Source organism: Balaenoptera borealis (genome assembly GCF_965194805.1).
Source record: "Balaenoptera borealis genome assembly, contig: HAP1_SCAFFOLD_1455, whole genome shotgun sequence".
NCBI classification, from domain to species: domain Eukaryota; kingdom Metazoa; phylum Chordata; class Mammalia; order Artiodactyla; family Balaenopteridae; genus Balaenoptera; species Balaenoptera borealis.
This window is the reverse complement of record NW_028122769.1, coordinates 3394-133000: the sequence shown is the minus strand read 5'-3', so window position 1 is coordinate 133000 and position 129607 is coordinate 3394. Positions and strand designations below refer to the sequence as shown.

Sequence of the window (129607 nt, the reverse complement as noted above, 5' to 3'; positions counted from 1 at the left end):
CTCCTCTGTTACTGAGGTGGTGGCAACAATGGATATTTGTAGTGCGTTCCATCTTTTGTATGCCCTTCATTGAAGGCTGCTGAGTTGGTAGCTTCACGAAGGAGGATGCACTCTTCGGCATTTGTATGTGTGTGTTTGGGGAAGAGGGTTTTGTCATCGTTTTCATTCAAAAATAAATGCCGACAGCTTCACTCCAAATGAATAGTGTATACTTTTCCATGTCATCAATATTGACATTTGGAAATCGTATTCATTAGTCCGTGATCTGGAAGGAAACTATTTTAATGGCTCTTGGCCCTTGCATCTGTGATTCTCTTGTCACTGAAATCTGTAAAAAATTGATATTAACTCTGAAATTTTATACTTTTAAACATTATTGACTTCCTGGGAAGAAGTCATATGTTAGAACCTTACAGCATACACTTCAGCTATAGAAAAACTATTAAGTGCTGTTTATTTAATTTAATAACACAGATCTAGGCCATTTAATTTTTTAGCCAGATTTATTAAGATATAATTCACATATGAGTATAACTCATCCATTTAGAGTGTAAAATTCAGTCGTTTTTAGTATATTCACAGATATGTGCAATGATCACGACGGTTAATTTTAAAACATTTTTGTCACCTCAAGAAGAAATCCCATACCTGTCACCCTACTATCCCCACAAGCCTCCTAGCCCTAAGCAATCACTTACTGCATTTTTGTTAAATCTCTAAAACCTTCATGAATCAGCACTTTGCTACAAATCTACAACTCTCTCTGCCACTATTTCTTTAATTAGAAACTTCTTTTGGAGCAGTGTTAGGTTTACAGAAATATTAAGCAGATATAGAGATTCCATTTATTCTATTCTCCTGCCAACGCCCCATTCCCTTTTCCCCAATTATTAGCATCTTGCATTAGTGGTACATTTTTACAATTGATGAACCAATACTGATATATTGTTGTTAATTAAGTTTTACATTAGAGTTCACTATTTGTGTTGTACGTTCTATAGGTTTGGATAAATGTATAATGACATGTATTGACCATTACAATCTCATACATAATAGTTTCACTGCCCTAAAAATTCTTGTAATCTACCTGTTCATCATTCCTCTCTTGTCCCTAATTCCTGGCAACCCCTAATCTTTTTAGTGTCTCCATAGTTTTGCCTCTTCCAGAGTGTTGTAGAGTTGGAAGATTTTCTTCCATGTTATCTTCCAGAAGTTTTATAGCTTTGTGTTTTATATTTAGGTCTGTGCTCTATTTTCACTTAATGTTCGTGAAAGGTGTAAGGTTTGTTTCTAAATTCACTTTTTTTTTTCTTTTTTTTTTGCATGTGGATGTCTAGTTATTCCAACATTGTTTGTTGAAAAGACTATCTTTGTTCATCATATTGCCTCTGTTCCTTTGTCAAAATCAGTTGACTGTATATGTCTTGGTCTATTTCTGGGCTTTCTATTCAGTTCCATTGATCTATTTGTCTATTCTTTTGCCCATACCACACTGTCTTGATTACTGTTAACTTTATAGTAAGTCTTGATTTTGGGTAATGTTAATCCTCCAACTTTGTTCTCTCCCTTCAACACTGTGTCAGCCATTCTGGGTTTTGACAAACTTTAGAATCAGTTTGTCAGTATCCACAAGATCACTTGGGATTTTGATTGGGATTAATTAAATCTGCAGATCAAGTTGGGAAGAACTGACATCTTAACAATTTTGATCATCCTATACATGAACATGTAGTATCTCTCCATTTATTTAAATTATTTGATTTCTTTCATCACAGGTTTGTAGTTTTTCCTCATATAGCTATTACTCATATTGTCTTCGACTTACACCTAAGTATTTCATTTTTGGGTGTTAATGTAAATGATATTGTGTTTTTAATTTCAAAACCCAGTTGTACACTGCTGGTGTACAGGGAAGCAATTAATTTGTATATGTGAAAAATGTATCCTGCAACCTTGCTATAATTGCTTATTAGTTCTCAAAGTTTTTTGTTGATTCTGTGAGATTTCCTACATAGATGATCATGTCATCTACAAAAACAGTTTTATTTCTTCCTTTCCAATTTATATACTTTTAATTTCCTTTTTTTGTCTAATTATATTAGCTGTGAGTTCTAGGACAATGTTGAAAAAATGTGTTAAGAGGCGATATCCTTGCCTTGTTCTTTTTTATTTATTTATTTATTTATTTTTGGCTGCGTTGGGTCTTCGTTTCTGTGCGAGGGCTTTCTCCAGTTGCGGCCAGCGGGGGCCACTCTTCATCGCGGTGCGTGGGCCCCTCGCTATCGTTGCCTCTCTTGTTGCGGAGCACAGGCTCCAGGTGCGCAGGCTCAGTAGTTGTGGCTCACGGGCCTGGCTGCTCCGCGGCATGTGGGATCTTCCCAGACCAGGGCTCGAGCCCGTGTCCCCTGCATCGGCAGGCAGAGTCTCAACCACTGCGCCACCAGGGAAGCCCCCTTGCCTTGTCCTTTTTTTTTAATTTTATTTATTGATTTATTGATTTATTTATGGCTGTGCTGGGTCCTCGCTTCTGTGCGAGGGCCCCCCCCCCCAGCCGCGGCAAGCGGGGGCCACCCTTCATCGCGGCGCGCGGGCCTCCCACCACCGCGGCCTCTCCCGCCGCGGAGCACAGGCTCCAGTCGCGCAGGCCCAGCAATTGTGGCTCACGGGCCCAGCCGCTCCGCGGCACGCGGGATCCTCCCAGACCAGGGCTCGAACCCGTATCCCCTGCATTAGCAGGCAGATTCTCAACCACTGGCGCCACCAGGGAAGCCCCCTTGCCTTGTTCTTAATCTTACTGAGAAAGCATCTAGTTTCTCACTAATAAATATTATATTAGCTGTAGGTGTTTTGTAAATTCTCATTATTAAGTTGCAATAGTTCCCTTCTGTTTCTAGTTTACTGAACGTTTTTGTCATGAATGAATGCTGGATTTGTCAAATGCTTTTTCTGTATCTATTAATAGGACCATATAGTTTTTCTTCTTTAACCTGTTTATATGATGAATTACACTAGTTGGTTTTCTTATGTTGAACCAGCCTTGTATACCTGGAATAAATCCCACTTGCCCATGGTGTATAATTCTGTTCATACATAGTTGGATTTGATTGACTAATATTTTGTTCAGGAGTTTTGCAACTATATTCATTTGTCTGAATTTTTCCTTTTTTTGGTAATGCTTTGTATGCTTTTGGTGTTAGGATAATGCTGGTTTCATAGAATGAGTTAGAAAGTATTCATTCTAGTTCTATTTTTAGAGAATAAGCATACATTTTCCCTAAAATATTTGTTAAAATTCACCAGTGAACCAATCTGGCCCTAGTGCTTTCTTTTTGGCAGGTTATTAATTATAGTTTCAAATCCTTTAATAGATACAGGCCTATTGAGATTGTCTGTTTCTCCGTGTGTAATTTTGGTGCTGGAACAACTGGACAGCTACATGCAAAAAAAAAAAAAAAAAGAATCTAGACAAAGACCTTACACTTTTCATATACATTAAATGGATCATAGAACTCAATATAAAATGCAACAGGACTTCATAAAATAAAATAATCATAAAATAAAATGTAATGCCCCCGGTAAGCCTTTTGAGATTCTTAAATCATGTGTTTCTCCCTAATTATGCCTTAATTTCACCTGGTTTATACCTCTGCAATATTTATAAAAGAAATCTTGCATGTTATATGTACATGCCTATCAACTCCATTGGACTGTGACCTCGTTGAGGGCTGGTAGGATGTGTCATTCATCTTCGGTGCCAGTTCAACATTTGTTCTGGTACAAAATAGTAAGTAGAACATATCCTTTGAATTGAACAATGCAGAGTTTTTGTTAATTGAAAATTCAGTTGCACAGGCCTACAATTACTAAACGGTATAGGGACACAAAACTCTTTATAACTAAAACATTCACGAGTCCATTTATGAAATCAGTGTCCTCTCAGCTCTCCTTTGCTCATCGTAGTGGAATTGATCCCCACCCACCAGGTCAGGTGTTTGATTAGTTCTTTTTGATAGGGGAATGGTGCCAATAACCACTAATCAAAACAATTGCAATGAAGTTGATTGCAAGGGAAATAGTCCCATCAAAGGAGTATGATTAGACTTGGTAAAAGAGGGGCAAAGGGAAGGGAGAAGGAAAAGCAGAAGTGTACAAGCAATCTCCCCAAGTAAGGGGGAAGACCAAAAAGAAGGAAGAGTGGGGCAGTGGTGGAGGTTCTCCCCAGGGCTCTCTCCAGGCAGACAGCGGGAACAAGCAGGGCAGGGAGGTGGTGGTGAGTAAGGACACCTCAGTGTTGTAGGTGTAAGGACACCTACAGTATGGAGCTGCAGGCTTAAACTTTCCAGAATAAATCTCAGCTTTGGATAGGAGCCTGTTATCAGACCCACCCTCAAATCACTAGGCACTAACTATCCTATGGAAAAGGGCAGAGTCCCAAATTTTGATTAAAAACAATATATGAGCTTAAAACAAATATAAGCCTACATATTTTTAACAGAGAAACTTAACATATCTACTAGATATTGGGAAATCTGAGCTCTTATGAACCCAAATAAAAGCAGGGAAAAGATAGCAGAGATACTGTTTGAAAGTGACCAGTTTTTTTGGTGTGTATGTCCATGCAGGTAGCCCTTACTTTGTGTGCCCATGGTTTGTTGACTGGTGCACATTGTGCTACTCACAATTGCTCCTTGTCAAAGTATCATTTTCATAAATTAAACTCATGACTCTCATGCAAATGTAAAATGAGTATATGGCACAGATTTAATGAACCCATTAATAAGAGAACTGGCATGATGGTAGTGCTGATTCAAAAGAACTAAATGGGGTAGAAGCTTTTCGAGTAGCTGGAAGAATTCTTAAATAGGATTACTGATTTTAGAGAAAAAATAGCTAATGTTCTGTAGGAAAAATCAGCTAACATTCTGAATTTTGGAAATTGTATTTTCCATCAGAAAGGAATCATTTGCATCCCTGCTGAACGGACATTATTTGTATTGTGATCTGACAGAAATCAAGGTAGCAGTTAACATCAACCCCTTCAGAATTACAGCATACCTTTATCAATAGTAAATAACAAGTTAAACAAAGATGCAAAGGTACATGCCTAGAGATTCAGATAATCCGCAGGCAGGCCTGATAATCAAACCCTAGCATAACTAAGAAAGAACAGGCAAAAGTCCCTTTAGTTTTTTTCAGGCTTTTGGATAATTTTCCTTAACACCATTTTACAAAGGTTTTTCTCTTCCATATCTTACTGATGTCAAGGAGACTAGAATTACTGGGAAGGGTATTCTCAGATATAGTATCAAGTTATCCCATTGTAAAAAATACCAAAAACCAAAAAACTAATCTTGAAGCTATCCACATGATTAAAGAACATCTATACCATGTGGGGGACAATTTTGAGTGAGAGCAGAAACTGCTCTTAGAAAGCATAGTATTAGTGAGTTCTTACAGGCTCCCAGGTAGCTACATCATCAGAGAGAAGGAAGCACCAGAAGAGGTATTTTACCCATGTTTGGTCAATACGAGGGAGTGCAGAATTGCTTTTGACACAGTCTAGAGGCTGACATTGATACCATGCCAGAGACCCGTAAGCATGTTGTGCTTTCTCAAAGGTCTTCTCTGTGAGCTGAGCTGCCTTCGAACTTAGAACATGAATTGTATGGTTTTACCTTGAACAAGATTCTGGAAATAGTTTATAAAATAATATCTGCATATAGGCCTCACCTTGGAGAGAGCTCATGACATTCCTGGGCACTGCAGTGCTACCAGATACCATGAGAAATAGAGGCAGGACAAGAATACCAAGGGAGGGTTGCTCAGCATAGATGACTGATGTGACCATTGTGATGATCTGACCAACTCCAAAGTTCATTCCCATGTCACCACTAAAACATTTTTTCCCCTTCATTGCTGATGTCTGAGAGGAAATTTCTTTCCTCTACCCTCTTAGGTTTATTCTTAGGGGCCTGCAAAGTAAACTGAGAAACGACAGAATAATGGAAGAAAAAACATAAATTATTTTAATTAATATTTTCTGTGCGAAAGAGTCCAACAGGAAGGAAGTGAAACTCAAAGAAGTAGTTAGACTTGGGGGCTTATATTCCATTTTTAAGAAAGGAAAGGGGGTTTGGAGGAAAGTGAGTAGGAAATATATGGGGAACCTGATGGGAGATAAGCGCTATTTTCATAAGGTTTGTTTATGTAGACTCACCTCAGTGCCCATTCTCCACCTTTGGGGACAAGAGTCACTCTCTTCTTCCTGGTTCGTGAGAGGGGGCCCCGGTCTCAGGGAAAATTCATGCCCTGCTTTTAGGGAGAAAAGGGGAGGGAAGATTTCTTCCTGCATCTGCTGATTTTCAGTTGCTTTCAGCTCAAAACCATATTTATGCCAAAGTGGCATATTTTGAGGTGGCATTTTTTTTTTTTTAATTTATTTATTTGTGGCTGTGTTGGGTCTTCGTTTCTGTGCGAGGGCTTTCTCTAGCTGCGGTGAGCGGGGGCCACTCTTCATCGCGGTGCGCGGGCCTCTTATTATCGTGGCCTCTCTTGTTGCGGAGCACAGGCTCCAGACGCGCCGGCTCAGTAGGTGTGGCTCACGGGTCCAGTTGCTCCGCGGCATGTGGGATCTTCCCAGACCAGGGCTCGAACCCGTGTCCCCTGCATTAGCAGGCAGAGTGTCAACCACTGCGCCACCAGGGAAGCCCTCTGATACAATTTTAAGTGAAAATGGTGAGAAAGTGAAGCTGCCAGATGGCAAATATTTAATTTCTGCTCAGTTTTCTTCCATCAGAAATACCCTGTGCTGGGCAGAGACTGAGGTCTAAGTGGTCCTCATTCTTCACGCTCCTGGATTCACCCTCTTTGCCACATGGCTTTTCAGCTCCTTTTACTGAAGAGGCAGAATCTGTTCTCCCGACCCTTGATCCCGAGTTAGGTTATGAGATTTACTTCGGTCAATGGAATGCCAGCTGATGTGACACATGAAGATCAGAACAGACTTGTATTTTTCTGCTTCTTCTCTTAGTTCTGTGCCACCGCGGTGAGAGGTGCCTGGGTTTGTTTGCTGCGCAATGATACACAGTCCAGTCATCTCAGATGGGGCCATTCTCTATCAGCGGACAACAGCCTCCCCAAGGCAGGTGTGCAGGAGACCAGAACACCTGCTGAGCCAAGAGTGTGGTCTTGAGACCCCTGAGCTCAGTAAAGTGGTGTCTGCCACTGAGGTTTCTGGTTGATTCACAGCATGATTATGGCAGTAAATAACGGATATTGCTGCTTATGTTTTTTAACTCCCATTTTTCAGTTACATTTCTCTTTGGAATAGTGTGGTAAAGTAGATGTCAATGGATTCAATGTTTTTCTAGAGTTTCTGTATTCCTTTTTAAAAACAGCTTTGAGATATAATTCACCTACTGTACAATTCACCTACTTAAAGTGTCCAATTCAATTGTTTTTTTTGTATATTCTCAGAGTTGTGCATTCATCTCCACAATCTATTTTATCAATTTTATTGATAAAAAAAATTTTGGAAATTTTATCAATTTCCCAAATAAGAGATCTTTCTTTTTCTAGCCTACAAGTCTCCCATCTCCCACAGCCCCAAGCAAACACTCATCTACTTTCTGTCTCTATAGGTTTGTCCTTTCTGACATTTCATATCAATGGGCTCATATAATATATGGTTCCTTATGACTGACTAATTTCACTCAGAGTATTTTCAAGATTCCTCTACATTGGAGTACTTCATTCATCAGTACTTCAGCCTAAAAAAATATCACTGGAATTATGGAATAAACTTAATCCTTAAGGGTGTATTTTTTTAATTATCCAGCACTATTACAAGTTCTCAGTCTTGTTTTCAATTTAAAAAGACTTTTAATGATAATCATGAAAATGCTTATGGTTGAATTTAGATTCAATTCTGTGCAATAAAATCAAATTGGTTATAACACAATAAAGGCCGTATATGAGAAGCCCATAGCTGATGTCATACTCTGCGCTTTTCCTCTAAGATCAAGAATAAGAGAAAGATGCCCACTCTCGCCACTTTTATTCAACATAGTATTAGAAGTCCTAGTCAGAGTAATTAGGCCAAAAAAAAAAAAAAAAAAAGCAATCAGCAGCACCCAGCTGGAAAGGAAGAAGTAAAATTGTCAATATTTGCAGATGACATGATATTATATATAGAAAACTCTAAAGACTCCACCAAAAAAACAGTTAGAACTAATAAACAACTTTAGTAATGTTGCAGAATACAAAATCAATATACAAAAATTGGTTGCATTTCTATATGCTAGTAATAAAACAATACCACTTACAATTGCATCAAAAGAATAAAATACCTATGAATAAATTTAACCGTGGAGGTGAAAGACCTGTACATTGAAAACTATAAGACACTGATGAAAGTAACTGAAGAAGACACAAATAAATGGAAAGATATTCTGTGGCTCATAGATTAGAAGAATTAATATTGTTAAACTGTCCATACTACCAGAAGCAATCTACAGATTCAATTCAATCCCTATCAAAATTCCAATGGCATTTTACACAGAAACAGAGCAAAAAAATCCTAAAATGTGTAAGGAGCCACAAAACACCCTGAATAACCAAAGCAATCTTAAGAGAGAACAAAGCTGGAAGCATCATGCTTCCTGATTTTAAGTTATATTACAAAACTATGGTATGGTATTGGTATAAAATCAGGCACATGGATGAATGGAGCAGAATAGAGAGCTCAGAAATAAACGCACACATATATGGTCACTTAATTTATCACAAAGGAGCCAAGAATATACAATGGGGAAAGGACAGTCTGTTCAACAAATGGTGTTGGCAAAACTGGACAGCCACATGCAAAAGAATAAAACTAGACTACTACCTTACACCATACAAAAATTAACTCAAAATGGAATAAAGACTTGAATTTAAGACCTGAAATCATAAAACTCCTAGAAGAAAACATATACGGTAAGCTCCTGGACATTGGTCATGGCCATGATTTTTTGGATATGACACCAAAAGCAAAGGCAATAAAAGTAAAAATAAACAAGTGAGACTACATCAAACTAAAAAGCTTTTGTACAGTAAAGGAAACCATCAACAAAATGAAAAGGCAACCAATTGAATGGGAGAAATATTTGCAAATCATGTATCTGATAATGGGCTAATATCTAATATATATAAAGATCTCGCATAACTCAATAGCAAATAAACAATCTAATTAAAAATGGGCAAAGGATCTGAATAGACATTTTTCCAAAGAACACATACAGTTGACCAACAGGTATAGTAAAAGATGTTCAACGTCACTAATCATCAGGGAAATGCAAATCGAAACCACAATGAGATATCACTTCACACCTGTTTGTATGATTATCATCAAAAGATAAGAAATAACAAGTGTTGGCAAGGATGTGGAGAGAAGGAGACACTTGTGCACTCTTGGTGGGAATGTAAATTGGTACAGACAGTATCGAAAATAGCATGGAGTTTCCTCAAAAGATCAAAACTGGGACTACCATATGATCCAGCAATTTCACTTCTGTGTATTTGTACAAAGAAAATGAAAACACTAACTCCAAAAGATATATGCACACCCATGTTTATTACAGAATTATTTACAATAGTTAAGACATGGGAACAACTTCAGTGTTCATTGATGGGTGAATGGCTAAAAAAATGTGATACACACACTGGAATACTAGTGAGCCATTAAGAAAAAGGAAATTTTTCCATTTGTGACAACATGGAGGGACTTCGAGAGCATTATGCTAAGTGAAATAAGTTAGAGAAAGATAACCTATGGTCTCACTTATATGAGTAATCTTAAAAAGAAAAAAAAGGAGCTCATAAATACAGAGAAGAGATAGTTGGTTGCCAGACTGGGGGGATGGGGATGGGGGTGGGAAGTAGGTGACATGAGTGAAGGGGGTTCAAAAGGTACAAATTTCCAGTTATAAAATAAATAAGCCACAGGGATGTAATGTATAGCATGGTGAATATAGTTATTAATACTGTATTGCATATTTACAAGTTGCTGCAAGTAAATCTTAAAAGTTCTCATCACAAGAAGAAAGAAAACAATCTGTGACTGTGTATGATGATTGATGGTAACCAGACTTACTGTGATGTTCATTTTGCAATACACACAAATGTCCAATCATTGAATTGTACACCTGAAACTAATATAGTGTTCTATGTCAATTATACCTCAATAGAAAAATTCTTAGGTCAAGATCAGATGTTGATTTTAATTTTAAATTAGAAAAGGACTTTTAAGGATCCACTCAACTCTGCCTCCCTCTTCCTACCCCAAAGAAGTAAAGAAAAATTGTGACCTTTTATGCCTTTCATAAAATTAGAAATTTTGTTTAAAGGGTATAATATATCTCAATTTAAAAAGTTTAAAAAAAAAAAAGAATTTTTTTTCCTGGACACTCATGTAGTTGATTCTGTGAATTTATCCTTCTTTGTGATATGATAGAAGGAAGTTCTAGAATCTCCCTTTTCTCTATATGTATGCACCTCAGCTGCTGCCATCAGTGGACATGTGTGCAAGATGATATTGGAGACTGTGGTGCTTGAATTGGGTAGAATGCTGGACAGCTGACTCTGCACTTCATTTTAACGTTAAGCCTCTCTGATTCTACTTGTGCCAGAATGTCAGGAAAAGTGTGTTGTTTATGCGCAATCCTGTGAAATGTTTATTAAGCACTTTTGGAAATACCATGCAGTATTGCTTTTATACTTCAAGTTCTTAGTTGTGGTTTGTTCTATCTTAGATACCAGTGTTTGTTAGTCCCCAAAAGTCCTCCTGGGTTGAAATGGGCTGAATTGGAAAGAAATATTATAAGCAGATAAGGTAGGGGGTCTATGGAGAAAGAAAACCAGGCATGGCTTTCTGGACATAAGAGAACACCTATTCATTTAGTACAAGCCATTTTGTGATCTAAGCCTGGCCAGAGTGCTTGCCCTTGAACAGGTCTCAGTAATTAAGGATCTTAAGGGAAAACAAGAATGCTGACTGTTATCGGGCAAGAGAAGTAGCACTAGTAATAATGTATCAGTTGTAAAGACTTCCAGTTCTGTTTCCATGGTAAAGATGAGCCTGAAGCACTCAACCACCAGGTCAGATGGAACCTAAGGGATGATGGCGTTGACCTTTTCTGATCCTCCGGATTTCAATCAACTAAAGCCTGGGCTCTGCCTACCTCCCAAGCCCTTTCATGAATATACATGTACCCTTAGCTTAAAACTTCCCCAGTTTTGCTGTTTGGGGAGACACTGCTTTGGGAAAGATCCCTGGTGCTCTACTTACTTGCTGCAAGTAACAAATCCTTCCTTCTCTCACTCTTTGTCTTGGTTGTGTCTTTTGGCTCGACACCCACCAAGAGGCGAACCTAGTTTTTCGGGTAACAATATGAGGCTGACTATTCTCTAGCTGAGATTTATGTAATTAGATGCATAATCCTTTGGTTGTTAAAACCGGGGCTTCCAAGGGCTAGTTATAGGGAACATAGCTCATCAGAGATAACCTGCAAAGACACCGTGCAGTGTGTTTTTTATCACACATGTGACAATCCTTCTCCCTGCAGTCTGTCTCTCCATAATTGTTCTTCAGGATTTGTTGCCTGGGGGCTTATGGGAAACATGACTCCTAATAGAAATACTATTATATTTTATTCACAGTGTTCTTTCAGAGGATTTAATGATAAATCTGTTCCCATTACAGGAGTAAAGTTAAATGTATTCCCAGATTTAGATAAAACACGCAGAAATAATTTACAGGGAGAAAACTGCTGAATAAAGAAGAAAAATGAATGGAGTCATGTTTTGATCTATGGAGAGCATTGAGAAAGGATTTCATTCGGGTGGGGTGAGTTGATCCTTCCTCTTTTCGGGAGGGAATCCTGAGTGCACAGACTGCTCCCAGGTGAGAAGGAAAACAGATGACTTTGGTCAGGAAATGCCAAGGGTGTAGTTTCACTTAGAATATACTTTCCTAGGCAGCCTGTCTGCACTTACACATATGAGGGTCCACACACTTTTGAACATGGGAAGTTAATTTCTTGTCTTGTGCTGATTTCAAGTTCTCTTTTGTGTTTGGTGTGAACTCTGCAGCCACATACATATATGCGCGTGCGTGATTTGTGGGGTTTGAATCATCACTTATAGAAATGTGCAAGATTAGATCTACACATTTTCTTCACCTTTCCTTTGTTTTGATTTTTTAAAATTTAATTTAATTTTATATTGGAGTATAGCTGATTTACAATATTGTGTTAGTTTCAGTTGTACAGCAAAGTGATTCAGTTATACATATACATGTGTCCATTCTTTTACAGATTCTTTTCCCATATAGATTATGACAGAATGTTGAGTAGAGTTCCCTGTGCTATACAGTAGGTCCTTGTTGATTATCTGTCATCTTTCTTACATAAAAGAGCAAAGGGCTGTGGAAACAGGTCACAGAATGCAGCGGACTGCCCCTGGCCTGCAGGGATTTAGCTTGGAGGCCTTGGCGGTCCCGTTAGGCATCCTTTCTCCTCTGAGCCTGGAGCTCTAGCATCAGCCTACCTGATCCAGCGCCCTGTGGATGAGCATGGTGTTAAGTACTTGACATTCATTTTCTCCTGTAACCCTTGGATCGGTTCTCTGCTGGTAAGACTTCTATTATCTTATGAAACAGACAACGAAGCTGAGGATCACAAATGCTGAGCAGCTGCCGGGGGTCTCACGGGTGGGTACCAACTCCCAGGGCAGCTCTGGGGCTGGTACGTGGAATGCTCAGCAGTTTCCATCCCTTTGTGGGGGTTTCAGACCTGTAATTTCATCATGGCTCTATGACTGGCTATCATCACCATTCTACAAACAAGAAAAGTGAAGCACAAAGCCACGAAGTCTCCAGCGAAAGAAGGCAGCTGGAAAGGGGTAAAACCAGGAGTCGCCTCAGCTGTCTGCTAGCAAGTCCCTGCTTTGGGCCCTGCTTTGCCTGGTCTCTTCAAGCCTCCTCACCTGGGGCTGCCCTTGTCTTGGAAGATCATGTAACAGCCCCAGTGCTGTCCAGTGGTCAATGCTGTGCACTGCACAAGGACATCTGCCTGCAAATCTCAATCCCTTGTGTGCTGTTTCATCTCTGACTTGGAAAATCCATCCTGAATGTCTGCTCAAGTAATTTACTAGCATTGCTGTTTTTGGTTTTAATTGACATCAATTATTGAGGCGCCTTCTAACCCATTTTAAATGGATTTCCCATGAACAACTGAATAGAGTTTTCACAGGTGACAACTTTTCTGTTTCAGAGACCTGAGGGCCAGTGAGAAGGGGTTTCAGAGCTCAGCTGACCTGGTCCAAGTCTGGCTTGCTTTGTGACACATCCATTAAACTCTCTGAGGTTAGTCTGTCTATCCATTAAATGGGCATAGTAACATTTACTTCAAAGGAATGCTGTGACCATTTATTTAGATTACACACACACACACACAGACACACACACACAGACTGTCTGTTGTATAGGCTTTAAAAAATATTAGACACTTAATGTAAATCATTAATTTATATTTGCTTTAAAAATTAGAAATACCATATTCAGGTTCTGGGACATGTATTAGGCACTAGGAAAATGTCTGACTAATAAATGAAGGTCACTCTACCGCTTGTGGCTTTTTTCAAGGTTCTAAATGCACCCTCCGAGCAAGCTTTGCTCAGTGTTTCCCGGGACTGCTGATTGATGGGGTGGGTGGGAAGAGTTCCTGATTCCCAGGGGCCCTGAGTAGGAGTGGAGAAAGCTGGAAAGTTGGGATCAGGATCTACATATTTGGGTCAAATTCTACTTGTAAATTCTGTGGCCTTGCCAAGCTATTTACATTTTCTATTCCTGTTTTTGTTTTTTACCCAGGTTGCAGAATAGAAATAATAAAAACAGCTTTTCTGCTTTGTTCTCAGGCATATAATGCCCTACTCAAGGTTAAAGTTACTTTCATATTCTGATCACTTTGGATGGTGCAAGAATGCCTGGACACTGTTCCTAAGTCTCAGCACATTTGTCATGAGTCTGGTCACAGTTTTAGGAGAGTATTGATCCTAGTGATGCCATGCTCATACCTCCTTCATTTACATCTGCTGGCAGCCTCTTTAGGAAGTAGAGGAGGCCATGTGACTTACCTCAAGGTCATGGATCTTGAAATCCTTCTTCCTCCATGGGCCATCAGGCCTCTATCTGTATACTCTGAAACAATTTATCTATTTATCTGCCTATCTATCTATCCATTTATTTATTTATTTAAGATGCCTTTTAGATTCCATCATTTTTCAATATGAACTTTTGGGTAATTGTATTAAAGAATTTGAATGGAAAGGAATACACATACAGTATATAGAAGTTGATTCAAAACTCTTCATTCTTCAATTAAGTCTATTCAATTTACCTACTTAACATAAGGTCACTTCCCTGATGATATTTGGAGTAAGATTCCTTCTCCCAGGATGCCAGTTTTTAGTTTTATATATCTGCTGACCACAATTCTCAAATCTCCAAGTAGGAATATACATAATAAAATGCTGACATTATAGTAGAAGTCGGGTCGGTGTTTTAATTAATTATTTTTTAATTTTAATTTTTTCCAGCTTTACTGAGATGTATTTTGACACATAACACTGTATATATAACCGTATATATTTCGAAATGATTACCATAATAAGGTTCTTTAGGTTTTTATTTTTAAATATGAATCATTAAATGAGTTGGGAAAACAAAAGCAGTCTTTTTTACAACAGTTCTCAGTACATGTAAATATTTTCTTCAAACCGGGTTAGTTACTTGTCCTAACTTCTTTTCAACCAAAAAAAAAGAAACTCACATTTTTCCTAGCATCAGTGTTAATGCTCAAGCATCATCAGCCTGGTGAAGCTCGGTCTCAGACTGAAGTCCACTGAACTGCTCAGCTGTTCAGAGTGGGAAACCTGCCGGTGAAGGACCTAGGACCGCGGATTCGGATTCAGATTCGGATTCGGAGCGAGCGCAGGTTGAAGACCTTCACCGACTTGACTCGCACTTCCTCCCGCCACCGCCAGGCTCGCCCGGGACGCGTGGAGCTCGCAGCGCGGTGGGAGCGGGTGGGGGTGGGGTGGGGGTGTGGCTGCAGGTTGGGGCTCCCGCCCCGCCGGCTGCGCGGGTTCGCCGAGCCCGGAGGAGGGAGCGCTAGCTACCCCGAGCGGGAGGGAGCTTGCAGACTCCGGCTCAGAGCAGCTGTCTGGACACCTTGGGTTTTGGGGTGGGGAGCCCCGGCGACTGTGAACATGGACTCCGCCGCGGGAGCCTGTCTCAGGATGCTCTTTCTTTTGTCTGCCCAGCCCTGGAGTACATTAGCAGCAGGGAATACTTGTGAGTACAGCAAATCTTTTAAAACTTATACTGTCAACTGAGAATTAGTGTTTTTTTAAAAAAATAATTGAATTTTACAAATGGAATCACTGGTCTGCTTCTGAAAATGAGGCATTTAAAAAACATCGCAAAGTCCCAACGCTTGGATAGGATGGTTTACAATGGTTTTTCCACTTGTCAAGTCTGTAATACACAAAGCCTGTTTTGACTTGTCTGTGAGCTGAATTTTGTCTGTGTGCTGTTGTTTTGAATATTCATTGAGAAAGCTCAAGTTCTAGTAAAAGCTAAAATTAGCATGAGACTATTGAGGCGGAGAGAGACCTGAGAGAGAGAATAGCAGGAGATGAGGAGAGAAGAGCATGCCAATATGTCATTTATTTCTTTTTATTATGAATACATTTTGGAGGATTTATGTCAGAAAGGAAATCGTTGGCCGACCTGGCCGGGTCCTGCATTAGCGTAGATGTTTGCAGTCGGCGCCCTGCGGAATCGGGTAGCAAGAAGTCGGGCGCTGCAGCGGCGGGCAGGCTCCGCAGCAGAGCCCAGGCGGCAAACCTGGTGAGTCCGCAGAATTACGAGAAGGATCGACCCCTCAGAATTAGAAGGCTTTTGCTTACAGGAAAAACATACCCTGCCATTCAGGTTCATTTGCAAGTGCACATGCTTGTATATCGTGATGTGCTGTGTTTCTCGTTTTGTTGGTTCAGTGAAGATGTGTTAACCTCTCAGTTCTGGACTGGCAATGTGAGTCTGATCTAAAGATGCTAGCCAAATTGATTCAGCCGACCTCAAGGCATTTTAATCTGGAAATCGGAAAAAGTTTTCGAAGTGTTATTCAGATTGAAATCTCCATCATAGGGCTTTTCTTTCCTTGAGGGATTGGAAGAAAGCCCCCTTAGTCCTACATCCACACCCCATCCCCCTCAAGAATTTTTTTTAAATCAGGTTGTAGGGAGTAAGGCAAGCTATTATGCATTTCAAGAAAGTGCTAGTAGGCATGTTAGAAACCGACCTTGCTGCTGGGGGTGGGGTGGGCTGGGGAACTCTGCCCTTACCAGGAAGTTTGTGCTAAAGTGAAAAGCATTTTATACAAATAGTTACCCTTCCAGCATTCATCCATATATGCCCCGAGGCTGTGATAAGTTTGTGTTGTCATCATTTAGTATCAGCTCATTTAATGCCATATTATATGAGTCACTCCTGAAAATGAGCCTTAGTCTCCTTTAAGAAAATACTGCCCCGTGTTTCAGACAGAATTTTAATTTAGCTTTGGGCACAATTGCCATGAATTAATTACAATGGGGGCATTTACATGAAATCCTTAGGTCCTGCAGTAAAGCATTTATCACTTTGCTAAGAAATTAAAAATGTAGTACTAAATGATTTGCTAGTATAAAAGAATTGTAGAATAATTTAACATAGTACACTGAGGTGCAATTAAAAAGTCACCAGAGGTCACTCTTACTTAAAGGAAACATGGCTTCAAAAATCCTTCCCTTATAAGAGAAGCAGAGTGCTGTGCTGCCTTTCTTGTCTCCTTAGTTGTGATTACAGGATATTGCAAGATCGGTTATTTTGATATTTCTTTATTTTCTGTTTGTATTTTATTCCCTGAAATCCACAGAGGTATCATGTGCTTCATACTGAGCATCTTTTTTAAGAGTCACATGCTCTGAGGTGCTCCATGTCTGAATATCCAGGCAGATAGCCTTTTCTGAATTGAATATATCTCTAGGCTCAGTTCGTCTGGGTCTCTGGCTGAGTCTTCAAATGTCAATGCTAGTTTTCACTTTTCAGCCTCTGTTTTATTTAGATGTGTTTAGTACTCTGATGAAAAGTTCAGTAAGTTAAAAGTACCTATGTAAATTTGCATGGCTAAGAACATTTTAGATACTATAGAGTCCTTGATCACTGCAAAGATGGCTACTATAGTTGTTCAAGTGTCAAGTATATATTTAAATGTCTTTGCAGACTTAAAGATTCATAGAGGGTACACAAACCGTTTGATAATTGCTTGCTAATCTCATTTGACAGTATCCTTTGTAGCAGTAGAAGTAATGGTGAATGAATCTTATTATACTCTAGATTAGCTAATTTGACCAATTGGATTTTTCCTTAACTCTCGAATATTTGGGAGGTGTTTGTTTGTATGTGTAGATGTATATACAAGCAAGGTATTTCAAACCCATATTTGAAATTTGTTACTACATAAATCAAGGTAGAGGGTTCTTTTAGTCCTGTCCCATCATTTGAGAAATTCTAAAGAGGAGTTTGCCAGCAGGATGGGATTTAGGCTACCAACACCAGCATTTGCTCAAGTCTTTTGATCGCTAACCTTTTATTCCTAAGAAGTGTTTTAAGAACTCAAGTAATCTTTGCAGACAAGACTTTAAAACTAACAAAAATGAAATATTCTTAAGCCCTGATAAAATAATGAGAACTGTATGTAAATTTTTAAAAAGGTAAAGATCTTCTCCCCAAAAGGATACAGTGACATTTTTCCTCTATTTACAACTGGTTCTCAGTAGTAAATTAGTCAGACGGGGGGCGGGGGGGGGGTCAACCTGGGTGAGGTTCTGGCATAAGACATACTCTCATACAGGACTTGGTTGAAACATTTGACATCTCAGAAATTATCCATGTTTTGACATGAATCTTTATAATTAATGGGAAATTTTAAGTCAGGAGGAGTCTACACAGGGCGAGAGTAATGTTTCTAAATAGCCAAAAACATGGGCTTTTTTTTTTTTACTCTTATTCTCTGTCTTTTTGAAGATAAAACAAGTTGAATGGACAGCATCCTCTAGGACCTGATATTTAAAAATTGTGCATCTCTGCTTGGTCTGCCTTCTAGAACTCTTTGTATTTAGTCAAGATGAAAGTGTTAATCTAATGGAGTTATCCTCTTAAATGGAATGCAAGAGGAAGTTAGAATATAGATTCCAAGTTAGAGCCCTGTTTTCCAGAAGTTGTTGTGCAGACAGTGGTTGGTTTGCTCACTTCCTACCATGAGCCACAAGTGGAAGAGGGCAGTAGCTCTCTGTTTTAGGATTATCCCTGTGAATCTACTATTTGTTTATGAACTTTCAGATCTTTTTGGGGGGGGGGGAGGAAGAAGAGATATAATCTGAATAAGAAAATGTCAGTATTTTGATTGCATATTTAGTATTGTAAATCTGTCTCCTGGATCGCATGTCACTTTGAGGAGTAATGTTCACTCTTTCCCGATTAAGGAACAACACAATTGGAAGTTAATTTACAGCTGAATTATTTCCCCCATATAAGTAAAGTACCAGCTATAGCTAGTAGCTGCTGTCCTCCCTAACTCTACTCCCCAGTGAAAAGAAAAAGGACTGAAGTCTCTGAAAAGGACTGAAGCCAGTGTTAGACATTTCAGCCGCTGTTGATGGTGATTATTTGACGTAAAGGATGATATTTATAGACCCAGGGGTTCAATTTAGTGAGTGTTACACACTCATCCGCACCTTGTTAAATCTCAGTACTTGTAATTTTCTCTAGAAGTCTTCTTTTGTTTCCTTCCCCTGTCAAAAGTGCCCTTCTTGTTGTGAGAATAAAAGATGTATTTCTGGCCCACTCCAGGTGGGGCACACAACTTGAATCACTGTTCTAGGAGTGGTAATCAGGATTTGTTTTTATCCAACAATGTCTCCTCCCTGTTATGTCCTGCATATGTATGAGAGATCTCTGCCCTTGGTTGGGGGAGCAGATCAAGCCCATTTTGTTGGCCAGCATGGGAGACAAACATGTGCTCTTCATGTAATACCTAGTGCTTGATCTAGGCAAATATATTAGCACCTCAATTTGAAGATTTGTATCAGATTTGAATCCTTTCTTCACTGGAGCAATGGCTCCTTATGTGCTAAAGTGTTACTGTATCATCTTTAATGAAAGTTTATTAATATGATCCTCTAATAGATATTATCACACAATATTATTCTTTGAAAAGAAAAATAACATACACAGTATAATAGTGAGACACTTGTTGTATAAATTATCCTAACCCAATAACATGATTAACCTTAAGAATTTGGTATAAAAATACATGAATTGCAGAATGGAGGAACTGAACATAATGCTACAACTGCTAAGAAGTATAAAATCGTGAGAATTGATTTAAGTGAATGTCTAATAGTGTGTTTATCCAATGTCTCTTCTCAAGGGTATTGTTTGTCAGAACTCCTGTCATTTCAATGGGCACAGATTCTTTGTAATTATTTGCTAAGTGTCATCAACATATTCTATTGCTATGTGAGCACAGTCAATCTCAAGTAATGCCATGTGTGCTAAGACAATACAGTCCATAAAGAAGTTTTCACCTTGGGTAATATGGACTAAAATCCTGCTACTGTTTTAATTGGTGCAGGCTTCTTTTTGTCTCAATAGTGTGCTTAGTGGTTTTCTAGAGTGAGTCGAATCCTCCAAGTTAATCAGGATTATCCTTGTGAATCTACTGTTTCTTTACGAATTTTCAGATCTTTGGGGAGGAAGAAGAGATATAATCTGAATAAGAAAATGTCAGTATTTTGGTTGATATTTAGATTGAATTACTTATGTCTACCTATTTCTGAAAGGCATTAGACCATATGTAATATGTTCCTTGGTTTAGGGAGGGAGCCTATCAGAAGATGTGCCCCTAGAGCAGGTGAATGGGGAATCCATTCGTGATTCAGTGAAACCTGTTGGGGAAAATGAGCATAGAATATGGAGAGAGGTATTTAGTAAGCACTGGAGCTTGGACTTGTTGGAAAGAGTCTTCAACAAACGGGTAAACGGACCGTTTTTTTTTTAAAATCATATTTGAATAAACTTCCCAGAAATACTGAGGTCAGAATATGTTTGAAAACTTCGGGAAAACAACAACATTTTTTTCTCCAAAAAAACTTACAAAGTCCATGTGACTATCAACACAGAGTGACAGGCAAGGCTAGAGCTGTGAGGGTCCTGAAGCTTATGCAACTGGGGGAGACTCTTTAAGCAAACAAACAAAATGACCCTAAAGCCACATTATCAGTGGCCCTCCCACGCCTGAAAGCCTGTTCTGGGGAGAAGACTGGAGCTCAAGAATGTCTGCTCCTTTGAGTTGATTTGGAAAAAAAACCCCAAATCATTCAAGAGTACTAAATAAAGGACATATTCACTGACAAAAATCTCAATTAACTGAGCAAATTTGAATTTGAATTTTTCCCTTTAAATCAAAATCAGAATTTGAATACAAAAGTATACTTATAAAAGTATAAAAGAGTTCAAACAATTTGGAATGAATAGATCCAGGGTTTACCTGCAATTCTAATTCTAATCCTGAAAAACAAATATGAAATTAACCTCTGGATCTTCTTCCCACTTAACTTTTCAGAGCCTTTAAAGGCTTGGCTTCAACATACAGAGTTCTTCAGAGTAACTTCCAAAGTGTCCCCACTCAGTCTGCCTACCTGGGGCCCGTTGCGGTGCTGATTGCTATAGGCTCTGTTGCATCATATTGAATAACTTTTAAAAACTGAATTATTTATGTCTACCTATTTCTGAGAGGCAGGAAACCATATGTAATACGTTCCTTCAAAATATCATACTTGTTTTTTCCAGTTTGAGTTCTATGGCATAAGGTTAAAATCTGTGTGCTAATTAAAGTTATACACAACTTGTAAATACTGTAAAAACTAACACAACATTGTAAATCAACTAGACTCCAATGTAAAATAAAAAGTTAAAAAAAGAGAGGGTATGATAGAGTGACCTTTTGACATTATGCAGGAACATTGTTTAATAGGCCCACATGATTGTTTAATTACCTAGAAGAATGCACCCATGTCTGACTTGGTCATTTACCATTTGATAGGAGTTTAGACGCTGAAATTGATGATTTCTTTTTTTTTTTTTTCAGGTACATATGGTAACTACAAAGGTTTTATTGCCCTGTAGGACATTGATCAGTGTTTTTGTAACCTAGCAATCTCATTCTAATGTTCTTCTATAAATGCCTGTAAATTCCTAGTTTCTCAAAATGCTCTTTTACTGGATTAGTCATTAATGAGTTTATGATTCTTTGGCATGCATTTGTTCTATATTTGTACGTGTTGTGTTTTTAACTTTTTGAAAATAATGCTTTGACATAGAGATTGCACATGTCTGGTAGGTGTACACATAACCTTGTGTGATAATACATGTGCTTAGTTTGAGCGTTGCTTTACAATAAATTTCCTTTCTGGTTCATTAGAAACTTGACTTTTCAATAATAATATAGGGAGTCTGGCTCGCCATAAAAAATAAAAATATTCTCCTTAGTTTCTAGGTAATGGGTATTTTCAGTGTACTGATTTGAAATAGAATTGAAACATAAAGTACTTGAAATTTTGAGTAGTTTAAAGTTAGAAACTATATAATTTTTATTTCAATATATGCCCGTTTAATGGACCAGTTTAAAAAAGAAACCTCCCTCCAAGGCTGTTAATCACAAATGAAAAAATGATATATTTTATCTAGGCTATGGCTTTTATTAAGTTTTTACTCGGTAGTACATCAGGAAAAGATACTCATGGAGGATGTGCTAGTTATAGCTAACTCATGGAGAGAAACTTGAAAAAAGTTTGTTTTTTAAACTGGCAAATATGATCCTTTCGGATGAGTCATTTTAGGGATATGGTAAATGGTGTATCAGATATTTAAATTTATGTGTTCCTAAGTTGTATCACCTGTGGTTCCATCTCTGGCCTTAGTGGCTGTCACCTGTGGAGAAGGAATTTTTATGCCACGTGTTCACTGGACCACTGTGGGAGGAAGGGGCTGGTGAACCTTGTTTGGCATCAGTGGCAGTTTCGATAACCTCAGAAGCCACTTAACGCTGTGGCGTAGACCTAGGGTCCCCACATGCTCGTTTCAGTAGCGTCTCATTACTTGGGGTGTTCGAGACCCAACAGAGGGTTTCTCTGGAGCTTAGGAGCAAGCAGTGACATTGCTGCTTGGATGATGCAGGAGCGACCTGCTGCCTTGAGACATAAGACCAGGTGCCACCTGCAGTTCTCAAGGTGGTAATTAGTTTTTATTTTAACATTTCTAAATCCTCAGGCAGCCAAAGAGCTTGCTAAAGTTTAGCTAAATACACTCTTCCTCGGAGTGGTGAATTGGTGGGAGAAGTGGCAGAATGAACCATGTGTGTGTACGTATGTTTGTGTGTCTTAAGGGAGGCTGGTTGGGTAGAGAGACCTGCTGAAGGAATTAAAAACCACTGTCAATAGTTGTAAGAGAGGCACAGATTGGATTAGGTGACGATCCAGTTACGTGGGATTGAGCTATTTCTTACTTGTTACCATGCAGAACGGATATTCTCCACTTTGGATTTCTGAGCATGTGAGCAATCAGGAAATACAAAGCCATCTGCCCTGACCCAGTTGAAGCCCAGTTGAAACTATTGGCTTCACGTGTCGGAGGGGTTTTGTGTTCTAGGATATTGCTGTGCCGCCACCGTTAGAACCAGCAGCACTTAACCTGCCTCTGAGGCCTTGCCAGGTCCTGGTTCCTGTTACTACAGTTCTAAGGAATGGCTGGTAGGCTTTTGATTTAAAGGCGGGTAGATATAATAAAGGGAATCTGATTAGCATGCGAAAATAATTAAGTAATTTGATTCAGGTCAAAGAAAGTAATTTTCATATAAACTTCTATTATGGAAGAAAATATTTTAAGAACTGTTAACTATTTTAATGTCTCAGATTTGGCTGATGTAAGAAAAATAATATGTTTCTATAGACATCTGTTCAAATGTTTGGAGATTATCAAAATTAAGGATTTGTCATATAGCTTTACGTTTGCTGTGTCTTTGATGATTAGAAACTTGAGAATAAGGACATTGCTATACACTAAAAGTATAATAATACAACATAAAAAGAAAAATATAGCTGTGTAAAGTCATCAAGCTGGCTAGCTGCTGTGTGTCTGTGATTCTTAGGCTTCTCTGCAACGTTGTGTTAATTCATGGAAGTTTTCTTTTTTTAATTAATTAATTCATTCATTCATTAATTTTTGGCTGTGTTGGGTCTTCATGGCGGCACTGAGGCTACGGGCTTTCTCTAGTTGCGACCAGCGTGGGTTACTCTTTGTTGTGGTGCGCGGACTTCTCATTGAGGTGCCTTCTCTTGTTTCGGAGCATGGGCTCTAGGCGCAAGGGCTTCAGTAGTTGTGGTGCGTGGGCTTAGTTGCTCGGCGGCATGTGGGATCTTCCTGGACTAGGGATCGAACCCGTGTTCCCTGTATTGGCAGGCGGACTCTTAACCACTACTCCACCAGGGAAGTCTCGATTCACAGAAGTTCTGATAAGAAAACCTGTGAGCCTTGACATTTCAGAGCACATCCTTTTCTATGGTGTGAACCATGCCGTCATTGCGAGGGGTTAAAAAAATTGGGGGACTGAAAGAGGATATGTTGACTAGAGTTTATTTAAGGTATGTATAAGAGAGTTTAAGGGAGCAAACGCCAAATTACTCTTTGCTTTCTTAAAGTGACAAGGAACATTTCTGAAAAATATTTTTTCGGGCATAGAACACAGTAGAATTGACAGATCTCAGAGTCAATTACCTATTAGAGGTAAGTCAAATGATCTATTTTGAACTATGGTACAAGGTTAACAAACATAATATTGATTTTCCAGATTATAAGAATAAATTTTGGATCATAATTATTTACTATTCTTTTGTCATGATGAACTACTGATCTATTTTAAGAAACCTGAAAACCTGATCGTTGGGAGATTTGCATCGCTATGGACTGATTTCACTTGTTCTTCTTCTAAGTGATAGGATTCATTTGTTGGAAGATAGGCTGCATGTTTGCCTAGGGAAATTTCCTTTTCCTCATGAATATTGCTGCAAGGTGAAGCAGGAGTGGGGAGATACATCCTGCAGGCTATTGCACATTTGAGCATGAAAAGGACATATGTTGTATCTTAATCACCATCCCAGTTCCCTAGGGATGAGACTGGCTTACCCACCCTCCCAAGGCCTCCTTGCCAACCCCCAGCATCAACATGCCCAGAGCCTTCATGAGCATCTTCTTCCATTTTCTTAGATGGAGGTGATGCCGAATGACTTCCTGGGTTGACTTGCGTGGATTTGGCCAGCCAAAGAGGTGTCCTTCCTCCTTCACTACTTCCTGTGGGATCCATCCCCCTGAGGTCTTCCACTGTTATTCCATTTCCCAGGTGTAAGAGGGACTGAAGTGGGAGGATGGCAGTGAGAATGAAAAAGTGACACTGCACACAAAGAACACTTTCAGGACTTAATGGTTGTTTGATTCTATGTGGAGTAATAAGAAATGGGAGTGTGAAGGACTGGGGTATTGGCAAGTGACTTCAACAAAACGGGGAATTGTTGGTTCACATCATTGCATTTCAGGCAAGGTTAGGTCCAGATGAAGCTGTGCCATCAGGATCAGCCTCTCTTCATGTTTCTGCTCTGTCTTCCCAGTGTGAGCTTGATGCTCAGGCAGGAATCTGCTTGGTAGCTCCATGTCCAAGGTCGACCTTCCTAATCACAGTGATAGAGAGAATGCTTTCCTCTATTTGGACTTTGGTCCTTATTACCCTGAAGCACTAAGCATGTATTTATTTGTTTATTCCCTCAACTCAAGCTCCAAGAAAGCAGAGACTTCCTCTTTCTTTTTTGTTGTTATTCCTACTTCCTAATCCCCAGAGCACAGGGATGGTCCTGGAAGACAGTGGGTTCTCAATACATATTTGTTGGATAAGTAAAAAGGTGAATGATTCTCTTTCCCCAAACATCCAGCAAGATCCCCAGATCTGACTTCCACTGTTTTGTCTGTGTTGTGACTGCTCTTATCCAGCTACTGTGACAGGAAAGGTTGGCCCTCATGACCAGTGGTGGAGCCAGGAAGTGATCGCAACTTGATCCTTGACCAGGTGCTTTGACTGCATCACTTTGACAAGAAAGCAAAATGCACAATCCATTTAGGTAATGAGTTTAACATCTATTATGAAAAGCACTAGCTTTCAGGCTCTTACTGGCTTCATAGAACAGATGCTTGGTTACATGTCTCCCTCCTTAATCAGATTTTAAACTTCCTGAAAACACAATCGCGCTTCTTTGTTCCTGCAGTGCTTTGCTGATGGTACTCAGTAAGTACCAAATAAATGGAGAAAGTAATATATTTTAAATATGCTACCTTGAAAGTATATAGAATATCTGCAGAATCCCCCTGTGTATTTTATAATCATTTTTTAGGTGGCCTAATAAAAATGAATTTTTATGTGACTATCCCTGAGCTCTCTACTAGCCAACTGATTTGTTCATGGAAAGATCCATTGGCTGATTTTGAGTGTTTTGTTTTCTTCCAGTAGGAAAATGCCTGACTTAACTACTGGCCCAAGGCTTTGATAAAAAGCATGGTGCCTGTTCTAAAAGTTGCTGGGAAGCCCTGAGGGAGAGCTTGAAAAGGCCAGGTGTCAGGGGAACTACCAAAGACCAACAAGCAGCAAAGAGGAGGCCTTCTGGCAGGTATTATTAGGCAAGATGACTGTTATCTAGGGAGCTCTTGATCAAGTCTGATCACAGCAAGGCTCCATATTCAGGAGGAGCCTGAAACAGAGGTGCCTGGGGGCAGTGTGTAATTGGCATTCTCCACAAGCCTGGTTCACAGTGTCTACCTGATACTGGAAGCAGCATCTAATCCAGGTGGGAAAGGCTCACTGCACATCAGGGCAGAGGGCCTGCAGGTGCACAGGTGGCCATTGCACTTCAGTGTAGGTGTCCAGTTGTCTCCTTGACACCCATGAGGCTAAATTCATTTGGGTCACAGCTGCCTCTGGGAGTGAGAACCATGGACTCTGTGTCCAGTAACCTGCAACATCAAGTGGAAGCTCCCATTGTGCTTGCAGACTTGACCCCCTGGTCTAGGGTGAGGCATTTCTGAGTCTGTTTATGGCTGGCCATTATTGTCAACAAAACCTGTTACTATCTTTGAGAAGTTTTATGACTAGCTAGCTCAAAGGCATGACAAAATGCACATGCTATCACTTAAAGACTACCTCTATTTTCAAACAAAGATCGTTCGTATTTTCAGAATTACATAGAAGGGCCCAGTGGAGGTGTATAAATGAAGATGATTCCAGCAGCACTCCTTCAAACAGCATAAAACTATAAAATTCAACAAGATGTACTAACATAATGAGTCACACTTTCAGATAGGCAGTGGAGTGGAGTGGTTATGAAAGGAATGTTTGGATTAGGTTTCTGCTTCCACTGATTAATGCCAGCTGTGTGACCCTGGGTAATTTGCTTATCCTTTCTGTGTCTCAGTTTCCTTGTCTCCAAAAATATAAGTAATAATTATAACCCATCTCATAGACTTGTTATGAAGATTAAATTAATTAATATATATAAATAATGCCTGGAACATAGTAAGTCCTCAGTGAATTTTAGCCATTACTATTGCTCCTGTTGATCTCAAGTGTAAAATCAGAAATGTGACTTTGGTCCATGACTTTGGGTAGAATAATCAGATAAGCAATTTTAGAGAAAGGCATTTATACTGGGTATTTCCATTATTCAAAGTATTATCACTAATACTGCAAGATTAAGACAATATTACAAAAGAAGAATATTTAAAAATAAGTTTATGTCATGGAATTAGAAACTCTAACAGTACATTGATATGTTTCAGCTTTCTGTAATATTATATCTCTCTAAGCAATAAAGCTTTTCAGATTAAGCTATTTGGATTAAATTGTCACTAGCAACTTTGACTTCTTTCGGTTTTATATATTTTTCCATTAGCTGAAAAGGACTCCCCAGATCAAGACAATATGCTCCTGAAACATATACTGCTTGTTATCTGGCTGTTTTTTATGAAGTCTTCTAAGACATATAGTATCTGACCATCAATATGGGTTGTTTGACATTTATGATAGTGAAATGAGTTTTAGTGTCCAAGTCAAACATATCTTGTATGCTTTGCAATGTCATCTCACTTAGAATGGGTATGAAAACTTTGGTGTGGATCCTTGGAAAGAGAGCATTACTGTTTGATTGTGAAAGGTTAGGTTTAGCCCCATCTCTTGAATTTTCTCATGTCCCCTTTTCTTCAGTCATCCCATCACTGACTTATTCAAACCTTCTAAATCTCTGGCATTTACTATTGTTGTCTTCATGATTTTCCTGTCTCTACCTCACCTCCTTCTGATCCATTTGCTATTCTGCTGCCAGAATAATCTTTCTAAAGACCACTTACCTGATGATCTTGCTTTTCTGGGTAAAGATTTTCGAATCTTCCCTCACATCACACACACACACACACACACACACACACACACACACATTTATTCCTTGAAAGGTCCCGTCCCTTCACTACTGTTCCTAGTCCCTCCTTTAACTGACCCTAAACTACAACCACCACCTAGCTACACTGGCATTCTTCCATCAGGACTTTCAGTTACCCCTCCCTCTACTTCTGGCACTTTCTCTCCATGTCTTGTCTTCCTGTTGAATATAGTCATCTAGGCTCTTACAGATCCATTTCCAGGAAACATATGCTCACAATAAAAATAAAAACATAAAATGGAAGAGGAAGAATCATCAGAAATAATAAACTACAGAATTAGACCAAAATAAATGTATATATTGAAATAGATTTAGGATATAAAATTTGTTTTATATGTATAAAGAAATAAAAGAGTAGAAGAATGGAAAGAATAAGAGACTATCAAAATGATCAAGTAGAATTGAAAAAGAGTAGTATTGAGAAATGAAAAATGTAATCACTGAAATAAAGAATTTAGTGAATGCTGAAACAGCAGATTAGACACAGGTGAAGAGAGACTCAACAAATTAGAAGACACATTTGAAATAAATAACCAGCATGCAGCACAGAGAGATGAAGAGATGGAAAATATGAAAGCCAGGTTAGGGGACAGGGTAAAGCGATTGATTTTTGTATCTGATCTGAGTTCTAGAAGGAAGAGCATGTGGGAAAAAGAAATACTTAAGAGATAATCTATGGGAATTGCCCAGAATTGAAGAGAGTCACCAATGTTTAGATTCAGGAAACCTCTCAAATCCCTAGTGATACAAAGGAAAATAAATTCCCACCCAAAACAACACTTTATATTGGAACTGTAGAACACCAGAATCAAGAGATGTTAAAAGCAGATAAAAGATAAGTATAACAAATAAACAAACAAAATCAGAGACAAGAACTGTTAAAGTTCTGAGAGGGAATAATTACCAACCAAGAATTGTAGACTCATTGACCTTCTCTTTCTTTCTCTTTGAAGAATGAAGGTAAGATAAAGCCATTCACAGAAATATAAAATCAAAGAGCATTTAAGGCCAATTAACCTTCACTAAAGAAGTGTTAATGGATATACTTAGCAAGAAAGAAAATTATTACAGAGGTCAGTTATGAGTACTTATAATCTAGTAGCTAGAAACAAATGGCAGGTCCTCAGGTAGAATCACATATTTGAACAGTAATAAAGCTGTTTGTACAACAACATCTTTATGAAGTTGATGGAATTCAAAGGAAGAAGACAAGATAAATCTAAGTGAACAATTGAAAATATAGTTGGAAAAGGCTTACCAGACTTAAAGCATTCTAAGGTCCCTGCATTATTTTGTTTAATTTTAGGCTTTGTTAAATTGTTCAGCAGAATGCAGTGTAAAATTTTAAGGATGACCACTTAAAGAAGAGTAATAAGACATATACATTTCAAACCAGTAGGAAAAATGGAATGGGATGGGGGTAGATTTCAGTCTGTTCAACAGAAAGCAAGAAGAGAGGGGAGGAGAAAATAACTGAGAAAAATAGACAAGCATAAAATAGAATAAAGTGAAGTGATAAGGATATAGAGATTTGAATAAATTATTTCCAACTTTGATTTTAAGGATATATATATAACAGAAAATATTATGCAGGCTTTTCAATTACATGTGGAATATTGACATTTTTACTTAACCATAAAACCAGTTTCAATAAATTTAAAAGAATTAGTAACATAAAAATAAAATTTCTTAAAACTGAAAAGCAATAATGTATCTCACTTATAAAAGCTCATATTGTGCTGAGTTAGATGAATGGAAAACAATAATTTAAAAAAAATACCTAGAAACATGGTCACATTTTAAACCACCAAAAATAATGATATAAACTTATTTGCTATAATGGAATGAGAGCTAGTTTAACTTCAGCAGAGCTGTAATACAAGAAGCAAAAAGAAATATAGAAACAAGTATAAGTTGTGAAGGAAAATAACTTTTTTAAGAGAAACTATTATTTAAACCATCGTAAAACATGAGTGGAGAGGATGAAGAGGGAGACTAAAATCTTGCTAATGTTCTTTGAGACATAAGTAGAATTTAACCATGGACATTGTTTAAAAATTGAGATAAAGTATTGCGTTATAAATAGAAGGATGATCAGTAGAAAATAAATTAAATGTGATATTTTGTGTGCTTTTCAAAATCATGAAACTGATTTTCCTCCTCAGAAAAAGTCCTGTTTTCTGTTTCATGTTTTAATATGATTGCATGTTTTTTCATTCATTGTTCTTTCATCTGATAGTGAGAATATTCTTGGTTAAACAGTGAAAGTTTGTTTGTACTTTAGAATAGGTGTATGAGGCTGTTTAAGCATGTGGATTTTTTTACCCAATCTATTTTTTTTATAGACTACTGTTGGCTTGCGGAAGCAGACCTGTGAAAACTGTTAAGGATGATGAGTAGCACCACTGGGTGGATTTGGGTGACACAATATAATTCATGTTCTTAACATCTTACTATTATTATACATAGAAACTTTCACCAATTATTGTTGCTGATAAATAACTGAAACATTTTCCTGTAAGTGATTAAAATATTTGTCGATTTCTCAGATTTTTAAATAGAATGAAATTGGATCTTATCATGAATTTTCTATAAAAATCTGGAGTTCCTTTTAGGTTAACAGATTTGTATCTTTTATAAACTAATTTTAAGTTCTATAATCTTATATAATGCTTATATGTAGTCTTATGTATAATATACATATAGTCAGGTTTACGAAAGAGAAGGCCATTTCCATACCTGGTATAATTCAACAAATTCTGTGAATTTTTAATTTCCACTTGCTGTGGAATTAAAATGTTTCACCTTCTATTTGACATGAGTGCTGTACACCAGCACAGTTTGGAAGTTTTGTACAGAAAGAGAAAAAAACACCCTCTTCAGAAAAATTTTTAAAGAAATGTTTAGCTGTACCTTGTGAAAATAATACCAAATAGCTATTTTATCTTTTTTTTTTTTTTTGAAATATGGACATTTTTTTTATCATCTTTTTTGGAGTATAATTGCTTTACAATGGTGTGTTAGCTTCTGCTTTATAACAAAGTGAATCAGCTATACGTATACATATATCCCCACATCCCCCATATCTCTTCCCTCTTGCGTCTCCCTCCCTCCCACCCTCCCTATCCTACTCCTCTAGGTGGTCACAAAGCACTGAGCTGATCTCCCTGTGCTATGCGGCTGCTTCCCACCAGCTATCGGTTTTACATTTGGTAGTGTATATATGTCCACGCCACTCTCACATTGTCCCAGCTTACCCTTCCCCCTCCCCGTATCCTCAAGTCCATTCTCTAGTAGGTCTGCGTCTTTTTTCCTGTCTTGACCCTAGGTTCTTCATGACCATTCTTTTTTTTTTTTTTTTTTTTTTTAGATTCCATATAAATGTGTTAGCATACGGTATTTGTTTTTCTTTTTCTGACTTACTTCACTCTGTATGACAGACTCTAGGTCCATCCACCTCACTACAAATACCACAATTTCGTTTCTTTTTTAGGCTGAATAATATTCCATTGTATATATGTGCCACATCTTCTTTATCCATTCATCTGTCGATGGACACTTAGGTTGCTTCCATGTCCTGGCTATTGTAAATAGAGCTGCAGTGAACATTGTGATACATGACTCTTTTTGAATTATGGTTTTCTCAGGGTATACGTCCAGTAGTGGGATTGCTGGGTCATATGGTAGATCTGTTTTTCGTTTTTTAAGGAACCTCCATACTGTTCTCCATAGTGGCTGTATCAATTTACATTGCAAGAGTGTTCCCTTTTCTCCACACCCTCTCCAGCATTTATTGTTTGTAGATTTTTTTTATGATGGCCATTCTGACTGGTGTGAGATGATATCTCATTGTAGTTTTGATTTGCATTTCTCTAATGATTAATGATGTTGAGCATTCTTTCATGTGTTTGTTGGCCATCTGTATATCTTCTTTGGAGAAATGTCTGTTTAGGTCTTCTGCTGATTTTTGGATTGGGTTGTTTGTTTTTTTGATATTGAGCTGCATGAGCTGCTTGTAAAATGTGGAGATTAATCCTTTGTCAGTTGCTTCATTTGCAAATACTTTCTCCCATTCTGAGGGTTGTCTTTTCGTCTTGCTTATGGTTTCCTTTGCTGTGCAAAAGCTTTTATGTTTCATTAGGTCCCACTTGTTTATTTTTGTTTTACTTCCATTTCTCTAGGAGGTGGGTCAAAAAGGATCTTGCTGTGATGTATGCCATAGAGTGTTCTGCCTATGTTTTCCTCTAAGAGTTTGATAGTGTCTGGCCTTACATTTAGGTCTTTAATCCATTTTGAGTTTATTTTTGTGTATGGTGTTAGGGAGTGTTCTAATTTCATTCTTTTCTATTTAAACATCTGAGAAATCGACAAATATTTTAATCACTTACAGGAAAATGTTTCAGTTATTTATCAGTACCACTTATTGAAGAGGCTGTCTTTTCTCCATTGTATATTCTTGCCACCTTTATCAAAAATAAGGTGACCGTATGTGCTTGGGTTTATCTCTAGGCTTTCTATCCTGTTCCATTGATCTATATTTCTGTTTTTGTGCCAGTACCATACTGTCTTGATTACTGTAGCTTTGTAGTATAGTCTGAAGTCAGGGAGCCTGATTCCTCCACCTCCGTTTTTCTTTCTCGAGATTGCTTTGGCTATTTGGGGTCTTTTGTGTTTCCATACAAATTGTGAAATTTTTTGTTCTACATCTGTGAAAAATGCCAGTGGTAGTTTGATAGGGATTGCATTGAATCTGTAGACTGCTTTGGGTAGTATAGTCATTTTCACAATGTTGATGCTTCCAATCCAAGAACATAGTATATCTCTCCATCTATTTGTATCATCTTTAATTTCTTTCAACAGTGTCTTATAGTTTTCTGCATATAGGTCTTTTGTCTCCCTAGGTAGGTTTATTGCTAGGTATTTTATTCTTTTTGTTGCAATGGTAAATGGGAATGTTTCCTTAATTTCTCTTTCAGATTTTTCCTCATTAGTGTATAGGAATGCAAGAGATTTCTGTGCATTAATTTTGTATTGTGCTACTTTACCAAATTCACTGAATAGCTCTAGTAGTTTTCTGGGAGCATCTGTAGGATTCTCTATGTATAGTATCATGTTACCTGCAAAGAGGGACAGCTTTACTTATTCTTTTCCAATTCGGATTCGTTTTATTTCTTTTTCTTCTCTGATTGCTGTGGCTGTAACTTCCAAAGCTATGTTGAATAATAGTGGTGAGAGTGGGCACCCTTGTCTTGTTCCTGATCTTAGAGGGAATGGTTTCAGTTTTTCATCATTGAGAAAGATGTTGGCTGTGGGTTTGTCATATATGACCTTTATTATGTTGAGGTAGGTTCCCTCTATGCCTACTTTCTGGAGGGTTTTTATCATAAATGGGTGTTGAATTTTGTTGAAAGCTTTTGCTGCATCTATTGAGATGATTATATGGTTTTTATCCTTCAATTTGTTAGTATGGTGTATCACATTGTTTGATTTGCGTATATTGAAGAATCCTTTCATTCCTGGGATTAATCCCACTTGATCGTGGTTTATGATCCTTTTAATGTGCTGTTGGATTCTGTTTGCTGGTATTTTGTTGAGGATTTTTGTACCTATGTTCATCAGTGATATTGGCCTGTAGTTTTCTTTCTTTGTGACATCTTTGTCTGGTTTTGGTATCAGGATGATGGTGGCCTCGTAGAATGAGTCTGGGAGTGTTCCTCCCTCTGCTATATTTTGGAAGAGTTTTAGAAGGATAGGTGTTAGCTCTTCTCTAAATGTTTGATGGAATTCCCCTGTGAAGCCATCTGGTCCTGGGCTTTTGTTTGTTGGAAGATTTTTAATCACAGTGTCAATTTCAATGCTTGTGTTTGGTTTGTTTATATTTTCTATTTCTTCCTGGTTCATCCTTGGAAGGTTGTGCTTTAATAAGAGTTTGTCCATTTCTTCCAGGTTGTCCATTTTATTGGCATAGAGTTGCTTGCAGTAATCTCTCATGATCCTTTGTATTTCTGCATTGTCAGTTGTTACTTCTCCTTTTTCATTTCTAATTCTGTTGGTTTGAGTCTTCTCCCTTTTTTTCTTGATGAGTCTGGCTAATGGTTTATCAATTTTGTTTATCTTCTCAAAGAGCCAGCTTTTAGTTTTATTGATCTTTGCTATTGTTTCCTTCCTTTCTTTTTCATTTATTTCTGATCTGATCTTTATGATTTCTTTCCTTCTGCTAACTTTGGGGTTTTTTTGTTTTTCTTTCTGTAATTGCTTTAGGTGTAAGGTTAGGTTTTTTATTTGAGGTGTTTCTTGTTTCTTGAGGTAGCATTGTATTGCTATAAACTTCCCTCTAGGACTGCTTTTGCTGCATCCCATAGGTTTTTGGTGATCGTGTTTTCATTGTCATTTGTTTCTAGGTATTTTTTTATTTCTTCCTTGATTTCTTCAGTGATCTCTTGGTTATTAAGTAGTGTATTGTTTAGCTTCCACGTGTTTGTATTTCTTACCGATTTTTTCCTGTAATTGATATCTAGTCTCATAGCGTTGTGGTCAGGAAAGATACTTGATATGATTTCAATTTTCTCTAAATTTACCGAGGCTTGATTTGTGACCCAAGATATGATCTATCCTGGAGAATGTTCCATGAGCACTTGAGAAGAAAGTGTATTCTGTTGTGTTTGGATGGAATGTCCTATAAATATCAATTAAGTCCATCTTGTTTAGTGTATCATTTAAAGCTTGTGTTTCCGTATTTATTTTCATTTTGGATGGTCTGTCCGTTGGTGAAAGAGGGGTGTTAAAGTCCCCTACTATGATTGTGTTACTGTTGATTTCCCCTTTTATGGCTGTTAGCATTTGCCTTATGTATTGAGGTGCTCCTATGTTGGGTGCATAAATATTTACAATTTTTATATCTTCTTCTTGGATTGATTCCTTGATCATTATGTAGTGTCCTTCTTTGTCTCTTGTAATAGTCTTTGTTTTCACCTCCAAATAGTTATTTTATCTTTATATATGTATCTAATGAGATACCTGAGAATGCACTGCTTTATTCAATAGTAATCTAATTTTTTATTTACTTGTTAAATATGTGCATGCACGCATGCGTGTGCATGTGCACACACACACACTTCCTAAAATGATTGGGTTTTCTACTCTTGTAACAGCAGTGGCCTGTATTTTTGAATAAACATGAACAATTAAACATAATGATTGTTTTATGGAAACTTTTTGGTCAGAGACCCAAGTTTTCAGTGAACTGTTGCTATTAATAATTAAATAATTTTTAGGTAAACATTACATTAAACAGCAATGCTATATTGTAATAGTGTACCTCAGTAAATTAAACCTGAAAATATTTACCAGGAATTAATTGTTTTAAAACTTTAGGTGTCATTTGGATCCAAATTCTAAAATATAAAATTTTCCTTTTTCCTCTATATATTTTGTGTATATTCTTGGAACTCTACAAAGAAGTTACTGTCTTGTTTTTTTTCCCCTCTGGCAAAATGAGAAAAGGGGTATTTTATGGAGGGATCATTAACAGGTACTTGTGCTTTGAATGGATTGATTGTACTTGCTGCCTTTAGCTATGAACATCTTTTTGACAACTGTCCCCTGTTGAATATCTTGGAGAAAAGAAGGAAGAGAGGAAAGGAGGAAGACAAGGAAGAAGGAGAGGGTGGGAGGAGGAGGGATGGATGGACAAAAGGAAAGTATTTCCAAATTGCAAGACAGCGTATGAATGGAGTTTTATCCTAGTTAGACAAGCTTTTTGAAACTCCCAGTTGATTATTTAAAGCACCAAATACACATTTGTTTGCAATGATGTGTATTCTCTTTTCTCATTCTACCACAAAGCAGTGAATCTTTAGCTTTGGAGTATGTTGGTTATTTTATTTTAAATTTTTTCCAATGAAAATGCCCAAATTACCAAACATAGTGTAAAAATTTCTTGTGTAACTTAAATCTTGTCCTAAAATTTTAACAATTGTTATAGTATTTATGGATCAAATATTATAGTATAGGTGTTATTTTTTTGTTAAATTTTGTAAGTTTTTAAAGTTACATGGACTTTTAGAAGAAGCACACCTGTAAATATAAAGGAACATCTAACCCTTTCATGTTCATCACAGGTTTTTAAAAAATTTGTGCAGCAGTTTTTAACTCTTCTACAATCATATAATACAGAAAGAAATACATAATTTTGTCTCCAATTTTTAGTGGAGAAAATTGAAGGATAAAAAAAATCTCTAAAGTTTCAAAATAAATTATTCACTCAAAAAATATTTATTAGGGGGCTTCCCTGGTGGCGCAGTGGTTGAGAATCTGCCTGCCAATGCAGGGGACACGGGTTCGAGCCCTGCTCTGGGAGGATCCCACATGCCGCGGAGCAACAAAGCCTGTGAGCCACAACTACTGAGCCTGCGCGTCTGGAGCCTGTGCTCCACAACAAGAGAGGCTGCGATAGTGAGAGGCCTGTGCACCGCGATGAAGAGTGGCCCCTGCTTGCCGCAACTAGAGAAAGCCCTCGCACGGAAACGAAGACCCAACACAGCCAAAAATAAATTAAAAAAAAAAAAATTTATTAGGTCCTTGCTCCATGAAGCAACTTATATAGCAGCAACATTTGTAGAAGAAAATTATGTGATTTTGGCAATTACAGTAATTTGGTAATTCATGTGAACAATGTATGAACAGAAAAATATAAAATTGCACACTTTTTTATTGAGTAAATTTGGCTTGTAACATTGCATATGTTTAAGGTATACAGTATGTTACTTTGATACATTTATATATTGTTAATGTGATTGCTGAAGTAATACCACATTATATAATTATAATACACATGATCACGTTATATAATTATAGTATAGTATTACTGTCTATTTATTATACTGTTCATTAGATCTTCATGGCTCATTTACCAGTTCGTACAAGTTTGTACCCTTAAAGACCATCCCTCTTGTCCCTGTCCCTGGTAACCACCGTTTTATTCTGTTTTTCACAGGTTTAACTTTTAGATTTCACATGTAAGTGACATCATACAGTACTTGTCTTTCTCTATCTGACTTACTCTCTTAGCATAATGTTGTAGCAAATGGGAGGATCTCTTCCTTTCTCATGGCTGAATAACATTTCACGGTGTATGTATACCACATATTTTTTTACCCATTCATCCACTGATGGTCTTTTGGGTTGTTTCCGTATCTTGGCTATTGTGAGTAATGCTGTGATAAACATGGGAGTGCGTATATTTTGTCAAAATCCTATTTTCATTTTCTTTGGTTGTATACCCAGAAGTGGAATACCTGGAGTATATGATAGATCTACTTTTAATTTTTTGAGGAGCTTCCATCTTGCTTTCTATAGTTGTTAGACTAATTTACATTCCCACATCCTCACCAGCATCTGTTGGTCCTTGTCTTCTTGATGATAGCCATTCTCACAGGTGTGAGGTAATGTTTCACTGTGATTTTGATTTGCAGTCCACTTAGGATTAGTGATGTTGAGCATCTTTTCATGTGTCTCTTGGCCATTTTGATGTCCTTTTCGGAGAAATGACTATTTACTTCTTCTTCCCATCTTTTAACCAGATTGTTTGTTTTCTGTTATTGAGTTGACTGAGTTCCTTATATATTTTGGATATTAATCACTTATTCGATAAATGGTTTGCAAAATTTTTCTCCCATTCTGTAGGGTGTCTTTTCATTTTGTTAATTAATTAATTCTTTTGATGTGCAGAAGCTCTTGAGTTTGATGTAGTCCCATGCTTTGATTATTTTCTTTTATTGTTTGTTCTTTTGGCATCATGCCCACCAAATGATTGCCAAGACCAATATCAATAAACTTCTCCCCTAACATTTTCTTTTAGGATTCTTATGGCATCAGGTCTTATGTTTAAGTCTTTGACCCATTTTGAGTTAATTATTGTGAGTGGTGTGAGATAGGGGTCTACTTTCAGTGTTCTGCATATGTTTCTCCAATTTTTCCAGCACCATTTGTTGAAGAGGCTATCCTTTCTCCACCGGGTATTCTTGGCTTCCTTGTTGAATACTAGTTGACCGTATATGCCAGAGTTTAATTCTGGGCTCTCTATTCTGTTCCGTTGGTCAATTTGTCTTTTTTCCCCCCAAGTACAATACTGCTTTTCTACTATGGTTTTGTGGTATAGCTTGAAATCCAGAAGTGTGGTATCTCTGGCTTTGCTCTTTTCTCTCAAGATTGCTTTGGCTGTTTGAGGTCTTTTGTGGTTCCACACACATTTTAGGATTGTTTCTTCTATTTCTGTGAAGAATGCCTTTGGTATTTTGGTGAGGACTATGTTCAATTTGTTGATGGCTTTTAGAACTATTGATATTTTAACAATATTAACTCTTTGGATCCATGAACATTTGTTTGTGTCTTCAATTTCTTTGATTTTGTTTGTGTCTTTCCATTTGTTGGTGTCCTTGATTTCTTTCAGCAGTTTTGCAGTTCTAATTGTACAGATCTTCCACTTCCTTGGTTAAATTTATTCCTAAGTATTTTATTGTTTTTGATGCTATTGTGAAAGGGATGGTTTTCTTTATTTCTTTCTCAGATGCTTTATCATTAGTGTAGAGGAATGAAATTGAGTTCTGTACGTTGACTTTTGTATCCTGCCAATTTACTGAAATTGTTGATTAATTTCAATAGTTTTTTGGCTGATTCTTTGGGATTTTCTATATATTCCATCATATCATCAGCAAATACTGACAGTTTTACTCTTTCATTTCTGATTTGGATCTATTTTCTTTCTTTGTCTTGCATAATTGCTCTAGCTAGGACTTCCAGTACTATATTGAAGAAGAATAGTGAGACTGGGCATCCTTGCCTTGTTCCTGGTCTCAGAGGAAACACTTTCCATTTCTCTCCATCAGGTATAATGTTACCCTTGTGTTTGTTATACATGGCCTTTATGTTGAAGTATGTTCCTTCTATACCCAGTCTGTTAAGGGTTTTTATTATGAAAGGCTGTTGTTTTATGTCAAATGCTTTTTCTTTCTCTATTGAAAAGATCATGTGATTTTTATTTTTTCTTTTATTGATGTGATGTGTTGGATTTATTGATTTGCATATGTTGACCCATCCTTTCATCCTAGGAGTAAATTCCGCTTGGTCATCGTATATACTTCTATTAATGTGTTCTTGAATTTGGTTTGCTAATATTTTGTTGAGAATTTTTGCACCTATGTTCATCAGGGATATTGGTCTATAGTTTGCTTTTCTTGTGGTATCCTTATCTGGCTTTGGTATCAAGGTAATGCTGGCCTCATAGAACAAGTTTGGAAGTGTTTTCTCCCCCTCAATATTTTGAAAGAGTTTGAGGAGGATTGGTAGTACTTCTTTCAATGTTTGGTAGAATTATCCAGGGGAGTTTTCTGGTCCTGGAGTTTTCTGTGTTGGGAATTTTTAAATGACTGATACAGTGTCTTTACTCATTATTGGTCTGTTCCTACTTTCTATTTCTTCCTGATTCAGTCATGGTAGGTTGTGTGTTTCTAGAAATGTATCCATTTCTTTTAGGTTGTATAATCCATTGGCATATAATTGTTCATAGTAGTCTCTTATGATTCTATGTATTTCTGTAGTATCAGTTGTAATGTCTTCTCTTTTCATTTCTAATTTTATTTATTTGACTCTTCTTTTTTTTCCTGAGTCTAACTAAAGGTTTGTCAATGTTGTTTATCTTTTTGAAGAAACATTTTGTAGTTTCCTTGATCCTTTCTATTGTTTTTCTGGTTTCTATTTCATTTATTTGCATCCTGATACTTACTATTTCCTTAGTTCTGCTAACTTTGGGCTTAATTTTTTCTTCTTTTTCTAGTTCCTTGAGGTCTAAAGTTAGGTTGTTTACTTGAGATTTTTCTAACATCTTAATGTATTTATTGCTATAAACTTTCCACCCAGATCTGCTTTTGCTGCATGCCATGATATTTGATATGTTGTGTTTTCATTTTCATTTGTTTTGAGATATTTTTTATTTCCTTTTTGATTTCTTCTTTGACACAATGGTTGTTTAGACGTGTGTTTACTTTCCACATGTTTGTAGATCTTCTCATCTTCCTCTTGTTGTGGACTTCTAGTTTCATACCAATTGTGGTCACAGAAGATAGCTGATATGATTTCAGTCTTCTTAAGTTTGCTAAGATTTGTTTTGTGACCTATATCATATGATCCAGCCTGAATGTTCTATGTGCACTTGAGAAGAATGTGTGTTCTGCTACTGTTGGATGGAATATTCTATATGTGTCTATTAAATCCATTTGTTCTAAGGTGTGGTTCAAGTCCAACGTTTCTTTGTTGATTTTCTGTCAAGACAATCTATCCATTGCTGATAGTGGGGTATTGAAATTCCTGCAATTACTGCATTGTTGTCTGTTTGTTCCTTAATATCTATTATTACATACTTGTATATTTCAGTGATCAGGTTTTGGGAACGTAGATATTATTTATTGTTATATCTTCTTGATGTAGTGACCCCTTTACTGACCTTCTTTGTCTCTTCTTACCTTTTTTGGCTTGAAGTGTGTTTTGTCTGATACAAGGATGGCTATACCCACCTTCTTTTCGTTTCTATTTGCTTGGAATATCATCTTCCATCCTTTCACTTTGAGCCTATGTGCCTTTAGAGCTGAAATGAGTCTTCTGTAGAGAGCATAGAGTTGGACCTTGTTTTTTCAGCCATCCACCCACTATGTGCCTTTTGATCAGTGAGTTCAATCTGCTTACATTTAGGGGTGATTATTGATATGTAAGAATTTACTATTGCCATTTTATCTTTTGCCTTCTGCTTATTTTGTCTCTCTGTTGTTCCTTTTTTCTTCTCTTTCTGTTTGCCCTTATAAGTTGGTGGTTTTCCATGGTGATTTGCTCACTCTCCCCTTTTTTATGTTTATGTTTCTGCTCTAGATTTTTGCTTGTGGTTACCATGAAGTTTACATAAAACATCCTACAGGTAAAATAGCCCCTTTCCTGCTGATGCCAGTTTATCTTCATTCACCTATAAAGGTTTCATCTGCTTACTCTTCCCCTTTTATATTTTTAATGTTAGAAATGATCTCTATGCTGTGATTTCATTACCAAGTTGTAGTATCTATAGCTATTTTTAATGTTCTTTTCCTTTAACCATTATATTATAGTTAAGAATTTAATATAGTGTTCTAGAAAAGATTTACAGTATTCTAATTATGAGTATTTATCATCTTAATCAGAGTTTTGTGTACTTTTGTCTTTTTGTTTCAGCTTGAAGAGCTCCTTTCAACATTTCTCCTAAGGCAGGTCTAGTGGTGGTAAACTCCCTCAGCTTTAGTTTGTCTGGGAAAGGCTTTAATTCTCCTTTATATCTGAAGGATAACTGCCACATATTCTTAGATGGAAATTTTTCTCTTTCAATATTTTGAATATGTCATTCCACTATCTATCTCCTGACCTTCAAAGTTTCTGCTGAGAAATCTACTGTAGCCTAATGGGGGTACCTCTGTAGGTTGCTGTCTTTTTTTTTTTTTTTCCCCCCTGGCTGCCTTTAAAATTGCTTCTTTATAATTGAATTTTGACAGCTTCATTAAAATGTGTTTTGGAGGTCTTTCTGTGATGAGATAACAAGATATTCTGTTAGCTTCGTGGATCTGTATATTCATCCCTTCCCCAGATTTGGGAATTTCTCAGCTATTATTTCTTTAAATAAACTCTGTCCCCTTCCCACTCTCTTCTCCTTCTGGGATGCCCATTATTCTTACGTTTCCCTTTCCAATAGAATCAGATATTTCTCATAGGCTTCACTTTTTAAAAATCTTAGCTCTCTCTTTTCTTCCACCTGAATTATTTCTATATTTCTATCCTTGAGCTTGCTAATTCCTCTTCTACCTGATTTGCTCTATTTCCAGTGCATTGTAATGCATTCTTTATCTCATTTATTGAGTTCTTCAGCTCCCGAAATCTGTCTGATTCTTTTTTAGAATTTTAATCTCTTTGGTAAAGTATTCCTTCTGCTTGTTATTTTCATTCCTAATATCATTGCATTGCCTTTATGAGTTTTCTATTCAATTTCTTCATAACAGCTATTTAAAACTCTTTATCAGTTAGATCACAATATTCCATACCTTTGGGTTTGGCTACTGGAAAATTGTCTTGCTTTTTTTTGCGATACCGTATTACCATGATTCCCTAAATAAAAAATGGAACACCATTTTTATTTAGGTAAGACTTTGTTTACTTTGATCCTAAGAATGCAACAGGGTGGCAGTTAGGAGCCTTCCTTTCCAGAAGGTGGCGCTATGGCACAAGTTTTTGGTTTCTCTTACCAGCGTTAACTAGCGGCTTCTAAGATTGGGAACCCACACAGTTAAAACAAAACAAAACAAAAACAACAACAACAAAAACAACGCGTGGTGGCAGAATGTGGGCGCAGGGGGGAGGTGTGTGTACTTAGCACTTGGGGCTTTGTGGGTGTCCATGGCCTGGTAGAGGTATCCTCAAGTTGGGATGGGGGTGGTGTCCCAGGGGTCCTTGGGTGGCTGGTCCCCTTGCCTCCAGGGGCAGACAGCAGGAGACATTTTACTTCAGTTCTCTTTGTCTGTCTACTTACCTTTCCTTTCCCTCTGCCCATTCACTGCAGTCTCTCCTCAGAGAGAGCAACTGGTCCCGCCAGCTGTAACACACGTGGCTGGGCAGACTTCCAGTCACTGCCTTCATCCTCCAGCTCCTCTGCCAGAAAGGTGGTGCTGGCTCGCTGCCAGAACAGCAGCCGCCTTCTGTGCTGTCACAGCCTCCTGCCACCAGCTCTGCAGCCACTTATCTCAATCCCTGCTACCTACTCCATGGTCCAATCCACCCACTTTGGATGCACAGGTGGATGGACCTCTTGGATGTCGTTGTATGCTGTGGATAGGTGCTTTTTTTTTTTTTTTTTTCTGGTTATGGACGTCCTAATAGTTGTAAATCAAAGGAGAGAGAGAAAAAAGGAACGATTCACACTATCATGATACTGACGTCACCCCAAAACTGCATATTTCATTGCTCTGTGACTATTTCAACAATTTGAGTAAGTTGTGTGGAATATTAGACTTTGCCCCTTAAATGGATATTTCAGATTTATATCCAAGCAAGGAAGTTTTCCAGTTAATGAGCTATGGATAGTGAAAGTCTTTTTAAACTAAATATTTAAAGTAATATCAATACTAATATGAGTCAACAGCTGAGTTTCCCAAGTGCATTTTTCTGGGCACTAGCGTGATAGGGCTTCAGATTTTTGAAAGTATGTCTTTTACACTGCCCAACTCTCCAATTCTGGTGTAATAACCACAGAACCTAATACAGATACCAGGGCTACTCATATGAAAACTGCAATTTAGTGCACACTCCTGGTGGCCACGTTGAGGGTCTCTCCTGGCACAGTTGAGGTTTTCATCCACTGCAGAGATCTCTCAGCTCCTGTCCCGAGCGTTGTACATTTCCTTCTCTGAAGAACAGAATGTGTCTGCCTTAAGTACACAAATAAATCCTCTCACTAAATCAGAATTTCAGGGGCACGGATGGGGAATTGCCCCTTGGGTATCAGTGTCTGAAAAACTGCTGTGTCTATTTCTCCCCTGAATTTCATTGCACAAAATTATACAATCTTGATAAATCTAGACGTGTTACTTCTAACACAGACATGTTCTCATCTTTCCATTTGTGAATTATTTTTGAAAAATATCTGAGTGTGTTGGATTGCTGAATTTTACTGACATGCCCTGTTTAAGCAGGAATGAGAATGCCTTCTGAAATGAATACTTCATTGGCAGTCCCTTCCTATTAGTGAGAACCCCTCTTCTCTATCTATATTTTCCTGGGTCCCACTATCACATACCTACCCCACACCCAGCCTGGAAATTAAGACCGCATGATTTTTCTGTTAGGATGAACTTGGCTGTTTCAATGTTTTAAGCTCAATATATGTCAGGGTTGAAATATAACTTAGATATGGAGATTTAAGAAAGTTGCTCTCGGACTTGTGATCAATTTAATTCAGCAAACATTTATCAAATGCTTACCATGTGCCAGGCACTGTGATGGAAGCTGAAGAAATAAAGATAAATAGTGGTTCTTTAAAAAAAAAAAAAGTGCTGTTCCTGTATGAGAAGCAGTATGATTCATTAAACTGGCACAAGTTATAATTTTAGAAACACTCCCACCACTGGGAATCTGTTCCTCTTGTCGAATATAATTTTTCAGCAGTCATGAGTGAATAATAATTGGGATAATTAAAATTGACCTTTAAAACAGATCTAAATCCTTGTCTGCTTAGGGTGCTGAAGCAGGACAATCCATGAAAAACTACAGCCATTCTCCCTCCAGATATTTGATTCCTCTGAAGGCTGGTAGAGTCACACACCCTTGCACAGTTTTAAAACCATGAAGGGATAGAACTAAGTTTTATAAATGGGCTCCAGGATGTATAACTGGGGAAAAAAAACCCTGAAAGTTTCTCTTCTTTCTCAGTAAGTTATTTAAATCATAGCACTTATTTTTAAGTGAATACTCAGGGTAGTTGATAAAGAGAAAGCCCCCCTGCCCTTTTTTAAAAATAAACTTTATTTTTTGAGCAGTTTTAGGTTTATGTAAAATTGAGCAGAAAGTACAGAGATTTCCCATATACCCCCTTCCCTCACACATGCTTAGCCTCTGCCATTACCAGCATCCTTCTGCAGAGTGGTGTTGATACTTTTTTTAGTTTACAATTGGTGAACCTGTGCTGACACATGATAGTCAGCCCAAGTCCATAGTTGATGTTTCACTCTCGGTGTTGTACATTCTGTGGGTTTGGACAAATGTATAATGACATGTATCCAGCATTATATTATTGTACAGAATAGTTTCACTGCTCTTAAAATCCCTTGTGTTCCTCTTATTCATTCCTCTCTCCCATCTAAACACTGGCAACCACGGATCATTTTACTGGCTTCACACTTCTGTTTTTTCCAGAATATCATATAGCTAGAATCGTATGGTATGTAGCCTTTAAAGACTGGCTTCTTTCACTTAGTAATATGCATTTGGGTTTCTTCTGTGTCTTTTCATGGCTTGATGGATCATTTCTTTTTATTACTAATGTTCCACTATATGGATGTACCACAGTTTGTTTATCCATTCCCTACTAAAGGTGTCTTGGTTGCTTCCAAGTGTTGGCGTTTAATGACTAAAGCTGCTATAAACATTTTTGTGCCTGTTTTTGTGTAGACATAAGTTTTCAACCCCTTTGGGTAAATACCAAGGAACAGATTTTGGATTGCATGTAGGAATATGTTTAGTTTTGTAAGAACCGGCCAAACAGTCTTCCAAAAAGGCTGCACCATTTTGCATTCCCACCACCAATGAGAGTTCCTGTTGCTCTACATCCTTGCCAGCATTTGGTGTCATTAGTGTTCCAGATTTTGACCATTTTCATAGGAGTGTAGTGGTATCTCATTGTTGTTTTAATGTGCATTTCTCTGAAGACATATGATGTGGAGCATCTTTTCATATGCTTCTTTCTCATCTGTGTATCTTCTTCGGTGAAGTGTCTGTTAAAGTCAGCTTCGGACCATTTTTTAATTGGAGTTGTTTGTTTTCTTATTGGTAAGTTTGAGTTCTTTGCATATTTTGGATCAAAGTCATTTGTTCGATGTGTATTTTGCAAATATTTTCTCCCATCCTATGGCTTGTGTTTTCATTCTCTTGACTGTCTTTTGCAGGGCAGAACTTTTTAATTTTAATAAAGTCCATCTTATCAGTTCTTTTCTTCATGGATCGTGGCTTTGTATCTACAAAGTCTTTGCAGAACACAAGTTCATCTAGATTTTCTCCTATGTTATCTTCAAGGAGTTTTATAGTTTTGTGCTTTACAGTTAGATCTGTGAACCATTTTGAATTAATTTTTGTGAGGGGTAAAAAGTCTGTGTCTAGATTCATGTTTTTGCTTATGGAAGTCCATTTGTTCCATTACCACTTATTGAAAAGACTATCTTTGGTCTATTGTATTGCCTTCGCTACTTTGTCAAAGGTCAATTGATTATATTTGTGTAGGTCTACTTCAGGGCTCTCTGTTCTGTTTCACTGATCTATTTGCCAGTTCTTTTGCCAATACACTGTCTTAATTACTGTACCTTTATGGTAAGTCTTGAAATCAGGTAGTGTCATTCCTACCACTCTGTTCTTCTTCAATATTGTTTTGGCCATTCTGGGTCTTTTGCTTCACCACATAAACTTTAGAATCAGTTTGTTGATATCCACAAAATAACTTGCTTGAATTTTGATTGAGATTGCCTTGAATCTATAGATCAAATTGGGAAAAACTGAAATCTTGACAATATTGAGTATTGTCCATGAACATGGAGTATCTCTCCATTTATTTAGTTCTTCCTCGATTAATTGCTCAGAGTTTTGTAGTTTTCCTCATATAGATCTCATGCATATTTTGTTAGATTTATACCTAAGTATTTTATATTTCTTAGGTGCTAATGTAAATAGCATAGTGTTTCAGATTCCTAATTCCACTTGATCATTGCTAGTATATAGAAAAACAATTGACTTTTGTATTTTAACCTTGTATCCTGTGACCTTGCTATAACCACTTACTAGTTCCAGGAGTTTTTGCATAGATGATCTTGTCATCCATAACAAAGACATTTCTTTCCTAATCTGTATCCCTTCTATTTCCTTTTCTTGTCTAATTGCATTAACTAAGACTTCTAGTAGGATGTGGAAAAGGAGTGGTGAGAGGGAAAATCTTTGCCTAGTCTTGATCTTAGTGGGGAAAGTTTCCAGTTTCTCACCATTAAGTGTGGTGTTAGCTGTAAGTTTTCGGTAGATATTCTTTATCAATTTGTGAAAGTTCAACTCTATTCCTAGTTTACCAAGAGTTTTTACCATGGATGGGTGTTGGATTTTGTCAGATGCTTTTCTTCATCTATCGATAGCACCATGTGATTTTTCTTTGTTAGCTTGTGGATGTGATGGATTACATAAACTGATTTTTGAATGTTGAACCAGCCCTGAATACCTGGGACAAATTCCACTTGTTTCAGTATGTAATTCTTCTTCTATTTTTTAAAAATCTGTTAAAATTTTTATTTTATTTTACTTTATTATTTTGTTTTTGGCCACACCGTGTGGCTTGTGGGATCCTAGTTCCCTCACCAGGGATTGAACCCGGGCCCCCTGCAGTGGAAGCATGGAGTCCTAACCACTGGACTGCCAGGGAAGTCCCTGTAATTCTTCTTATACATTGTTGGATTTGATGGCTAATATTTTGTTGAGGATTTTGCATCTGTGTTCGTGAGAAATATTGGTCTGTAGGTTTCATTTCTTGTAATATCTGTGATTGGTTTTGGTATTATGGTACTATTAGCCTCATAGAATAAGTTAAAAAGTATTCCTCTGTTTCTATCTTCTAAAAGGGATTATGGAGACATGGCATGATTTCTTCCTTAAATGTTTGGCAGAATTCACCAGGGAAGCCCTCTGGACTTTGTGCTTTCTGTTTTGGAAGGTTATTATTATATTATTAAAATAATTATTTGAATTATTGTTTTAAATTTTTTAATAGATATTTGTCTTTCTCCGTCTGACTTATTTCACTTAGTATGATAATCTCCAGGTCCATCCATGTTGCTGCAAATGGCATTATTTCATTCTTTTTAATGGCTGAGTAATATCCCATTGTATATAGGTAGCACATCTTCTTTATCCATTCATCTGTCCTCAACAAAATACTAGCAATGCAAATCCAACAATACATTAAAAGGATCATACACTATGATCAAGTGGGATTTATCCTAGGGATGCCAGGATTTTTCAGTATCTGCAAATCAATGGCTGTGATACACCACCACAAGTTAAAGAATAAAAACCATATGATCATCTCAAAAGATGCAGAAAAAGCTTTTGACAAAAATTCAACACCTATTTATGATTAAAGACTCTCCAGAAAGGGTCCTAGAGGGAACATATTTCAAAATAATATAGACCATATACAACTAACCTACAGCTAACATCATACTCAACAGTGAAAATCTAAAAGCATGTCCTCTAAGATCAGGAGCAAGACAAGGATGTCCACTCTCACCACTTTTATTCAACATAGTTTTGGAAGTCCTAGCTGTGGCAAACAGAGAAGAAAAAGAAAAGGAATCTAAATTGGAAAAGAAAGAAGTAAAACTGTCACTGTTTGCAGATGATATGATATTAGACATAGAAAATCCTACAGGTGCTACCAGATAACTACTAGAGCTCATCAATGAATTCAGTAAAGTGACATTTTCTTTGCTGAGGAATTTTTAGTCTACTTTAGAACATAATGCATATTGAAAAGATGCCATTTATATACAGTTGTGTATAAACTGGATTTGAAAGTTCTGAAGAAACTAAGAGCATGCATCACCAAGGAGCTGTAGTAATCCAAAGAGGTTTGTCTGGGTCTGTTTTTTATTTATGGAGAGGGTAGATTTAAGTAGTTTTAGGAGGAGGTCAAGGGTCTGGAAAACACTCAGATAGTGTCACTTAGATTGAGAGGATTATGTTTTCCCCAGCTATGGGAAGTTCCAAATTTCTAAGATTTTACCTGGAGAAAAGAATATATATATAATTTTTAAAAACAGAAGCTGAAATATTGTTTAATAATTTCAGTATAAAGCTGTTCTGTTGGCAGGACAAACAATAGGCCATTGACTAAAATGATGTTACAATAGGTACAACTACTGAGACAATGTTTGCTCATTTAATACATAAGAACGTATTATAGAAGCATGCACACAGGGATGTGCCGAGCACTCTGATCTGAATCATACATAAATCATGAACAATTACGGTGTGTCTGTATTTTCTATAAGACACGTTACAACGGATCCTCAGTTTCCCTTTAGAGTTCCTAAGCTTTTCTGAGAACATTTGAGCTTCTGAGTACATTTGCACTTTTGAAGGAATAAGTGCATTTCAAAACTGAGATTATTTCATAGAATAATTTCTTATTAATATGAGTGTTATTATGAAGAGAAATAAACTTACTTTAGCCTATTTAACTGTAATATTATCTGTCTATTTTCATTTGTTAATTCTTACAAGATTATTACTTGTACTCACCTCATTTTCCCCCTAAGTGGTAAATAGTTGTACTTTTCAGTTGTTTTGCCATCTCGTTTGTTAAAAACAATTATTTATGAATAATTGTTGTAGCTTTGAAGCATTTCAGGATTCATCTTTTTTTTTTGGATAGAAATAGTATGTATCAGACTATTGATAAGAATAATATTCAGTGGAAATCAAACATTTTTTAATGATTCCAGAAAAAGAAAATGAAGTTGTGTCTTAACAATTTTGGCTCCAGGAATCGTAGTATAAAATATAGACATTTCAGATGGAAAACAATGGTTAAGGAGATTTTTGGATGGCATCTGAGACTTCACCTAACTTGAATGTAATTTAGTTAAAACCACAGTGAATGTACTGAAAACACTGTCCAAACACAGAGCTGCTCTTTTCCAAGTACCTTATTGGACATGGTCACGTTTTTTGATCACGTGCATTCTCAAATTTGACTGTGTGGAAGTGAATTGGAACAACCAATTAGGGTTGTAAAGAAAATGATCACTTTTAAAATTGTTTCTCAAAGGCAAAGATGACTTCATAAGAGCGAGTACATCTTACTCTTTTTTTTTTTTTTAAAGACTAAGATTCATATGCCTTCTTTTGAGGAAAGAATAAAAAATGAGAATATGGCTTGGAACGTTGAATGCTGCCTTCTATATCTCTCTATAGGGAAAACGTCCTTATAGAATATTTTGAAGAAGCTTATGTGATGACTTGTCTTACCATACTGAAAATAATAAAAGCAAACACTATTAATCCTCATAGAAACCCTATGAATTGTGTGATTCCCCTTTGTCCAGTTGTGTGATTCAGTTGTGTGACATCCTCATTGTACAGATGAGGTAACTGAGGCTTAGGGAGGGCCAGTGACTTCCCAAGAGTAGGCAGCTTGGTAAATGTCATGCCCACACCCTGTCTGGCTCCAGAATCTACACTTGGTCCTCACTGTTTCCAACCCAGAAAGGAGAGACCCCAATACGGTGAGATGAGAAAGATGTGAGCAGAGGGGACTGAGTGGGGAGCGTCTGGGGAGACTCAGAAAGGAAAGCGTGCTGGGGGTGGTGGGGGAGGCTGGGAAAGGAGCAGGCTTCCCAAGCTAAACAGTTGATGGAGATAATCTTCACTTACCCTCCACCAGCTCTGTGACTTTGAGCAGGTTACTTAGATCCCTGGGACCCCTTTACCTAAAGGGGGAATGATGCAGGCCTGGTCTGCTCAACAGGCAGAGAAATTGTCCCCTGAGAAACTGTCACGTTAACATTCGAGTTAGCACAGCTGACTGTGGATTGTGGATAATCCCAATCTTCTGGAATTTTCTGAATGGCTAATAATGCCCCAGTAATGTCTCAACAGCTTTGTACTTGCAGTGCACACACTCACAACGGGTGTTTCTTTGCTCTTCCTTGTGCCAAGGACCCTTCGGGCACTTTGCTGAAGCCTGACCCCTTCTCACAGCAATGCTTGTAAATGCATAAAATGTATACATAGGGTTACAAAGTAAATAGTTATATTGAAATGCTGATATCAATGTACTAGAAATTGTAACATAGTGGTTTCTTAGTTATTAGCGCATTAAAAAACAAGATCTAGTGGTGACTTTAATAAATACTGTTATTTTGAAGTAAAGGGGACCATAAACAATATTTCTAGATGTCTTGGACAACGATTGCTATTAAAATATCTGTAACTTATGTTGGTAACATATGCACGGGCACTGGTGAATATAGTCTGGTTTGTCTACATTTGTGACTGAAGAATATGCTAAATTTTAGCTAGAGGTTAGTGAAAATAAAGATGTAATTTTTTTCTATTCATCTCAACAGACCCCCTATATCATATTTGTACCACACGTTAAGAACCCCTGAGCTGTGTGGTTCACTGCTTCAAGTTCTGTGAAAAACCCTCCTGAGCTTTGATTGAACTTCTAATGAATCTTTAGATCAAGCTAGGGAAAACCAGTACCTTAAAAGTAGTCTTCCTATTTGCAATCATTGTAGTCTGAATTTATGTAGTTTTTCTTTAATGTCTTTCAATACAATTTTTATAATAATCTCCATAAATGTCCTGCAAATTCTGTAAGATTCATTCTTAGATACTTTATATGTTTTGTTAGTATTTGCTATCCTATTTAATTTAATTTCTAACTATGGATAAGTTTAGAAATACTATCAGCTTTTGTATAATGAATTGTTAAGCTAGCCAATGACTTTCAGAATTTCTACCTCCATAATCATATCATCTGGAAACGATAACGGTTGCTCTTTTTTATCCAATTTTGTGCTTTTAATTTTTAAATTTTCTCTTACGTACTGATAGGACTTTCAGTGCAATGTTCAATAGAAACAGTGGTGTCTGTGAAAGTGTTCTTTCTGATTTTCAAGGAAATACTTTTAATATTTTCCCATTTAGGAGTGACGTGCTGGAACCAATTTTTAGCAGCTAGCAAGAGCCAATCATTAACTTTTCATGAATTTTGCATGAAAATACAATCATTATTAAAAATTAAATTATATAAACATAATTAATTAAATCATATTAAAACAAAAGTAATACATTCTGAAAACTCACCACTTCCTACTTTATTTTATGTCATCTTGCTGTTATCAGTGCTCTTGAGGTTATTTACATACCTTGTGTCTGCGTGGTGAAAATACTATATAATGATTCTTTTTCCAACTTCCTGGTCAGTGACATCACGCTGCTAGCTTTGAATTGGCCATGGTACGAGTATTTACACCATGGAAAGTGGCAAATGCTACCAATCAGGGTTTTTAATTTTCCTTAAGAGCCTGTTGTTCAACGTTTACTAACACACCTCTGATCAAGACTGATGTTTGCCACAGGCTCTAGCATTTTCCTAGCCTGTTAACTAAAAAGAAAGGAAATTAAGGAAGAAGAAAAGGGAGGGTGGCAGGGAAATAGGAAGGAAAGGAAAGTAAAAGGGAAGGAAGAAGAGAGGAAGAGAGGACAGGAAAGCTTTAAGCAGTGTATTAACCCGCACGTGGTGTTTCCCCCCAGATAGCTGTGACGCTCCTCTGGCGTCTGCCCTGGCCCGGGCTTCCTTCAGCAGCTCCTCAGAGCGGTCCAGCAGCCACGGCCCTGGCTTCGCAAGCCTTAATCGCAGAGACGGTGAGTCTGCAGCTGTCTTCTTGTCAATCCACCCTGATTCTTTCCCAGAGAGAATTATTTTCATTTTTAGTTCATATTCCTTCTTATAGGTCAAAACTTAATGATATTGAGTTTAATGAAACTGAAGAAAGCAGCAGGTTCATCATATCTGCTAGTATTCCTCTGCTAGCTTTCTTCTTGCTTATGATCCACTTTTTGGTTTGTTTTGATATCTTCCTTCCGTATTGATTGCCAGCAAATGATCATCAATAAGATTTATGAGAAGGGAATTATTGGAGTCTAGATTTTTTCCAGGGTTATCATCCCTTTTTAGTTTTAGGACCGGCGACAGAAGGGTGACTAGTCAAGTGCGCTGGTCATGAATAAGTACAACAACACAAGAAGGAGCCAGTGCTGCAGCCACTGGGGAAGCCTGATGTTTGCAAGATGTGAAGCTGCCAAAGGATGTCATGGGAAAATGACTCCATTCCCAGGACTTGGCCTGGGAGGAGACCAGGTGAAGGCTGCTACTGAAAATAAAGATTCCCTTCCTATTAGTGGGAAGGGAGTTAATGACTTACTTTTTGGAAAGATCCGTTTTTGCTACTTGAATGTTGTCGAGTGAATTACCTCTTCTATTGCACAAATACTAATTCAGTGGATTAAATAAGTGAATACATACACTTCAAATTCAAATGCTTTGCTACTTTTTTTGATTAACTTTTATTGGAGTATGGTTGCTTGACAATGTTGTGTTAGCCTCCACTGCACAACAAAATGAATCAGCCGTACCCATACAGATATCCCCTCCCTTTTGGACTTCCCTCCCATTTAGGTCACCACAGTGCATTAGGTAGAGCTCCCTGTGCTATACAGTATGTTCCCATCAGTTGTCTATTTTATACATAGTATCAATAATGTATATATGTCAATCCCAGTCTCCTAATTCCTCCCACCCCACCCCTTTCCCCCTTGGTATCCATACACTTGTTCTCTACGTCTGTGTCTCTATTTCTGCTTTTGTTTTGCTACTGTTTTAAGGGATAGATTTTTTAAATGAAAGATGAATTCAGAAAGTAAAAGTTAAAATTAACTGTGTCCCATGTAAACGCACTGCTGTAAATTCTGGAGATACTACTAAGGAATTGAGTGTTTTCCTCCCTTTCTTTGACATTTCTAAGATCAGAGTTAAAGTCTAGCTTGAACTTTACTGTGTCCTTAAGGATCAAATTTGGGAACCTAGTAAGGGATCAAATAGATTGGCAGGGAAGGGTAAGAACACAGGTGAAGAAATTCAATGAGCTCAGGATGGGAAGGCATGTCCATTAATTGTCCACCTTCATGGTCTTTTCCCAGGAAAAAGCATTTTGTGGCCAGATATTTACTCCTCAAAGCATCATTCATAATCATTTTTAGCACCCCAGTAAAAATATATTCTCATTGAAACCAGATTTCAATGAGATCAGTTATCAAATTACCCATTTTCGGTCTGGTGGTTATTCTAATATCAGCTTAACATCTAAACTTTCCAGTGGTTTCCCTAAAATTGTAAAAACTAAATAAGCCATATTTAATTAGTTTAAAGTGGCCCGAGGGGCTTGTGTGTTGTGTTTCTAATTTGCATGTGTAGAGTATCTTTATGATTCAGGCCTCCAGTGCTATCAATATAGTGGCACTGGGAAGTTTATAAACATTAGAAGGGAAAATCCTGAAGCTTAAGATGAACTTATTTCCATTATATTTAATTAAAAAACTAATAACTCAGAATATTATAAGCCATCATTATAAAATGGTAAGTACAAAGCTTATCTTTTATATTTAAACTACTCTCTTTGCAAATTTAAATTAATTATTTTAAGAGTGGCAATCAACTGATGAGGGTTTTTTTTTCATGGTTGTTGCTACTCTGATTGCATATAGTGTACATTTCACTAAATATCCCTAGATATTACCACCTGATTTCAGACCCATTTCTAAAGCATGCTTTAGACAGCACAATTTATCAATATTCCTTCTGAAGGATTATCTATATGTGTTTTCTGTTAAAAGCCAGCATCCCAGAGTCTTTATTGACATTTCCTTTGCCTTGGTAAATGCTGGAGAACATATTAGTTCACTTTAGTTTAGATGATTATGATGTAAAATGTGGATAGTATGAAATGTGGATGAATATAATGAGGGCGATGATTCTTCATATATAGTAGTTTTAGCTTTTTGGAATATTTTGTGTATGATCTAGTGAGGAAAATCATGTTCGACTCCCTGATTGTATGGTTAAAATTTCCTTGGTCTGTGTTGTGGTATTTGGAAGTTTTAAAGAAGGTGGTCTGTCTTACACCCCTAGTTTCTTATTTTGCCCATAAGGCATTGCGCTTCTAGAATGTTCATTAAGAATTAGAAATGTCTCAAATATCACAGCTTCCACCAAGAACTTTATACATAGCAGCTGATCAATTCATCTACCTGATACATAAAGGTAGTAAGAGAATAGTCTATACATAATTTTTGATTGTATGTGTGTGCATATATATAAATTTGACCCACTGTATATAACCCCCCAAAGCCAAATAATTCAAACTTTAAGACATTTTATGATTTTAAAGTACTTCATTGATTCAACACATAACAAATGTTAATTAATTGACTAGAACTTATTGCACATTTCATGTTTTCTCTTTTACATATTTTTTACTTATGCAGTTTATGTATTTATTTTGTTTTCTATTAATTTATGAAAAGTAGTAAGATATTTCTTAGGAAAGACTTTGCAATAAATAGAAGAAAGAAGTCTATGAAGGATATTAAGAGGAATGAGCGGAGAAGTTAGGAGGGATCCAGGCGTTTCTAGGGACAGGTGGGCCAAAGCAGAGAGATGCAGACCTTGCATCTTTGAAAACCATGATTCCTGAGCATGTTACCACCTGTTTGCCAGTGTTTTCTGTGAGCTCCCTAATGGAAGTGTTGGTTATTGTAGAGATAGGAATGGGCTAGTATCATCACTCAACATTGGACTAAGTGCTCCTGGAGTTTACTTCTGAAATTTCTAGTCTGGTTCCTCTAGCATTCCCATTTTGAAGTCTGGGATTGGGTTCCAGATAATACATTTAACAAAGTATCCCCTCTGAGGTCATACACCTTACCTTTTTATACAGAGAAACACAAATTACTGGAAATGCCTGAATGTATAATTTTTCAGAACTGATGGATTTTTTTTAAGGGGTAAACCACAGACACGTACATGTATTCATATACCTATTCAAGAAAATTGATGCCATTAGATAAAAATGTAAAGTTCTTGAAGCTTTACGTCTTTACAGTCAAATTGGGTTTGACTATTCATATTAGCTGAATTTGTTTCCATCAATATTAAATTGATATTTCCTAGAATTACAAGTGACCTAATATTTCTCATGTAAAATCAAGATTGCTGAAATCTGTGTATTCTAAATAAGAACATGCTATAATATTGACTTCATTTTTTTCTTCTCAAAAATCTCCTAAAGGAACTTTATGCAGTTTATCCAAGTTTATTCAAAACAAAAGTTAAAAAACCAAAACCAAAAGTAAACAAACTACCTTAGAGTAAATCATGCTGGACTTTCATTCTAGATCTTGCATGTGAGAATAACCTTTTGTTTTTACAATTATTGTTACTGGAGGTGACCCTTCATGAAACTGGCTTTAGCATTTCAGATGCTGCTTTCCAACTCCGGAGAACATGTTCTTTTTAGCCACGTGACGTGTTCTCTTTAGTCACCGCAGGCATGGTGGTGAGATAAGTGGTCTGGCCAGAGCTGATTGAGATTGATTAGGAGGAAGCGTACACACATTTTGTTCTCCTTTTTTGTTCCCCCAAAGTGCTTGCATAAACAATCATCCCCAGAAAGAGGGACAATTCCATTCATGTCCCAGATGCTGAAAATCACGCCCTCTAATGCGGCAAGCCACTCATCACTGACGGCACAAATGAGACTGCTTTAAATTTAACTTGATCAAAAATGGCATATCAGATTACTATATTGTGTATTGCAAACAGAAAGTAGATGGAGACAAGCTGAACTGACTGGATGTTTTCTTTTCTCTTTGTAATTCTTCACCTTTCCCGTACCGAGACATTGATCATATTTCCTCACAACAGACTTATGTGTTGGTGGAGCCAGGAAAGATTTTGTCTAATGCTCCCAATACAATTGATGGCTGAGCATATTAGCAACAATTCTCAGCGTTAAGATATTTATTTCTCACTTTAGGAAGTACATTTACTAGTACAAGTTAATACTCCAGGTTTTAGCAGGAAATAAATACACATGATTCGATTAGCAGAAAATGCTTAAGCCTGGGCATCAGACACTAAATATTTTCTTATAACCTGGAACGTCTGATTATTTGGACTCTGCAATATCCCAAATAAGCTGTGATGTAAAATTCACTGTGTTTTACAAAGAAATGTTAGAAAATGGAAAGAGTGAATAATAATTTAAAATATCTAGACGTATATCAACTCCTGATATAAATCAGAATATTACTGAATACATCAAAAATGTTTGATGCAAATCTTATAATAATAAACTTGTCCCTCATATTTTTTCATAAAATCGTAGTTCTCCAGTATTTCTATCTTTTATTCACAGGCTAGGTGCCTGGTAGAACTGGTCAGTATTCCCAAATACTAGTCTGAGCAATTCAGATGGCAATAAAAGGGCTTGCAAACCAGATTTTTATAAAGGCATATGAATGTACTGGGGACTTTTTGCCTCTGGATGTCAGATTTTTCATTCTGTTTATCTGTGCTTCCTAAAAGTTTTTAGACCTATTAGGGCCAAGACACATTCTTTTTCCGATTTTTCTTAACAAATGATCCTGCAGATGCAACTGTGGGTATTGAGTGCAGTGGACAGGCCAAATGTAATAGCATCCATGTAAAATACACCCATGTACTAAAGCACAGAGCACTGTCTTGGTGACCAGGCAACTTTATTAAATCACGGCATGATGGTAGCATGTGAGAGGAGAAGCCCCCAAATCCCAGGGTTCGTGCAGACCCTGCCGTACAGTTGTCACACAGAACTCATCTGCTCAGGTTTTCCCATGGTCCTTTTCAAGGTCTGGAGTCTCCAGGTTACCTCCATAGAACCTAAGATGCTAGATGAGACAAACCAGAACAAACCAAACGTGTTTTTCAGCGTTGTCAACAACCTTCAGGGAGGCGATGTTGTCATTTCTCTCTACCAAGTAGCCCAAATTATAGCACTACCCCCAGAATAAGGCAATCCTCAGTCTCTTTTGGATTCAGTGGACTCTTTTGAATGGGTGAGCATCTTCCAGGGATGCTCGGATTTCTTTGTTCCTGCTTCTTTCCAAGACAGTGTTTGGGTTTACAGAAGGGCTGGTGCCCTCATGCAGCTGGATGGTGGGGCTTCTCACGTTGGGGCTCAGCTCCTTGCTATCTGCTGAAGGGAGTTTGTCTGCTTTTAACGCTGAGGGTTACTTGGCACCTGCTCCTGAAGCCTGTGGCGGATTTACCTCTTGGTAAGACCGTGTTCCCAGGGAACAGGTCATTGTCCCCTCCGGGATCTTTGCGATGTCACTTCTTGCCTCCCTGAAGGCTGACCATGAGTCTCATTTGGTTTCCAGCCTGAGCAGCCTTGGTTACAGGTTTAATTTGCCTTTGCCAAGTTGACCTTCTGTTCAGATCCAGTCAGACTCTCATCTCACTTCTGTGCCCCCTTTTGATGGCCTGTGGGCAGTCTGGTTCACCATGCCAAGGGGAAAAAGATCGTCAAATGGTTTTGTCCTGGCAGTTTAGTCCAGAAGTAACCTATCACTTCCACTCAGAGCTTGTTGGCCAGAGCTGGTCACATAGCCCCACCCAACCACCAGGGGGCGTGGAAATCGCAATCCTCCAAGTGCCTGGAAGGTAGAAGAAGGGAAATAGTTGGCAACCATTAGTAATGACTACACAGCCCCCTACAAGGTGATCTCCCAAAATTCCAAATGGAAGCCAAGACAAAGCCTTTCCACAGCTTGCTTATTCCTCTCACTTTTCTGATCCCCCTGGGACTTCGTTCCTGAACAAGGTGTCTGAATCACCCTCCCACCACCTTTTACCCTTCCTCCATTTCCTCTCTTTCCCAGGATCCTCTGGGTTCCCATCTCTTCTTCCTGCCAAAGAGGGAGACATCACACGTCCTGTTTCCTATTTTCTCAGTTGGTCTTTGCCCTCCCTGGCTTCTCTAGGGCTTCATGGGATAATGATCACTGGCTAACAGGATTTACCGGAGAGGAATGAAAAACACAACAGTTTATCCTTGCAAAATTATGTCTGTGTTTATAATCTGCCCAGTAAGTATCTTATGGTGGCCACAATTTTGCCATAGTATTTTTCCAAGAGTCAGTACTGCCTATGACGTACTTGGCAACTTCCCAAAAGGTATGTGGAAGCCCTTCTAAGCACTATCCAAATTCAAAAATAGTTGTCTAGCAAATTCCACTCTGTTCTTTTCCAAAGTAATCACTTTTACATCATGTATAATATACAGAAATGTTCATGAACGTTATTTATTTAACAGTATGTATCCTTGACATACACCGTGATGTCTTTGTGTACTCCACTTTTAATAAATATTATTGGCATCCCTATGGAGATATATTTTATCCCATTACATACTGCTTTACTCATCCAATGCAATTGCATTACCTCTTGTAGGGATATTCCCTTTTTTTTGTTTGGAGTCACTGATGAAAGACGTACCAAGTGAGGTGACCTTCAATCCTGCCAAAGGGGTGAGGTTCAATTAGCAACCTTTCATGAGGCATCTGGGATCACTAATGATCAAAGCACACAGGAGTCTTGAACTTCTGGTTTAACTTGTAGCACAGAGACTGGTCCAGGAAGGCCACAGCCAGTGACAAAGGCTAATGGAATATCTCAGTGGACCCTGTGGTCAGCTACTCCCACCTTTGCTCTGAACATTAATGAGGAGCTTCTGGACTAGGGGCTGACTGGAAGATGGTATTTCAGGGGTTCCCTGTTCTCTCTGTCCTGTGATCCTTGCAGTAGACTCTTCCCTTGTTGCCATGTTTCCTCCAAGGAAATCCAGTGGAGCAGGCTTTTCTCCGACACAAAATAATGCCATACTTTGCTGGGGATGAATGCCTACACCCCAGAAAAATGCACCTTTGTCAGTAGTATTTACATTTTGTGATGCTTAGACCTCATCCTTTTTGCATTCTCATTTTACTACTCTATTTTGTATAGCAGCTCGTCTGTACATATCTCTTTTTATCCAAGGCTTCCACAGTGTGCTTACAAATTGTAATGAATTCAGCTACATAACATCACTAAAGAAAATGTAAGTTTTACCATCAATGGACTTTTTTTCCAAAGGCTTCTGGCTAACTGAGCAGTCAAGTATGGATGGATAATTTAGTACTCATGGTTTTATTTCTAAGCATGTCACCCTTGCATTTCCTGACATGATCCTACACTGAATTTAATTAAAAAGAAAAAGGAGCTCTCGCCTTAAGAAGAGTAACGGTGTGTCCCTGGGAAGTGGTGGGGGCCTTGGAGCAGAGCGCCTGGCCTCCTGCCCTTCTGGGCATCCTGGATTCCCCACTGTTCTCTACATGTCAGAGGGAGATGCAGCTATTCTGAGTGGCCTCAACAATGATCTGGAATCATATCTGTTCTGAATAACTCAGGGGGCCTCTGAAAGATGCACAATGATGCTTTTATAGAATTAGACCAGATCTCAGAGCTGCATCTCTCATAAACATGAAGATTTCACGGGAGATGCACAAATAAACTTGGTCATACATTTTATTCAGTCATGCATGAGGTATTTAGTACATGTTCGGATGGTTTATAGGCTTGCTGGGCAATTTGTATTTTATTTCTAAGGTGAGAAATGAGCAAAATCATCTTATAGTCTTGTCAATACAGAACTTCAAACACATAAGAACTGCAAAGCCTGAGATCAACTCAGATCTGAATGCCTCGCTACTGTGTGTTTCTTTAAAACTTGGTCAGGAGTGTCTATGAGAGAAGCAAAACAAAACACACAGTAGCAATGGATTTTTGTTTATTTTATGCAGAAAGAGCTGCAGTGATGAATGTTAATTGCCAAGGGCATTGAAAGTTGTCCCTCGGGACACTGCACACAGAACTTAAGGGAGTCACATGTGAACAGTCACACTGTGCTTTTTTTCTTTAATATCACTGGCATTTAATTTGAATCACAAATTAACAAGTATACACTTATTTTTTATTTAATTTTAAATTGTCTGTTTACAAAACCATTATAGGGTATGTCTGCATTTAGTACAGGAATCTGTTTTACAATTAGTCAGCTCTGTGTGATTTTTTTCATTATGGATACACTTTTTGGAAAACTACCTGTTGTCTCCTGCTCAGGCTGCTAGCAGACTGCAGGAAGCACAGCAGAAAGGGAATCAGAGGTTACCTAGACAGGTCCAGAGGGAGGATTTCTGCATTTTTTACATCCTGATAGCCAGAAATGGTATATGTAGATAGTTGGAATTGCTCCTTAAGAAATCAGAGCTGGAGCAAATGCTTAAATTTCCCTCAGCAATGTAGGCAGGGTTGTGACAAAAACACCAATATATAAATCCCAGAGATCTCTGAGTGGGATGGTCAGGGAGCATCCCCAGGGCCTGCCGCCCTATGGCCCCTTTTTCCTGGGAACATCTGTTACTCCTGCTTATCTCACCCTCTCCCCACTCACCCAGCCCCGCCTGGAATCTGGAATGAGTTTTCTGTGAATTAAGATGCATTTAAGTGAGGAAAGAAATACACAGAGCTTGATGAGCTCCCATTTGAGACAATGTAATGAAGATCTTGGAGGGAAACTTCCCGTGGTTACAATTTCAATTTAGCCATTTACTTGCTTGACATTTAGATGCCCTGGAGATAGGTTAGTCTGTTCACTTCAAATTATCCCACTTGACTTTGTTCCCTTTGGTATCTTTCTGCTCTGGACCTTGTTCCAACTTGAAGAAGGCATGAGCTATTCTCCTTTTCAACTCTGGGTAATTTCTACCTCTGGGTAATTTCCCCCTCTGCACAAAGCTGACACTCATTATGACAGTGCATGCCCCGTGGCCACCAGGGGCAGGGGTCATTTTCATCTTGATCAGTGACCAGAATAATTAAGGCCCTAGCTGAGAGTTTCCTGTTCAGCCTTTCCTCTCCCCAAAGACACAAGTCACTGCCTGTGTCTGAGCCAACGAAAGGGGGGGGAAACAATCACACAGGGATAACTAGAGACAGAAACCTTCCAATATATCTGCCAGTATATCAATATAAAAGACAGTCTGGTATTGATAAGCAAACAATACTGAATAACTGACAAATCGCAGGGATATGTTCTTAGAAGGGGTAGAGAATGAAAAGGGAGCTAAGCTTTAATAAAATACCCTCACCCGAACCTAAAATGATTGTTTTTTGCTTGTCTGCAAAGCAGAGACTGTAACACCCGTCCCACTTGCCGGGTGCATGGAGGAGTTGTGAGGTAGCACTTAGAGCATCTGGGAGGGTCCTGAACACATCACATGCTTGTGACAAGTTTTGGCTTTCCTCATTTTCTCTCCTTTATCTAGTATAAAGTGGCAGGTAACGGGCCATTCAGTAATGAAAAGACTGCAATGCCCCACACTCTGGATGTCACCCCTCTTTCACCATGACTGTCTCCCGTCTTGCGATCGTGTGTGGGAGAGAAAGTATTGTGCTAGATGCTCTAACACAGCTTCTTGTTGAATTCTCATTGCAGCCCTAAAGCATACCTATCACACTTTGCTGGGAGGGATGTTTTGTGTTCAGTGTCCTAAGCTGTGGAACCTTGTTCTGTGCAAGTCAGACCCTCTGGACATGTTTTCCTTTGTATGAATTGTGACACTTTATTCAACTAAGGGGCTGAGGCAGGAGACAGGACGGTGACAATGGAAAAAGACAGTCTGTGGTGTGGTCCTGGGAAGAGCTGGGTGGGAGGGCAAGTGCCTTTCTTGTGGGTTCAGCGCTGGTGACTCCAAAACAGTAATTGCAAATCCCTGGGCTCTGTTTCAGGGGGTGTTGGTTCCCAGGGGGAATTTACTGAAGATTTGCAACATTGAATAATGCAGGCTGATCAGTTTCAGAACCACTGCTCTGCAGCTAAGAGCTGGTGGGGCGGCTGTGCTCAAGCGTACCCACTTTAATGTTGTTTCAGTGTATTTTGTTTTGTTTTCCATTACAGAACAGTATCTCCCTTACCCGTCAGTAAAACTGTTCGGGGCTCCCTAACAGTCCTCAGGTTATGTTTGTGCATTTCCCACTTTTTCCAGTCATTAGAAAAAAGGGCATCTACCCCGGTGGACTGCATGCATGGGCGAATGCACAGTAATTCAGCATCATCACCCTACAGGGGTCTGGGGATTACGCCGTGGCTGTGTTACCCAGCTGAAATGAATTGCTTTGCAGCACAGGGAATTCTGCAGTTTCATTACTTTATCAGAGTACCTACTTAATCAGATAGCTTAATTTGCATACCAGTAGCACCTTCTCACCACAGGTAAGGAATATGAAATGTTCAAGGTTGATTACCAGCAGATGGTGAAGAGTGGTTGACAGAGACGTGGCTGCATCATCTGTGGGAGAGGCTGGTCCCAGGGCAGATGCTGGAAGCATGCTGACGCTTTTTACTCTGTTGCATTTCTGTCCATGTGGTACCCGTGTTGATGATACTTCCCGCTTCAAGAGAGATTAAAGATGACAGAGAAAGATTGTGAAATGCAAAAAGAAGAAGTATCTTCAGTACATTCTTTACAACCTTGGTACTAAGAATACAGGACATTTAGCAGTTTCTCAGAGATTGAAACTGATTCATATAAAACTTCAAATGTAGAACCTTTAAGTTAAAGTGATCAGCTAAAAGCCAACACCTAATTTCTGCCTTCTTTTGGCAATTATTATAAAATTACAGGCAGTTGCAGAGTAATGTTACTTGGGACTGTTAGTTAACCCTCAGCTAGAACCCAGAAGGACTTATCATTCATCAAACATTAGATGGGACCTTTGCACAAATCAGTAGAAGTAGCAGGGAGGTGTTGGGTGGTGATCAATCTTGTTATTAAAGACAAAGAAAGACTGAAAACTATCACAGGTTGGAAGACACTAAGGAGACAAGGTGACTAGATGCAATGTGGGGTTCTGGAACAGAAAAAGGGAGTTAGTTAGTGGAAAAACTGGAGACATCAAAAGAAAGTTTGTCATTTTGTTACCATTGTACCAGTGTTAATAGCTTAGTTTTGATCAAAATACCATGGTGATGTCAGATATTAACATTAGGACACACTGAGTAAAAAGTAGACAGAAACTCCCTATCCCATCTTTGCAACTCGTTTGTAAATCTGAAATTATTTCAAAATAAAAAGTTTCATAATGCATTACAGAACAGCCAGAGTTGTGGCATGTTTAAGATGTGGATCAAAGGAAAAGACATTGTGCTTGTGGTTGAGAGGAAATTTTGGAATTTTGGAATAAAGATTGCAGGAAATGAGGAAATCTTAGAAAGAATTTGAGTTTTAAAGAATTTGTAAGCTTTAAATTTTGCTAAGGGTTATACACGTAGTGCCGTTAGCAGAGGACATAGTGAAGCAACAGATGTGCCCACTTGCTAGTTTCACCTCCACACCCTGATGTAAGCGCTCCACTTCCATTTTCCTTTGAGCTGTCTTGTAACCATGTCACACACCTCCTGACATGTACTTGGTCGTAACAGCTTTTGTAAACAGGACATGGATGTTAATAATAGCCCCTAATAAAAAAGATAATAAATGTTGTCTAAAGTGTCAGACCTTATTATGAGAGCCTCAAATTAGATGTCAGGACAATGGGGAAAATTGTTTTTAAAGCTAGTTTTTTTGTGTTAGGGACTGTTTACATGACACTGTGTTTTCTAGACATGGATAATTAGCAAAATATCAGTTCCAGAATGCATTTCAAACCTGTTTCCCAATTTTTATATTGCATAATAATTTAAATTCAGAAAATTTAATATGACATCTAAATCCAAATTCAAAACTCATGTTTCTGTTAAACTAGAAGAACAAAATATATCAATAATACATTCACAGGTATCCCTAATTCTTCGGTGTCTCACAGGCACTGGAGAAAACAAAGCACAGTAATTTCCACTCTGCACCTATTGTCTTGAATACCTGAGAAACTCCTCCCCATTCACTTCCTCTGGGTTCTCGCTCACCCTCCTTGCTGACTTTTTAGAACTCTCCCTTCCTGCACAGAAATCACTTTCACATCCACCCCTCCCATATTGCATTTCAAATTGTTCTTTGAAATGTCTGCTTCTCTTATGAGTCTGTAAGCACCATGAGTGTAGGGCTATGCCATAGCCCTCTTTGTTATCCCAACATTCAACATTGTACTTCCTCATGCTGGGAATCCACAATTAAGGTTTTCTAGCTTTATTTTCTAACAAAGGAAAGTTTGTTATTTTCCAACAGAGGAAAGTTTGCCCTTTGTTTATGTCCAACAAAGGGCAAGTCATGCATTGAAGCCAGTAACGACACTAGTTCCAAGCACTGATGTAATGGCATGGTGTTTAGTTGTCCACCTATTACATTAAGCAATTTCACTTAGCGGGACACCCCAATACCAGAGAGTCAGGGGTTATGAACTAAGAAACAAAACAATTAATATAGGCTTCATCCATTTACATTTAACCTGTGTTTTTATTTTGTGTTTGTGTGTGTGTATGTGAGTGTGTTTGTATAATTCTGGGGCATTATATAATGCAGAATTTGAAACTATGATTTTCATAAATCTTATTTATGACCCCATTCTTACAGGTTAATATAGATTTCAAAGATTTCTCTGTCTTTACCGGTTTTCTTCTTTTTATTCCCACAAAAAGGAGCTGGTGGCTGGTCTCCCCTTGTGTCAAATAAATACCAGTGGCTGCAGATTGACCTTGGAGAAAGAATGGAGGTCACAGCTGTGGCCACCCAGGGAGGACACGGGAGCTCCGACTGGGTGACCAGCTACCTCCTGATGTTCAGCGATGGCGGGAGGAACTGGAAGCAATATCGACGAGAGGAAAGCATCTGGGTATGTGCTTTATTGAAAAGCAGTCTGTCGGAGTATGAATTATGCCAGTTACTGCATGTTGCTGCCCATCTGTCAGATCAAGTATAGAACCAGAGCCTCCTAAGTTACTTGAAAATGTTTCCACTGAATGTAAGCCACATGTGACGTTCCAGAAGACACCGTCCATGGCTAATTTATGAAATAAGTAAAACAATTTTATAATGTAGCGAAATATTGAAAATGTCTTCCCATTCTTCCTTTAAATAGTGTGAAGTCTAAGGAATAAATAAGTCACATACGACTGATTTTATTTTTGTTTGATAACAAACACAATAGTTTATATTGCCTCAGCATTTTTAAATAAAGCAAATTCATTTTCTCTGTGCCCTCTGATAAACTGAAATTCCTGAAAGACCCTGAACACGTAAAAATAGATGTAATGGAGAGTCTCTCTGTGGAGGACTTGTTGAGGGATATGTTGAGTTCCTGCTCCAACAGGAACTTGGGCACCATGTGGCCCCTTGTAATTTATGGACAATAGATCCCTAGGATTCTTTGGAATCATAACTATTTTACATCAGTGACATAGTTCCTACTTCTGATTACATATCCATGCTTCTTTTAGAAGAATTAAATTTTGTTTGCTTAACTTTTTGAATATTAAAATTTATGTAATTTATTCTTTATTTAGCATTTCATATCTTTAAATCACAGTCTGCTCTGAATGAGAAGCTCTAAAAGTAGAGTGTTGTAAAGGTCTGCAGCAGGTTTGCAATTGGCTGATGGGGTGTGGCCTGAAGAAGATTCATCAGGTGGAGAAGAAATTACTTTTTTCTTCTTCTTAAAAATATAATTTAGATGGTTGCCAAGAGCCAGGGGAAGGGAGTAATGGACTGTAAGTGTTTTAATGGAGACAAAGTTTCAGTTTGAGAAGATGAAAAAGTTCTTGAGATGGAAGGTGGTGATGTTTGCACAAGAATGTGAATGTTAATGTCCAGAACTGTACACTTAAAAGTGGCTAAAATGCTAAACTTTTTGTTATGTATATCTTACCACAATAAAAAATACACAGTGTATCTTCCATTTAATTTAGGCTAAGAATGTTGTATAACTTAAGAAATTTTTTTTCTTAATTGTCAGAGTTAGAAGACAATTGTCAGCTAAAAAGCCGTTATGTCTTAGCACATAGCTTATCTATAAAACTAACAGGCAACACAATGATAATATTCGTTGTGTAACAAACGGCCCTCATTTGAATTTCCTTAGAACTCTGTAACTTATTATAACTTAATAGGTTGTGGTCTACTTAATTTCTTATCCCTGGAGCTTTTATTAGTTAGTCAATAAATGTTGATGCAAATTGAATCAAGAAAAACTAGTTAGTTGTCTAATACTAGATAAAACAACAAAGTGGGAAGGGCTATGTGAGTGTTTTTAGGGCTGGCTGACCTAAGGTTTCCAAACAAGTAATTGCCATGTGTATGATCCGAAGCAGGTATTAATGTTGTGCTTATTCTAAGAACACCAAGTCCAAAGCAGGGTTAAGGTCAATATTGCTTAAGTAAGTTAAAGCTTAATGAAACATCTACTTACATAGAGAACTTTTGTTCAAACTTAAATATTATTTTTCAAAATTAGTTAACTAATAGTTAATGCCTACTTATTCTTCATTGTATTAATTAAGGTTCATATTTTCGCCCCGCTCCAATCCCATTTGATTGAGCAACTCTAACAGTTCTTGTTTTTAGTTAAGCAGGTTGGAGAGGAATCATATGTAAGCATCACCCTCTGCTGATTTCTTTAAAGGTCAGGCACCCTTGGGGAAGTAGGGTCAAGAATATAGTGGCATTATTAACCCTAGATCATGCAGGTGAGGACAGAAGTGGACCCCTCAATCCTATCCATCCTATCACACAATAAACATGGGTAAAGTGGCCTGCCTTACACTCCTGCTGAGCTTGCATCCCTCCCTGTGTCCCCAGCACTTCCTGGTGCCTGGGGCCGAGCACGTTGGTAAATGTTTGCTGAATTAAAACGAATGAGTGGAATCTACGTTCTGGCAGGATGCCTTCCTTAGCTCCCTGCTCTGTGCTTCTCTGTAGCCCTTGGTCTCAACTTAGTGATCCTTGAAGCTCCAGTGGAGGTGTTTCTCCTCTCTTACATTTTGAGCTCCTTTAGGAAAAGGGCTCATCCTCACATCTTCTGCGTGCACCACCATGGGTTAAGTGAATTCATCTCCTAATCTGGGCCCAACTATACACAACTGTCATTGACAGCACTAAATCACACTAGTTGATGATTCTGACATTATACTCACAGTTTCTTTAAAAATTGGGCTGGTTTGGCTGCTTTCCAGACCTCTCACAAAATGTCAGCTGCTCTTAAAAATCAACCATACACTTTACCAGAGGTTCTACCCCTTCTTCATGTGCTTGTTTTAGATATGAACTGCTGATGTTAACTTGAGAATGAATTTAAATTTTAAAAAAAGTCCTTGAGATATTATACTCTTCATTAGTGAAAGTAATATGTTTATTCATGGTGCCATTTACTTAATTTCCGATCACTGCTTTAACACATTTTCATGGATTTAGTGACTTAATACAAGACAGAGTTATTATGTCATAGTTCTGTAGGTCTAAAGTACAGTAGACCTGGCTGGGTTCTCTGCTTAAGGCATTTTTCCTGGAGGCTCTGGGGAAGACTTGTCCTTCAAGGTGTCTGGAGATTCCCAGAACCTTCCCCAGGTTCCATGATTTGCTGGGAGGATTCACAGGACCAGTGTGTAGTCATACAGCTATGATTTAGCACAGTGAAAGGACACAGAGCAAAATGAGCAAAGGAAGAGGGTGCTTGGGGTGAAGCGCAGAGGAAATCAGGCCCAGGTTTCTACAGTCCTCTCCCAGGGAAGTCATATGGGACTAGCTTAATCCCCCAGCAGTGAGTTATAGAAACCCACATGGAATATTACCAACCAGCTGAGCTCATGTACTGGGGGCTGGTCATGTAGGCACCCTCTGCCTTGCATGTAACAAAATCCCAGACTCCCAGAAGGAAGGCAGGTACTGAGTATGAACCACAGTGTTTGAGCAAACATTAGGCACAGTAAGCCACCTTTCTCATTAGAGTCTTGGGAATGGGCCAGCCTTGCAAGCAGGCCTTTCAGAGGGCAGCAGTCAGGACTGCCCTCCTGATGCTTCTGCATACACACTCACTCACTTCCTTGTGGGTGTAGGACTGAGACACTGATCTCCTGTAGGTTGCCAGCTGGGGGCTGGTCTTTGCTCCTAGAGGTTTCCCACATCCCTTATGCTTTCTGTGTGGCCTGTTCTTGCAGCAGGGGGTCAAGTCCCTTTCATCTTTAAATCGCTCTTTGTTCTTGTTCTCCTTCTGCTGCACCTCTCTGATTTCCTCTTCTTCTAGCTGGAGAAAGTCCTCTACTTTAAGGGCTCATGTGGTTAGACTGGATCGACTTGGGTAATCCAGGACAGTCTTCCTAACCATAATCCCATCTGCAGAGTCCCTTTTGCCATGCAAAGTAACATATTCACAGTCCCTTTCTTTAGGGCCTGGACATCTTTGAGGCCTTTCTGCCCACCCCACTGTATTTATACATCTCTGATTTTTTTTTTTCTTTCTGCATTTGGTATCCTTTCCTAGCAAACACATTTCTCATTGAATCTGAAGATGTTTTCCAGAGTCATATGAAGTCATGTTGCAGGGGTATCTGAGCACCTGCTCGCAGTTGGTGTGTCACAGGTGTCCCCCCTGAGAGGCTGCTGCCCCGCCATCACTAGTGTAGCTCTCACCCACAGCAGTGTCCCCAGCTTGTGGCCTCGCTGATGTAACCTTGACCCCCAGCAAGAAAGACAGTGTATTGGCTTTCTTCTCAGGAAGCCTCCTTCTACTTTTATAAGAAAGTCCAAATCAAGCACTCCTTCTCTGGCCTTAAAAGTTTTGTGGATGTTCTCCCTGTCATAATTATTTTAAGTGACTTTTCTTGTTCTTCTGGGTCTATCTGCTGTCTGTGCTAACTCTGTCCGCTAATACATGTTAACTCTTTCCAAATTCCGAAAACTCTCAGAAAAAGGTCAATCCTAACTCCTTACTGAAAATGGACATGAGATGATAATAAGACAGAAGATCTTTACTTATGTTACTTTGGGCAAGTTGTCCATATGCTTTGCCACATGTTTGCCATGGAATATTAATTAATATGTGACATGCAAGGTATACCTCTCTAAATTCTCAAAATTATGAAATTGAGACATGGCTGGCCACCAAGTCTTTGACTAAGGGATTTGAGGACTGCAGGTCCAGTTACTGAAGGTTAGTTATCCAAATTGACTTTCTTAAAAAAAGAAATTATGTTCTTCACTGGTGATATGTTCCACTTTAATATTTTTTCTTAATGAGTGACTGCTTCCATGGCTGAACTGGATTTCTATGTGAAAATAACCAAAAAAATTAAACAAATACTCAGATCTGTGAAATACATTCCAAAAGGGTTTTATTTAAATGGAAATAAAGGCATGTGTCTTACATGACAGAAAAGGCATCACCATCTCTCACCAAGGGATGCACTACATCTCAGGACATACAAACTCTTTTGATGTGCAGAGTAAATGTCCTCACTTGAAATGTAGTGGAAGAAGTATCACTGTTTGAACAAGTTTAGAAGGGGTGCATTTCCTATACGATGTGAACAATCATGGTTTATATCGGTCATTTAGTAAACCAGGTGGCTTGACCAAGCTTGGTGCTAAACGTCCATAGGACTTAGAAGATGAGTTTGCAGCTTCAGCCCAACTAAATCAGGAAGTGGCCAGAGTCTTAGGACGCTGAGGATCATAGACCAGCAGTGCAGTGAGCAGTGCAGCAGATCGGTGGTCACTGACAGAGCTCACTAATGTTGAGTTTCTACTGTTTCCCTGAGAATATGTCAGCCAACACTTACATCAATCTACTGTGACTCTGAGATTCATTACAAGAATTTTGTGGGGCAGCCCTTGCGAACCAGGATTCTTACCTGCAAGCTAATGTGAGCTCTGAGCTCCCTGGGGGCCTCTGGACCAGGCTGGGGAGAGGTGTGGGCGCCAACCACTGTCCTGCTCTGAGTCTGGGTCTGTGAGCATCCCTGGTGGGCAGGAGAGGTCTGTGAGTGGGCAGCCTAGAGCGCTGGCAGTATTCTAGAGGGGTGTTGGGGCAGCTCCATCACCACCCTCCTGGGCACCTATTTGGTCTTCTTGGGACCCTCTAGCAAGCCTTGTCCTTCCCAGACCACCTGCCTGCCCTGACTCTGTCTCTTCTCCCTCGCCGTTCCAGTTGTTTGGGAACAATGGGCTGACTCAATGAGAGCCAGGCCAATACCCACCTCTCCTCTCGGGAGACCGTGCCTAATGGTGTCCACTGCAATGGTGTCCTCTGTTGAGGCTTATCTGGCCCAGGGACCACTGGGTCCCTATTGGCCGTGGGGACCTTTCCTCCTGCAATTCCTGGGTGTTTTTTCTTCTATTTTATCAATACTTTGTCTTCATTCTCATCTCCTTACTATTTCTCCCTCTTCTCCTCTATCCTTCTATTCTTTCCTTATGTATTTTTTTCACCTATCATTAAATACTTTTCTCCTTATTTCTCTCTTCTCTCTCCATTTTTCCCTATATCCCTCTTCTATCTGTATTGTTACAAATTCTAGAAAATCAACTTGAATCAGTCTAGGTAGTTTGGGAATCCGAGCACACGGAGAAGGGGAGGGTTTAGCTGGGTCTCTGGAATGGCTGTAACTAAGAGGCAGCCCTGCCCTGTGCCTTCTGTGGATTAGCTTCTGGCATTCATTTTCCTATATTGGTTCAAAAATCTGAGGAAATGCTCGGACTTACTTGGCTCTGGCTGAGGGGAGTCTCAGATCTCACCACCTGTGAAGAGCTGATCTGATCAGGACGGCTCCCAGGCCACCCTACACTTAGCACTGAAGCCCCTGGATTGGGGGGTGGGGCCATGTAAAGACTTGATGTCCACCCTAATTGGGGCACTTAGAAGGGAGGGATGCTGGGAGGGCCATATTATCAAATTTCCTGTTCTTTGTCTCTCTCTCTCTCTCTCTTTCACTCTCTCTCCATGACCTTTTGCTTTCTTTTCTATTTCTCTGCTTTCCTCTTCTTATACATCTTACCTTTCTACTCCTCGCCTTCCTTTTTTCTCTATGAATTAAAGGACCTAGATTGCTATGAGTCCTGCTACTCAACATGTAACCTACAGACCAGCAGCATCACCTGGGATCTTGATACAAATATGGAATCTCAGCCCCCACCCCAACCTATTGAATAGAATCTGCATTTTAACAAGATGAGCAGGGGATTCCAGTACAAGCTAGATTGTGAGAAGCACTGACTGGGATGAACCAAGTCCCATCTGTGGGGGAAATTGTTTTGCCCCTTAACTATCCTCCAGCTGCCTGGATCAGAGGAGACTGTGCCGCCTGCTCTAGGATGCAGCTTATCCCACGCACGTGTTAGCCTGAACAGGTGATGCTCTCTGTAACAGGGCCTCAGGAAGCTTGCTCCAGTGCCCTCTGACTGCAAGACACCCTCTTTCTCCCTGATAGTCACCAACCTAGGGGGGCGGAGCCCAGGTATTTTCTCATTGTTATCAGTGAATAACAATCAAGTGGTTAAAGTTAGTCCTATCTTTGAGAACTATAATATTTCCTGAATCGCTATACTCTGCATTCATTAGGAGTTTATTCTTCATATTAAAAACTCATCAGAACTCTAATTCAGAAGTTGGATCCTTTATGAATTTAAGATGGAAATTGTTATTCAAAATGCATTGAACTAAACTTAGAATTTAAGTGCATTTTTCTTCCTAGGCAGGCCCTTTGTGTGAAAAAGGCATTCTTCTAGGAAAGGACTGGCAAAATATATTTGAGAAAAATAAGAAAAGAAATTACTTGAAATAAACATAAGTTCTAGTATAAATAATTCTATTTAATAGATTTCTTTCGCCTTGAAAAAATAGGTAGCAGTAGGTCCTTAAATGAATATAAAATAGACATAGCAAATCGTTTGAACCTTTGTTCTTCTCTAGATCATTTCCAACCTAGAACACCAAGTAGACTAATTAATAAGGCTAATTAATATTGTATTGAAAGATTCACAACAATCTCACAGTGCTCTAAGAGAGCAACAAAGGTGACCCCAAATTTGCAGGGCAGGAAAAAGACACGGAAATACTGGAAGCATGGGGGTTGGGAAGGGGACTGTTTGTTATACCTGCACCACTTCATTTATTTAAGAGAAAGAACTGATGCACATATGGCAAAATATTTACCTTGTTAAAATAAATCTAGATTATCAGTACATGCATATCTGTTTTGGGGGGATGTTTGAAATATTGCATAATCAAATTACTAAAGAATATTCGATTCAGGTTTAAAAGAATTACGTTTACTTGGTATAAATAGAAAGATCATATGACTGTGTAGTTTCAGAATAAAGAGGGATAAGAACAGTGTCAAATCATAATAAGAAAAACTGGACTCAGAGATAAGGAGGGTTTGTATGTAAGGAAGCAGACACTCTGCTAAGTGTGAAGCTCTATTGGTAGAAGGAGCAGAAATTCTCTTGACAGAGATTCCTGCTAATTCAGTCATTTAAATATATGTTGGTTTATTTCAGGTCTAGGTTAATACATTTATTGCTAATGAGTTGATGACTCAACAGAGCCAAGCCCCACATCAGGTAGGAGGTTGCAAAGAAGGGTCCATCCTACCGCATCAGGTAAGAGGTTGCAAAGAAGGGTCTGCAGAGTGTGCCTTGGCTGTCTGAGGCTTGTGCCAGCTCCAGGCTTGCCGATTTCAAGTTTGGCTCTGAGACTGGGTGGTTTTGGGCAGAATAGGAGCAGCATTTCAATGATTCTGTATCGATCTCTTCCACGTACTTGGCCTTGTCAGGGACACGGCCCTCTCCTTCCTAACCATTCACCTCATTACGTCAAGCGCATTGATCCCCGAGGCAGTGACTTTGTACCATGGACAGTCTTGTTGATTGCACTTACCATTGTGGACCACAGTTGAATTTTCTGTACATGTCTCCCCCTCCTGGGCTCTGAGAGCCATTAGGTCAGGGATTAATCTCCTCAGAGGGCCAGGCCTATAACAGATTCTCAATAAGGAGTTGTTAGATTGAGTTAAGGAAAAGTTGCTGTTCTCAAACAGACCTCAACCCAGATGGTTAGTTAAGTTAAAACTTAGCCAACTGTGTGATGCTGCTTGTGTGATGGGAGGCTTTCGGTGCCAAGCCTAAGTGTAACAAGAGGCTTAACACTTCTTCCCCACAAAGTTGTACAAGGACGATGCCCTACTGAACCTGAGAGAGAGGTGGTTCCATTTGCCCTTCATTGCAGGTCTCAGTGACAATAGAGATAAAAGCTGGATTTGGTCTGTCGAAAACTCTCAGAGCAGCTGAAAAGGTTGAGGCAGAGAAGTGAATGAGACACCTGAGCTGCTACCACAAAGTAGCCGATGGGTCCCCGGAAACCCAGGATCCAGTAACAACTGCCTCTTGCCAGGGCCAGCTGCATTCGGTGGGTGTGGAGCGTCCTTCCTTCCATTTGTCGATTACAATCCTTCCCAACTTGAAAACCTTCACTCAAATCCCTTTTACTCTGTACTAAAATTGTGTAGACACGCCCTTCTTTTTCTACTCCTAGGATTTTTCATTTTTATTTCTCAAGTATTACTTTTCTTTTGCCATATTTATTCACCTCGTGCTTATTTCACATCAATTCTGGCATCAGGGACTACAGCTTGTTTATCCCGATATCCTTTGTACCTACTTTATTGCTTTGCAAAAGTAACGATTTTGCTCATTTGAATTGCCAGGTGTTATCAGGTTGGGAGGGAGGGGTGTGGTGGTGAGTAGAATTTTAAATATGCAGCAGGATAAATAGCAACTCTTGAGACATCTTACAAATTACAGTTTTACTTTTCCTGGAATGAAGTAGTTCCAGAAGTGGTGTTATTAGAGATATATGGAAATTAGGATATATTTTATGAAAAAGGTAAATCTTAAACAGTAATATGAACAGAGTATGGCAGAGTTGTGGGGGAAATAGCTTTAGAAGTAGACTTTTTTATTCATTTGGGAGATGGCAAAAGTATTGTTTTTGATCAAGAAAAGTAAATGATGGAAAAAGTGAATTTTTACCAAAAAAGGTGCTCCGGCAGCAGACTCATTGAAAGGAAGTGCTGCAGAGCCAAGTTTTGGGAAGGTGGAAGGCAGGACAGCCTAGGGAGCATCTCACCAGGGTTTTATGGAAATTCTTCCTCGTGACTGCAGTTCTGGCAGCTTAGCCTCATAGGATGTTGTACTAATAGTGGGTCTCATAGGGAACGACAGTCAAAGTCTACAAATTCTACAATTTGCACACATAATGTAAATGTACAGAAGGCACAGATATGGTATGTACTTCAGGCTATTCATGGGTGATTTCCTGGGTCTGTTGTTTTGACATAAAAGACTCAAGTGGTTTGGTACCAAACTAATTGGGATCTTGCGAAAATGGCCCCCAGCAGAGGTGGAGTGTTTGGAGCACTGCTGTGTTCACAGCCCTTGATAACTCCTGTGGTTTCTGCACTCTGCAGTCCTATGCCACTTAACACTTAGAACAATTTTCTGCCTTTGATGCAGACCACATTTTATATATTTGTATAGACAAAAGCAATGATGAAAGTTTAAAATTTTGCAAAACAGGAAGACAGGCTTTGAGTACTTTTTTTAATATTAATATCACAGTCTCAAAACTCTGAGATGTTGAGAATTTCTGATCAGCAAACCTCAAACTTTCAGAGTGGCTAAGATTAGGGCAGCAGTTGAGAAGCTGGATGCTGTTCAAGCATGTTTAAGGGTCTCAGACAGAGAGAAATATTGGTTTAGACCAGGGGCCAGCCAACTTTCTCTATAAAGGGACAGATAATAAATAGTTTTGGTTTTGTAGACCATGCAGTCTCTGTTGTGACTGCTCAACTCTGCTGTCGTGTGAAAGTAGCCAGAAGCAATATGTAAATGAACGAGTGTGGCAGTGTTCCAATAAAACTTTATTTAAAAAGCCACACAGCCAGCTGGTTCCGGGTTTAGGTTGCCTACCCCTGGTCTAGTCCACTTTGTATCTATTTAAGGTATGATGTATGGATTCAGTATGAAGAAATGAAAATTACAACATCAGTGTGACACAATGTAACCTCTCCCACTTGAACTCCACAAAACCTTTGCTAATACTCTCGCTTAGGACAGTCCTTTTCAAACTGTGTCCTAGAAAAACTTTCTTTTCATTTTAAATGTATGCATGTAATTTGATGTCTTTCAGAATAAGATATAGATAGTATACATCTGATCTATGATATTATTACATAGCATTTAGCATAAAACTAAGGTTAAAAAGAGAATCAATTTAAAGAAAACTATTAAACCAATAAGAAGTGTTATACTGAGTACTTAGTGAGTGCCTGACACTGCTTCATGCGCTTTATACATATTTATTAAACACATCCTCACAACAGCCCTCTTATGCCCAGTTTACAGAAAAGGACACTGAGGCATGAAAAGTTCAAGTTCACTATCCTCAAATCACAGAACTAGTTAGTGATGTAACAAGGATTTGAACCCTAGCTGTCTGGCTGCAGGGCCCACACTCAAACCACCTTAGCACAGTACAGAGGATTCATGTTGGAGGTGAATAAAGTGATGGTACAGGATGGGGATCCTCTTCCTCAGGGCATGGGAAGCAAGCACTCTCAGACAGTACTGGTAGGAGCATAAAATGGCATAAGCTGGGGATATGCCCAAAGCATATACCCAAAGCGGGATCTTGAAGAGATGTTTGTACACCCATGTTCATCACAGCATTATGCACGTCCTTGGAGGACAATTTCTATAAACTTAAGTGCTCAAAAGCACCACCCGCTATTTAGAGCGCTGAAGATGACAGCCCAAAAGGAGTAATGCTTTTACGTCCTGTCAATATAGCGTCTACACCAAGTAACAATTCCACTTCTAGGAGTTAGTCCCACAGGAACACTCAGAGGTGCACAGAAAGTGCCTGTAAGAAAACTAAGTGCATTGTTTACAGTCAAGATCCAGTTTTCTGTCAATAGGGGAACACAAAGAAATTACGAGACTCCATTTTATGGAATAATATAGTATTATATGGAATTCATTCCTTTGAAAACAATGAGGTTATTTAATTAATCTGTTTATTTATTTGAGGTAACGCTGGTTTAAAACATTATATAAGTTTCATGTGTACAAGATTATCAAATGCATTTATTCATAATGAGATTTAAGAAACATTTTTTTTTTACAGCTAGGAAAAGGGATGTATTTATTGTGCTTCCATTAGAAATTTCCAAGATGAACATATACGTATATGTGCATGTAAATATATATAGACTATTTCTGGAAGCATACAAGATAAATTATTAATAGTATTTCTCATTCTGGGTAAAGATATGCCATGAGTACGCGATGAATGGTATTTTTAAACTACATGCGTATATTGCTGTTCAATTCAATACCAGGTTTTGAAAGGATTAGAGGAAAAAAAGCAAAGGCAATACAAAATAGTTTTTTAATTGTGGTAAAAAAAACATAACATTAAATTTACCATCCTTACCATTTTTAAGTGTACGGTTCAGTGGTGTTAAGTATATTCACGTTGTTGTGGAATAGATCTCTAGATCTTTCTCATCTTGTAAAGCAAACTTAAACCCACTAAACACAAATTTCCCTCCCCATCCCCTCAGCCCTTGGCAACCATCTCTCTACTATCTGTTTCAATGATTTTGACTACCTTAGATACTTCATATTAGTGAAATCATACAGTATTTGTCCTTTCGTGATGGTTTATTTCAAGTAGCATAATGTCCTTGAGTATCCATATTATAGCACAGGACAGAATTTCCTTCTTTTTAGGGCTGCATAATATTCTATTGTATGTATATCCCAGATTTTGTTTATCAGTTGCTATGGTCTGAATGTTTGTATCCCACCAGAATTCATACGTTGAAATCCTAACCCTTTAAGGTGATAGTATTAGTAGGTAGGGGGTTTGGGGAAGTGACTAAGTCTTCCACTAAGAAAGGGCTTAGTGACCCATAAAGAGGCTCCAGAGAGATCCCTACCGGATTCCAACATGAGAGAATGCAACAAAAGTCTGAGACCCAGGGCTTCCCTGGTGGCGCAGTGGATGAGAGTCTGCCTGCCAATGCAGGAGACACAGGTTCGAGCCCTGGTCGGGGAAGATCCCACATGCCGCGGAGCGACTAGGTCCGTGAGCCACAATTGCTGAGCCTGCGTGTCTGGAGCCTGTGCTCCGCAACAAGAGAGGCCGCGATAGTGAGAGGCCCGCGCACCGTGATGAAGAGTGGCCCCAATTGCCGCAACTAGAGAAAGCCCTCGCACAGAAACGAAGACCCAACACAGCCATAAATAAATAAATAAATAAAAAAAAAAAAAAAAAAAAAAAAAGTCTGAGACCCAGAAGAGGGCCCTCACCCAAACTTACTGGCACCCTGACCTCAGACTGTCAGCCTCTAGAACTGTGAGCAATAAATTTCTATTGTTTGTAAACCACCCAGTCTGTGGTATTTTGTTATATCAACTTGAATGGACTAAGAGATCTATTCGTCCATCTACGGGCAATTGGGTTGTTTGCACCTGTTGGCTATTGCGAATAATGCTGTGATAAACATGGGTATACAAATATCCCTTCAAGATCCAGATTTCAGTTGTTTTGGACATATACCCGGCAGAGGAATTGCTGGAGCTTATTATGCTAATTCTATTTTTACTTTTTTTGAGGAACCTTCATATTGTTTTTTATAGTGGCTGTCCCATTTTGCATTTCCACAAGGGTTCCAATTTCTCTGCATCCTCCCCTAAATAGTGTTTTTATTTGGTTCCCTTACCCACTGAAATAGCCTCAAGATATGTGGGGAGATGCAATCCACATGGACCCTGAGTGCTTGTGTGCTCTTTCTAGATAGGCTAAGAGTGAAGGCTCTAGCTGCATTTTATCCAGGCCATTCTCAGGGTGTGCTAGAGAAACAGCAGTCCTGAGAGATGAGAGGCCAGCCTCCCCCAGGCAAGGAGCAGGTCTGCATCTTCTCATTACAAGAGCAGTGAATCCCCCGAGCGTGGTGCTTGATCCTCCAAGGCAGCCCACTGCCTGCAGCATCATCCGTCCTGGACCCTTTGCATTACCTGTAGCACATAGGGAGGTTCATGGGAAACCGAGGCAGTATTCACTAAGCCGTGCCTCTGCCACGTGAACAGCTTCCAAAATGGTGCCATTTCTCAGATGTCTTTCTGGATGACCATGAACTATACGACGCTCAGTCTCTCTGTGCTGGTGTTTGGAATGCTTTCAGTTATCGTCTTTTCTCTTTCATGGTGCTTTTGTGCTGATCTTGTTTCCCAGATTATACACTCGACCTAAATTATGTCAAATATAAGATCTGTGTACTAACTGTTAGAAGTCAAACCATTTATATGGCCTTTTTATTAAACATAAAAAATATAAAAATATGCTCATTACTTACTTGAGATTTTCAGCTCACATTGGGATTTAGACTTAAGTTTCCTTCATGTAAGTAGATTCTAAGTCATTTCCACAGTGAATATATTCCTAATACAGGCTTTTAGATGATATAGATAAGAGTAAGTACTATTTCAACTTAAGAAAAACCTTGTTGGGTGACTTTCTTCTTTTTTAAAAATTAATTTTATTGAAATAGAGTTGATTTACAATGTGTTCATTTCTGCCATGCAGCAAAGTGATTCAGTTATGTATATATACACATTCTTTTTCATATTCTTTTCCATTATGTTTTATCACAGGATATTGAATATAGTTCCCTGTGCTATACAGTAGGACCTTGTTGTCTATCCATTCTATATATAACAGTTTGCATCTGCTAATCCCAAACTCCCAATCCATCTCTCCCCCAGCCCTCCTCACTCTTGGCAACTTCAAGTCTGTTCTCTATGTCTGTGAGTCTGTTTCTGTTTCCTAGATAAATTCATTTGTGTTGTATTTTAGATTCCACATAGAAGTGATAGCATCTGATATTTCTTTTTCTCTGTCTGACTTACTTCACTTAATATGATAATCTCTAGGTCCATCTGTGTTGCTGCAAATGGCATTATTTCATGCTTTTTATGGCTGAGTAGTATTCCATTGCATATGTGTACCACGTCTTCTTTATCCATTCATCTGTCGATAGAGATTTAGGTTGTTTCCATGTCTTGACTATTGTAAATAGTGCTGTAATGAACATTGGGGTGCATGTATCTTTTCTAATTATAGTTTTCTCTTGATATATGCCCAGGAGGGGGATTGCAGGATCATATGGCAACTCTATTTTTAGTTTTTTGAGGAACCTCCATACTGTTTTCCAGAGTGGCTGCACCAGTTTACATTCCCAGCAACAGTGTAGGAGGGTTCCCTTTTCTCCATACCCTCTCCAGAATTTGTTATTTGTAGACTTTTTAATGATGGCCATTCTGACTGGTGTGAGGTGGTACCTCATTGTAGTTTTGATTTGCATTTCTCTAACAATTAGCAGTGTTGAACATCTTTTCATGTGCATGTTGGCCATTTGTTTGTCTTCTTTGGAGACATGTCTATTTAGGTTTTCTGCCCATTTTTCAATTGGGTTTTGTTGTTGTTGTTGTTATTGAGTTGTATGAGCTATTTGTATATTTTGGAAATCAAGCCCTTGTTGGTTGCATCATTTGCAAATATTTTCTCCCAGTCCGTATGTTGTCTTTTCATTTTGTTTATAGTTTCCTTTATTGTACAAAAGCTTGTATGTTTGATTAGGTCCCATTTGTTTATTTTTGCTTTTATTTCTATTGCCTTGGGACACTGACCTAAGAAAACATTGGTACTATTTACTTCAGAGATTGTTTTGCCTATGTTCTCTTCTAAGAGTTTTATGGTGAGGTGGCTTTCTTCTGGCATATATAAGGGTAAGCTAGGGCTTCCCTGGTGGCGCAGTGGTTGAGAATCTGCCTGCCAATGCAGGGGACACGGGTTCGAGCCCTGGTCTGGGAGGATCCCACATGCTGCGGAGCAACTGGGCCCGTGAGCCACAACTACTGAGCCTGTGCGTCTGGAGCCTGTGCTCCGCGATGGTGAGAGGCCCACGCACCGCGATGAAGAATGGCCCCAGCTCACCGCAACTGGAGAGAGCCCTCGCACAGAAACGAAGACCCAACACAGCCAAAAATAAATAAATAAATTTATAAAAAAAAAAAAAAGGATAAAATCAATCAGTTCAATTTAAAAAAAATAAAATAAAAAAAAATAAAAGGATAAGCTGTCTCTGAGATTATATTACATTGGTTTGGATGCATGGACAGGAGTGCATCTGTCTGCCATGCACCCTAAATACCTATAGGGTGAGCTCCGGACCTGAAGCACATGACTCATCTTCCAGTCATTTTCCCAATTACCCTGTGGTATGCTTGAAAACCTCTGCTTATTTTATTGGCATACTCTACCTTTCACTTTGTCCTTGAGGAGGGATCAGTTAAGAGCTAAGGAAGAGCAGTTTTGAAGAAGAGTCGAAGGTCAGGGCATTTTTCTAGAAGGAGCTGTGCATAAGAAAGAAGGGCAGGTAGTGGAAATACCAGAACTTAACCTCACACTACAGCTATGGCCAAGGGAGAGAAGTTCAAAATAAATAATATTTGATGTGCATTAGACAAATGAAGTTTATTTGGATTTGAACTCCTGCCTTCTCTTTTGTGTTTTTTAATGTTCTTAATCATTCAACCTGAATGGCTTATCTTCCTCTCAGAGCTTTGAACATTTTAATGATTCAGTATCCTTCTTTTTGAGAAGAGAGAGAAGAGAAAAATCACTTGAGCAGTGGAAAGAGATCGCTGGGGAGCTCTTGTGTATGCTGCAGCAAATGCTTTATTAGCTAAAGTTCCCACTGATGGAAAATTCAGACATAGGAAAAGCTCCTACATATTGGAAGAAAATTTGAGAGTTTCCAAAAAATATCGTCAGAATGGAATGCAAAATTACTGTGGCAACACTCTTTCATCCATATGTACCCAAGTAATAATAAGTGAAATGGTCAGTGAATTACATCGCCAATAAGTTTTCTATCCTTAGATGAAATAAATAATAAATACATGAGTCACTTATTAAAGGAACCTGACTGTGATATCTAGGGTCTTTTGAAAACCCTCCCCTGTCAAACAGTACAGGGCACCTTTAAACTGAAAGGAATTAAATCTCTCCCTGTATGAGTTTCCTAGGGCTGCTGTAACAAAGTACTGGAAATTGAGGGGCTTAAAACAACAGAAATTTATTCTCTCATAATTCTGGAGGCTGGAAGTCCAAAATCAGTGTCTTGGCAGGGCATGGGCAGGGCAAGGGTCTCGGGAGAATCTCTTCCAGGTCATTCTCTTAGTTTATGATGTTGTCAGTAATTCTTGGAGTTCTTTGGCTTGTAGATCATCACTCCAATCTCTGCCTCCACTGTCATGGGGTGTTCTCCCTCTGTGTCTTTATTTCATCTTCCCTCTGTGCATGTCTCTTCTCTTCTTGTAAGGACCCAGGTCATATTGGATTAGGGTCCACTGTCATGACCTCATCTTAACTTGATGACTTCTGCAAAGACCAGATTTCCAAATAAGTTCACATTCACAGGTTCCGGAGTAAGAACTCCAGTATATCTCAACGTGAACATGACAGTGGCCTGGAAGGACAGAGGTGGCTATAGTCAAACGATGCTTATCGTAAAGGAAAAGAGGCACTTTCTCATTTTGTTTGTTGTGCCCACTTTTTGTAAGGGAAGAAGAAGATTAATCTGGAATTGATGAGAAATTGATAAGAAATGCTCTGGACACCATGGCAAATGGAATGTGAGAAAATGAGCAGACAACACCCCTGAGTACTACAAGGAGTGGCATCTAGAAAGGGAGGCTGGGGTTTGTGTCAAGGTGAAGAACCGTGGTTGGTGTCTGACATTTACTGAGTGTTTATTGTGAGCCAGGCATGGTGTTAAGCATTTCAGGTGCATCATATCATTTAATCTTTCTCCATGAGTGTCTTCATTTTACAGACGAAGAAACTGAGGCTCCGAGTTACACAATGGTCAATTTCTGTGTTACTCTGGAATATTCTAAGGTATGATTGAAGTAGCCCTTTATTTTCCTGTTTATTATTATGATTAATTACGTGCAGTGAGATAGATTCCCAGAGCACACAGAAGAAAGAGAGGATGAGAGGGAGGAAGACTTTACAACGCAATCGTGTTCTTGGTGGGGCAGAGGCAAGTCTGGGTCACCTTAGGGCTGGGTTTAGGAGGTGAGGGTGCACCCAAGGGCAGTGGTCAGAAAAGACCTGGAGAACTGCTGACCTCAGGATCCTGAATGGACACCTATGTGCTGTGGTTTTGCTGTTGTCCCAGCCCAGGCTGTGGCTCTGTTCTTAGGGATCTGCCATCTTTGCTCAAGGTTCCACATAGAAACAAAGATGCTGGATTGTTTGGTGCCTTTGTGAATTCTGTCTCCCTACTGGGAGTGAGATGTAGAATAGACACAGATGTTCCTGCCAGGTTTGGAAGCCAGCGATGAGGAGTTCAGCGTTGGACAAAACGCATTCCCTGCTTCATAAAGGGGTGTGGACTTGCTCAGCTCAGGACCTGGGGTGTCTTGGTTCAGGGAAATGAGAGACAGAGCAGTTCCAGTCCAGGCTTTGCTTTTCTGCCCTCTTATCTGGACACAACCTCTCTGAGCATCAGTTTTTCCTGAGTCTTTGTCCTTTACTGGTCCTTTCCTCAGTCATAGGAAGCCCTCAAGATGCATCAAGATGTATATTATTCCCTAAATCAATCTGAACCCAATGCTTGGTCCTGAAGAACTACCTTAGGCCAAGAATCAACCAGGGAAGGGGAGGAAGGATGAAAGGAGGATGCAGGGGAGAGGTGCACAGGTAAGGGTCCTAGCTCAGCTGTCACCTGCAGAACAGAAGCAAGTGGCCTTGATTGTTCACACCTCACTTTACCTGCCTCCAGGTTGGAGCCTGAAGAGCTTGACTGGATTCACTTCTCTCTATTAGAAAGTTGTTAGGTCATTTTCAAATTTCATTTTAATGTATTTTCTCATTTACACTTACTTTGGTTTTGCTTTCTGCTTTTTTCTCCTGATTTTGGCTTTATTACTTTCAAGTAACACTTTTCTTTCAATCACCATTTTCTTCTTCTTAATGCCAGTTTACGTTGTTTGCTAAGGGCTGCTTTTGTTACCTTCACTCCTGTTTTGTCTATTTGACAGCCCCCTGAGATGATCTATTTACCGCACTGTGTTCCCCAAGAAACAGTGGGGAAGTTGCCTAACAGACAATCTCCTGGGAGACTTTCCGCTACCCGTTTTCAGTGGGAAGCAGTTTCAGTCAGAACTGGCTCGCTCATCATAGCTGGGTAATATAAGCATCCGAATCACAGGGGGTGGGAGCACGTGGCCTCTCGGCGTTTATCTTGATTGAATCATGGGTGTGTAACTTTCCGTCGTTCAGCTGTTGATTTGTATTAATGATTCAGAGTTCATTACCTTAAATTAAAAAGGTGTTCCTGCTGGCAAGAGCTAGATAAGATTGTGGGCAATTTGAGACTCTCACTGTGTGAAGTTGATGATGACTATATTCCCTGGTAAGAACTGAGAAATTCTATCCTGTCCTGCCACCGCGTGACACCAAACAAGGTACAGTCGCAATGGGCTTTGTGTCACTGACATGAAATTGAGGGTGGGCGTGGTGGCACCCACCCAGAGTGCCCAGGAAATCTTCAGCAGTGGCTGGGACGAGTAGAGTTTCCCATTACCACAGGGAGTTCATAGGCAGGAAACTTTCTGTTTCTCATTGTATCAGACTGGGTCTCATTGCTAACATTTCACCTAAATGAAAATGCACTTTTACTTTGTTTAAATTTTTCTTGTGGTAAAATATACATAACATATAATTTACCCTTTGAAGTATTTTAAGTGGCATTAAGTACACTCACATTGTTGTGTCACTATCACCCCACTATTCATCTTCAGAATTTTTTTGAGAGGTAAAACAACTAATATTTACTGTGTATATTTTGTATACAATTGTTAAAGGTTACACTCCATTTTCAGTGATTACAAAATATTGGCTCTACGTGTCGTACAATGCGTCCTTGCAGCCTCTCTTACACCCAATAGCTTGTACCTCCCACTCCCCACCCTTTTTTTGCCCCCCTCCCCCCGGTAACCACTAGTTTGTTCTCTGTATCTGTGAGTCTGCTTCTTTTTTGTTATATTCACTAGTTTGTTATAGGTTTTAGATTCCACGTGTAAGTAATATCATACAGTGTTTGTCTTTCTCTGTCTGACTCCTTTCATTCAGCACAATGCCCTCCAAGTGCATCCATCAGAACTTCTTTCATCGTCCCAAACTGAAACTTGCTACCCATTAAAAACTAACTCCCCATTTCCTTTCTTTCTCCAGGCGCTGGCAATCACCATTTTACTGGCTTTATAAATTTGAATAGATACCTCATATAAGTGGAATCATATAATTTTTGTTGTTTTGTAACTAGCTTATTTCACTTAATGTTTTCAAGGGTCATCCATTCTGTGGCATGTGTCAGAATTTCCTTCATTTTAAGGCTGAATAATATTCCACTGTATGTATATCCCAGATTTTTTTAATCCATTCATCTGTTGGTAGATATTTGGATTGTTTCCACCTTTTGGCTATGGTGGATAATGTTGCTGTGAACATGAGTGTACAGATATCTCCTTGAGACCCTTCTTTCAACTTTTTTGGATATATACCCAGAAGTGAAATGGCTGGATCATATGGTAATTCTATTTTTAATTTTTTGAAGAACTGCCATAACGGTCTTGCAAGTGTCTGCACTGTTTTACACTCCTACCAGCAGTGCACGAAGTTTCCTATATATCCTTGCCGACACATCTTATTTTCCATTAAAAAAAAAAATAGCCAATCTAAAGGGAGTGAAGTAGTATCTTACTATGGTTTTGATTTGTATTTCCCTAACAAACATCTTTTTCTATGCTTATTGGGCATTTGTGTATCTTCTTTAGATAAATGTTTATTGCAGTACTTTGTGCATTTTAAAATCAGATTGATTTTTTTGTTGTTGAGATGTACAAGGTTCTTTATATATTCTGGATATGAACCCCTTATCATATATATGATTTGCAAATATTTTCTGTTGTGCCATTGGTTGCCTTTTTCACTCTGTTGATAATGTTCTTTGATGTATCCAAGTTTTAAATTCTGTTGTTATGTTTTGATATTTCTTCTTTTTCAATGTAAGCATTTATAGCTATATGTTATATTGTTATCTATTTTGGCTTATGTTGTCTGTACTTTTGGTTTCATATCCAAGAAATCATTGCCAAATCCAATGTGATGAAATTTTTATACTATGTTTTCTTCTAAGTGTTTTATAGTTTTAGGTCTTATGTTTAGGACTTTGATCCATTTCAAGTTAATTTTTGTATATGGTGTAAGGTAAGGGTCCAATTTTATTCCTTTACATGTGAATATCCAATTTTCCCAGCACCAATTGTTGAAAAGACTGTCCTTTCTGAATACATGGTACCCTTGTTGAAAATGATTTGTAGATCACTTTGTGAAACATTGACATCTTAAAAATATTAAGTTTTCTAATCCATGAACACAGAATGGTTTTCCATTTATTTGTGTCCTTAATTTCTTTTAGCAATGTTTTGTAGTTTTCAGAGTACAAGTCTTTTGCCTCCTTGACTAAGCTTATTCCAAAGTATTTTATTCTTTTTGATAATGTTGTAAATGGAATTGCTTTCTTCATTTTATTTTTGGATTGTTCCTTACTAGTGTATTGAATTGCAACTGATTTTTGGGTATTGATTTTGTATCCCGAAACATTGTTCCCTGATTAGTTCTAACAATTTTGGGGGGGGGGTGGTGGATCTTTAGGGTTTTCTACCTATAAAATCATGTTGTCTGCAGAGATAATTTTACTTCTTACTTTACAATTTGGATGTCTTTCATGCCTAATTTCTCTGGCTAGGACTTCCAGTATTATGTTGAACAGAAGTGACAAAATCTAGCATCCTTGTCTTGTTCCTGATCTTAGAGGAAAAGCTTTCAACCTTCACCAAAAATTATCATGTTCAGTGTGGGTTTTTCATATATGGCTTTTTATTATGTGGAGGTAGTTTCTTCTATTCTTAGTCTCTTGAGTGCTTTTATCATGTAAGTGTGCTGACTTTTGTCAAGTGCTCTTTCTGTATCAGTTGAGATGATCCTGTGCTTTTCCCCTTCATTTCATTAATACTGTATATGACATTGCTGGTTTTCTATATATTGAACCACCCTTGCATTCCAGAAATAAATCCCACTTGGTCATGGTGCATAATCCTTTTAATATGCTGCTAAATTTGATTTACCAGTATTTTGTTGAGGACTTTTGCATCATTCTTTATAAGGCATGTTGGTTACAGTTGTCTTTTCTTGTAGTGTCTATGTGGCTTTGGTATCAGAGAAATGCTGGCCTCAGAATGAGTTAGAGAGTGTTCCTTCTCCTTTAAGTTTTGTAAGAGTTTGAGAGGATTGGTGTTGGTTCTTCTTAGTTCTTCTAAATATTTGGTAGAATTCATTCATGAAGTCATCTGGTCCAAGGCTTTTCTTTGCCAGGAAACTTTTGGTTACCAATTAAATCTCCTTACTAGGTCTATTCAAATTTTCTGTTTCTTTTTGATTTAGTTTTGGTAAGTTATGTGTTTCTAGGAATTCATCCATTTCACCTAGATTATCCAGTTTTTTAGTGTACAGTTCATAGTAATCTCTTATAATCCTTTTATTTCTGTTAAATATGTAGCAATGTCTTTGTCTTTATTTCTGATTTCAATTATTTGAGTCGTCTTTTTTTTATTTTCCTTAGTCAATCTAGCTAAAGATTTGTCAATTTTGTTGATTTTCAGAGAACCGACTCTTGGTTTCATGGATTTTTTCTATTGTTTTTCTAGTCTCTCTTTGTTTATCTCTGCTCTAATCTTTATTATTTCCTTCCTTCTTTGAGCTTTCAATTTAATTTGTTCTTCTTTTTCTAGTCCCTTAAGGTGTAAGGTTAGGTGGCTGATTGTGATATGTTTCTTCTGTTTCGATGTAAGCTTTTACATTATATTTTCCTCTAAGTACTGCTTTCCCTGCATCCCATGAGTTTTGGTAAGCTGTGCTTTCATTTTCATTTTCATTTCATTGTTTTCTTGATTTCCTTTAGTTCTTTGTTGGTGTATTCCTTTAACGTTTTGAGCATACATAAGATAGTTGTTCTAAAATCTTTTTCCAGTAAGTCCAAAACCTGTTTCTTGAGGTATGGTGTCTGGATATTTATTTTGTTCCTTTGAATGAGCCTAGTTTTACTGTTTCTTTGTCTGCCTGGTGATCTTTTGTTGAAAACTGGGCATTTTAAAAAACAGCCACCTGTCCCAGTCTTCTTATACTTGCTCTACACAGGGGAAGACCTTTGTAATCAGCCTAATGTGATGTCTTAGGGTCTTTTCAGACCTGTGTTGTCTCTGGACCAGTGCGTGTGTTTTTTTTCCCCCAGTTCTCCTATTTATACATCTGCTTTTAAATGTCTTTTCTAAGAGTCTCACTCTTGCTTACTCTTGGGGCCTTAGCTGTCCTATTGTACTCCTCAATCAGTAATCTCTTGTCCTTGGTGTCTGTGGGTCTATAGTTACCTTTGCAACCGTTTTTACAAATCATACCCGCTGCTTCCCATGGCTCCCTTATTCTGAGATCTGAGCCATTTTTGTTTGTCTGAACTCTGAGTTAGGTGTCAAAAGACCAGTCCTTAGGCAGCCCACAGACAGGTTAGAACATTGCAGATCAGTCTGCTCTCTCTCAGGTTTGCAAAAGGGGGCTGGGGATCTGGCTGCCACTTTCCTCAAGCTGCACTAAAAAGTGACTAAAAAATGCCACAGGTTTCCTACCCTTTTAAATGTGACATTTTTTGATGGTGCGTTCGCTTGGTTGTTGTAGATCTTTGACTCATTTCTATAGTTTCTATAATGCCTTTTTAGTCTGTTTCTGGTTATGTACTTCAATCAAAACAGGAACATATTCTCGTCACTGCTGGAAGAAAAGAGTCTTTACTCTGCCAACCTGTCATGTGTGATGGATCAAAGGGCCCTTAGGACTGCACGTGGACACTGTCACTTTTTACAGAGAACCAATTGACCTTGTATAACTGGAGATGCTTCCCCTCAAACACAGCTCTGCTCCCTCTGCTGAGGGTGGTGTCAGTCTCTCCCAATGCTGCTGGAAATGGAACACTGCATGCCTGGACACCCCACAAAACTAAAGGGTACTGACGTGCTCCCAGGCCAATACTTGTTCAGGAAGTGAGAGAAGTACTGTAGATATAAAAACATGCCAGTTTCTAAGGCAGCCTTCACTCCACATAGGAAGTACATGGCCAGGATTTGATTTGATAAAAAATTAGTATCACAGTTAGAAACCAGACCTGACCCTGAGCTCCCTTAATGACTTCATCTAATGTCTCCCTGTTGACCCACCCAGGCCTTATCTTATCCTGTGTCTGGCTATCATTGGCTCTGCCGGTCCCCTAAGCCCTTCACTGCCCCAGGATCTCCTCTCTCTAGATGCATTTCAGGTGACCTACACTTACCAATTTCTATCAGATGTTTCCTGAGGGCCATCTGGATGTGATCCTAACAACCCGGGCTGAGTGATGCCACTTTGTGGATTCACTAAATGACACATTTCTGTGGGTCACGTCCTCCCAGCCCAGCGGCCCTAACAAGCACCAGCACAGAAGCTGCTGGCAAACGCTGGGAGGAGCCCTTAGTACTGCAGGGAGCTGCCGGGGGCAGCCTCTCAGGGCCCCACACCCAGGGCTCATCCCAGGAGACACTCCTGAGGAGGGGAAGACAGGGCTGTGCCCTTGAGGAAGGAGGGACCACTCACCTCTCTGACCTCAGGCTGGAGAAGGACGAGGGCTCGGGACCGCGGAAGACGGCAGGGAGCTCGCCCTCCTCCCTGAGAGCTCGGTGAGCTGCATCCAGGCGAGGAGGTGAGACCCTGCTCACTGCCCCTCCCTCCGGAATGCAGTCACTGCTACTGAGAACTCTACCCCAGCCCTGCTTTCATTGTGGCTGGTTAGAAAAAAGGGAAAACAAACAAAACTAAAACCAAAACCTGACTCAGCACCAGAAGATAAATGAACTTCCGTGTGTATGTAGCACCTTTTAAGGATTTGTCTAATTCCAAATGAAATGATCTCTATTTTAACTCATTACTGATTACTAATTTTCTTCATTTCAGATACAGTCTATAACAATAGATTCCCGTCTGTGTTCTGAAGCAAATCCCCCAGCCTCGCCTCCCACCCCTGTGGGGCCTGGGGAGAGGGGAGGCATCTTCCCCCAGAGAAGGTGGGCATATTCCCCCCTCTCCCCCGTGCCTCCCTGGTCACCCCCTTGCCTGGGGACTGCGGTCTCCCTTCCTTACTCTCACACTCAGGGCCCCTCACAGAGTGGCCCTGACCTGACTCCCCAGACTCTTCTCACCATCCTGTTTCCTAAACTTCAGCCAAGTTCCGCCCAGCATCCTGCTTGTCCGGAGAGTGTACCGCCTTCTTCCAAGTCCAGGCCTCTGCATGGAGGTTTGCTCTACCAGAAATGCCCCTCCTCTTGTGGCAACAGTTTAAATTCCTCGTTATTAAATTACAAATCTGCAGCATCCTCCTCCTTGAGCGTTGCCTGATTTCCCAGCAAACGTATCTGCTGCAATTCCCTGCAGAATCACGTCAGGTCAGGGGCCCCTTGGTGCTAGTTTCGGTTCCTGCATCCCAGCCCGTGCATCCCTGAGCGCACAGCTCCGTCTCATTTGTCTCTGCCGTGGGTGTTTCCTCATCAGTTAGTCTCCGTAAACGTTGTGAGTGAAGTATTTTCTACATTTCCAGGTATAAGCACCTGCCATCTCATAAGATAACTTTCTTAAAAGAAGTGATTCACGGTGTATAGAGCATATTGTAGTTTAACCAGTGGTGGGGGGCAGGGTTGATACAAGTTTCTTCTCATTATTCCTAATACCAGCTCACCAGAGTGATGCTTAAAGGCAAGGACAGTTATGCTAATTTTTGCAGAATAATTTTTAATTCACAAAAACCATTAATTCCAAGACTGAAAAGTTGTATGTGAGATAAGCGTATGGTTACTACATCCACAAGCAAATTTTTACAGCCCTGGGACATTATGATGCCCTTAAATCCTCTTGGAACAGGTTGAAAGTTAAACTGCATTGAGGATTTCTGAATTGCTGATACTATGATATACCATAGTTCTTTTTTTTTTTTTTTAATTTTATTTATTATTTATTTATTTATTTATTTATGGCTGTGTTGGGTCTTCATTTCTGTGCAAGGGCTTTCTCTAGTTGCGGCAAGCGGGGGCCACTCTTCATCACGGTGCGTGGGCCTCTCACTACCACGGCCTCTCTTGTTGTGGAGCACAGGCTCCAGACGCGCAGGCTCAGTAGTTGTGGCTCACGGGCCCAGTTGCTCCGTGGCATGTGGGATCTTCCCGGACCAGGGCTCGAACCCGTGTCCCCTGCATTGGCAGGCAGATTCTCAACCACTGCGCCACCAGGGAAGCCCCCATAGTTCTATAGTTCATCTAAATTAATAAAATGAGATTTAAAAATCACATTAAAAATTGAGCAAAAGCCAAACTAACTCTTTTCGTATTAATTAAATGATAATAAAGAGAAGTATGATTGTCCCTTTCGTAAAACATACCAAAATTATATGTTAGATTACATTCACTTAGCACAAAATGTCTTTCAAAAATAAATTCTAAGCACTAAACAATCTGAGGGATACACCTGTACAGTTTTAGTTGCATATCTGCGTGTGCATGAGTGACATGCCTGACAGCTTGTAATTCATGTTTTAAAAAATGATTCAGTATTTTAAAAGAATATAGCAGAAGGATAGCTTCTTATGCCTAAATCACCTGTTGTGCAAGGTCCTCACTCTAGTGCATTTTACACAATAGGGTTTTATTAGTCATAAACCATGGCTGACAGTCATAAGCGCCAGTGTAAATGGGGAGAATGAAAATAAAGATGGGGCCTGAGAAACTGAGCTATTGTGAGCCAAGGTCCAGGAAGCAGACTCTCTAATAGCTTATTGGGTGTCTAGGAGCCAACAGAACCTTCTAGATAGTCTGTATAGGAAATCATCTAGCTTTCCCAAACTACATACATTTGGAATTAAAATTCCATTTGCTTCCAGTATCATTGTAAATGGGGGAGTAAGTCCCCCTTGTAGGGTCTTTAAGGGCCACTGCAATATTTCTGCAGAAGAAATTACAGGGTTTATTATACTCACAGGTCCTAGAGGAGAAGACAGGGCGCACCTCACCATTCAGCAGCCACCTAGCAGGTGGGGAGTCGAGAGAGAGTGAGGACCTTGGGCAAGTCTGGGTGGAGCAGAAACAAGGCCTGAGGAGATTTCATCGTTTCTTGGAATGTCTAAGTCACAGTCGGGGAGGGCAAAAAGGAAATCTTGCGGCAGGAACCAGCCTGGGCACACCCACGCACCTGGTCCCCTGGGTGTTGAGGCAGCAGGAAAATAGGAAATTAAAAAAAAAAATTTACAATCCAATCATCTTCACTCTTTATTCTCATCTTCAACCTTATTTTCCAAAATATACAATCCTTAGTTCTCCGAAAGTTAGGGAGAGGAAACTGGCTTCCTATTAGTTAACGGTGATGCAACATTGAAACACTGGACATCCTGCTGAGGTTTCCATGGTGTCCGCTGGGCTCTGCAGCACCCAGCTCCTGGAACTTTTCAGACTCCTCAGTGAATTCATTATTGTTTAAAAGAAAAGAACACCCCGTCTTTCTGTTTTTGTTCCTTCTGTCACTGTTTTTATTCTACCTTGCCTCATTCTACAAACCGTCGGCCATGGAACTCCTGTATAGTTTTTCATTGTACGTAAAACACCAATACATCTTCCATCGTGGAGGTAGTCAGGGCAATCACTGTTACCTCTCTTTTGCGCAGAAAAATGGAGGTTCATGGAGATTAAGAGATGTATACAAAGTTGGAATCACAACAGGTCAGGAACTCTAATTTAGTTCTTTGGACTTAAAAAAATATTGTTTTCTCCACAAATTCATCACTGCCTCACTAAGTTTATATGTGCAGCAAACATGGACAGAAGGCTCTTAGGTCTGGGCATTCATCACTACCTCCAGGGAGGGAGCCCAGGGGCAGCGGTGCTGAGAGCTCTCACTGCCCTCAATCTCCCCCTTTGCTCCCCTGAGCTCAGGTAGGACCCTGCGGGCAACTCATGTGGTCCCCCAGGGCTCTCCTAATGGGTCCAACATTGAAGCCAGGACACAGACCCCATGGGGCCTGTAAACTGCCTGCCCATCTGCACGAGGATGAGAGGCAGACTCAGTGATGGGACAGGCAGAGCCCACACAGAAACAGTAAGGAATTCACCTGCTCCTCTGTGCTTCATTGAACCTTTGAGAGACAGGCACGGAACCGAAAATGCCATCCTTGTATCAGGACACCTACCACACTTATGTCACTTTCAAACACAAAGTCAAAGAGACTTTATGTCACTCAAAAACACAAAGTAAAAGCTTCTTCAAGACAGGAGGTGAACAGGAGAATTCTATCTTTGAATATTCCTACAATATTTGTAGTGAGTATTTAACATGAAAAAAGTAGTCAAAGTATTTTTCTTAAAATCACCTCCTATGCAGCTATAAAAATCTTTAAGAAAAATAGTCCAGGATAGAAATATAATAGAGACTGCACACATTCATGAATTTATCTGCCTCCTAACAAGCCCAACTTGTGAAGTGTAGAGCATTTTATATGTTAGAGGCATAATTATAAATCGCTAAAATACCCGCTTGGTCACACTGCAGTACATTTTCATTGCTTTACTTGAATGCTCACCTAAGATTTTTCTCTGAAATGTACTCAGAGCAGAGACAGTTATACAATGAAAGTGAGAAATTGTAAGAGCATAACACTGTCTTAGAAATAGTCCATGTAGAAACCACTTACCCCAGCACAGTCTTGCCACATGTTTTATGTTCTGTCCACAGAGCCAGCCCATGGCAGCTCACAGTAAGGCGGTCAAAGAGAGTGTTCTGTCCTTTCTCTCTTACCTACTCAGACATCAACATTTTCTCCTGCTCTTTCTGTGTCAGCTGCTCTCAGGTGAGAATAAAGGAGGTGAAAATGTGAGCTTTCCTAGGAAAGCTCTGCCTCTGTCTCCCATCCTCTTCAGAGCCTTACACGGCGCCTGCTGGCAATTGTGGTTCAAGTAATATTGTTGGATGAATAAACGGATGAGAGACCCTGACTTAAAAGAGTCACTTTGTTGTACAACAGAAACTAACACAGTATTGTGAAGCAATTATACTCCAATAAAGATCTATTTTAAAAAATAATTAATTTTTTTAAAAAAGAATGCCACAAAGGGTAGTTCCATTTCAGAAAGACACTTCTTAAGATTGAAAAGTCTTTGAGATTCACAGTAAATCAATATTTCAATGCCATGGTGGCCCCTTAGACACTATGGGGAAGACTAGAAGGGATATTTTGAAAGACACTGACCATTTCTAGTATATTTCAAATCGTACCTCATGGTTTGCCCAGTGATTATAAATTTGATGCTGTTCATCGTATAGTCCTTCTTTATAGTGAGGCGAGCGGGGGCTACTCTTCGTTGCAGTGCGCGGGCTTCTCACTGCGGTGGCTTTCTCATGTTGCAGAGCTTGCGGGCTCTAGAGCACGGGCTCAGTAGTTGTGGTGCACGGGCTTAGTTGCTCTGCAGCACATGGGATCTTCGTGGATCAGGGCTCAAACCCGTGTCCCCTGCATTGGCAGGCGGACTCCTAACCACTGCGCCAACAGGGGAGTCCCTGTAGTTTGTCTTCTATAGACGTTTATTCATCTGTAGTAGCCTGTAGTAGTCAGGTGTTAAGTTTAAAGCATTAATTCTGCTATCTTGCTTTTTTAGCATTTTTGTGAATGAGATAAATCTTTGCTTTTACTGATTTGTAAAGAGTATATTATATTACATTATATATTTGCATTTCTGAAATTTTTATAGCTAAGACATGATAAACACATGGGAAGATGTGCTAAACTAAAATGGGGAATTTTCTTCTAAAACTTCGATGTAATGTCTGTGAAATAATCCAGAAGAGAAGTAATAACAAGCAGTTTTCTTTATAAACCAGGGAACATCAGTGAACTCTTCCTTGCATTTCAACCAGTCAGACTGATTGAATTCATAGTTAGGTGAGAGTGATTACGCTGTCGAGACAATTAAGTGAGGTGATCTAAGCCAAGTGCTTGGCTCAGGGCGTCATTTATGGGAAGCTCTCCACAAACACACAACATCATTATCATTATTATTTCATGAATAATTTGATAATATATTTGCTCCTGGCTTGGATTCTTCTCTCTTGGATACTTTTGCTAGCACAAAATTTTTTTTCAATTATTGTAAATTTCACTAAATTTTGGAAACTGATGATCTTTTGTTGCCTAATGGTAAAATACCATCGGATTCTGATTTGAAATGGTACATAGAAAAACTCCTCTCTCATGCAGTTAAGAAGTGATTAGTTAGCAGTGTGCAAAACATTCAGGTAGAAATAGTGCCTCCAGGAGTCTCTATTTCAGAATTCCCCAGATAAGGGTCAACTCCCTACTCCCTCATGTAAACCGACATGTTCATGTTATTGTAGCATGGTTTGTCATCCCGTTGGTTTGGAAGGAAACTAGGATGGTAGAAAGAAATATGCAGAAAGATGCAGTCCAACTTAAGTAGAACCTGTTTTTAAAAAGTGACCCTGTGATACTAGCCCATTAAAAGCTCCCTTAGAAACCTCTGACATCCCCAGGGTCAAACGTGCATCATTCAGTGGCTGTTTCATTATCTCAGTCCAGTGGGTGTCATCCTAGGCACAAGCTCCACCATCACCTTTATTTTTGTTCTTCACTCTGCCCAGATCAGAAGCTGCAAGTTGTTAGGGAACCAAAAGTGCAGCCCCACTAGAAATGGGTAAAAAAAAACCCCAAATGTTTGTTTAGATGATACTATCTATCAGAGCTGGAGAGACACGAAGCCGATCATGAGAGAAGAGTCTCTGCTGTATATTAATGGGAACTTTTCTGGAACAACATGCTCTCTTTAGCTTTTCCACATGTCTATAATCACTAAGGGCTTGTCTAGCTACATGAGAAAAACAAAACCAAAAGCCCCACAACTGCCTAGAAGCTTATCAATATCAGAAGGGTACATCATTTTAAGTCCATTCAGTATAACACCATGCAGCTGTTAAAAAAGAATGAGCAACACTGAGATGTTCTGACATGGAAAGATCTATAAGACTTGAGTGGTTTAAATGGAAACAGGAGGTTGGAGAATAATTTGCAAAATATGATTCCATTTCTGTTAAAATGCATGAAGACAGCTCATGAGTGCTTGCACAGATTAAAAATATGTATGACTATGATGGTAAAGGACTAGAAACACATCCACTGATGGTGACCCCTGGGAAGAGGGTGGGCAGGTGGGTAAGAGATGATTTACATGTTTTACTCTGTACACTTAGTCTTGGAATATTTTATAAGAATCTGTTGATGTCTATAAAGTAAATAATAATAAGAGCAGATGCTTAGCACTTACTATGTGCCTGGCACTGTTCCTCAAAGCATGCTTCTGAAGTGAATACTGTAATCATTTTACAGATGGAAAAACCGGGACACAAATGGGCTGAGAAAATTGTCCAAGACCCCCCATTTAGTGATTGACAGTGAGGTAAACAAATTTCTTCAATAGCATAAAGAGGGTTGGATCACATGAGCTCTAAGATCTCTCATTTTTTTTAAACGTTTGTTGTTGTTCTATTTTATTTTTGGCTGTGTTGGGTCTTTGTTGCCACCCATGGGCTTTCTTTAGTTGCACCCAGCGGGGACTACTCCTCGTTGCAATGCACGGCCTTCTCATTGCAGTGGCTTCTCTTGTTGCGGAGCACGGTCTCTAAGCATGTGGGCTTCAGTAGTTGTGGCCCACAGGCTCAGTAGCTGTGGCCCACGGGCTTAGTTGCTCTGCGGCATGTGGGATCTTCCCGGACCAGGGCTCGAACCCGTGTCCCCTGCCTTGACAGGCGGATTCTTAACCACTGCACCACCAGGGAAGCCCTCTAAGATCTCTTGAGTGATCATGTCTCAAAGGGCTAAGAGGCTGGGCTATGGATTCAGATGTCCCTTGTAATAATCCAGCTCTGAAACTGGCTAGTTGTTCACCGGGGGCAGGTAACTGAGTCCTTCTGAGCCAGTTTCCTTATCTGTACAAGGTAGAGTAGGCACTGCCTCACAGCATTACAAGTGAGGACATATAGGGAGGAATGCCTAGAGACCCAGTTGGACCCTCAGAGTTGGTATGGAGATTATTTTAATCTCAAAACATTTGGGAATCAACAGATGCAGAAAGAGCTTTCCTTATTTGACTAAAAGCAGACATTTCTGAGAAATGAGGCTTCTATGATTCCCTCTTCAAGACAGGTCTACTCCCAGGAGAGAAATCAAGAGTAAACCTACCACAAATCCCCTCTCTGGGGAGATTCGCATAGAAGAAGGAAAGACCCCTTGAACGTGCAGACACAAAATAATCACAAAATTACTTATCGTTCATTTATTCTTCTAAAAGAATAGAAGTCCTTTCTTCCACTTTCCTTTTCTCTGCTAAGTTAGATATATAAACCTCTAACTTTAAACATTTAGTGAGATAGTTACTTCTCTTGTTAGCTCCCATATATATGAATAAACTTCTTCTCCTGTTAAACTATCTTTTGTCATTTTAATTTGCAGGCCCCTAATTACTAAACCTAATAGGGCAGAAGAAAAGTCTGCTTCCTGACACTAGCAATTGGTTGGTGAATGATACCATCATTGCCTGTGACTCTGAAATCACAAGATCATAGATTAATCTGCATATCTAAAGAGTCCAACCTGTACTCTGAGGTTAAAAATAAGATCATCAAAGCATACTGAAGTATGGATATAAACATTTTGAAATGATAAAGATCTGGCTGTACACATAACATGTTTCTTCAATTCTGTAAAATTTTATGTAGGTGGAAATTTTACTGCAGAAACAAACTCAAAGACTGAAATTACATGAATAGAATATGGTGTAGCAAAATTTAGAGCTGAGCAAATGTGACATATAGTTAACGAGATGCATGCTTTTTATTATGTCACATTTTAATTAAAAATGAATGGTAATCAGTTCACAGTAGTGACTTCAGTTGATCCTGCTTCTAAATGGTTAAAGCAAAAATAAGCTCCTGATCTGCTCTTCAGAAGATTAACTATGGCCATGGTAGGTCTTTTTCTCTTTCCCTTTTGGAAGAGAAAAGGGGAGGGTGTCCCCAGGTGACAGGGACTGGAGTCTTGTGGGCCCAGCACACTTCCCTGTTGGGAAGAGGAAGGAGGAAGTATTTGCTTACATTTCCCCCAGTGCCTGGAACCTAAGCTGCAGCTTCCCTAGAACATTGTTAATGATGAGAAGGATCTCATGGCAGAGGGATGGTGGCCGCCGTGCCTAAACCAGGAACCTGATGCCTTCCCTGTCTTCGATTGTGGACTTTCCTACCAGAAAATCTGAAAAGAAAGGATTTATGGGAAGCAGTAAATGCAGAAGTAAAAGACAATTTTTTTTAAGCAGATATTCATTTTTATTTATTTATTTATTTATTTATTTATTTATTTTTGGCTGTGTTGGGTCTTCGTTTCTGTGCGAGGGCTTTCTCCAGTTGCGGCGAGCGGGGGCCACTCTTCATCGCGGTGCGCGGGCCTGTCACTATCGCGGCCTCTCTTGTTGCAGAGCACAGGCTCCAGACACACAGGCTCAGTAGTTGTGGCTCACGGGCCTAGTTGCTCCGCGGCATGTGGGATCTTCCCAGACCAGGGCTGGAACCCGTGTCCCCTGCATCGGCAGGCAGACTGTCAACCACTGCGCCACCAGGGAAGCCCAGAGAATTTTAATAAACCATAAAAATGGTTAAGTTGGTGCTGGGGGAAAGAGTGGCTTCTGTGTTCTTTAAGCTTTTCTGTACTATTTGAATTTTCTAGCCAAGTGTGCCTATGTCTATTATTTATTTTTTATTTCACCAGGGATTTTCTGACTAGTGAGACCACAGACTACATTTTTTTTCATTGTTATTTTCTATCAAAAAACAATGCAATACATACCATTTTTAAAAAGGAAACAAAGAAGAATTTCTAATCATGCATCAATAAAAAACAAAAGAGCACAAACATACATATATATTTTAACATATTGAGCAGATCAATCTGTTAAAATATATAAATGTTTGCATAGTGACCTGAAATAAATAGATTATTTAGTCATAGACCTTTTCATATGCATTCTATAGTAAGTCTTCTGAGAGATGAACTTTAATCTTTCCATCCAGAACTTTGGAGTATCTGAGATTTTGCCCTATTTGCAACAAGTTAAGCTGCCGTTTTCCATGGATGCAGGTAGAAGACAGAAGACTTATGGGTCAGAAACAAAGGACTCTATTACTTACTTGGTTACTCATAAACCACTGCAGCCAGCATGGGCATCCGAATATTTGCCTTGGTTCTCCTTGACCCTGAGTCACACAGGGGCTGTGTGGATAGGCCCGGATGGATGCCTGCACACACAGTGGGTTATAATACAAGAGTTCAGGGCATCAGAATCTTTTGGGAGGGAAGCATGCTTGCCCTTACCTCTGGAAGAAGACATTATCTTACAAGGCTGTTTTCTATCTAAACATCCTTGGCAAGATAGCTGAGAATAAAGGGCTGTCGGTGCTTCTGTTTGTAAGATGTGCAGAAATGTGAGAAACCCATGGAGAATTGTCTTACCTCTGCTCTGACTAACACACAGCCTTTTACTTTTCTTAGGAAATGGCAATTATATGTTGCAAAGGACTTATTTCACATTTACTTAAACTTAGTTTTCAAATATATATTTCTTTGTCCTATTCTAAGATTAACTTCTCTTGTGTGAGAGTTAATTTTGAAATTACAGTGTGAACCGTATGACCCTAATCATTTTGGTTTAACAGTATTGCTAACTCAAATTTAAAATGCTGAGAAAAAAGCATCTCTATTTTGTCACTAAAACTACCAAAACAGCTTTAAATACACAATTAGTTTCAAAACAGCTGTTTGATCTTGACATATTTTTTTTAAAGAGCTTTTTGATGTGGACCATTTTTAAAGTCTTTATTGAACTTGTTACAATATTGCTTCTGTTTTCTGTTTTGCTTTTCTGGCCCTGAGGCATGTGGGATCTTAGCTCCCTGACCAGGGATTGAACCTGCACCCCCTTCATTGGAAGGCAAAGTCTTAATCACTGGACCACCGGGGAAGTCCCGATCTTGACCTATTTTTAAACATATTTGGCTAAATCCTATTTAAGTTAACACTTCCTCTGAAATCGGAATTGTGACAAACACTGTAAGAGAGCTACTATTTTTTGCATAAATGAGAGCAAAATCTTGTGGTAGTAAGTATGTTTCCCTTACAAACATAGTGTAGGATAAATCTAAATATTCTGATTTGAGAAGAAAATTTTGAATGGAGGAATTTTTCATTCCAGTGTTGCAGGATTGTCTACTTTTCCCTAATATTAAAATGGACAGTTAGCCTCTTGAAAGAGGTTAAAAATCCATACGGAATGTCTCAGAAGGGTTTAGTTGTTCAGTGGCTTTCACTCTTCCTCACAAATTATTTAAAAATAGAATTTTTGTTCAAGATGTCTACCATTAGCGTGAAATTTATTTTCCAGTTTTATTGAGACGTAATTGACACATGACACTGTGTAAGTTTAAAGTGTACAACGTAATGATCTGATGTATGTATATATTGTGAAATGATTACCACAATAAGTTTCGTTAACAAGCATCACTTCACATTGTTACACATTCTTTTTCTTGTGATGACAAGTGTGAAGTTTGATGCTTACCTGGTTCTCTTCTTTTGGACTTTGGCAAATCTAAGAATTAATCCTACCACACATAGCCTATACTAGTCTACCCAAATCTAACAGTTAGTACAGACATTAACACATTTATTTGTTTGTATGTTTTATTGAGCGCAAGATAATAATCTCATTCTCAGAAGCAATGAAATCACCGAAAGAGCCAAATCTTGAGAAAGCCTCGTAGAGTTGCCCTGTTACTAGATAAAGCGCTTGGAATATATAAGTATGTTGTGTCACATGTCTTCCTGTGACCTGTGATTGTTACTTGAAAGTGTGGAAATGCAGAACAGATCTCCTGTTATTATGAAAGGCCCATCTGTGACAGGTGGAAAGGAGGATGCTATCTTAAGAGCTTGTTCTGTGCAGTTCTCATGGAGGTGACTTGTGTCCTATAGGGAATGTCTCCAGGCTGCATTCCACTCTGGGTTCTTTGCCTCTGGTAGTTCTCCGTGATCACTCCTATAGTGGGGTCCGCCACGCCACTCCCAGGCTCCATGATTCACTGGAAGGACTCATAGGAATCAGCCTAGCGTTCTATTCACAGCTGTGATTTATTACAGCAGCAGGACACAAAGTACAGTCAACAAAGGAAAAGGCAAGTGGACCAAAGTCTGGAGGAAACCAGAGGCAAGCTCCCTCGAGTCCTCTGCCAGTGGAACCACACAGGACACGCTTAAGTCCTCCAGCCATGAGGACAACATGTGTGAAATGTTGCCAACCAGGGGAGCTTAGCCTCAGCCTAGGAGCCCAGGCTTTTATGGGGGATGGTCATGTAGGCACCCTCTCCCTGGTACATATCAAAATCCCAGATTCCAGAAGGAAAGCAAGTGTTCAGCACCAACCACATTGTTTGCATAAACATCTTAGGCAGCAGTGAGCCACTCTTATCAATTCTGGGAGTGGTGAAAGCCCTCCCAAAATTCAGGTGCCTAGACACCAGCAAGCCTTTCTCAGGATGGTGACTCAGGCCTGCGATGTTATCACTGTTATCTCTTTTGGTTCTGATTTTTTTTCTTCCTTTCCTTCAGTCTTTCTTACCTTCAATCTTATATTCTATTATTTTAATAAGATGATCTGATTTAACACCCTTAGTTTCTTACATGAAAATACCAGCATGGTCCTGCGCTAAGGTGGACAGAACACACCAAGTCCTTCTGAAGCTCTGGAGGCTCTGCTCCCGAGGAGGGCACGACCAAGGCCCTTCATTCATTACCTAAGAAATGGTCATTCCCTAGTAAGGCGCTTAATCTGTCACATTTCAAAAATAAGTGATGCCACATTTCAAAAATAAGGACTCAGGGTAATTTCCCTGAGTCCTTAAGAGCGATGACTCATAGAGGACACCTCTGAACTGGCCCTCTCTATAGGCGAGAACAAGGAGCCTGCGCTAGAAAGAATGGAAAGGCCTAGAAATGACCAATTGGCCCTGAAAATTGAGTCAGTGAACAAGTGTCTGTTAGGCACGGACGGTGTGGAATGTGGTTAAGGATGGTCTGAGTTAGCTAGGAGGTACCATCGTGGTCCTTCTCAGACACATACTCTTCCGGGAATTCAACTGGCAGACACAATTAAACTTGAAAACTTCCTGAATTTCAACAATGCCACCGAGTGCCTTCTGCTTGCCAGAACTAGACTGGTCAGTGATGGTCTGAGGAGAAACTTAAACTACTTTGGAAATAAGGCAGACTTAGAGAGTGGTGGCGAACATGGCACCCACCTAGCATACAAACCTTGTGAGACCCTGAGGTTCATGAGTATAACGGATTGTGGCTGAGCTGTAAGGGACTCACCGATCCAAGTCACTCAGCAAGGCCACCACAGGCCAATCCAGAAGCTAAGAGTATTATTTTCCTCGGGCTGCAGTAACAAAATGCCACATTCAGATGGTTAAACAACAAATTTATTTTCTCACAGTTCTGGTAGCTAGAAGTCCCAGATCGAGGTGTTGGCAGGGTTGGTTTCTTCTGAGGCCTCTCTCCCTGACTGACAAATGACTGTCTTCTTGCTGTGTCCTCACATGGTCTTTCCTCCGTGTGCACACTTCCCTGGTGCTTCTCTGTGTCCAGATTTCCTCTTCTAGTAAGGACACCAGTCAGATTGGATTAGGACCCACCCTAATGGCCTCCTTTTACCTTAATCACCTCTTTAAAGACCCTTTCTCCAAATACAGTCACATTCTGAGGTACTGGGGGTTAGGGCTTCAACATAACAGTAGGTTAAAGGAATTCCCTACCATTTGAAGTAGTTTAATGTTGAACTAAACACATATTGGTATCACTTTAAGTCAATGGAACTTCTTAATGAGAAATCTTCCTAAATTTTGTACAAATGACCCAATTTGCATATTACTATTTTCAACATATACAGGAGGCCACTGGGTTAGTGCTATTCTCCCAGTAGTCCTAAAACAGTCTAGACTCACAGTTAAATACTTTAATTCCTTTAATTTCATTGATTTATTTAATTCCTTGAAGCTGCTAATAGAATATGCCCACTACCCAGCACTCCTTTGAGGCATTCCTTAATAACACTAACCATACTTCATTTTCTTCTTTTGTGTTACTCTTGAAGTTTAGAAGCCAATTCATTTGTCAGAACTAAATTTGTGCCATGTATCAAATAACATACTTTTATTTGCAGTGTTCTAGTATTGTTTTCAACAGCCATATATTGATTTTGAGACAGGCTGGGACCTGGGGCCCTTTGCTGGGACCTGGGGCCCTTTGCTGCAGTGTTGCAGTGCTTGCACCTCGACACACCTCTCCTCGAGCAACAAAATAACAAAGAAACTGTATGGGACTAAAAATAACGACGTGCACGCCCAGTTGGGGCAAATTCTGGACAAAAGATACAAAGAGACCAAAAAACCCAACTGCCACTTTCGAAGATCCCAGAGCAAAAGCAGGGTACTGCACGTGCCCCCTGCACACAACACCACCTAAGCGGTGGGCAAACCACCTAAGCCACCCTTCTGGCCCGACCCCTGGACACACCCCTGCCCTCACGCCATATAACAGGGGTCCCCAACCCCCAGGCCGCAGCCTGGTAGGAATCAGGCTGCACAGCAGGAGGTGAGTGGCAGGGGAGCGAGTAAAGCTTCACCTCCTGCTCCCCATCGCTCACATTACTGCCTGAAACATCCCCCTACCCCACCCCCTGCCGGTCCGTGGAAAAATGGTCTTCCATGAAACCGGTCCCTGGTGCCAAAAAGGTTTGGGGACCACTGCCATATAAGCAGCAAGCTCGCCCCCGCTTAGGGAGCACGCAAGCAAAGGAACCTGTTGTTTGTTCTCGCTCCCCCGTGCTGCAGCAGGGGCCCCAATAAAGCCTTGCCTGAATTTCTTGTCTGGCCTTTGATCAATTTTTATTGTTTAAGGACGCCAAGAACCCTGGTCGGTTACAATTTCAAAATACGGTCTTGATGTCATTGGAAGTAATTTTTTTCTGACTTTTTCTCTGTTTTCAACATCTTTGCCAGCAAAAGATATGTTCCCAGATGTCTTCTAAAATGTTTTCTTCCTGATCATTTAGAAAGATTGGGAAAGAAAGAGTATTGAGAAACTTGAGCTGTACTTTTGCTGCACAGGAAGGGTGAGCTGTGTTCCATCCTAGATTAATAATATTTCAAGCAGGAGGGAAAAAAAAAGGAAAAGCCTATAACTTTAGCAATGTGTTTGAAAAAGACTTGATTTCAACAATGTTTCTATCATGCTTACGTTGCAGCTGTCTAAACAATACAGGTAACAAAAGCATGTCAATTAAAAGCAGCATTTAGGACCCAGTTTCACAGATCTGCATTGGCCCTGGGTTTCAGATGATTTCAGGGCCAGGCGCTGTGAGTTCCTGTGTGGTGTAGTTGTGCTCAGCCATGGGGCAGGTGGGTTCCCTCTTGCTGTAGGAGAAGGTGGTGGGACACACGGAGATGGTTATCTCTTTCTGCTTTTGACTCTCCTGACTTGCTTCCACCAAGAGGCCATAAACCCAAACTGGAAATACTGATTAAGTGCATACTTTTTCCAACACATTGACCACAACTTGAGATTTTCATGGCGGAATATATTACATAAATGTCTGGAAAGCAAATATTTTAAGTGCACTTTAGGTAGATGTTTGCTTACTTTAATCAAGTAGAAGGAGAGATTATTCTTTTACCTTCTGGAACGTGTTGAGGTAACCTTATCTACAGAAGGGAAAACTTTAGAGTTCACCTGGTACAAAGCACCCGCATCCGGATGAACAAAGGTTGTTCCCGAGTCCAAGCTTGCTGTGCTTGCCGCACGACAGGCCAGTGAATCAGACATGACGCATTGAGGGAAAGAATACGACGTTATTCGGAAAGCCAGCAGACCGAGAAGACGGCGGACTAAAGTCTCAAAATAACCATCTTATCGGGGTTTGGATGCCAGTTTCTTTTATAGCACAGAGATGGGGAGGAGATGAGGAGGTAAAGTAAAAGGGCCATCAGTTTTGCGAATATCCCCTGGAATGGCCAGCCTCAGGGAGGGGATGTGTTAATTTCTTCTTAATTGCAGCCATCCACAGGTGGGCAGAGTCCGTATGTTTCCCTGAACAAAGGCACTTTGGTTTAACATTCAGGCAGAGGAACAGGGTTCCCCAGGCAGGCCATTATGTACAGACAGTATCCTTTTAGTGAACAAAAGCAGCGGAAGGCAAAGGTTAAAGTCAAAGAAACAGATCCAACGTGTAGTCAGATTTGGTTCTTCCCTGTAACAAGGTCTCAAAGAGTGAGTGCCTCCCTCCAGGTCACATATAATAATAATATATATAATAATAAAAATTATTCTGGTAGAGAAAAGAATGCAGAACTCTAGCCACTCTAACTCCTTAGTTAAAAAATGAGATTTATTTGCAGGATAAGAATGATGCTGCTATTAAAAATAATAATAGCAATAGCAAGTTTGAAAAACTTTCACGTGGACCTGTTCAGGTGCTTAATTGGCATTTAAGGCCTTCTAAGTATCTGTACTAGCCTCCTTCAGGTCAGCCTGTGTTGCTGGGAAACTGCTTTTCTCACTACTCTCTGGACAAAACTCTGGGTCTAGTTTCCATTATTCCGTGGAGTGTTTTTAGATCCCACCCGTTGTTAAACACACACACTTTTGTTATTAATACAAGAACAGATTTTTCAGAGTTTTTTCTTTGTCTTTTATTGTTAAAATTTTTTTAATTGAGGTATAATTGACGTAACATTACATTGGTCGCAGGTGTACAATGTCATGATTTGATGTTTGTATATGTTGCAGAGTGATCACCACAATAAGTCCACTTAACATCCACCACCTCACATAGTTACAACACTTTTTTTCTTGTGATGAGAATTTTGAAGAGCCACTCTTCTAGCTACCTTTAAATAGGCAATACAGTATTATTAACGTACATAGTCACCATGCTGTGAAAGTTCCATCCCCATGACTTACTCATTTGATAACTGGAAGTTTGTACCTTTTAACCTCCCTCACCCAGTTGGCTCACTCATCCCCTGCCTCAGGCAGCCACCAGTCTGTTCTCTATCTGTGAGCTTGACATTTTTTTGTTTGTTTTATAAGGTCCCATATATGTGAGATGATATGGTATTTATCTTTTTCTGTCTGGCTTATTTCACTTAGCATAGTGCCCTAAAGGTCCATCCATGATGTTGCAAACAGCAAGATTTCATTCTTTTTTATGACTGAATAATCAAAAACAGATTTTTTATTGGTTCTTTAGTAGATGCCAGCTTCTGATATCAGCTTTTAGGTGAAATTATTGTGAATCTTTTTATGTGTGATTTTATGAGTCAGAGTTCAGAAGACCATTTGGATTTGCTATTGTAGGCAGATGTTGAAAATTCAGTTTTTTAATAGAATCTTGTACTGTTTTGTAGATTTTACTTTTTGGATTTGATTCTCAAAAAGAAATCTTAACCTGTAAAATGTTTCTTACTCCCTTTTCTTACCAGGAAGAGATATTAGGAATCATCTAGGAAACAAATGTAGCAGTTTTATGCAATTTAAGCAATAAAAATGAGTTTCAAAATCCTCCTTTACTACCAGTAAAGCTTGAATTTTGTACTTAAATATAATATTTTCCCCCTTCCCCTTTTACCCAAGATTTACCCGCCTATTAATGTGCTGCCCTCGTCGTCTCGGTGAATGAAGTCTGCTACTGGAGAAGGTATGACCAGAAAGGATCACGCCGATGTATCTAACCAGCTGGTACGTATGTTTTCTCCAGGATGGTGTTTAAAGAAATGAATACTTTCTCAGTTCATGCTGCTGTCTTATACCTCTTGTCTTTCTTCCATATCACTTTTCTTCTCCCCCCATCAAAGTAGAATTTTAATATAGAATATATAATATAGAATACTGGAATACAGAAACATTCATTAGAGCCAAACAGTCTTTTTCATAAGGATAACTGCTCATGACAAAGATTAAAGATCACATGCTTGAAACCCACCTCTAATGCTGTATGAGGTAGTTTTTAAATAAAAAAGGCATAAGACGATTAAGTTTTTATTAGTAACCTTTATTATAGAGTATTTCTGAAAGACTATTCCAACTAATTTTTTGTTTAACATATTAGGCAATCACCAGAACGCTAAGGGATACAGCTGTGTATATTCTATGAAATCCTTGGTTTCTATAGTCCTGAGTTTGTATACCAAGCATAATTAAAGAAAAGTACATTTGACCTTAAAGTAGAAATGATAAATAAACCTACTGATAACCCAGATATTTTTTTTTGAATAGAATTTAGAGATGGATTTCTCCTATTGCGTAAGTTGTGATTTTTAAATGCTCTACAAAATGGAAGCTCATTGATATATTGAGGGAGTGTATTTTTTGTAGAGTGTTAGTAATGTCTATGTATTGCATGCCTGAAGACTCCTTCCTTAGTGAGACTGCTGTATAATAAAGTCTTTCCAATACTTGCATATGTAAATTATGTTTGGAAATAATGTGAAATACTGTGAAGATAGCTACAGCAATACACTTATAATGCCCAGAGTACCGTTACCATTTATAAAGGTTCATGTAAACCTTGTTTTCTCTTTAGTATGCATGCTATGCTATTGGTAAGGATGTGCAGGCCATGAAAGCCGTAGTTGGAGAAGACGCCCTTACCTCAGATGATGTGCTTTACTTGGAATTTCTGCAGAAGTTTGAGAGGAACTTCATTGCTCAGCGTAAGATTACTATTTTTCTATGAATAGAAACAACATCATATGTAGTTTTGAGGACTTCTTTCCTAGTCTGAGAGAATTTACATTGGTCTCCATACAATTTTCCTTCTGATTAGAGAAGAGGTTCTTCCAGCTGCCTGCCATGTCTTTGTTCTTAGCCCTCTGGTTCCTTCCCCTCTACCTTCAATTTCTTTATCCATTTATTTAGCTCCTGTCTTATTTTATATCTTCCTTACAACCGGCCTTCTGCTCTCCTACCTCCATTGCCACTTCTCCTCGCTCTTAACCTCTCTGCAATGCTCTCCTCTGGCTTTGGGGGTTTTGGACTTTCCCAGTCCCTCTGTTTTCATCCTCCTGATTTCTTATCTTCCTGCTTCTTAATTGTTAATGTTCCCAAAGGCTTCATTACCTGTTCTTTCTGTGCTTTTTTCCCCTATGCTGATGACTAACTTGCTATGTATGAGCCTTTACCCTCTTTCTGAAGCTCTAATCCCACATCTCCAGCTAGGAAGCCTGTGTTTATGCCACCATCCTCTCTGGCTCAGCGTGGTGAGAACCAAAGTCTTTTCCCAACTGACCACCTGCCTAGCAATTCCCTTTTCAATTTCTGTCTACCTCTGGTATGACCATTACCCTAGTTAGCCCAAGCTCAGGAATTGGGCATTCTTAAGCCTCTTCATTTATTCTCCAGTCATCAAATATTTGCTAATTTGCATTGTTCTCCTTTGAAACATCTTATCCTGTTCTCTTTTCATTCCTATTAAAAAAACTTCGGCCAGTGTTTCTCAAAGTTGAATATGCTTTTGAATCTACCAGGGATCTTGTTGAAGTGCAGATTCTGATTCGGTAGGTGTGGGTGGGGCCAGAGAGCCTGTATTTTGACAAGTTCCTGGGCGATGTTGAAGCTGCTGATCTCTGACCACTCTTTGTGTCCCAAGACCTAGTCCAGGCCTTTGTCCCATCATCCTTGGCCGTTAGTGCCAGCATCTTCACCAGTCTCCCTGACTCTCTATGTGCCATTGCCGGGGTAAATTTAGTATTAATTTTATTGATTGTCCTTCTGTTAAAAAGTCTATAATGGTTTTTATTACATAGCATGTGTAGGGCTTTCAAGCTGTTTTGTTTGGTCTCTTCCCTGCCACCCCTGCTAATGCTGATAAACTCTATTTTTGACCTCAGTGATACTTACAAACGATGTGTTTATTTTGGAATAATGCATCAGCTGCACACTTAGGATTTGTGCACTTTTCTATTTGTGTGATACATTTTTTAAGTACCATTAAAATCCCCAGAACATATGATTGTTGGGTTTTCTAAAAAAAAAAAAAAAAATTATGCAGAACCTTAATATCCCCTATTTGGTCCTGCTTTCTGACCTATCTGCCTTTTCAGGGTAATCTTGTGGCACAAGTGATAGCATTTAAAAGCTTTAGTCTTTTAATTCCTCCTCCTTCCTGCTGCGAGCCCTGAGCTGTCTTCTGTGCACTTCTGACATGTCTACTGTTTGGTCTCTCTGTGTTCTTTGTTACTTGGGTGCAGTAGCAACTTCTCTGTGCATTCCATCTTTCTTTCAAGTTGTGTAAAGTTCTTCACTTTTTTTCTCTGAGGGTATAGGGGGTGGGGGGAGTCAGCATGATTATATTTTAATGTAGAAAATGTGACCTGGATATAAAATGAAAATAAATATTAAATTAAATGGAAGTTACCTAAAGTGACTCTGTATCTTCTAATCAGAAAAGCAATAGCAACAAGCAAATATATAATAATGCACCTCTCTTTGATTGACAGTTTTGAACATCATAACCAGTATTGTGAACCAGCCCCTTGATTCACAATATTATGAACCATGTCCCCTTTACAGGGACATGGCCCATGTTCTGTACCCTCTGCCTTTTAGGCTGCCCTTTCAAGCTCTTTTCAGTAATACCTCTTCCAACATATTGTAGTTTGATCCAAGGTTGAGAGTTGCTAGGGTGTGGGGTTGTTTGTTTGTTTATTTGTTTGTTTTGCAGATCGTTAGTGGCTGTAAGTTCTCTGAAACTTGAAGTTTTGATTCAGGGTCCACTTAGCATTTTCGAGAGTTACTAAGGTGTTTTATAGCATTCTTTGTTTCAGACATTCTCAGGACCTCTAGAGCCTGTCTGCCATGAATGAAAGAGGGTGATAAATAGAAAATGAAATACATACTGAAGCAAGCCAAAACTTGCTTCAAATAAAATCTGAACTAGATGGTCCAGTATATAAAGGAAACATACTTGTTAAAGCACAGGGATGTGGCATCACGGTGGTCTCCCATTTCTTTCCCCTCTTCAACTCAGAGTGACATTTAGGAGATGTAGAAGAAGAGGCTCAGTCATAGCAAGAGTAGGTAGACCTGTGTTCTGATTCTGGTGCTGCCACTAACTGTATGGTCTTGCTTAGTCATTTAACAGATTTGTGTTCCTTTTAGGGTTATTATAAGGACTAGAGATTTTGCTTTTTTTTTTTTTAAATTTATTTTATTTATTTTTTTATGGCTGTATTGGGTCTTCGTTTCTGTGTGAGGGCTTTCTCTAGTTGCGGCAAGTGGGGGCCACTCTTCATTGCGGTGCGCGGGCCTCTCATTACCACGGCCTCTCTTGTTGCAGAGCACAGGCTCCAGACGCGCAGGCTCAGTAGTTGTGGCTCACGGGCCCAGTTGCTCCGCGGCATGTGGGATCCTCCCAGACCAGGGCTCGAACCCGTGTCCCCTGCATTGGCAGGCAGATTCTCAACCACTGCGCCACCAGGGAAGCCCGAGATTTTGCTTTTTATATCGCTTTTTAACTTATGTAAAAAAAAAACAGTTTGTTGTATTGGCATGTGTCTATTTCTGTATTCTCTATCCTATTCATTGAACTATGTATCTATCCTTCCACCAATACCACACTGTCTTACTTATAGCTTTACAGTAGGTCTTAATATCCTCTAACTATATTCTGCTTTCTCAAAATTGTTTTACTTATTCTGGTTCCTTTGCCTTTACCTTTTGTTCATACATTTTAGAATAAGCTTGTCCATGTTGACAAAAAAATTCTGTTGGAAGTTGACCTTTTATTATGTTGAGTCTTCCAATCCATGAATGCGATATGTCTCTCCATTGATTTAGGTCTTGTTTGGTTGTATCATACAGATCCTCTATTAAAATATTTATAATCAAATATTTCATGTTTTGGAAGCATTGTGTATGGCATTGTGTTGTTGTTTTTTTTTTTAACTTTTCTTTTTTTCTTTTTGTCTGTGTTGGGTCTTCGTTTCTGTGCGAGGGCTTTCTCTAGTTGTGGCGAGTGGGGCCCACTCTTCATCGCGGTGCGCGGGCCTCTCACTGTCGCGGCCTCTCTTGTTGCAGAGCACAGGCTCCAGACGCACAGGCTCAGTAGTTGTGGCTCACGGGCCTAGTCGCTCCACGGCATGTGGGATCTTCCCAGACCAGGGCTCAAACCCGTGTCCCCTGCATTGGCAGGCAGATTCTCAACCACTGCGCCACCAGGGAAGCCCCGGCATTGTGTTTTTAGTTTTGGTTTCCAGTTGTTCATTGTTAATATTTGGAAATATGACTAATGTTTTTGTGTTGATCTTGTATCCTGAGACTTTGTTAAAGTAATTGCCACTTATTAATTGCTTCTTAGAGATTTCTTGGGATTTTCTATGCAGACAGTCATGCTATCCATGAGTATGGACAGTAATATTTCTTCCTTTCTAATCTGTGTGTCTTTCTTTCTTTTTCTTGCCATGCTGCACTGGCTAGTACCTACAGTACTAAGTTGAAAAGGAGAGATGAAAGAGGACATTCTGGCCTTCTTTTGAATTTAGGAGGAAAACATTCATTCTCTCACCATTAAGTATGATGTTCACTGTCGGTTTTTTGTAGATATTCTTTACTGGGTTGAAGTAGAGCCCTTCTATTCCTGAGAGTTTCTGACATGAATGTGTGTTGAAGTTCATCAAATGCTTTTTCTTCATTAATTGATGTGGCCATGTAGAGTTTCTTCTTCAATCTATTAATATGGCAAATTACGCTGATGATTTTTGAATAGTAAACCAAGCTTGTGTTCCGAGAATAGACTCCAGTTGATCAGAGTGTATTGTTATTTGCTGCCTTCTTCATGTGTTGATTTTATTGTGCAATTTTTTTCCCGTTTCCGTGTGTGAAAGCTTAGATTATTGATCTGAGACCTTCCCTCTTTTCTATTATAAGCATTTAGTGCCATTCGTTTCCCTCTTAATAATGTTTTCTCTGGATCCTTCCACATTTTATGTGTTGTATTTTCATTTTCACTCAGTTCTATTTATCTTAAAAATTTTCCTTGAAATTCCTCTTTAACCATGGATTATTTAGAAGTGTGCATCTTAATTTCCAAATGTTTGGAGGCATTCTACTTCTCGTTCTCATTTTTATACAATTTAAAGCTTAGACTGTGGACACAGTGGAATAAAATGCGATTATGTTTGTTTAGTTATTTTATAGAGGTTCTTCAAATATCACTGGAGTGAAGTTTTCAAATATTAGTTTTACATAGTAGTTCTCAGTCTTTTGCCCTTGTAACCATAAGAGAGTTCCCTAAAAATATGTAACCCTGGCTGCTGGAGCCATGTTTATCAGGGGCAGTTCACAGTCACAGGAATAGTGGGGAGTTTGTGGGTCCCCACTGCACACTTTGTTCTGGGCCAGCACACAGGGATCCAGTAGGGATCCAGGGTCCAGGAGAGGGACCCAAACTTTGGGCTCTGGTGTTTATATTGCAGAATCAGGGAAGCCCAGGTCCCGTGTGGGCAGGAACTAGGACCAGCACTGGGACACACAGGACCCAGGTCCAGTCCCTCTCCATGGAACGAGCAGTCAGGCTGAGGGAGGCCCAGCCTCTCTCCTGCTGGTCAGGGCTGAGCCAAGCTGCGGTTGCAGCTGTATTGCTCAGTAGGCCCATGGCTGAGTCACCAGCTAAGACAGCTGTAAGCCCTGGCTATGGGTAGTGTCCATGAAGTCTTGAGGAAGGCCGGCCTTCCTCCTGCAGGGAGGCAGTCTTGAACAAGTTAGCCCTGCCCTGTCACTACTTCAACAACCAAAATTTTCATTACTCCCTCTTGCTCCCCAACCCCACTCAGATAAAAGCATAGTTTCTCATGGGGTGGCCAACCTTTTATTTTTCAAACATTATCAACATCATTTCATACAAGAAAGGACATTCGAACCCCAATTAACTAAGAAGCACATATTGCAGAATAAGCTCGTTTGCCCTAAAACAAGACCCTTAGCTATTTCCATGGACCATCCTTGATTTCTCCATTATGCTGCTGAGTAGTGCAAAGTTGGTGCTCAAGAACTCCTTGGATGATGGTGTGCTATCAACAGCTGCTGTGAACGCAAGCAGCTGGCACCCTCGGTGGCTATATGGGCAGAGGAGTTGAGGAGACAGTAGGTGATGGCTCTGTGCTGTCAGTGAGGGCTGTCCTCTGCCCGCACCCCTTTTAATCCCTTTGTATCCCTACCACCTGAGGAATGAAGGCAGTGATGAGTTATTGGCAGAATTGCCCTGTCTGATAAGAGGGTCACCTGCAAGCCAGAGGGCCCAAATCCTCCCTGGAACACATCACTCCCTACCCACCACTTAACAATTCCCTTCAAACAAAGGTGCAAATTTGTAATAACTGTACCGTTAAGATATGCCGTCTGTGATTCGGACAACTGTGACTCCTTGCCCTGTTCTTGGAGGAACATGACATTTTGTAGGGAGAACCCAGGCCAGGTGGCCAAAGTCTCTGTCAAGTCTGTTTCTTCAGCCAATACTTTGATTCAAGTTGAGAGTGGTGGAGATGAGTGGGCCTTCACCATGATAACCTTTCCCTGGTATCACTGGCCAAGGTTCCCTTTGGTGAACATTACATACAAAAGCTTGCCCAGCACACGCCTCGCTCTCAGCCGAGCCGTGGCCATGCTGCTCCTGGGATTAGGCACCTCCTTTGCACACCCTGTGGATGGTGCTCATTTCCTTGATTCTGTGAATGGGGCATTTGTTAAACTATTATTTCTTGAGGCCTGTAAACTATTATTTCTTGATGTCTGTGCAAGTTTCAATTCTGCAATTTCTATTTCCTTCTTCTTACGGATTGAAAAACACTAGTGAAATTCCTCATCTTACAATCTCTGCTCCTTAACATTAACTGTAGTCTTCTTAAAGTCCTTGGTCTTGCTCTCTCAAAGGCTCCCTGGGGCTTGATTCCAGTGGGCTGGTGAGGTGGACACCACTGAGCTTGACAACATGCCATACTCCACCCAAGCCAGGAGATCTCGGTGTCTGGGGGAAAAGGCAGGGGCCGTGAGACAGGAGACAAAAATGGAAGTAAATTCAGGGGTAAAGCCCAGGGAAGAGTCTATATGTCAGTTGCAGGTCAGCTATGGGCCCTGTGTCCGAGAAGACGCCCCTCAGTGTGGGATGAGCAGCTGCTCTCAGAGAGAGCGAGGCTCCTGGCCCTGGCTTCTCATGTGATACTGGGGCAGATCCTATGCACAGAGGCTGTGGCCTGCAGGGGGCGTGTATCAGCACCTCTGCAGGGTCGAGGGGCCAAAGGGGGCCATGGGCAACCTCTCCCAGGAGAAGTCACCTGCCCTGGGGCTGGGGCATCAGTCCCTCAGTCCCACACCATCTACCTTTCTACCTGGGTTCCAAGCCCAGCAAGGCACAATCCTGACTTCCCCAGTGTAGGATTTCCCCAGTGTGTGACAAGCCAGGCTGTGGCCACCTACCCCGAGGGTATAGTTCAGCGGGGCAAAGCCCGTCACTGCCCCCTGGTGAGGCAACTACAACAGAAAGGTGAGCTTTTGAGAGCAAGGGTCAGGAATCAGGGAAGAGAGGCAGAAACCCAAGAAAGGACCCATCGCCTGAGCCCACATCCTTGTCCACCTCTGTGGGGTCAGTCAGCCTCCAGTGTCTGCTCTGAGATCACAAGACCCCACAGTACTGGCCATCACAACCACCTGCCTCAGAACAAAACAAGAGGGCACAAGAGCAGGAGGCCCATATGATAAGTGTGGTCCGTTGAGGAGGTGCTCCCTGGGCCAAGTGACAAGACATGGCTTCTCAGGGCACAGCTGCCCCCAGACTCAGCATAAATGTCTGGGCTGTGAGCCCATTGATTCTGGGAAGGGCACCAGCACAAGGTGAACAGATGCTCCATCCTTTGCGTCAGGCAAGCCAGGAGCCAAGCACTGACAAGCAGCCTGCGTTACACCCTCGTGTTTCACAGCGCAGGAGCCTCGGGGTGGGGGGTGGGGGATGGGGCCTGCCCTGAGGTCACAGCAGAGAAGGTTTGCTGCTGGAGGGCCACACACAGGACAGCTGTATAGAATGTGATCAAAGGCTCTCTGGTGCTTCATGCCATTCAAAACCAGGGGCTCTTAAACAGCCGGAGGGTAAGATACCGCCAAATCCTTGCTGAAATTTCTGAGCCCATCCTCAGATCCCAAATTTTGCCCAGATTGCCAAAAGTTTCATGGACTTCTGGTCAAGGACCCGATTCATCTGGACTGCCCAGTGCACAGCAAGATTGCCAGGACGGGGCCTAGGGATCTTGCCCACACAACCGTCCCTGACATTTGCTCCTGGAGAACCACCTGCCCAGCTACCGACATCTCCTCCTTCCCTCTCATCAGGCTAAATGCAACTGGGAGAAAGGCAACACAAAAGGAGGCAAATGTGGAAACATAAACCCGACAGTGCTGTCTCCCCCAGCCAAGACTAAGAGTCCATGAGTCTACCCACTGCACTCACCTGAAAGCCCCCACATATCACCAGAAGCACAGAGAGCACAGAGGCCATCAGATACACCTGACCTCAGTTTCCTCCTGAGAGAGCACTCAGGGGCCTCCCTGGGATTTGGAGGTGTCAACAATTCACTGCCTTGTGGCTTATGCCACAGAGCAATTTTGAACAAGGATTATAGTACCGGTAAACTTTAAGCACTGCTTTAAGTCCAATCACTTTATGTTTAAAGAGAGAGGAATTGGGACTTCCCTGGTTGCGCAGTGGTTGGGAATCCGCCTGCCAATGCAGGGGACGTGGGTTTGATCCCTGGTCTGGGAAGATCCCACATGCCGCCGAGCAACTAAGCCCGTGCTCCACAATTACTGAGCCTGCGCTCTAGAGCCCACGAACTACGACTACTGAGCCCGTGTGCCACGACTACTGACGCCCGCGCGCCTAGAGCCCGTGCTCCGCAACAAGAGAAGCCACCGCAATGAGAAGCCTGCTCACCGCGACTAGAGAAAGCCTGCGCACAGCAACGAAGACCCAACGCAGCTAAAAACAAATAAGTCAATTAATGAATTTGAAAACAGAGAGAGAGGAATGGAATATTTTAAACAGAGACATAGGAGCCCTTTAAAGGGCAAAAACATGTTGCTTACAGCTTTTCACATGGAAAAGGAAAAAAAAGTGACTGGGTTTGCCGTTTTCCTTGAATTTGTCTAGTACTAGCACTAGATAATATTGACGATCTTCACGCTTGATCACAAACAACATGATGCTGTAATATTCAAACTGTTGGTGAAACTTTTTTAATCTCATGATTTACTCTGGAACAATTGTGTTGACATAGGTACTGATGGTGCAAAAGCAAAGGTGGCAGAAGTGCTGGCACCTTAACCCAAATCAAGGAGTAGCAGCAAACTGTACTAGTTGGGCTTGTATTCACTATCATACACTTGTATTAACAGTGCCAGTTCCAGTTAAGAATGTTCTGTCTTCAACAGTAAAAATGATTGATGTTAGTAAATCTTGACCATTGAAATTGAATATTTTATAGTGGATGATGAAATTCAACATACAAACATCACACATCTGTATATCAAAGGGAGTGGGAAAAAGTTAGATCAGATACTGATAAAGAGGAAGTGGATGACACGGATGATAGATGTGAAAAATTAGCTAAAATGTAGCACAGAAAAGAAACGGTCAGAAATTATGAATGAGAAATCTATGGACCTAGAGTCTGCTGGTGGCTTGATTTTGGACTTTGCAGCCTCCAGAACTGTGAGAAATATACGTCTTTTGTTTAAGCCACCCAGTCTGTGGTGGTTTGTTATAGCCCTTTGAGCTAAGACATATTTTAGTACCAAGAAGTAGCAAATACCTAAATATGTGGAAGTGGCCATGGAATTGGATAGTAGGTAAAGGCTGAAAGAGATTTGAAGTGCATGCTAAAAAAGAGCTGAAATCGCCATAAAGTCCTTTCAGCCTATACCTATTAAAAGTGATTCTGGTGATGGCTCAGAAAGCAAAGAGGCACACTGGAGAGAAAGTCTCCATCTTTGTAGAGAATACAGAAATAATCATGAACAGATAGAAATATGGACGTTAGATGCTATTCTGGTGAGGTCTCCAACAGAAATGAGGAACACATTATTAGAAATTGGAGGAGAGGCAATTCTTATTATAAAGTGGCAAAGAACTTGACTGAACTGTGTTCTAGCGTTTTGGGGGAGGTAGACCTTGTAAGTGATGAAATTGAATATTCATCTGAGGACATCTCTGAACAAAGTTTGGAAGAAGTAGCTTGGTTCCTCATCACCGCTCCTAGTAAAACACATCAGGAGAAAGATAAATTGAAGACCAAATTGTTAAGCAAAAAGAAATCAGAACTTAGAGATTTGGAAACTTCTCAGCCTATCCATATTTGAAAGTGAGAAAGCTTGTTCTGAAGAAACTCTAAGGGTGCAGCTGAGCAACCCTTTGAAGAAGAGATCATAGGTGTGATATTAATTTAATTAGTCATCTCAGCAGAGGCCAGGAGTAGAGAAGGGACACTGCCAGTTTGAACTAAAGGGGACAGAGAAAGCCAGGCAGAATGAGGAAGGCTGTCAGAATTCCTGGATTCTACAGAATGGGAGACTAGAGCCATTTGGCTGTGAATGTGTACTCCTCTTGACGAAAAGGGAAGAAGGACCCCAAAGGTGATTCCGAGGTCATCGGGTCTGTCAATCCCACCACAGGCCCAGGGGGCCTCAGTTTCAAAGTGTGAGATTGTCGCCCTCACAGAGAGTCATGGTGTAGGTGGAGGCCCTACAGAGAGCTGCAGTGTGGGTGGCACCCCACCAAGCTGAAGGAGTGGGGCTGCCCCACCGAGCTGTGGGGATGATGTTGCCACCCCAGCGGGCCTGGAGGGCAAAGCATCAAACTAAAGAGGGTTATTCTCGTTCCTTAAGATCTAATGGGATTGGCCTTGCTAGGCTTTGGACTAGCTTGGAAACTGTCACCCCTTCCTTCTTTCCTGTTTCTTCCTTTTGGAGTAGGGCTGTCTATTCTATGCCAGTCCCAGCATCGTATTTGGAAACACTTAACTTGTTTGGGTCACAGATTTACAGCTACAGAGGAACTTTGCCTCAGGATGAATAGTACCTCCAGTCTCACCCATATGTGATTTAGATGGTGTTTAGATCAGACTTTGGACTTTAAATTTTACAGTTGATGTTGGAATGAGTTAAGGCTTTTGAGGCTGTTGGGATAGAATGAATGTATTTTGCATACAATAAGGACACGAATTTGGGGTACCAGGGGCAGAATGCTATGGACGTATATCCCCCCCACCAATTCTTATGTTGAAGCCCTACCCTTCAATGTATTTGGGGATAGGGCCTTTGGGAGGTAATTAGGGCATGGGAATGGAGCTTTCATAATGGGTTTAGTGCCCTTAAAAGAAAAGACACACGAGAGATCCCTCTTTCTCTCTGCCACGTGAGGACGCGGTAAGAAGACAACCATCTGAAAAGTAGGAAGAGAGCTCTCACCAGGAACTGAATATGGCACCTTGATCTTGGACTTCCAACCTTCAGAACTGTTAAGAAATTACCGTCTGTTTTTCAAGCCACCAGGTCTATGGCATTTTGTTATAGCCGTCCAAGCTGATGAAGACACAGAGAATATATAAGATGGTCTAATATACATATATCCAGGGTTCTAGAAGTAGAGACAGGAGAGAATGAGTAGAAGTAACATATGAAAAAGATAATATTATGTTCTAGATGAGATGAAGAATGTGTATTATCAGTGAATGAAGCAAAATAGATCACATGGAGGATACATTTTTTTAACCTGAAACTAATCACACGTCAAGAAACTGGAGAACACAAAGACTACAGACAGTCTTCCAAAAAACAATTAGCAAGGAAACTGATCACCCACCATGAAAGGGTGTATTGATGGCATAATTTGAAAAAAACAGTAACAAAAGCCATATTCGATGGAATAAATACTCAAAGTTCGGAAAGGAAAAACTTTTCCTCTGGAACTGATTACCCTGTCACATTATAATTTATAAAAGTTCACCAACAAGGGAACTGATAAATTATTTTTAATGTATGCATACAATGCAAAATTATAAATAACTAAAAAATTAAAGAACATCTAATATATCCATTTTTCTTAAAGTAAGAATGTTGAAAGAAGAAGCCAAAGGCAATATGATTTACATGACACCATATATAACCAAAAATATTGTTATTATACATAATTTTGATTATCTACAGCTCTGCTAAAAGCATAAACATTTTTATAAGATGGATATATACCAACTTCTTGATGGTGGCTATCTTTCTCATTGTTGGTGAGAGGTGTAAAATGGGACAACCCTTACGGAAAACAATATGAAGTTTCCTCAAAAAATTAAAACTATAACTACCATGTGATCCAGCAGTCCCACTTCTGGGTATGTATCCGAAAGAATTCAAAGCAGTATCTCAAAGAGATATTTGCACACCCACATTCTTCGTAGCATTATCCAAAATACCCAAGACGTGAAGAAACCCAAATGTCCATCAACAGATGAAGGGATAATGCGGGTCTAAAAACACAAGGAAATATTTCCTTCCTTGAAATAAAAGGAAACCATGTCTCATGCTACAACATGGATAAACCTCTAAGACATTATGCTAAGTGAAATAAGCCACTCATCAAAGGACATATCATAGCCATTCACATGAAGTATCTACAGTAGTTAAAATCATAGAAACATACAAAGGTGATTGTCAAGATCTCAGGGAGGAGGAGGGAGAATTAGGGAGTCTCTGCTGTCCCAACCCCCGCCTGGGTCCTGGGGAAGGAGTCAGAACTCAGAACCGGGAGAAGAGGCTTTGGCCAGCAGGGAAGGGGGGGTGAGGCCCAGGGCGGGTCCACAAAGGATCAGAGCATCTGAGTGCATTAGGAGGAAGGGGCTTCAGAGGTGGGCCAGCACAGGCCATGACGGGGGCTAAGCAGGCTGCGAGGGGGGGCAGTTCAGGGAGACAGCAGGGGTCTGCTCCCTGCCCCTCATTGTTTGCTCGTCTCACCCTTATGAGCGGGTCATTTCCCCTGCTCTGATGATTCGAAGTCTCTGCCAGCAACCGCAGGACGGTGACTGAGGCCTCCACACTCCTCAGCATGGATCCCAGCTCCCACCCAGATCTGGGGCCGCAGACACCTCTCCCCCACCCCTGCTGCCCCTGTGAGCAAGCTGTTCTTGTGAAACACGGTCATAGTTTGTCAGGAGGAACTGTTTTCTATGGGAATACAAATCAGTGTTGATACCAATACACACACATGTCCAGCCATGGGTGGAAAGGGAAGGGACAGTAGTTCTGGGGTGTCTTTGCACACCCCTAGGCCCCTAAGGCCAGTCCCCACAGCCACAGCCAGATGGGTCCTCCTCCCTCAGTTGAAAGAGATGCTGCTGCACAGAAATCCCACAAGTTCCATAAAGGGGCCCAACTGTCGTTTCCCTTAGACACACCTGTAACAGGTGCCCCATGAATTTCCCCGCGCCCATTCCCCTCGTTGCATCCTCACTGGGATTAAGAGGTAGCTGCCTCAACCACTCTCCACATTGCAATAATCCCAGTGGGACTAGAGAACGCTCCCGCTATGACGAGGCAGACAGTCCTGTCCCCATGGCCAAGACTTTTCCTGTCTGGTCAGGCCACCCACACAGGAAACCCTGGATGAGCGGAGGGTCACCCCAGCGCCATCGCCTGGCCACTTCAGGGAAGCAGAGAGCAGCTCCATAAAGACAAGGGCCGTCTCCAGGCTCCGTCCTAGAAACTGGTTAGTGTCCAGAGGGCTGAGAGGCACAAAAGCAGCTCTCCCTCCCCAGATGGTTCAGGGATGCAGAAGATGCTACAGATGCCCCAGAAGGCCCCTAGCCAAGCAGGCTTTAGAGAAGCGGATGGTGAGGGGGTCCCTGGGGAAAGTGAGAGCTATGCGTTCCCAGGGGCAGCCTGAGGAGTCCTTGTCTATGTGGAGGAAAGGTTTGGCCACCTGTAGATCCATAGCTCCTGTGACCTCCCTCACCCTTCCTTCCTCTCAGGATCGCTCTCTGTGGAGCAGCTCCACACGAAGAAGATGACAGTGGCCTGAGAGCATTTCCCACCAAAACTATCTTTATTCACAATTTTCATACATCACTCCAAAGGTCCTGCCCACACCCACCTCCCCCACCTCCCTAACCCCCCACAATCCCAGGATCAGCACTGGGGTGAGGAGGAGCCCCTAGGCTCCCCTGGGGGCCGCCCTGGGGAGCTCGCCCTGGAGGGCCGGCCCGGCTGTTCCCTACTGGCTGCAGTGCTTCCTCTTCTTCCTCCTCTTCCCTGTGACAAACGGGTCACGCTTTCTCTTTCTCGGCTGTGAGGGGCGAGCCAGCCCCAGAGCCAAGGCTGGCCTCGCAGAGACCCCGTGGCCAGCCCCGGGGATGGGCAGCTTCTCAGCAGCGGCTGGGCGCCCACACAGAGCCCGCTTCCTCGACTTGGGAGCGGCTGGTGGAGCTGGGCTGGGGCCTCTTCTCTGAGGGGAGGGGGCCTGGGGAGCACTCTGGGCCCCCCAACCTCCAGGGGAGGCCAGGCCTGAGGCAGGGGCAGGAGTCTGGGACAGCCCGCAAGGCGGCAGGCTCTGCGGAGAGGCCAAGAGGGAGGCCAGGCTGAGGAGCGCCTCCTCGTTCTCACTGGACGCGTCCCTGGGCCCTCGGGCCTCCAGAACAGGAGAAGCCTCTCTGAGAACAGACGCATCCCTGGGTCCCAGTAGAGGGCCAGTGCGCTTTTGACCCTGGGGAGGGGAGGGCCATCCGGCCCGGAATGGAGAGACCTCCTGACGTCCTCGACAGGGAACAAAGACTCTGAGCACGAACGGGCCAGTGTCTGTTCGGATGGGCCTATGAAGAGCCTCAACATCAATCTCTGCTGGGCAGGCTTCATCACTGACCCCTCGATGGCGGTCTTGGTCGTGCCTCTGGGCACCTTGGCCGGCGTGGGACTCAGATGGACTTGAGCCCATTCCGGGTGCACTGTGGCTCGGGGCTGCCGGCCCACCCTCGTCCTCTTTCAAGGCCAGGAGTCGTTTCTGCACCAGCTGGTAGGAGGGAGGAGGACAGTGACGGCTCCACGCGCACGTGTGAGAGGAGGAGCACTGGGCAGTGGGACAATGGCCCTGGGGGGGAGGACGGGACGGGTGACCCCAGGACTAGACTCCAAATACAGACACGGTGGCATTCCTGCCATCCTCTTGCACCTTATTCCCAGCTGTGTGTCCTTCCCTCCGCTCCCGGCTCCCCATCCTCTCCTTCCTATCACCCTGCGCTGCACCCACCCCAGAGAGGGCCCTTCCCCATGCCAGGCCTCCGAGGCAGGGAAGGGACGGACAGAGCCATGTGGGCCTCCTGTTCTGGGGCCCTACCTCTCCCCTGCTCACTGGGGTCCCTCCGTGCCCTGGTCTTCCTGGGTGTCCCTTGTCTCCCCTGTTCTACCTGCGATCCCTCCCTCCTCTGGCTCCCCTGGGCCACCTGGTTTCCCCTGTCCCCTGGATCACCTGGAGTCCCCCCTCCCGTGGAGTCCCCTGGCTCCCTAAGTGTCCCTCTCCCTCCCCTGGCTCACTTCTTCAGGGGTGAGTCCTTCCTCCTGCTTCAGCTCCTCAGCAAGGGCCAAGACATCCAGCTGTGGGTCCGGGGAAAACAATTCTGCCGGGAATCGAGGATGAATGACTGCCTCCACCTCGGACAGAAAGAAGAGGCTGTGAGCATCCTTGGCCAGGAGTGGCCTGTGACACAAGAAGACCAGGAGGGAAAGTGAAAAGCAGAGACCCACCCCCACTCTCCTCCACAAGGCGGGGATGGTCAGCACACACACACACACACACACACACACACATGCACATACACAGTCACACACAAAAGAGCACATATACAGATGCACATACACAGACACACAAAGGCATACACACAGACACAAACATATACACACATACATCTACGTAAACCTCCCCGAACACCAGGCTCAGGAACAAGGAGCTGAGCTTAAGTCCCATCGGCCTGAGCAGAACTCAGATCTTGGGTGCTGAGAGTTCCATGCCCTGGCATCTTGTAGACCCCAGGCTCCAGGCCCAGCCTACCTTGGTGACAGAGTGTTCCCGGGAACGCAGCTCGTCAGTGTAGCTCAAGAGACACGGGTCCAAGTAGGTGTCGTCCTCTTCCTGCTTCAGCTCATTTCCGTCCTTTCCACATTCTGCAGGTGACTTGCCTGTGGCTGAGTGGACGTGCCCCACCAGCGCCTCCATCCTGTCCACATACTCCCTCACAGTCTCAGGGGGAATCTCCTTGGGCGCCTTGGGCTCCGGGGGCCACTGGGATCTGTGTGGCTTCGGGTGCGAGGGCTGGGCCCTGGGGCCGGACATCCTGGGAGCACAGGCTGAGGCAGAGCAGGAGGAAGGGAAGGAAGGTGAGGGACTCCCGGTCCACCTCCTGACCACCGAGCGCACGTTGGTGAGGGCATTGTTTGGGGGACGTTGATGTGGGTGTGGGAGGGGTCAGGACCATCTGAAGCCTCATGCACACTTGGAGAGGGGAGGTTAGGGGGTCATCTAAGAGAGTCACAAGTAAGGAAGTGGGGAACCTCCAATTTTCTAGGGGTCTCCCCATCAAGCTCACTTCTTAGGCAGACTTCGTGTGGGGTCCTTTGACGGGGAGGTGTGAGAAGAGTTATAAAACTGACCAAGTCAATACCCCGTAGTGACAAAGGGCAGCTGAGACCCCACCCCCCCACCCCCCGCCTCGGTGGCTGTTTTGGTTGAAAGACCAATGCCCCTGTCTTGAAAGAATAGGATCCACATGGGGACGGTGGCCAAGCCTAGGCCCTGTTACCTGTGCCTTCAGCTCCAGTGGGAAGCTGGGTGCCTGGCTGAAGGCCCACTTTCGGGGCTGGGGGCCCCCGAGGATCCAGCTTCGGTGGGGCTGGAGGAGGCAGGTCCTGCGCGCACTGCATCCACTGCAAATGCTGAATGTGCATCTCCTCCTCGGCCGCAAATTCCATGAACCTGGGGGGTGACGGAGACACAGGCCACCCTGAGAAAAAGGCCTGGGTTCTGGAGCCCAACAAAGGCAGCCAAGAATGAGGCACTGGGAGAGGATGTGCCTTGGGGCCGTCAAGGCCCTGTGAGGTGCTGTCCACAGCAGAGAGCTGCTCCTGGAAGTGATAACAAGATCTGGGACCCTTCCTGCCTCACCAGCGCTGGAGGGCATTCAACAGCATAGACCCAGGTCGCTGAATTGAACGAGGTCAATGGGACACATGGCTGACCCAGGGGGCACCCTCCTCATGCCCCCGTCCCCATCCAGAACCACATGAGGGGCTGACAGCCAGAGGCTGGAACAGGCATGTGTTCCCCACAGGGGTCCTTGCCCGAATCCAGGACCCTGGGCTAGGACTGAGACTCCTGGAACATAGACCTGGAGACAGGGCCCAGGAGAGGCTGGACGATGTGGATGCTGAGCTTAGAGGAGAGGCCTTCCCTTCCTCTGAGAGGCGCTCGTTTGTTTGCTTTTGTTTCTTAAACCAAGGGGATTACCATGGAGCAAACACTGGAAGGGCCGGAGACCCTTGGGCCGACGACAGCTGGCTTCCCCAGCCTCTTCAGGGATGCCAGGGTACCCACTCAGGGCACTTTTCATGAGGAGAGGTGGTCCCAAATCTATGTTAGTGGCCGCCAGTCACCCACCACTAAGGAAGCAGCAGGCTGGCGGGTGGAGCTCTTTCCCCGGCCCAGCCCATATGGCCGGAGTTGGACCCCTACTGGACACACAGCTTCACCCTGCCCCGTCCTGAGACCTTCATGTCAAGGCAAGGGTAGGTCAAAATCAGGGGAAGGCAGAGCTCCTGGTGGAGGAAGGACAGAAGTCTCAAACTCTCCAGGTGAGGGAGGGGTTTCTGGGGGACAGTAGGGCCCCTGGGCTGCGGGGACCCTGTGCTGGGTGACAGCCCTTCTCCTCTGTCCTCTCTGATGAGCACCCCCACGGCCAGACCCTGCCCTCACCCACTCGCCTCACCCTCCACGCAGCCCCTGGGCCCAGGACGCTGACTCACTTTTCCGCCCTCTCGTAGTAGATCATCCGGTCAAGGTTGCTCAAGCGCCGCCATTCCTGCACGGCCCTCCACAGTCCCTCCTCCTGCATCATGGTGGGCTTCAGGCGGGCCAGGGATCGAAGCACTGGGCTGTAAGCCCTCGGGGTCAGTCTCCAGGCCCAGCCCAGCCCCCACCTGCCTGACCCCACCCGCCCATGTGGACCACACATCACTCAACCCAGAATGACTGAGCAACAGGAGGGTGAGAGGCGGGCGTCTGGGAGGGCAAAGACAAGCCTTCCCGGCCACTGCTGTCACCGCCTCACACTCACTCAAGGATGACCATCCACTCCCAGGCTAGAGCTGGGACATTGTGCCTTGGGGAGCTCTTTTCCTCCTCAAGGCTGCATTTTCATAATAAAAATCACTATCATCAATGAGGCGTGGCATGTGCCAAGCAATCTGCTAACACTTCATAGATTAGCCCAAGGAGTCTTCGGCACAGTCCTCTGAGTGAAGTGTAATTGTCCCCTTTTTACGAGGGACCGGAGGTTTAGGATGGAAATGCCTGCCAGGCTCACAAGTCTAGTGGGAGAGAGCCCACGCCCTTAGGAGAGCTCTACCATCACCCTGTTCCTCGTGGAATTCTCCACAACGAAGTGGAGGCATGCATAAAGCGCCCTCCTGGGCCCCGCGCTCCTCCCCCTCCTCTGAAGTGACCTCCCCTGGCCATGTACGCTCAAGTCCTGTATGAAGGACACGGCACCACAGGACAGTGCGGCATCCACTCCTTGGCTCCTCACCTTACACCACGACCCTCTCTGACTGCAAGTCTTCAGTCCATATTACCATGAGAATCATGGAAGAGCAAGCTGGCCAGACTCACAGGGTGGTGGGGCCAGTTGAGATAGGGCACATTTCAGTCCTGATGTCACGGACTGGCAGGCCCACCCATGTGACCGACAGTGTGCCTTCTCATAGCATGGACATCGCCCTCACACCTTCCTTCCAGTAGCCCTAGAAAGCTAACGTGCGAGTCCATCCCCAGTTCCTCTTTATCTAAAAGCTCCCATAAGCTCAGGACCCCCTGAGCGTTCACTCACATGAGAAAGCAGGAAAAAGCTTCTGCATCAGGACTCAGGTGAAAGTGTCTCCGGGCCAGGGGCTTGAAGCGCTGCCAACGTCGGAAGTTACTGTACTCTCTCTGGGGGTTAGAGGAGCCATCCTGCGAGGCGTTGGACTGGTTGGTGGCCAGGCGGCCCTCCCTGGAAGTGCCATGTGGCCATGGCCCAGAGTTCACTGGGCGAATGATAGGGGCCAGCTGGGCAGCTGGTGGTGGAGCTTGAGGAGGAAAGCCTGGGGTCCAGCCTCCCTTGCCAGCCTGACTAACTCCAACAGCTGAAGCAGTCACAACGGTCCCCATCACAGGGAATGCTATGAATTCGGGTGCAGGACATGCAGCACTCCTGCTGAGGGCCCCTGGAGCGCTCCAGTTGAGGGGGGCCTGAGTAACGACAAAGGTCTGAGTCTGGGGGGCCTCCACTGTCCTCCCTTGTGACCTGACTTGGACAGTGAGGTTGCAAGCCCCAGGGGCAGTGGGGCCACGGCCACCATTAGCCACCATAGGCGTCCTGGGGAAAGCTGGCAGCAGCAGGCTGCTGCCAGGAGGGAATGCTGGGGTGATGGGACGTGGCAGGTGCTGCTGCCAGGGTGGCCGGTGCTGGGCGCCAGGAATGGGTGGAGGGAAGGGCACTGCCGTGAAAGTAGACAAGGAGGCACCGGGGTTCATGGTCACATCCGTTCCCAGCACTGGCCATGCTGTGGAGGCAAAGGAAAGGAGTGAATGGAGGAGGAGAATGGGCAAGTGGGACTGAGGCTTTCTGTGGCATCAGAGTGTAAATCTCCACAGGTGAGGGACACTTGGACAAGGGAAACTGTGCAGCGTGCAAATGTCTTCAAGTGATTTTCATGCCCTGACCTCCAGTGGAGAATTATTCCACTGGTGACCCCGCGCCCATCCACCAAGGTCCCTGACCCCTGTCTGCCGAGAAGAAATCGCCTCAGCAAGCACTGACTTGGAGAGCCTCCCTAAGGCACCGCCTGGCACCTAAGCCTCACAGGCTGTCTCCCAAGATCTGGAACTGTGTGGACATCCGCTCTGTGAGAAATGCCCCTCAGCCGGCGTACTAGCAGGTAGGGACCTTCTCCAAGGTAAGTTCTAGGCACCCAAAGGCCCTTTGTGGACAGGTATTGTGTAAAATATTAGGGCCCCACCTCCTCCTCAGTCCTCCTTTTCCTGATGCTCAGTAGAAATCCCCTCTTTCTTTCCTAGCCTCACAAAACAAAACAAAATGCTGGAAAATACCTCTCTAATGGAATCCCGATACAAACCCATAACACTGGCCCAGAATGCACCTGCATCTCAGAACAACCCACAGCAGACACGTAACATGGGCCAGGTCCTGTCACCCCCTCCCCAGTGCCCAGAGTCACTGTCATCACTCAGGAGTTCTGTTCCTAGGAGGCGGGGGTGGGGGGAGTGGTGTGTGAGAAGTAGGCGCGTGTCCCTTAGATTCTGTCATTTCACAGCCAGTGATGGCTGCAGAGGATTAAACAAGGGCCAGGGAATTGTCATGTTACATTGGTCATGGGACTACAGACCGCCTGTGGTCCTTCCCCCTCCAGCTCCCAATAACGGAAAGACAATCTGAGAAGCAGGCAGAAGCCAGTTGCCATGGCGATCAAGTTGTCTGGATCACATCCCTGTTCAGGAGAACAAGGTACACACCACGGTGCACCTAATTAACCAGAACAGGTGTCATAGGACGTTTAATAATAACACAGAAGATCGTCTTCCTGCCCCTGGGCTACACTCCTTCCCCCTTTAAAAGAGGAAGCAGCCTTCACAGACATTCCGCCCGAAACAACCCCACTCCACATCTGTCCCCTGTCCATGAAGGAGTGACAGGAAATATGAAGGAAACTCTTCCTCTCAAGGCAGCCTGAGGGTCCACCATAAGATACTGGACGAGATGAAGTAGGTCTGAAGTACTGCGATTCCACAAAAGGAAGAACAATTCAGAGCAACTCAGGAACCTGAGCCCTCTCTTGGCTGAAGTTACACGGTTGCCCATCCCCTGTTGAATCCCAAGCAACAGTTGCCTGAACTGAGAAGTGAGCTCTGGGCTGGGAGGAGTGGACGAGGTGTGGGCTGCGGCAGTTAGAGTAACCTCCTGCCTAGCTCTCGGAGAGGACACTTCACTGCAGGTGTGGCCACACACAGCCCCACTGAATAGTTTTCTCACCAAGACCATCTCTCCCCACGGCCCCCTTAGATACAGTATGCTCCTGTTCAAATCCCTTAGAAAGATATGGTGAGGCAAGCTTCAGGTGCCTCAGGAACACAAGACACGTCTAGGCTTTCCTCATGACCCTCCCTGTGTCACCACCAGGACATCACACACATCCTTACACACACGTTTCAAAGTGGCTTGTCTCCCTTCTAGAAAGAATCAACCTGCCTGCTGCCATCCTTTCTCCATAGCCAGGGCAATTCCTCTTGATCCACCTCCAATGACCCCTCCTCCCCAGTGCAGTCTCAGGTTTCTTCAGGCTCCCCAGTCTCCCCAGGTGAAATGTCCTCGTGTGTCCAGGGCTCTCTTCTCCCTCTACTTCAGTCCAACTGTGTGCCCACCATGAAGTGTCACGTGTGAACCCGAAGGATGTGAGGGATGGCAGGGTCTCTGAGAACACACCCCCAGCCTATAGGCTTACCTCCTTCTGAAGCCATCCTGCAGGCTTGGGCACGGACTACTGCTGCCTGGTAGCCTCAATGAGAAAAGTCAAGACCAGGACCCAGAGAGTGACCTGCTTCAACAGACGCTCAGGATCCAACTGAAGGAGGGGCACGTTTGAGTCATAACAGTAGAATGTGGCTGAAACATTCTGCAGTGGGGGAGGGGCAGAGGGCACGTGGGTCTGGGTAGGGTGGGGGTGGGGAGACATTCCACGAGGGCTCTGGCAGGTAGGCAAGAACCGGAAGTTCCTTCCACCTCACACAGTGGCAACACAATTGGCGTGTGCCTCTTTACGCAGTTTATACACTGTTTTTTTGATTCACGGCACCGAGGTTGGACTTGACGGTCCCTTCCTTTCACTTCTTTTTCTATCAACCTAGTTTTGTGTCCCTCAACACACTCTGCTTCCTACCTGGCTCTTGACTTACTTCAACAGAGACTAGACTTTCTGAACAAAATTCAGAACTGTTAGTCTGATAAACACTTGGGTATTTATGGCCACATGGAACTGAGTATTTGAAATTAGGATTGTCTCAGCAGATCCAGTGTCTTTGACTGCTGTATGTACATCACTCCTAAGGGAGTGGTCCTTGTGCTCCAACCAACATCCAGCAGGACCAGCCTTACTAATGATCCTTTGTGCTGGAAAGCCCCCGTCCATCAAAAAACCGTCATGCAGCCCCCATGTCCAAGACCAGAATTCACTAAATGTCTTTCTCATAGTATTCCATGGTTGTAAAAGATTTAGTTTTTTAACTTTTAAATGATTTTAGTATAATATTTTAAGCGAGCAACACCGTCTCATGGTTCAAAATTAAATTGTGCAAAATGGAATATGCAGTGGCGAGTCCTCCTCCCACCTCTTTCCCGTGTCAACCCAATCCTCTTTCCCGGAGGAAACCAGTGTTATCTCTTTCACTAAAATCTTCCCAGAGATACGTCATGCAACTAAAAACGAAGGCAATCTGTTTTCAGTTTTTAAAATGCCTTCATTTTTTTTCTAGATGAAAATTCATATATGTTCCAATATATCTGAGG

General features: G+C 40.9%; 2 protein-coding genes across 15 annotated transcripts; one reads left to right on the top strand and one right to left on the bottom strand.

Annotated features, from left to right (window-relative positions):
- Positions 1-13179: 13179 nt before the first annotated feature.
- Positions 13180-107382, top strand: LOC309622073 (contactin-associated protein-like 3). Of its 14 annotated transcripts, none has more exons than XR_014240462.1 (5): positions 15111-15391; positions 51859-51969; positions 64875-65068; positions 106335-106439; positions 107284-107380. XR_014240462.1 is itself a non-coding variant. In XM_082409260.1 (4 exons), exons 1-4 carry the CDS (start codon positions 15307-15309, stop codon positions 100899-100901), a joined length of 507 nt encoding a protein of 168 aa, XP_082265386.1. In that variant the 5' UTR covers positions 15110-15306; the 3' UTR covers positions 100902-101586. The 14 variants fall into 14 exon arrangements, 7 of the variants coding, with proteins under 7 accessions (XP_082265386.1, XP_082265387.1, XP_082265389.1 ...); XR_014240461.1 differs by lacking the exon at positions 15111-15391 and adding an exon at positions 15798-15949 and having other exon boundaries at positions 107284-107382; XM_082409260.1 differs by lacking the exons at positions 106335-106439; positions 107284-107380 and adding an exon at positions 100785-101586 and having other exon boundaries at positions 15110-15391.
- Positions 107383-117431: 10049 nt separating this feature from the next.
- On the bottom strand, positions 117432-128562 carry LOC309622075 (NUT family member 2G-like; the record flags this gene model as incomplete). The annotated part of the gene is made up of 9 exons (XM_082409267.1): positions 117432-117578; positions 119745-119908; positions 121290-121791; positions 122313-122429; positions 122827-123122; positions 123575-123747; positions 124794-124922; positions 125876-126590; positions 128547-128562. The coding sequence occupies 9 exons, from the start codon at positions 128560-128562 to the stop codon at positions 117432-117434; spliced, it is 2259 nt and encodes a 752-aa protein (XP_082265393.1).
- Positions 128563-129607: the final 1045 nt, after the last annotated feature.

Bases quoted from the DNA above. Each gene is read 5' to 3' on its own strand.
- LOC309622073 (XM_082409260.1), top strand. From the start codon at position 15,307: ATGGACTCCGCCGCGGGAGCCTGTCTCAGGATGCTCTTTCTTTTGTCT. The intron at 51,970-64,874 runs GTGAGTCTGCAG...TCCCACAAAAAG, and splicing joins AAGCCTTAATCGCAGAGACG to GAGCTGGTGGCTGGTCTCCC. The intron at 65,069-100,784 runs GTATGTGCTTTA...GATTTATTACAG, and splicing joins GACGAGAGGAAAGCATCTGG to CAGCAGGACACAAAGTACAG.